This window comes from Leiobunum rupestre, chromosome 8 (genome assembly GCF_980474605.1).
Source record: "Leiobunum rupestre chromosome 8, qqLeiRupe1.1.hap1, whole genome shotgun sequence".
NCBI classification, from domain to species: domain Eukaryota; kingdom Metazoa; phylum Arthropoda; class Arachnida; order Opiliones; family Sclerosomatidae; genus Leiobunum; species Leiobunum rupestre.
Window position 1 is genome coordinate 11,955,042 of NC_143391.1, and position 144,179 is coordinate 12,099,220.

The 144,179-nt window shown below is 39.0% G+C and overlaps 7 protein-coding genes across 13 annotated transcripts; 2 read left to right on the forward strand and 5 right to left on the reverse strand.

The window, feature by feature from the left end:
* Positions 1-11,413: 11,413 nt before the first annotated feature.
* Positions 11,414-17,647, reverse strand: swm (Zinc finger protein swm). Of its 5 annotated transcripts, none has more exons than XR_016472952.1 (18): positions 17,364-17,647; positions 17,027-17,092; positions 16,849-16,967; positions 16,486-16,793; positions 16,313-16,425; positions 15,917-16,257; positions 15,606-15,851; positions 15,431-15,550; positions 15,284-15,364; positions 14,671-15,221; positions 14,240-14,605; positions 14,055-14,177; positions 13,911-13,985; positions 13,669-13,848; positions 13,234-13,575; positions 13,057-13,170; positions 12,124-12,290; positions 11,414-12,060 (listed from the first exon to the last, which is right to left on the reverse strand). XR_016472952.1 is itself a non-coding variant. In XM_090156412.1 (18 exons), the coding sequence occupies exons 2-18, from the start codon at positions 17,083-17,085 to the stop codon at positions 11,968-11,970; spliced, it is 3,273 nt and encodes a 1,090-aa protein (XP_090012538.1). In that variant the 5' UTR covers positions 17,086-17,092; positions 17,364-17,645; the 3' UTR covers positions 11,414-11,967. The 5 variants fall into 5 exon arrangements, 4 of the variants coding, with proteins under 4 accessions (XP_090012538.1, XP_090012537.1, XP_090012536.1 ...); XM_090156412.1 differs by having other exon boundaries at positions 12,124-12,261; positions 13,087-13,170; positions 13,234-13,509; positions 17,364-17,645; XM_090156411.1 differs by having other exon boundaries at positions 12,124-12,261; positions 13,087-13,170; positions 13,234-13,557; positions 17,364-17,644.
* Positions 17,648-17,718: 71 nt separating this feature from the next.
* LOC149932401 (RNA-binding protein RO60) lies at positions 17,719-21,536 on the forward strand. Its single transcript, XM_090156414.1, has 6 exons — positions 17,719-18,394; positions 18,576-18,793; positions 18,856-19,143; positions 19,214-19,456; positions 19,512-19,681; positions 19,751-21,536. Exons 1-6 carry the CDS (start codon positions 17,875-17,877, stop codon positions 19,881-19,883), a joined length of 1,572 nt encoding a protein of 523 aa, XP_090012540.1. The 5' UTR covers positions 17,719-17,874; the 3' UTR covers positions 19,884-21,536.
* On the reverse strand, positions 21,456-23,969 carry LOC149932402 (ATP-binding cassette sub-family F member 1). The gene has a single exon (XM_090156413.1). The coding sequence runs from the start codon at positions 23,818-23,820 to the stop codon at positions 21,808-21,810; it is 2,013 nt and encodes a 670-aa protein (XP_090012539.1). The 5' UTR covers positions 23,821-23,969; the 3' UTR covers positions 21,456-21,807.
* A 470-nt stretch (positions 23,970-24,439) lies between these two features.
* Positions 24,440-29,431, forward strand: LOC149932403 (uncharacterized). Of its 2 annotated transcripts, none has more exons than XM_090155469.1 (7): positions 24,440-25,136; positions 25,361-25,480; positions 25,545-25,692; positions 25,816-26,084; positions 26,150-26,314; positions 26,384-26,495; positions 26,827-29,431. In XM_090155469.1, the coding sequence occupies exons 1-7, from the start codon at positions 24,827-24,829 to the stop codon at positions 27,233-27,235; spliced, it is 1,533 nt and encodes a 510-aa protein (XP_090011595.1). In that variant the 5' UTR covers positions 24,440-24,826; the 3' UTR covers positions 27,236-29,431. The 2 variants fall into 2 exon arrangements, with proteins under 2 accessions (XP_090011595.1, XP_090011594.1); XM_090155468.1 differs by having other exon boundaries at positions 24,441-25,136; positions 25,813-26,084.
* Positions 29,432-30,639: 1,208 nt separating this feature from the next.
* On the reverse strand, positions 30,640-69,839 carry LOC149932404 (uncharacterized). Of its 2 annotated transcripts, none has more exons than XM_090155757.1 (3): positions 69,441-69,839; positions 63,118-63,262; positions 30,640-33,088 (listed from the first exon to the last, which is right to left on the reverse strand). In XM_090155757.1, exons 1-3 carry the CDS (start codon positions 69,583-69,585, stop codon positions 32,716-32,718), a joined length of 663 nt encoding a protein of 220 aa, XP_090011883.1. In that variant the 5' UTR covers positions 69,586-69,839; the 3' UTR covers positions 30,640-32,715. The 2 variants fall into 2 exon arrangements, with proteins under 2 accessions (XP_090011883.1, XP_090011884.1); XM_090155758.1 differs by lacking the exon at positions 30,640-33,088 and adding an exon at positions 51,193-52,282.
* Positions 69,840-81,889: 12,050 nt separating this feature from the next.
* LOC149932405 (uncharacterized) lies at positions 81,890-84,880 on the reverse strand. Its single transcript, XM_090157111.1, has 3 exons — positions 83,014-84,880; positions 82,070-82,311; positions 81,890-81,922 (listed from the first exon to the last, which is right to left on the reverse strand). Exons 1-3 carry the CDS (start codon positions 84,878-84,880, stop codon positions 81,890-81,892), a joined length of 2,142 nt encoding a protein of 713 aa, XP_090013237.1.
* A 1,620-nt stretch (positions 84,881-86,500) lies between these two features.
* LOC149932406 (uncharacterized) lies at positions 86,501-88,129 on the reverse strand. Its single transcript, XM_090157112.1, has one exon. The coding sequence runs from the start codon at positions 88,127-88,129 to the stop codon at positions 86,501-86,503; it is 1,629 nt and encodes a 542-aa protein (XP_090013238.1).
* Between the last annotated feature and the right edge of the window lie 56,050 nt (positions 88,130-144,179).

The following is a 144,179-nucleotide window of genomic DNA, read 5'->3' on the forward strand; positions in this document are numbered from 1 at the left end:
ATCGTAATTACTGTATTTGAAGCCATAAATCTATAATATCAATCTTTATTTATATTGGAGAAATTCCTAGGTAGAAGATTTTGTTTTAAAATTACCAAAATTTCTGCCTGGCAGTTTACGGACGCAGCCTTAAATCGCAATGTTGCATAATTATCGCATATTTAGTCGACGATTGTTAAGAGCTTTTACTTAGTAATATAACCGTAGAGCTCAGACTTCTACGCTGAACCAGGGAAGTTCAGGCACAGCCTAGTTCCAGGGATAAGAGTAAATGCAGCGCGTGAAAAGGGGCCCCAGACCCCTTATCTGCCTATGGGCCCAGGATCTCTAAGTCCGGTCCTGGTTACTACAGAGCCTGAAATTCTGGAAATGAAAATGCCTTACAAAAGCGTGGGGGGTAAGTTTCTTTCTCATTGAAAATCTAATTCATCCATATCAATGAGGCCCCTGGATTTTCCAGATTACTGCTTCTTATCCATTTTTCCTTTATTTGAAGAATTTTAAAGGGGCTCCAAGCAAAATGTGTGTAAAGTCAGTAAAGTGCGAAATTTACGGTTGACTCTGCCCGCCTCTGCCAAGGCCGAGTGAGGGGGGCTGGGGGGAATGAAAAGCATGCTCAATTTTCTTTTTTTTTTGCCACCGAACTTTGGAGTCCCTTTAACAACACTCTCAGATTGATAATTTAATCCTTTTGATCCTGTATTATTTTTAAGCCTTTCGATGTTAAGCAATAATCATGTTGGCAATATTTATCCCTTATATTTTAAAGGGACTCCAAAGTTCGGTGGCAAAAAAAAAAAGAAAATTGAGCATGCTTTTCATTCCCCCCAACCCCTCACTCGGCCTTGGCAGAGGCGGGCAGAGTCAACCGTAAATTTCGCACTTTACTGACTTTACACACATTTTGCCACCGAACTTTGGAGCCCCTTTAATGGTATTTGTGGATTCCTTTGCCCTGTGCTTGACTTTTGTTTTAAAATCTATTTTGCATTTTTTGTTGCAATTTTCATGTATCAACATTATTTTTCTTTCAGTTTAATCTTTTTTATGTCTGTACCCAAGCCGGGAACGTCTTAAATTAATTTATTCATTGAAAATGAGCCGCGCCAATTGCGTCTTCCTGTTGTAGTGTCAAATCAAGTTGTCCTATAGCCTCAAGCTATTTCTTTACTAAAGTCAGTCTTTTAACTGGGAATCTAAATATTAAATCATTGCTTCAGATAAATTCCTTTTATTTCTTATTACACACTTACTTATGCATTGAACATTTTCGATTCTACTGGTATTAACACAACCTTCAACTAAAACTTTTCGATCCATTATGGTGTTTATTAAACAATTACAATACCTTATTAAACAAGTTGGCAAGCCAAAATATACCTCTCCTCGGAAGTATGGTCCCTAGTGGTATTAATTTCTCGATACGACCCCCAAAGATATCTCCGCAATTCAGAGTTATTTACGAAAAACGTATTCTCGGTTCAAACCCTGCCCGGTATAAAATTTTAATTTTAATTTAAATAATTGAGACGAAACAATCGAGTTTAATTTATTCAGAATATTATAAATTAAGTAGTTACAACAGCGAGTTCGATTCACTAAAACAATGCACAATTGAATTTAACCCTTTTTACAGTACATGTTTATCAGTTGAATATAATACTAAGCAAATTTTAATGAAAGAAACATCTACAGATGGTATTTGTATTTTTCTCGCTTACGAAATACTTGCCGCATCTTTAACGCTCATTTTATTTCAACTTCCAGTTGACGTTGTGACACATACCGCATGAAAAAGACCAATGCCGTCCAATTTCCAATATCATATAATGACTCGCACACCCAAGAAATCATTGACTGCGTTAGAAATCGTAGATATCCAAATATCCACACCAAATATATTTACAAGCAAAAACCTTACCATCAACAATTAAAGCACAGAGAGCCACTTGACTAACCACCAGCTCTTAAAGCAATTAACGTTAAATTACCTCCTTTGAATTAACACAACTATATATAGGTCGTTAAATAACAAAAAAAACTAACAAAGTGGACCACCCACAGGGTCTACCCTTTAACCCTCTAATCTCGGCTGACTGCGCTAAAACAAGATTTAACCTTTAAAAAAACCCAGATTAGGCCTTCATAAATTCATTAATAAAAAAGACTTTATTACCTATTATGCTTACGATGCCTGTCTTAATTTCAGTGAATCTAAGCAGCTATCGGTGGTTCTGTGGTAGAGCGCTCGACTGCCAAGCCGAATGGTCTGGGTTCGAAACCTGGGTGGCGCATTTGTTTTTAATCAATAGAGAAACGCTAAATTAGAATTTCTTCGATGCAATAATTTCAATTTCAATTCTATTTCAATTAAACCAAAATTTCGTACTCTATTAAATACGCTTCCGATAAAGCTGAAGGTCTAATTTTCAATAAGGCGTAACAAGTGTCGGTGGTTCTGTGGTAGAACGTCCGCCTGTCAAGCAGGAGGTCCCGGGTTCAAATCCCGCCCGATGCGATCGCAAATTGATACTAAGACGAATAGCGTGTACAACTGGTGGAAACCCTGCCATTGGACGTTGAGAGGTAGCATTACACTCAGCACTCGGTCCGTCCCAAAGTCATTGAGAAGAAGTTGGAGAGAAAACGCCCATATAAACACAACAGACTCAACATGCAAAACCATCAGAACACAAACACAACAAATTCAACACTCACAACCTACGCATAAACATTACAAAAACGTAATACACCAGACCGTCACGACGGTGAGCGAAAAAACACCATCCAAACCAAACCGCAAATGCATCCGTTAACACTCACCGTCACACGGTGGTTTTGCCAACCCTTTGAGAAACTGCGTACGCAGTGATTACACTTTGCACCGAAAATGCGAACGCGTTCGCAGGCCTGACAGATCCACAGACCCACAGACCCACAGACAGACACGCTGGTTGTATAACCCCTCCTAGGGGACTTTGTCCCCTCGGAGAGATAAAAATATTTTTACATTAATTAATTCTCCGTTTAAAATTTTGCATCAATTTCGCGCGAAACAACGTCGTCTGAAAGTAAAATCCACGTAACTAAATACATAAATATGACAGATTTTACGAGATGTACGTGGATTTTGCTTTCAGGCTTTAAAGATTCCCATTGCTTGAGATAGATGGCAACAAAGGTGTGATCCGCTCCTCTCATTGTGAGCGCTTTTGTTATTATGAGCGAAATTGAGCGGCAAAGTGTTTTTTTTTAAAGATCGCGAAACGAAAATGAGAAAAGCGCCAATTTCAGCGCTCAGAAAAGATAGGAGGGCTTATTTTACCGCTCAAAAAAGAGCTAAAAGAGAGGAGACCCGATTTTACCGCTCAAAAAAGAGGGAAGAGAGAGGAGCGCCGATTTCGTTGCTCCTAGTTTCTAGACCCGTCGCGGTTAATCCCCTCAACCCTCATAGTCATGAGTCGCGATTAGTCAACAAGAATCAATCTCTTGATTCTCTCCACGATAAAATGGACTGTGCCGTTTAGTCGTTTTTAGTTTCACATCGAATATATATATTCGAAGTGATTAGTTTCACATTCGAAGTGAAACTATTGCTATGGATGGAATGTCGTTAAGTGTTGTTTGTTTGTCGTGTAAAGCGACTACACGGTAGATGGAGCTGCGAAAAATAATTTATTAATATAATATATTTTATTAGCGACACCGGGATTCGAACCCATATTTCTGGCCGCGTAGTTTCTTAAACCGACGCCTTTACCAATCAAGCCACGCCGTTCTCTGCGAAGTTCTCGCTTGAACTTTTAGCGTTGAACACTTTTATAGTTTGTATAGCTGGTCCAGAGATTTTTCCGCTCCCTCACGCGTGCCGTTAATTTCCACCCCTCCGACCAACCCCCTTAAAGGGAGAGTGATCGAAAAAAAACCATTGGTCTCATTCGATAGAACTCTTTGACGCGCACGCAGTGCCGTTAATTTCCGCCCCCTCCAACCAACCCCCTTAAAGGGAGAGTGATCGAAAAAAACAAGTTAATAAATTCATGGGTATTTTTTTTTATGAATTTGCGAATTTACATGACTTTTGGTGCCTAAGCTACCCAAATGTTTGATATAAATTTCCTAAAATAAACCCATTTGAATCCCAGTTTAAGAGGGTATTTGTATTTTTCTCGCTTACGAAATACTTGCCGCATCTTTAACGCTCATTTTATTTCAAATTAAACATCTTAATCAGTCGAGAAAACGTTTAAAATAAATAACGAAGTAATGACGACCCAGTTAAAAACCAGACCAACATAAGTGTAAGCGCACGATGTATACAACTCGATAAAAAATATACGACTGAAAAAACGAAATAAAATACAAATAAAACGAAAGATATTTAAAATTAAAAAAACTGATCCTAATAAAACGTAAAAATACCCTCCACATCACGCACATTCGAAATACGCAGAATTAACGTTATACTATATCCAGTTTAAAATATTAGAGTATCAAAAAATAAAAATAAGGAATAAAAAAATACACAATAACAACCCAATCAATCAGACTTCAGAAACAAAACTCATAGAAAAATATTATAACGCAGTCAAGCAATCAGACTTCAGAATCAAAATAATTCATAGAAATATATTATAACGCAGTCAAGCAATAAATTAGTTCAAATATTTAGAAATCAAGCAATAGAAAATATAATATCAAGAAGCGCAACACTTTACCATTCACAAGTACGATTTTTCACGTTATTATAATGAAACCGGATAAGCTTTTGGGCATGACTTATGCTCTGAAAGGTTCCTCTAAGACTGGACGATTTTGCGGGAAAAAGGAAATAAACTTAAAAAATAGTAGATACAAATATAAGACAGAAAAAACCAACAATACCAAAGATTAGACAAAAAAGAACGTAATCGGAATCAGTTAAAAAACACAACAAAAAAGCGTACCCGAAACAAGATTTCACCTTTAAAATTTCATACGTAAAAAATGTAGACTTTAACAAGTTGGCAAGCCAAAATATACCTCTCCTCAGAAGTATGGTCCCTAGTGGTATTAATTTCTCGATACGACCCCCAAAGATATCTCCGCAATTCAGAGTTATTTACGAAAAACGTATTCTCGGTTCAAACCCTGCCCGGTGTAAAATTTTAATTTTAATTTAAATAATTGAGACGAAACAATCGAGTTAATTTATTCAGAATATTATAAATTAAGTAGTTACAACAGCGAGTTAGATTCACTAAAACAATGCACAATTGAATTTAACCCTTTTTACAGTACATGTTTATCAGTTGAATATAATACTAAGCAAATTTTAATGAAAGAAACATCTACAGATGGTATTTGTATTTTTCTCGCTTACGAAATACTTGCCGCATCTTTAACGCTCATTTTATTTCAACTTCCAGTTGACGTTGCGACACATACCGCATGAAAAAGACCAATGCCGTCCAATTTCCAATATCATAAAATGACTCGCACACCCAAGAAATCATTGACTGCGTTAGAAATCGTAGATATCCAAATATCCACACCAAATATATTTACAAGCAAAAACCTTACCATCAACAATTAAAGCACAGAGAGCCACTTGACTAACCACCAGCTCTTAAAGCAATTAACGTTAAATTATCTCCTTTGAATTAACACAACTATATATAGGTCGTTAATAACACCCGTAAATAAATAACAAAAAAAAACTAACAAAGTGGACCACCCACAGGGTCTACCCTTTAACCCTCTAATCTCGGCTGACTGCGCTAAAACAAGATTTAACCTTTAAAAAAAACCAGATTAGGCCTTCATAAATTCATTAATAAAAAAAGACTTTATTACCTATTATGCTTACGATGCCTGTCTTAATTTCAGTGAATCTAAGCAGCTATCGGTGGTTTTGTGGTAGAGCGCTCGACTGCCAAGCCGAATGGTCTGGGTTCGAAACCTGGGTGGCGCATTTGTTTTTAATCAATAGAGAAACGCTAAATTAGAATTTCTTCGATGCAATAATTTCAATTTCAATTCTATTTCAATTAAACCAAAATTTCGTACTCTATTAAATACGCTTCCGATAAAGCTGAAGGTCTAATTTTCAATAAGGCGTAACAATGCAAGTGTCGGTGGTTCTGTGGTAGAACGTCGGTGAGCGAAAAAACACCATCCAAACCAAACCGCAAATGCATCCGTTAACGCTCACCGTCACACGGTGGTTTTGCCAACCCTTTGAGAAACTGCGTACGCAGTGATTACGCTTTGCACCGAAAATGCGAACGCGTTCGCAGGCCTGACAGACCCACAGACCGACAGACCCACCCACAGACCCACAGACAGACACGGTCGTTGTATAACCCCTCCTAGGGGACTTTGTCCCCTCGGAGAGGTAAAAAAGATAAATATACTCTTCCGAGGATCTGAGTTTATAATTTTCAAAGAAGAGCAACATGTATCGGTGGTTCTGTGGTAGAACAAGCGCCTGTCACGCAGGAGGGCTCGGGTTCGAAACCTGGGCGGCGCTTTCGTTTTTAATCAACAGAGAATACGCTACATTAGAATTACTTCGATGCAATAATTTAAATGGAACACGAAATTTCGTTCTATTTAGTAACAACCAAAATTTAATACTCTGTTAATTTGTAATAAACGCTTCCGATAAAGCTGAGGGTCTAATTTTCGAATTGGCGTAATAAGTGTCGGTGGTTCTGTGGTAGAACATCCGCCTATCAAACAGGAGGTCTCGGGTTCGAATCCCGCCTGATGCAATCACTATAACCGCGTTCACACTAGAGACTTTGGAAACGTTTTAAAACGGTTGAAAAAGTTCAAATTGTAAAATCTTGGTGTCGAATGTATTTATTGTATGTCTATTAATACAGTTGACCCCGAAAATGTTTAATTTGATCTTTCGAAACCGTTTCAAACGTTTCCAAAGTGTGTAGTGTGAACGCGGTTAAATTGATACTAAGACGAATACCGTAAACAATTGGTGGACACCCTGCCATTTGGACGTTGAGACGTTTATCGTAACCCTCAGCACTCGATCCGTCCCAAAAAGTCAATAAGTAGATATTGGAGAGTAATGACGCATATGCAAATTCAACACTCACAACCTCCATTACACAAACTCAAAACTCACAACCGCAATCGCAACTTTACCCGTTAACGCTCACCGTCAGACGGTCGTTTTGCCAACCTTTAACAACGATTTCACGACTTTTCACCGGTAACACGTATTGGACTTTGCCCCCGGTAACGCGCCTCGCACACACACACAGACACAGACACGATGATTGTAAAACCCCTCCTAGGGGACTTTATCCCCTCGGAGAGGTAAAAAAGTACTTATGAGACCTAGGAATAAAAATGTATTCACTAGCTATCAAATAGTTAAATCAACTTCAAGTGCACCTAAAATTCCAACTTATAAAATTTGCTTTTTACCTTTGTAAGAAAAGTCACTTGCCATGATTTTACTTTCATCGGTTCGCGGCGAAATGCTCTTATTTACGTCGCTTCGACGCAATCTGACTCTGTTCTTGATTCTTGATCCTCCCAAGAAATGTTTATCTATACTTTATTATCTGCCATGTTTACCACTAGGGTCTGAGGGAGTCCGTAAGTGTTAGCCACCTTCCCGTTTAATTCGAAAATTATTAGGAGAAAACTATTCGCCAGTGCGAACCGTTCGATAATCCCTCGCGCAAACTATTCACTGAAAAAATTTTCCAACCGTTCTAACCCAAACTTATGCTCGCGAGAATTGTTTCTTGGACATTTCGGAACTGTTCAGCAATGGGTCATTCCACGTGAATTCACCCAATGATGTTACCATGGGTCAAGCTATTTTTTTAAATTTTGTACACATTTTGGTCAGTAATAGAAACGACTAATTCTGAGGTTTTAGCTAAAATTTCCTAGTACTTTAGTTATTGAAATACGCCCTTACAACCACTAGCCCCCATTTTCGTGTGGCGCATTTACGTAATTTGCCCCCCTTGAATAAAAGATGAATATCTTTCTATCTAACCATTAGAAATTAATGAAAAATTAGTTTACAGGTAAATTGGGGTGCAGAACGCAGTATTCGTGTAAATTAGTTAAACGCGAAAAAGTAGAAAAATTTTGTGTTTTCAGGGGTAACGTACTAAACACTATAAGATGATGTGGAAATGTGATAAGTTGACATTTTAAGAAATACCTAGAGAACTTACGAGCGAAGCTTTCCAGTGATACCAAAACATACACTTATTTAATTTTGACGTAATTTTCCAAAACAAATACCGATTTTTAATATTTTGCAATTTATTTAAATACAGTAAGTTATTATTTTCTTACTAATTGAAAAGTATTGAATGAAATATAGTTATTTTAAATATATATTGCGAACAATATAGAAATTATGTTTAGTAAGTTGAAATTTTAGAAAATTAAAATTAGTATTAAAACTAAATATGCAAACCATTACAACACTAGATGTATAACCGTTACTTATTCAAGTTTTGAGAGTAATGTTTTAATTAATTCCCAATCAATTTCTTTAAGTTTGAATTTTCTAGCTCTAGAACCAGAGGCAATATAGGATCAGAAACTAAACATAAAATAGAGTTTAAAGGGAATATAACCTCTGATATTTCTGTCGCCCTCCGAGGGTTCCAATATTGTCCGCTGCCTCCCATGGCTTTCCACACCTGCGGCGCTGATAATCGCTGATTGTGAAGGGAAAAATGGAAATTGATGGGGTCTTCCATAAAGAACGCGTTGGAGGTTCTATTCCCTTTAAAGGAACGTGGCATATATCGTCAATGAGAGGCCATGAGAGATTGTTTGTATTTTCATTTCTTTTCATAAATTTTACTAAAAAGTAATTTTCTTCTCTAAATGTTTCAAGTATTAAAGCAATATACAATGTTTTATCATACATTGTAGCAACATATTGTCCAATAGATATATTTGGAAATGATATTAAATTGTCAACATTAGATTATTCGTGAGCTACATTAACTCGAGAACCAAATTCATCCTCAGATATCCGGTACATCACTATCTCGTACGTCGAAATAGGCACAAATCTGTGGTGGCTTCTTGTGCCAACAATTGTTGATGCTTTTGAAAGTCTAACGTCAATTGTTTCTATATGTTGTTTGACATCTTCTTTACTAACGTAAAAAAGTTTAATAGCAGAAATGTTTAATTCAGCCCACTCAAAGAACTGAATAGGCGTTAAAATTTGATTTTCTGTTGGATTCTGAAGCGATGCTCTTGAAACCAAACGCTTTGCTGTTCCCCGGATTCCGTCACACGAACTTTTTCCGTGACTAGTCACGAAGAAATTCCATTCGGCAACGCCGAAATCGAACTCGTGGTCGCAATATTTTGTCAGGGAATCAGTTTGGTTTTCGTAATAGCCTAAGTACTACCGATGCGTTATTAGAAGTAACTAAAAACCTTTATAATTCTTTAGATAAAAATATTAAAACCATAGGTATATTTATAAATTAAAAAAAAGCCTTCGATACAGTTGATCATTCTCTACTCTTAAAGGGAATAGAACCTCCAACGCGTTCTTTATGGAAGACCCCATCAATTTCCTTTATTCCCTTCACTATCAGCGATTATCAGCGCCGCAAGTGTGAAAAGCTATGGGAGGCAGCGGACAATATTGGAACCCTCGGAGGGCGACAGAAATACCAGAGGTTATATTCCCTTTAAAAAAACTACATAAAATTGGAATAAGAGGACTAGCCTTAAACTAGTTTAAAGGGGCTCCAAAGTTCGGTGGCAAAAAATAAAGAAAATTGAGCATGCTTTTCATTCCCCCCAACCCCTCACTTGTCCATGACAGAGGCGGGCAGAGTCAACCGTAAATTTCGCACTTTACTGACTTTACACACATTTTCCACCGAACTTTGGAGCCCCTTTAATTGTATTTGTGGATTCCTTTGCCCTGTGTTTGACTTTTTTTAAATCTATTTTGCATTTTTTGTTGCAATTTTCATGTATCAACATTATTTTTCTTTCAGTTTAATCTCATTTAGGAATGTATTATTATGGTGTATCTTTTTTAGTCTGTACCCAAGCCGGGAACGTCTTAAATTAATTTATTCATTAATAATGAGCCGCGCCAATCGCGTCTTCCTGTTGTAGTGTCAAATCAAGTTGTCCTATAGCCTCAAGCCATTTCTTTACTAAAGTCAGTCTTTTTTTTTTCAGAAGGGTAGACGCGTGATAACTGGAATGAATGATACAGCCAAGGGGTTCAAGCATCTCGTGGGAGCACCTAACAGTGGCGTATGCAGTATGCACAGGATTTTATCACCCTTGTCTAAGCGTTGACGCAACTAAGAGATTGCCACCGTGTGAGCGCGGCTCTGGGTTGGGGATCTGCCAATAGGCGCTTAAATAAAACATCCTTCAAGGGAATTGCCCAGAAGCAATATTTATCAGAGCCAGGAGCTGCAAGAATTTTTTAGAGTGCTTGTTTAAATAATGGAAACTTTTACCCTGTATAGAACGTCGGGGTTTTGATAAGCCTTATTATGTCAAAAAAGCTACCAGGTTAAAAGGGAACACTTGTTGCATAATGTATAGGTGAAAAGTTTCAATTTTTTTAAAAAGCACTATATAAACAGTGGGTACGTTCAGCAGAGCTCATCGGACTCACCGATTACTAATCGGTGACATAGGTTTCCTACTGTACGCTTTGTCGCGTTTCCGGTTTTGACGTCACGTAGTCATCGGCTGGAAGAGTCGGTTTTTCCGATTACTGACGTCATTTCTGACGTAAAACTATTATAAAAGCTACGGCATTTAAAAAAAACACCGATGACTGAATAAAAGCGTTCAGCAACTTACGACGTCATTATGACGAAAAAGCTTATCGGTGGAAAATATCAAATCCATCGGGTTTTTTTCCGTTGACTGCTGCTGAACGTAGCCTTGACTCTCGGTAACATTACTTCTTGGCAATTCCCTTGAAGATGTTTTATTGAAGCCTCTATAGAGGAAATCTATGGTAGCTTTTGGATCTTTACTCTTAAGTACTTGACACTTCAGAGGAAATTCTGCTTTTCTTCTAGCGTGAGAAAAGTCAACTTGAAACTTGATTGGAGAGCCGTATGTACTACTTTTCTGTTACAAGAAAACTGCCAAACAGGCCGAAACCTACATCGCGCACTCCAGCATAACGAACATGCTCCTATTTGAGAGATTTCAGTCTTTTACTCACTCTGAACTTTCGAGTCGATCGATTAGTTGTTGAAATAGTGGGTAATATAAATTGTATATAAAAATGAATGTTTTTTAAACAGTGCAAATAAATTATGAAAGAACTCCAAATTTACTATTTAATACACTGATTTGCCCATAAAATCGGGTCTTTTCAGTACTTTTATTTTTTCTGTTCCTCAAAGACTTTATCGTCTTTTTATTTTAATATGAAATGTGATTTTTGACGTTTTACATTATGTACAGACTGTAATATCGTTATTTTTTGGATTTAGTATGCAATGGCATTGTACAAATGCGGAGACAAATGTTTTAAAAAATCATATCAATCATGTTTACAATTTTTACAATGCGTTGGCAACAAAAAGTTTAAGAAAACAAACTAAATTTCTTCAAATTAAACCAAAGAAAAGCATTTACAACAATATATATAGATATATTTAATATTTATGAAAATTATGAATGGATACTACCAAACTAGTGCCGCTACTTAGAATATAAGGAAAAAAATTTAATCGTTTGAAACAGATTAGAAGATACGGTCTATCATTGTTACAAACAACCTTCTCATCAAAAACTTTGATTGATGTTTTGTATAAATAAGTGGGTTTTACCTTTTCTGAAAAAAGGTCTAATGTCCATGGTGATCACATTCCCAATATTTATAAAATTGTAAAGTTACTTTCTCTATATAACATTTCACATTTTTATTTTTAAGCAAAAGCCTATCTGAAAAATTACCATCTATTATCATCGTCTCCAAGATCTGGCTTCGCTATCTTCTTCCTCTTCATCATCACCCAAAAGTGTATCTTCTTCTTCATCTTCAGACTGCTCTAAATTCTAATAATTTCGAAATTATCAAGCAGTTTTTCTAGCAATGAAGGTTATTTAATTAGAAAATACCTCGTCATTTACTCTTAGATCACTAATATCTAATCTGCCTTCAAGGTTTGAATCTTCAGAGCCAACTGCTGTTGATAATTCATTATACCATGACACCTTTAATGGCTGTTCATTTAACTTGGCACCTAGTGAGAGAGCCTGCAAAGAAAAGAGTTAAAAAAAATGAACTCAAAAATAGGCCTGTGCGAGTCCTCTATTTTGGATTTCGAGTCTTATCCTGAGTCCTGGAAAATTGGACTTGAACAAGACGCGAGTCTTTGATAGTTGGACTTGCTCGAGTCCTCGAGTCCTTAAATATGGTGTCGAGTCTAATTCGAGTCCAGATTATAAAATTAATATTCAGAGTTGTGCTAAAAATTCAAACACTAACTACTAATTTTAAGATTTTTTGCTTATTGGTATTAAATTATAATTACAAATCAATTTTCTCTTTAAAAAAACCTTTTTATATCTGGATAATGATAGTTATTATTCACCAGCAACATCTGGTAAACTATTTTGGTTATTATTTTTTTTTGCTTTTTTACAACAAAAAGTAAAAACTTTATGTTATCTCAAAAAGTAGAACTTTTTTTCAAGTAAGGATCATAGTTACCACTTAATTAATGGTTTTACCACTTTATCCCATTTTGACATAAAATTAGAAATTAGAAGGTGAGCCAAGTGATATCCATCAAACTGTGTGCACAGTGCACTTAAATGGCGACTGTAGCGCCATTCCGGGAATTTAAATTTCTTGCGCGACGGGAGTAACGGACTCGTCGGCAAAATAACGGACTCGTCATGATTTTTTATTTCTGGCTCGAGTCCACTTCGAGTAATTTTTAGGACTCGGGTACTCGTTTGAGCCTTAGAAAAACGGGTTGCGGGTCCGAGTCCGAGTACTCGACTCAGACTCGCGCCCGAGTACTCGCAATTTTTGAGTACCCACACAGGCCTATTAAACCAATTTAAGAAGATTACTTTTTCCGCATCTCGTCTGGTTTTAAAAGTTACTAGAGCCATTCCATTGCTTAGCATTTCCAAACGTTCAACAAGAGAACATTGCTAGAAAACAGTTTAAAGTCACAATTGGAATAGAGGTAATTAAAAGAAAACTTCTATATTTACCGAGAAGTGCATTAAAAGTGTGTCTCTATCTAAGTCTGTAGCACCTTCCACCAATAGTTTTTTTGGTCGTCGGTCAACAGTTGTGAGCTTCCTTGGCATCATCACCATACCTCCTCGTCCCCTATAACGAACCGAAGTTGCGCGACCTCTGGCTGCGTATCCACTTGCGGCTCCAACCTTCAATTGGCCACTACTATCGAGCAAACCCAAAGCCTTTGCTTGCTGTTTCAAATCTTGTACTTTTTTCCTTAACTCTGTGGTATCGTCACCTCGGTGCTGCTTGTTGTACAGGTCCATTTCAGCATCAAGTAACTCTTTCTCGGCCTTAGTTAAATTAACAGACTAACTCGAATAAGCAACTGTTTGCCTATATATATTTATTGCCTACACTATACCTAGATTTAAATAACAAATGATAAAAATTAAGAAGCTTACATCTGTTTTAGACTTAGGTGTGGTTTTTGCCAGAGCTTTGGTGAGTGTCATAATCTCACTGGCCATTTTACGAACTTCCGCACCCAAAGTGTCTATTGTCTTGTTCAAAGCCATTAACTGCTCTTTAATAATAGCTTTCTCTTTCTCATTTTTGCATTTTTCAAATTTTGATACAAGGATCTTAATATAAAATTGTGTTACTTATGATCTCGTTTACATTTTTATTACGATCACTCTCTTACCTTTTGTTGCTGCACATGCATTTGGATAATTTGCTGCCGTTTATTTTGAACTTCTAATTTCTTTTTAAGGACTTCCTGATAATTTAATATAATGTTAAAGGCAATTTAGAAACTGCATACACCAAGTTTAGTTGAATTCCTGACCTTTCTTTGTTCTTCTTTGCTTTTACGAGGCAAAGAATTAGCCACTACCAAGTTGTTCTTCTTAAGAGCAAGAGGATTGTAAACAGTCCTCGATAAGTTACCGGATGGTGTGAATAGAACAGCCTAACATTTCAAAATACACCTCAGTAAAGCTTAATGGTCATAATATTTTGAATTTATCTCACTTTCTCCGTTGAATTTGCATCTTCAGCATTATTCACGACTTTTTTAACATTGTTGATTTTAGTCATACTAGCAGCAATCCCTAATCGATCTTTAATATTTGATTTTGCGGGTATTTCGCCTTTAGGCTCAATTGAAGCCGTTGAATCCGCACTCGGAAAATCAGTTTTTCCTTCTGTTGAGTCAGCGGTCTGTACAGCTTCAGCATTTGGAGGGTTCAATACCCCAGAAGCATTTTCCTTGTTATGCCAAAAAACTTTGATGAAACGATTATTGAGGACGGCGTCGGTACAACGATAAGCAGCGTTTGCCTCACTGTGACTAGAAAATTGAATCAGAGCTGCTTCAGGGTCACCACTAAAGCATACCTATATGAAATTTTTTTTATTTAGTCATTTATTTATTGATTTTTCATGGGAATGGAAAGTATTACCTGGAGATTAACTATGCTTCCAAATTTTGAAAAATGAGAATTGAGTTCGGCAATTGTATTTAAGTGACGGGGAACTTTCCTTAATTCCAAAGTACACCGATCAACGTTAGAATTCATTGGCATTTTTCGAGGGCCCAATCGATTATAATCAAATATTCTTCTTCTAAATCCTCCATTATCGTGAACTCCTCTGTGCATGTAGCCTTGTGGACGAGGAACAGCCACTGAATTAATGACTGGATTTGGCCGATCAGACGTAACCTCCACTTGAGGTTGTAAAGGTTCCAAAACAGTTCGGTGAATAACTGATTTAGGACCCGACAACTCTGGATTATCTATCGTGGGTACCCCAATAAGCTCTCTAGTTCGTTGAGGAGGTCCAGTATGAAACATATGGGGTGGTCCTCTACTTCCTAAAGGTGGTCTGAGAGGAGGACCAGTTCCCGGAGGACCGTGGGGTGGAGGAGGATGTCCCCAAAAAGGGCTTCTCATCCTAGCTGGTCGCTCCATTCCTGGTTCTAAAGGATTATATGGTTCTGGGAGAAAGGGTTCTATGAGGAAAAGATGTTCTTTACCTGATTCAACAAAAAAAAGTTTATTTAAATTATTTTACCTGTAGGCACCGTATTGGATTGATTGTGAACAGGATTGATCAAACCAGGAGGAGGGGGAAGCATTTGAGATGACTGGTTTCCTAGCGAAGATACATATTCAGATTTTTATTCTTTACTCTCATTACCCATATACGTGATAAGCCTACCTGTTGCAACATTATCGTTTGGAGGTGGAAATCCAGGTATAACAGAAACATCTTCCAAAACAACTGGATCCATTCCATGGTCATAAGGACACTGATCACCTCTCATGCAATATCCCTTTTCTAAAAACAAATGATTAATTTGGAACATTACAAGTATTACTAGAAATGATTATACCATCATAATCACGACATCGTCTAGGATGTTTAGATCTAAAGTTTGACACTTCAGAAGTCCCAGTTGAATTTGACGCATTGTTACTGCTAGCAGTTGCGCTATTGCCATTTCCAGGCTGCGTTCCAGAGCCAATGGCAGTAGCATTTGCACCAGTTGTCGGAGGATTACGGTAATCTTTATCACCATGGTCATTTGTACTGGAACTCTGCTGAGCTCTCGTTTCTCTATTTTCACATCTCGATGATTCTAAATATTTTATATAAGGATTTAAGATTAATCTCACTACTATCAAGTATAACTTGAAAAATTACCTCTGTTTCTGTCTCTTGATCTCGACCAAGATCTCGAACGAGAACGACTTGGTGATCTGGAACGGGAACTAGACCAAGACCGAGATCTGTTTCTGTTCCAAGGACTACCACTTCTTGATCTACTTTTACTACGTTCTGCCATATTTCTATCAGAGTTTCTTCCCCCTTTTCTGTCTTTGGATCTACCTCTTTGTCTATTATCTCTGTCTCTGTCATTACCTTCCAAATTGTTATTTCCTCTACGAAATTCTCTATATCTGTTATCATAACGTCTTGATGAAAACCCTTTCCTTCTCCTGTCATCATCGGGAAACCTCCTAGGCCTTCTGTCATCTCCATCCCTGAAAAATTTCAATATTTAACATAATCTACAAATAATAAAAAACCACACTATACCGGGTTTCCACTTTTGATCTGCTACTTCTAGCATGAGGCGATTTGCTTCTAGATTTACTTCTACCTATCCGACTTCTTTTTGTGTCCCTTTCCCGTTCATCACTTTCATTGCCCTATAAATAGATCAAATTAAAACACGTTTATATGTTAACAGCCATCATTGAGAAATTTACAGATTTTGGTCGTTTGGCATCTGATTTTGAGTTGGATGTCACTGAAGATGTAACAACTGATGAGGGAACTGTAACTGAACCTACTGGAGTTATTTTACTACTAACTAAAGGGGTCTCTGAAGGCTTTGTCGGATTACTGCTTAATGGAGCTGTAGCTGGTGCACCATTTAAAGTACCAGCCTCAATTGCTGGTTTTACCGATGTTGTTTCAACTGAAGAACCATTTAATGGTTCACTGACAGACTGAGTCTCCAAATAAGATTTGGAATTTAATGTCTCAAATAAGAGATCAACAAATTGCTTAGTACCTAAAAATGTAAGTGTAGTTAAATAATAGTCTGTAAAATCCAAAAATGTTGTTACCTCTCTGTAAAAAGACATCAAGCTGATCTATGCATATATCTTTAAGTTCTTTTTCAGATTTGTCTTTTTTAACCAATGCCATAACATATTTAGACAATGCTGCAGGATCAGCATCGCATCTAATACAGGGATTTTGAATTACTAAATAACACACAAAATTGTACGGGATTTTACTTACTTTGGTCCCAACCAAGCAGTTAGCCAAGCTCTTAATGCATCAGGATTTTCAATAATCATTTTGTTGCTAGTAAATGAAATAGCTGTTTTATATAATATGGTTCATTGAACCCTCAAAAAGCACAATAATTGTAAAGCTATGTTTACATGAAGGAAACTATTTGAAAGGTTGTGTATGGAAAGTGAACTGGTTAAATTTCCATGTAAAATAGGCCACGCTAAGTATTTCCTTTTTTTTAAAACTTTTTTCTCTCTATGGGTGAATGCCAACGCATTCCGTCCAGGGGTCTAGCCTAGGCCCACTAAAGATAAAAATTAGGCTTATTAAAATTTCTTACCTATATCTTTGCCTAAATTTTCTTTGGTTAAAATTGTAGTCTCTAAAAGTTTATTGGACTAGTAATTATCAATTTTGATATTAAATCTTCATGGTGAAAGAAATATTTTATTTCTGTGATACCAAAAACTGTTTGTAGATTTTTGCGTCCCGAAAATTAGTATCCAAAGAAACCCGAAATCTTTCCGAAGAAGCACGAGGAACGCCGAATGGCCAAAACAGTGACCGAACGCCGCCAATAGAAGCCGTGATTCCGTATTATTGTACTCTTTTGTTGCCGAGATGGAGTGAATACCAAATAAAAAATTATCAGAGTATGGTCATGGTTACGTGAGGAAGTTACTTTCAACTCTCCCTCCTCTTCCCTTCTCGAGAAAGATATAGGAGTGAACCAAATTCTTTGAGTGAACTACGTGTCAGGAGAAGTTACAGCATACTCATTTAACGCTTCAAGTTTTTACTGTCTAAGGTGGAACGTTTAGGAGCTTAATGCTTTGACTCAGATACATAACATGGATGGAGAGCTATCTACCCATGGGCTCGAAGTTGCCCGTCTTTACCATTTTCTATATTCTGGTCTAGAGGGAAATTGTTATCACATAGGGAAACACACGTTCGTGTTAACAAACATTAACTGTTTGAGCAGTCTGATTACATCCCGCCTTGGAGGAAGATTAGTTGTAGATACTGCCTTTCAATTTGCCAAAGGACCTCATCTTTTTACCGAAAGTTTACTTTTCGCATTGGCAGCTTGTACCCGATCAGCCGAATCAGCAAATAAAAGATATGCTTATGAGTGTTTGCGTGATTTAAATCTCACAGCAGAGCAGCTTTTCACCTTTATTCGTTACTCTGAAGAAATAAACCGTCCATCCTCAGGGTGGGGTAGAGCCAGGAGAAACCTTGTCAGTGACTGGTATAACTTGAAAAACTGCATGAAACTTGCTGAAGAAACAACTAAGGTTGTTACTCGCCATCGCTGGAAGCACCGAGATCTCCTAAAATTAGCTCATGTCAAAGCTGAAAATTCTGGTATAATATGAAATACTTAAATTTCTTATCTAGAGTTATGATATGAATTTATGTAGGTTTTGCATATGCCATTTGTATGAGTGCTATGAAATTCATAGTTTCTTACAACTAGCTAATGCTTGTATACTTAAAATAGGTTAAAGCTAGAAAGAAAGTTTATTAAAAGTGTTTTCCACTATAGGAACAGCGGTTGTATTGTCGTATTTAATGAAAGGCATTGAAGCAGCAACTGCTGAAGCTGAGAAACATTCAACATCAGAAACAAATGATGTTTTAAGTTATTTGAAAGTAGTCCATGAAGTGAAACATTCTTTGGATGAACATAGTGTTTCTCGGCTTGTAGAAATGCACAATTTGTCATTTGAACATATTCCCTCCTCATTATTGAAGTCAAAAGAGGTTTGTAGCCAAGCATAATTCAAATTAAAGCTGATCTTCATAATATTTCCTTTTCTTTATAGATTTGGACATGTTTGGTTCCAACAATTCCTATAAGGACCCTTTTATCGCAGTTGCCTAGATTGCACCGTATACATCTCTTAAAACCAAACAGTGCGGTTTTCAAATTAATAGTAGAGAGAATAACATTGGAAATATCTCAAAGCAATCATAACTTGAAGCCTTTGGAAGTGTTCATGGCCATAAAACATTGCGAAGAAACTTCCCGACTGGTTTCACCAAATGTCCCAAGACACCGAAAATCTCAACTCGATGATGCCTTACAATCTCTGTATTTGGATACATTCAAGGTTGTAAACTTCCATATCCAAGTCATTGGTTGGAAGACCAAATTATGATAACTAATCAAATTTATTTTAGACTTTGTCCTCAACTTCAAAGAGATTCCTAATTGCTGTTGATGTCAGGAATACGATGGTCCATGGAAAAATTACTGGTTGCACAAACCTTTCTCCAGCTGATGCTACAGCAGCTCTGCTTATGGCATTAACCAGGGCAGAAGTTGGAGGTGTAACAGCCCTAGCATTCTCAGTCCGCAGCGTTGTCCCTGTTGACATAAATAACAAGATGAATTTGAATGACATATCAAGAAGGATGAGAGAGGTACCTTTTTACAGCACCTTCTTAAAATAGAGTTACATAATTTTTAAATTTCCAGACGCCAATGGGACCAGTAAATTTGGCCGCACCACTTCAGTGGGCTTTAGAGCAGAAAAAACCTTTTGATGTTTTCTTAGTGTGCACTGATAATCAAACTCAAATTGGTGATGTTCATCCGGCAGAGGCTTTAAAAGAATACCGTAATTCCATGAATTTACCAAAGTCCAAGTAATAAATAATAAAAAGAATTACAAATTTAAGTGTTCATCTGTGTTAAAAATGTATATCTTTCTAAAGGATGATTGTGTGTGGAATGACCAGTCCAGGTTTTGCAATTGCCCCACCGGAAGAATTTGGAATGTACGACATAGCTGGCTTTGATAAAAATGTTCTGCAGATAGTTCAAGATTTTGCGAGAGGCGTATTTTGATAATGTCTTATGGTCTTCACTATAAAGTTGAAAGTCTTGAGTCTTCCATAAAGACTGGAATGATAATAATATACCAATGTAGACCAAAATCCAAAGCTTTTCCAGCTTAGGCCTCATCCTCTAAAAAAATAGGCCTAAATTTGCTATTTCTTTTTTAATGGTAAAATGGTTTTAAACTGCAGATATTAATCAAGATACCATTTCTAGTTTGCCTAGTAATTTATTATTAGCTTTTTTAAGTATACTTCTTGGTACTGTATTAGTTATACAAGCTGTTAACTAAAAAATGATACAGGGCCACTAACTCAAAAGTAGGGCTGTGCGGGTAGTGCTTTTTCGGGTTCGGGTCGGGTACGGGTAAATCAGAAATATTTCTTTAGGGTATCGGGTCGGGTAGCCAATTTTTATCGGGTATTCGGGTATTTAAGCCTAAGCAAAATAACTATTCGGATACTAAAAATAACGGGTAATTATCGGGTAGTTACATTATTTAAGGGAATTAAATAATTAAACTTTTATTTATCCAAAATTCAAAAACAATCCTTTTATTTTAGTATTTTAGTACAGTTTCATTAGAGACATATGTTGAAATATGGACAGAAAGGTGCGGGATTCGCGTTATGCGCATACTTTGGTTTCAGTTTCAGTTTCAGTTTGCTTATACCTCACAGTAATTGGCGCAAAAATTTTAATACCCGAATATTTGGCGGCAAATTTTAATACCCGAATATTTGGCGGGAAATTTTAATACCCGAATATTTGGCGGTAAAAAATTTAATACCGGATCACTTTCGGGTATTTAAAAATTTAAATTTCGGGTATCAGGGTGGATACCCGACCCGATACCCGCACAGCCCTACTCAAAAGTCAAAATGTGTTTTAGCTAGGAATGAAAAATTTTCAGGACTCATAGAATGTTCAAGGGGTCACTTGACTTACGGAATTGAGTATGTTATGAAATGAGTTATTAGCCCTTAAACCTGGTCTGGTCCATTATTTTCCTCACGACCTTCTGGTTTTTGTCTAAAATCCCTCTACTTGTTATTGGTCAAATTAGGTGGCCCAAAGCTATTTAGTCCTACAATCTAATTGAAACCAACTTTGTATCTCTAATGGTTCTCGAGGTAAATTTTGAATGACGTTGAAGACAAGGTCATGGAATTTCCGTTGTCCAGTGACCCCTGCTCGTTCTAAGTGTCCTGAAAATTTCAAATTCCTTACTAAAACACATTTGAGTTATTGGCTCTGTGTATCGTTTTTTAGTTAACACCATGTATATCATTGGATAAAATCATAATTTTCAACAATGATGGACCTAGGTAATAATGGCAAAAAGAGCTGTTACAATATCAAGTGTAAATAATGTGGATACTTTAGTATGAACAAATTGAGAACTGAATGTAAGAAATAACTGTATGCCAATTTTCTTCATGAAACAGCCGTATTTATGACTTACTGAGTGTATAAATATTTGTACGTAATTATTACATTGCTAGCTATTACCCAGGTGAATTTTGTTTTTTAAAGTTAAGAATATTTAGGCAACTATAATTCAACATGATGTTTTGTCTGATGAAAACTTTAATAATAAGAAAACTGGTATTAGTACAATTTGTTTCCCAATGAAAATTTTTTTCTGTAAGCTATAAATAAATTCTGCAAAACCACTTTTTTAACAATTATTTTCTTTTCAGTTACTATCGGGGAAGTTATAATGAAATATTTTCATTCCTCTTTCAAATTTCCTTTTACCATTAGTTGAGGAGAGGTATCTATAGGTTTTCTAATTTATTAAATTTATCTAAAAATTTGGAATTAAATTTATCTAGTTCTACTTTCAATTTGTAAGATACTTTAGAGAAAAACTTAAACAATTTTTATCCCTAATATATCCAAAAATAAAGAGTAAAATTAATACAGTTATTTAATTGGCTTCTTTTAAAGCTAACTGGGCCGCTATACTAGGATTATTAACTACTTCGCCTAGGGATTCGAGAAGCTCTTTTCTGTAATCATCAAAGTCTCCTTCAATTTCATCAATATTTTGTCCTTCAATTACCCACAACTGACAATTTGTATCCCTAATTAAACGTTCATCGTGACTAACAATAATAACACCTCCTTCAAAAGAATTAATGGCATCACTTAAGCCATCAATAGATTCAATGTCCAGATTATTTGTCGGTTCATCCAATATTAATACATCGGGGGCTCTCAAAGATAGTTCAGCAAGCGCAACTCTAGCTTTTTGTCCTCCAGATAAATCACCATTTTTAATGGTATGAGCGTAGCCAACCAAACCAAAGGTACCAAGTTGTTTCCTAGCTTCTTGATAGTTGAGATTGAATAATCTTTGCAAATACTCTACTGGAGATTCTTCCAAATTGAGTTGTTCACCAGAATGCTGATCAAATCTTCCAATTCTCAATCTGTGGTTTTTCCTTTGTTCACCTTCCAGAGGAGTAATATCCGCCATCAGCAGCTTCAAGAAAGTACTTTTCCCTACTCCATTTGGCCCTACTATGGCCACTCGGGAAGACATATCAATACCAAAATCAACTTTTTTAAAGAGCATAGGTTGACGAGCATATCCAAAAGTAACATTATGCAAACCCAAAACAGGTGGACTTAAGGGTGGTGGATTAGGAAAAGAAAATTTAACTATGTAATCCTTGGGTCTTTTAATAAGTTCAGTCGGTTTATCATCATCTGCGTCATTTTGCATTTTAGTTTTATTCTTGCTGGCTTTTCTTGTCAAATGATCTTTTGTGGCTCTTTCGGCAGCTTTCGTAGACTTCCCCGAAGCTTTCATTTCCTTCAATCTTTTTTCTTGCTTTTCATATTCTTTTGTCATCTCCTTTCTCTTCTGCACAAACATCTTCTTATATTGGCTATAGTTTCCTCGGTAATAGTAAAGTTTTTGGTTATCAAGATGAATGATGTCGGTACACACATTATCTAAGAAACTTTGGTCATGGGAAACAACTAATAAGGTTTTCTTCCAGGCTTGCAGATAATTGTCGAGCCAAATTACTGCATTCAAATCTAAATGATTGGTAGGTTCATCCAACAACAGAAGAGTGGGTTCCATAAACAAGGCTCTTGCCAAAGAAACTCTCATACGCCAACCCCCAGAAAACTGATTGGTAGACCGATCTTGCATCTCTTTTGTAAATCCTAAGCCAGCTAAAATCCTTCGTGCTCTAGACTCAGCTGAATCTGCTCCAATAGCTGTTAGTTCTTCATATACTTCATTTAACCTAGATTGGTTTTTCAAGCTTCCTTTTCCCATCTCTTCTTCAATTTCTTTCTGTTCCTTCAGTAGCTCGAGTCTTTTGGTATCTGATCTTAAAACAACTTCAACTGCTGGTGTATCTTCTGCAGAAACTTCTTGCTCGCAAAGCAAAACATCAATTGTAGGAGGAATATTCAATGCTCGTTTGGCTAAATGTTTCAGAAGAGTAGTTTTTCCATGGCCATTTGGACCAACTAAGCCATAACGTCTTCCTGCTGTAATATGCAAGCTAGCATTTACAAAGAGATCCTTCCCTCTTGCAGAAATGGAAAAGTTCTCCACTTTAATATCAATAGCATTTTCAAGCTGAGTTAGCTGTGATGCAGTTTTTTCAGCCTGAGATACGGTGAATTGGCTATCGGTTTCACCATTCGCTGTCTCAGATATTATTTTGTTATATTCCATTTGCTTTTTTAACATCTTTTTTTGTTTGTGTGAAAGTTTAACTTTTTCCGTCGGTTGTACTTCCACTTTTTCCATCTGTTTCTTCGCGCCTTGGTCGTCTTCATCATCAGTAATTTCCAGATTGTCCACTTCTTCCACCAAGTCCTCACCACTTTCTCCCTCTTTTAACTCTTCGTCGTCTTTCTTAATATCTTTCTTGACTGGCTTTGTATCTTTCGATCTATTCTTCTTCGGCATATTAATTAAGTTTATTAATGTTTACCAAATTTGTTCGTGGCGACACAGCAATTTGGGACACAAAATGGTTATTGGCAAAAATGTTAGATACTGAAATACCACACGTCACACGTGTTAAAGAGAGCGAATACCTTTGGCCTGCCCACGAACAGCACTTTGGAGTAAATTTTGTTCTACACTTTTATTGAGTAGCAATAGCGATTGGTGTAGCTCCGAGCAGCTCTTTGCAAGAGCACGGCCAACTTCGATCGCGCATACCACTCTTTAGAAGTTGGCCGTGGCAAGAGAATAGCTTTCAGTAGTCTCCACTTAAGTGGAAGACAGGTGGGAAGGACAAGGACTCAAATTGCTAGGTGGAGTGCGGCCGTCTTTCTCTGGTTAGCACCAGCAAAATTTAGAAGAATTGCTACCCAAATTGTAAAGGCCTACAGCAATAACAGACTATTGATTAAAAAAGAACACACACATTTAAACTATAAAGACATTTGATTTTTTTTTTAATATTCATATCGTCTTGTCCTCACTACCCATGATCGAAGCAAAGTGCCTTCTTTGGTCTTTGTTTTCGTAGTTATGCACATCGTCGATACAAAATTGGACGCATAAGTATCTATATAACCTATAGGTTTCCGAAATGTGTAATTCGGCAGAACGTCGATAGGCAACATTGTCTTTGTCGTTAATTTTGTTTGTGAAGAAGCATTTTATTGTCTTGTTTGTTATTGTGATTCTGAGTAAAATAGTTTTTCAATAACTTGTAAAGTCGCGATAGAGACGTTCGTAAGCAGATAAACTAGAACTCCGATTAATGTACCTAAAGTTTTAATCGACTGATCCAATTTGACGTTCGATGCAGTAAAGACAAGAGAAAGTGCTTTTAGGGCCTAATCTTTTTTGTTTCCAATGCGGGCACGCGGTTCCTAACGTTCAAAAACGAGGCCTTGGCCGCTAGGTGTTGACTCATAATTAATTTTCATTCTTCGAAATATTCGACTTCAAAAGAAAAATGGCCGTGCCGGGACCTTCTCCAATGAATAGCAGCATCGATCTCGGAAAAGATAAATCACATTTCTTTCAACAAAGGAGTGGAAGGAATCGAAATTTTACTCATAGAGAAAATGTTGAACTTATCAGGATATGGGGTGACAGTCAAATTCAACGAAAATTTGAAACATCCTATCGGAATTCAGGGTTATGGGAGTCAATTGCTGAACAAATGCAGGATGCTGGTTTCAATAGGTCGCCTCTTGAATGTAAAACTAGAGTTGCTAATCTAAAAGCCCAATTCTTCAAACTCAAAAGAGGAATCAGACCAGGTAAGCTAAGCATCAAATATTTTGATAATTAGACGAAGAATTTACATTCTCTTTGGTAGTTAGTTAAAATTATAAATTAAACTCATCTCTTCATAATTCTTAACTTAATTTATAATAATGTTAAAATTTTTGTTTACTAGTAAAAAAAACTCCATTTAACTTTTCGCAGTGATAATTTTCCCTATAACCAATCCTTTTCGGAAATTGTCTACTTTTTATGTTAGGTTCAAGTCCCCCTGATTGGCCTTATTTTGAAATGCTCCAAAATATTATTGACGGTGGTAAAGGACCTTCACATTATCAATATGAGCAATCTTCTGGAGTTGATGGTTTAGAACCAATGGGTATAATATATATTTAACAATTTGGAGATTTATGTTTGTGACCGATGCTTTTATTTATAACTAGAATATGGAGAATACGAGTTTAAAAGGGTGGGGAACCCTGTTCAAAATGGGGCTTATGCAGCTTTAAACTTCCCCACAAGTTCCAACTTAGACTCATCATCTCACGATAGTTACTTGGAAAGTGAAAGCAATACATTCCACAATAATAGGTAAATTTATTTTATTTTTTGTCCAACATTTTCATTTAAGGTTCCTATTAAGTCATTTTCTATTACGTAAAATATTTTGTCATAAAAAAAGTTTGTGGCTTTTTTTTAACCGTTTTTCAGTAGTAGAGGAGAAAATGAGTTGCAAATAGATTTGAGTCGGGGTTCACGGAACCGTAACTTTAGTCACGAGGAGACACTGTTTCTCCTTGATATTTGGGGTAACGCAATTACGCAAAGGTCATTCGAATCGCCATATCTTAATTCTAAATTATGGGAGATAATTGCCAGAAAAATGTTAAAAGCCGGATATAAACGTTCGGTTATTGAATGCAAGACCAAAGTTACTAATTTAAAATGTCAGTATTACAAATTGAAAAGACAAATTCAACCAGGTAAGCTTGTAGATATTGGCTGTCCTCATTCTATCTAAGTCACTAATCTTTTTGGTTTTTTATAGGTGAAAATCCTCCAGATTGGCCTTATTGGGGGAAATTAAACAGTATTATGACTAAGCTTGGTAGAGGTAAAATAGTGCGAGGTTATTCAGAATCCCCGAGTAACGCTTCATTTTCATCCCAATATTCCAATGGGGAAGGCCACCACTACCCTCAACTAACTACTGGTAAATTGCTGTTTTTTTTAAAGTATTTTAACTTAATTAACCAAAACTTTAAACCTTTTTTTTTGTCAGATCTCGATGTATACCAGGACCAAAGCAATCAGCTCAATCAAAACCATGAAGCATCCATCGAAGAAGAAGAAGAAGGATGTAATTCTTCCAACGTTTCCGCTTCCAGCGATCTGTAAGCAAAAAAATTGTTGTCAGTGGGTTCGTTGCGTGTGTGAAATGAATGAACATTTGTGGGTGGAACTGAGTCTAACATTTTTGATTTTAAAGCTATTTTAGGAAAGAAAATTGCTTTAAATTTATCTCCTTATTTTCAGCTATATGAACTTATTGACAGTTCACATCAGTTTTTGTAATATTCGCTTAAATAAATTTGGTTTTTTTATTGTTGTTTGGGCTTTATTTTTTTCTAAAGTATAGTTCCACTCACAATTCTTAGGTGTTAACCTTATCAAAGAAATTTAACATATGTAATTGAAATTTTTTCTGGGTTTGTGTATTTTTAGTGAGGACCCTCAAGAAAGTCCCAGAAAAAAGAAAAAGCATAAAGTTGATGATTTGATCATGTACAAGCTTTTGGATATCGAAAGAAGAAGTTTAAAGTTACAAGAAGAGAGGAATGAAGACGAGAGGAGAATGTTTAAAGCAGTGGCTGATTTCTTTAACGCTATGACGGGATTAATCACGGGCCAAACTGAAGAAAACGAGGGAGCTTCTAGTTCGAGCGAGCCACGCAGCGCACCTACATTATCCGAGACTATGATGTCTCTCGTTGATTCACTTCACAGTGCGCAAAAGAAAGCTGCGGCTGCAGCTGCCAGTCAGAGCATTAAAGTGGCTGATAACCCACTGTCTCCTAGGACTAATACCAATGCCAGTTCGACTCCCGTTAAAGACGAGGCGGTTCTCAACTAGTTTTCCCCTTGCACTATGTATTTAAAAGAACAATTTTTACGACAAGGAACGTTTAATTTTCACAGTCTTCGTTTCATCGTAATTTTCCAACCAAACGTGCATTACAGAAGTTAGGCCTAAAAATTGTCATAAGTTTTTTTTAATTCATTATAGAGGCAGCCAAAGTTTTTTTCTTTCAATACTTAGTAGACTACCAAAGGTTTGTGCAAGCAGCGTTACTATTTCCTTACGTGGAACTAATTGAGTGTTAATTTTTTTTAATTTTAACAACCATGATAGTGAATTTTTTAAATGTGATTAAGTTTATCAATTTTTGAAACAATAATGGGGAAAGATTGACCACTTTCTTAAGAGAAAATTATTTTAAATATTTGATTTGATGAATGAAACCGTATTCTACAATGATTACATTGTAAAGAAGTGTTTTAGTGCATCGAGTGATAGCGGCAGCAAATACATTAATCCCCTTACTTTTATTAAATACAATGGTGTTTTTATCAGTTGCTTGATTATGCTGTCTTCTCAGCCATTTTTATTTAAAAATCTTTGTCATTTGTTAGCCCCAGTGGCTTTTTTTTGTTTTATCACCTCTCACTTTGATAGTGAGAATAATCAAAATCTTTTAAGTTATTACCGCGGGCTTTTTTGTTAGTCATTTCTGAGTATCCATAAAATTCACCAAAGATAGACTTCCAAAAAAATTCAGAAAACCTGTATGTTTAGAGTAAAGAACCATTAAGGGAAACAAAACTTTTTTACGCCATAATTAGCATGCCTATAAGTAAAGACAAAAGTATTATGTCTGCAATTAATAAATAAGGGCCCAAAATATTGGAAAAAATAAATGCTAGAAATGTTGCCATTAAAATAATTAAACTAGTCTCATTCCCTGATATTTTTTATTGTTGTTGAAGGTAATGCTTGACTTATTTTTTGAAAGAGTTGCCGTGTTCACTTTATGTTAATAGCGTAATTTTTCTCCGAAATAAAACAGCCGCCTCATTTCTACGCACTCACAAAAAAAATATTTTGTAAAGAGATTGAAATTTTTTAGTCTAGTAGTGATGTCTTAGACGCTCTGTGTGTAATTTATTCGCATAATTTTGTCTTCCATTTGAACCTCAAGATTAAATCCAGTCATTTAGATGCCCCCCTAACCCCATTATCTAATTGTTAACCTTTTATTTAATGAACCCTAACCAGTACTTAACTATTGAAATCCTCATTTGTATATTTTATTTTGCTATCCTACTGTTTGAAACGAAATGAGTATAAAAGCCAATGAAACTTGATTAGGATTGAAATTATAAATTAAAACGGAAATTAATGAAAAAAAATTTAACAGCCTCAAAGTATATAAGAACATTTTAAGATGTACTACCTCACAATATTAAAACTAAAAGGTTATCATTGGCATAAACTTAAACTGAAATCTGTTCAAATTGTTTCTAAATACCAAGGTCATCCAAAAATCATATTCGTTTTGCGTTAATTTTCCCTCTCTTGGAGAATAGAAAGAAATAATGTTTAAGGTAACCCCGTATAAATAAAGAGGAAAAATAATATTTTTAGCCAACAACTGATTTGTCGTTTTTATATTCTGGAGAGCTATGCAGTTTTTATGGTGTTTTGTGAAGTCTCCAAAAGGCTAAAAAATACAGCATTTTATGCAATTACATTTTAGCAGACTTTTAATTGACCAAAAAGAGCGTAATATTCTATAGATGTCGACAGTATTTTGCTATTCGCTATAAAAAAAGCAATGGAGATATAAAAAAAAGCGATTAACGTTAGTTTCAGATTCACCTTTAATATTAAAAAAATGCCCGAGATATTAATATAAAAAGTCTTCGCGGGTGTTTCAAATAACATCGCTCCTACTTATGTAAAACGGGAGTAAATTGAGCGTATGAGTTTTTACAAATGATTTCATTGTGTATGAATAACAATAGACCTCTGCGAAATAGTAGGCCTTAAAAGTGTTTAGTCGACGCCCCGTATTTTTAGCATGTCTTGTTCGGTGGTCACTTTGGTGTTACTTAAAATATGGTCATTTTTGAAGTAATTATAAGAATAGCCAAAAGTATGTCTGAAGAATTTTGAAAGGGTAGATAAAAACGAGTGAAGGCATTTCGCAGAGGTCTACAAGTGACGCAGTATCTTTATTGAGCCGAAATAAAAATGTTCTATGCTAAATTGTTTATTTTTTTATTAGAGGCTTACAATTTTATGACGTGATCTTTCCTTTATTGCTTTTGGGTAAAGTACCATTTTTGAACTTTAGCTGATCCAGAGTATGCTCGAGATTGAATGGAAATTTTAAAAACCGGTGAATATAAAAAACTCAAGAGCTGCTTTAATTCATATTGACGTGTTCAAGAACAATATTTGCCTCTGATATTTACGTTACTTAAAATACTCTTCACTAAATAAATACAATTTTATTTCACCTGGAAATTAGAAAAGGGTCCAAGTAATGTTTTAAGAAAGCGATTTACGTAAAGAATTTTTTAAGTCAATTCTTCTAAAAAAACGAAAAATGGAACGGAAAAACGTTACCACTGAATTTTATGAAATCCTAATTCTAATACGCAAATTATTATGAATCCAAAAAGGAGTGTCAGTAATGAATGGGAGCGTCGGGCGAATTGTTACGAAATTTTCTCAAAATATTGCAAATCTGAAATAACGTTTCTGGAAATAAAAACTCATTAAACGTGACGCACCTTATTTAAGGGAATTACCTCTAGTATTTCTTTCGCCCTAAAACGGGTTCCAATATTGACCTCTCTTCTACGGCTTTTGACATTTTCGGTGCTGCTATAGTGGTTCATGGACTAACAGTAACAAAACGTTTTGTTAGTCCATGAGTGGTTCTTGCTATTAGGTAATCCCTAAAATTGTTGGGATCTTCCATAATAGAGGTTATATTCTCTTAAAGTGTATAAAAATGACACGAAAATTAAAAGGGTATTCTTTAATATTAATTCCATCAAACGTAAATTTTTACAACTGTATAAAACATGGAAATGTCTTAAAGGGTAGGTTTAGTTAAGATATTTTTAACTTTAGTTATACATGAAACTTAAGGGAGTGCTTTCATCACTGCAGAAGAGGTGCTATATTTCGGTAATAATAACAATTCCACGCTCATTTTCTTGTGTGTAAAAATACATTTTTCTGTTTACATATTGATAAATCGTTCTAGGAAAAATTTACGTGTGCTTTTAACAAAATAGATTTTAAAAATTACGCACACACTTTGTAGCAACTAAAAATAAATGAAAGTGCTGTTGCTAGAGAATTGTTTTCTCCACGAATATCGTACATAGTTTTAATGTTAATATTTAACGAAGCGAATATAATAACACCTGAGAGTCTACACATTAACCATATTTGGGTATGCAAAAAATCCAGCACTAATCACAGTTGGAATAACGTCACTAGTGAAAAGCAAAAGATGCAAAATTTAAAAGAAAATGAATAAAAAAACCGGGAAAGCTGGGTTGGCTTACGCGAATGTTTTGTCGTAATTTTTCTAATTATTTTTTTTTTAATATAACAATGTATTTATGTACAGGTCCCCGAACCGTTACGTTTTTAAAATATATATATTTTTTAATGTTAGCCCCAATTTGGTCCGTACCTCTTCGATTAATATTCTTTCATTAAAAAGTAGCGTAGAATTTGATGGATTTTCTGTTTGAATTTCGAAGTGAGGATGGGAAGGAAATCTCCGCTGTAACTATGAAACTCCATAGACTATATCCAATTAAATTCGAAGGCCTCGGCTCCATGAAAATAGACACTCTAAGAGTTCCCTCTTCTTAAAATCTAGGGTATCCAAAACTTTAGAATAGCTCTAGGTACTCTTAAAATCCTTCGTCAGTGTATTACAAAACGGGTCTCGTTAAATCAACGGGATCAGCCTTAAAGAGAAGACCTGAGCTCCTTTCCAGGTGACCTGACCTTTGCTAGGCGCGTTCATTGGCCAATACACGCGGTCACCGAACAGTTTATTGAAAAGCCATAAAGCTTGTCGCGGCCGTGTTAAGGCGATAACAATTTTGGCGGGGATTAATACGCGGGTTTGTATAATAAAGTGAGTAACTACAGCGAAGACCAAGATTCAAAATAAACCTCGATCGGCTCCTCGCCAAACAAATCCCTACTATCGACGATGTAAAGTAATTTTAAATACCAATTATAATTGAGAACTTAAGACGCCCGGCGCCTTGGAAGAGGGGGTCTGAAAATTGCGATGGAAGATATTTGATACAGGCTACGTCTATCGTTTGAAAATGAAGGACCGCTACCGAAAATTACGCGGAAAACCTTTGATCTTTGGAAGACACGGTCGACCGAAATAAAGTTTCGAAATATTCAAAGAATTGGAAATTTGTCGAATGATGATGGGGTTACGAAGAAGGGTCATCTAAATCTAGAAAAAAAAAAGGATTTGCCCTTCATTCCCGAATTGATCTTTTCGCGTTGGCTCGGTCATCGCTTCGGAGAAACGATATATTAAGCTATTTGTAGAAAACAAACAGAAGCGGCTGTACGGAAACTGCACTTTCGTTTTCCTCGCAGACACCATATGCGGTTTAATCTAACTCTTTGGAAATATCTCTCTAAGGCGGAGGCGAGGGGATAATCGAATTGAAGCGGCCGTTTAAAGATGAGAGATGGAGAATGGTGAAGCTATAAAAGTCACCGTTTCTCCCGCGTTTTAACAACGAAACCCCTAATTCTTAAAACTGTTATATGGAGAAGGCAATTTACACCGCGTATATAGGATTTATTATTATTTCTCTTCGTTTCGCTATTGGAAAAGTAGAAAAGTCGGAAAAGGGTTTTATACATATATATATATATATTTTGCACTTTTATATATCACTTTTTTATTTGGAGGTTAGAGCTATAGAGTTATTGTATGTCCTTGTTTCATTTCTTCTTCGAGAATGGGAAGCTAACGCACCCGTTGCTTTTCCAACAGCCGGCCATTCGGAACCAATATCGGGGTTGGTTCTGACCGAGCGAAGAGACGCGGTCGGAGAGAGGGGAGAGGCTTCGCTCTTCGATGGGAATTCTCTCAACGTTTGACACGTTTCCATTTAAGCCGAAAAGTAGAACGTCATCAATTATTTACGAGCCAACGAGTTCGGAGGGAGGATTTCTTATTCCTTTTTTCTTCAGGCCCTTCTTCTTCTTGACGCTAAACAATAGCTTTAGCAATGACAACGAGAAAAGAAAGCGTAATGAAATTACCACGGAGTGTTTTGACAGTCGGTTTACGACGCGACTGACACCAACTCGCGCGTCGACGTCCCGTTATTATTTTCACTTTGAAATATTTCTTCTTTCCGTTGGAAATGGGAATTCGCGATGACCCTATTAGTACCAAGAAGTCACCAGGGATTTATAGCGGGAATGGACAGATCTTATTTAATAAAATAATTAACGCGTACGCTAAACGCGCGTTATCTAGAGTATTCGTCTCTATCGTCCGAGTATTCTTCGTCGGGGTCATCCTCGGGACCACCGTCCGAAGATTCCTGCCAGTTCGTGCTGACCTCGTACAAGGTAGGGTCCAGTTTGACCGTCCCACAGGCGGTGGCCGTCGACGAACGACGCAGAACGTGAAGCACAGCCGTCGTCGTCACGAATTTCACGTGATTGTTGTTGTTTCGACTCAAAGAACACGGGTTTTTGGACGAAGTCCCCATTGAATTGTAATCTTCTACAATGTCCCCGGGCTGCTTCAAGGTGACGTCCGAAGAAGAATCGTCGTCCCGGGAAAAAAAGGAAGGGCGTTCGGCGCCAGGAGGCAGCTCCAACGTCACTGACCTGGTGCTTGGGTGGGAAATTGGGATTTTCGTATAGAAAATTGAGATTACACGTTAGATAAATCGTATGAAAAAGAAATGAGAAAAATGTGAAATATAAAAGTAACGCAACAAAACAAATAAGCAAAGCTGAACATGCGTCGATATTGTACATAACCAAGAACGTATTTAGATTACTGAAAACGTACGAGTTGGACCGTAGCGAGTAGTATATTGTGTGGGACAAAGTGAAATTCGCAATTTACACTGAAACCGTAACACCAGCTTTTTTAATTTCTTTCCAGACCCAATTTCGGAATTTTTTTTATGATGAATGAAAATAAATAAATCGTTAAATTATACTATAAATAAAGTTGCGCGACCTAATTTAATAGTTAAATTTAACGTTTCCGTAACTAGTTAAAGTCGTTTTATCGACGAATAAAAGAAAACGTTTTTATACTTGATGATCTATTAGAATTGGTGAAATTAGAGTTTCTGAAGATCGCGTTAGATTGGTACGTACTCAGCTTGATAGCAACAAACCTACGAAAGATTATCACTGCAATCGTTCAGAAAACAACAACTCAAATCAGAACTGGCAAAAAAAGCGGTATTGTACGATAACAAGATCCCACGTTACATTCCCTTTTCATCTAAGAAGGTGGAGAGTTTACCAATTTGAGATAACACTCCTCGGCGATAACTTGAGAGAAGTTAGTGGCCGAATTAGCAATAAAGAAACATTATCCGGGAGAAAACGACTTTCGGCGGCGTCCACTTCGCAAATAACGATAAATTTAATTCCATAGTCCGGCGCGAAACTAAACGACGGAAAAGCGCTTTTTAACAGTAGGAGCACGTCTACGGGAGACAATAAAAAGGGCCACCGACGATAGAGAGTAAAAACGAATTAAAACTCCATCGCCATAAAGATTTTTATCGTTACTTTCTCCACCTTCATTTTTCCTCTCTCTCTCTCTCTCTCTCTCTCTCTCTCTCTCTCTCTCTCTCTCTCTCTCTCTCTCTCTCTCTCTCTCTCTCTCTGGCCAAATAGAAACGCGTCGAAAAGGACATCACGAACGAGAGGGGAAAAAGTCAGAAACACGACTCTGGATGAAATTGGTTTCGGGAGGATGGCGCACGTCCCAAATATTTATACGCTTTTAAAGAATTCCTTTAACTTTCCGCGGTGTACATTCGACCATTTTCGCAATATAATACGAAATGAGAAAACCAACCCGCAATCCAGTTATATCGTTGGAATGGCTGGCTAATATCCCCTTTATCATAAGTTACATACCACGCCCGTACCAAGAACCTATATAGGTTACTGAGAACGTACGATTCTACCTTCCCGATTCGCTCTCGAAAGGAAAATGTATATAGTTTAATTTAACTATTAATTTGGTTTAATATAAAAGCTGCATTTAGCAAAGTCAAAATTTTAACCAGAAATTCCACGCAACAGTATATCGGTTTCGCCCTTATTGGCTCATTAGAATTTAAAGAAGTAAATTTTTGATTCGTATGTTCTCAGTAACATAGGTTTTCCACCAGTGCAATATACAATTATCCAAATATACTTTTAAAACGACCTCCCAAGAGAACTGAGATTGCGACTGTTAAGAGAAAACAAAGGTTCCATTTCAATTTAAAATAAATTAGGTACGCCCCCCCTTCTCTTTCCATTCTGGAATTAAACGGAATAGCGGAATAGAGCTATCGCGACTATAACGTCGCCTGGGAAGCCATAGTAAACTCTAGACAAAAGAGCTTTCAAAGAAACTAAGTATATCGGGAGGGGATGACTATACTAAAACGCTTTCGTTCGTCGCCGTCGCTGAGATCCGAGGCCCGAAGCTTTTAGAAGAGTCCAGCATCTCCGCGTAAACGCGAAAATTCGTGACTAAAATGGGAATCGTCGAAAACGCTCGTAAAATTCTTCAAAGGGGAAAGACTGAAGGAGAAGATGGTGAGGAAGCTACAAAAAGGGCTACCGCTAGCATAACCTAGCAACACGGCGGACTTTCAGGGGGGTGGGAGATGGAATGGATTCCAGAGAGCGACACCGGAATCCCAAGGAGAGAGAGAGAGAGAGAGAGAGAGAGAGAGAGAGAGAGAGAGAGAGAGAGAGAGAGAGAGAGAGAGAGAGAGAGAGAGAGAGAGAGAGAGAGAGAGAGAGAGAGAGAGAGAGAGAGAGAGAGAGAGAGAGAGAGAGAGAGAGAGAGCGGGACGTTACGGTTGATACGCTGTCGGAATAAGTTTGAGTACGGCTCCCCCGATAGGGCCGCTTTAAAAGATTCCAACAACGAAATGGCAGGCTGCTGTTGGGTCAAGAGTCATTTTGCAACTTCACCGTTGGACGAACCCTATAAGCAGACGCTCGTATTTCACTACCAGCTGACCTAACGTCCACCGAGGCTATGATAGATATAAAATGGAAGATAAACGAAAAATTCCCTAGTTACAAAACATGAAGCGCGTTTATTCTCTATCTTTTGGGATACAAAAGGATTCTACGTGGAATGGAAGCGAAGAGCCGAGGCTTAGATATTTGGCTAAAGGATTTCTTTTGATAAACCCAACAAAATACCGACAGGCAGTCTCGCGTTCTCGTCGAAAACGCAAAAAGAGAAATGAAAATTTTTAACGTTTACAGGAATCACTTTTACGCGGTTTTCTTTTCCAAAATCGTCATCCCCACATATACTAAAAGAAAAGGGTTTTGAAAGTGTATTGGTGAAATAAGGGCGTAAAATAAAGAAGAAAAGTTGTCCTTTATCGGAAATAGAAAAAACCAAATCGATATATAGTTTTAGGGGAGACTTGTCAGATTTCCTAGCAACGGTATTTGGCATCTCTGGTGACTCGTCCGAGGTTTTTATTTTTCTTTCTTTTGGGGAGATAGAAGTAAAGAAACAGTTTTGGATCCCTTTTTTTACCAGCGGTATAACGCTATTTCCACGACAGAATCAACGAAGGGAAAAGTAAACCAGGAAACTTTGATAATATTTTTTTCCTTTTTCATTCCTCAGTTTTTTAATAGATAGCTTTTCCGTTTCGCAGGGAGGCGGTGAGGAGAGTGAGAGATAGAGAATGAACGGAGGGGGGGGGGTATCTTTTCTTTTTCGAGTTCATTCTATTTATAGCGCTAAAACAATCTATTGACCTTTGCCACCTTCTCTCTCCTCATACAGAAAGAGAGAGAGACGGGGAAACAGTCTAAACGTTAAGACGTCTGCCCACTTTGACAAGTCTCGCGGCCACCAGTCATTTTCCTATAGCCAAAGAGAGCTTAGCCAAAAAGTCACTCTAGACGTCATCACTGAGCGCCTTCCCCGAACAGTATTTGCGACTCAAGCGGAATTACCCCAGTTCAAATTTGACGTCACCAAACCTGGGCCGATGGCTTAGGCTTTACCCTTCCCCTGACCTTTCCTTTCCTATCAAGTGATCTCGAAATTTAGCTGGAAGGTTAGAAGCGAAGGGAAACAATAAAAATAGACTGTGGCCCAAGTTTGTGCGAATGGAGGGGAGGGGGGGGGGCAAGTCGCGAGATTTTCCGATGAAATTCAGGATTTTTATATCTTTGGTTATTTTCTATATTTTTACTATTATCCTAGATCAATTTGTAAAAAAGAGTCAATTGGGCAAATCTAAATTCGATATTGATCGACAATAGCAATCCGAAATGTGTTATATAAAAATTTAATCCAAGTACAATATACGAACTTCAATTTTATTCCGATTAAATTACAAATATTTGATTCAAAAAAGTTTGTATTCAAACTGGATTTCACTGGACAACGGTTGGATTAAAATTTTGATATTGGATCCCGTCATTTGAGTAAGGAAATGTAGTGACTTTACTAAACAATAGTTCTTTCACAAAAGAAGAAACAATTTCTTTTCAACTGATTATTGAAAGAATACAACTTTTATAAAATTAAATTTAAAATATTTTATCAGGGTAACAATTCGACCGGGTTTTAATATATCGGTAACGAAAAAACTGAGTGGGGCCAATTGCTTTGCATTTGTTTTTTGTAGGTGGTACCAAAGCATTTCTAGGTCGTACCCGTACCCATCGCGCTTAGTAAAAGACTGTTCCCCAGATTTATAATTCACCACATATTCGGCATTGAACGTATTTGAGTCGAGCACGTAGAGCGTAATTGTCCCTCGTCCCCAATTATCCATCCAATATATCCGCAATGCGTAGCTTAGCTACGGAATTGTAAGCGACAAGACGAGTCCCAATATAAAGCCTGGAATATACACAGTCAATACATATTATACTATATACAAGCGTGACTATAAATCATGGCACGCGCTGCTCTTCGATACACACAGCGTCCTTCGACGTCATCGCTGATTAGTAGTACCAATAACGTCTTGTTCCAGAGACCGAATGGCCGAACCGAAGAGAGCGCGATCGGATAGTCGGCGTATAAGGGGGTTCGACTTAAAAAAAACAGGAACCCCGAAAAGAGGAGAATCCGGATCCAGAGCGAGAAACTAATTCCGGAGCTAATTATCCCTTCAATACCGCTCATTCGGCCCATTTAATAAGATTAATCACGTGAGAGGGTCAAACATCGACCCTAGCCGCGTGCGCCTCGACGTTCCTATTCCGAAGAAACGGACGAAAAAAAGCGAATCTGGAAAAAAACTAGCCTTCCATAAATTTTATTCCTGTTTTCCTATGGAATTAATCAAATTAAATAAAAAAGGACTAGTACATACAACTACCAAATAAAATCATGATTGTTCGCGAAAGGGGAGGCGGGGAGGGCGAAACTTTGGTGTGGGGGTGGGAGGGGGGTGAGATTGAGAGCGAGTAGGGTCTCTGTAATTGGAACTTTCTCCCCCAGAGGGTCACAGTGAAATTTATTAGCTCATTTTCCGGCGGGCTTGGGCGATTTCCAATTTATTCTAGCGGGGTGAATGGAACGAGGATATGGACGAATACAAAATGCGTTCGTCTGTTAAGATCGCTGGGCGCATCCATCTTAGGACTAAATCCTTACGAGAGCCGTGATTAAAATTGCACAGCCGCCCTTATTACCGCGAGCCCAGAAATCGGCGAATGTTAATCCGATCGAGATGGGGAATGAAACGCGGCGACGGACTGACATAAATTTGCATTTATAAACAGGCGCATTGAGGCCTTCATTTCTCCGTTGAGAGAAATACGGTCACCCTATTGTAAGCGAGATAGAGATAGGTTGGGAGCCATTGAGACGACCGTTAATTAGGGAAACTTCAAAAGCCCTTATATTAATCGTTATAACGCGAGAAGGGAGAACAAATGACTCGAGACGTAAGCTTACTTTGATTGTTACAGAGCCGTTATACGAACGTTAACGCCTTGTAAAGCGGAAGCGCCTAAATGGTCGCTTCTCCCTGAACACTGATGAGTGGCGCCGTAGTTAGTAGGTCAAAATGAACTAAGTCGAGGGAAAATTAATCCCCATTGTTAAATATAATTTAAGCCAAAAATTTTAAAATATTATAAGATAATTTCCCCCAAACAAAACGTCAATTAGCGTGATTTACGAAAATTCGAACCTGTAGATAAATAAGCGTATAGGTGCAATCTTCTCCGGAATTAAAGGATGTACGTAACGGCGAATCCAGAAGGCATCGAACGGACGTTAAGGCGTTTAAGCTCCGAGTATTAATTAATCAGTAGCATTATACCAAAACCCGAACGTACGAATAGATTTGGTACGGAAAAAAGAGTCATTAGGAGGAAGTAAATTAGGAAAGAATATAAAGAATATATACATTTTGCACTCGATAACGATTTAGTTTTGGAGGGCCCGAAAACAAGGGCGACAGGCAGCTCGGCGCAATTATTCAGACATTATCTCTTAACAGGGCGCGACCAACTAGCTCACGGGGGGGGGGGGGAGAAGAAAGCAAAGTTAAGCAACTTCCATTTAATTACGGCTTGGGCGACCCCCGGACCAAAGTTATTTCTGGCGGGCGGAGGGTATCGCGATAAGCGGTCACGCCCCGTATCGACCCGCGAATGATGAAAAGCCGGGAATAACATCTTCATTCCGAATTTACCCCCTCGACCGAGACGGTGAGAAGACCATTCCAGGAGGTTCGCCACGCGGAAGAGAGGACAAATGTACGCGAGAACGACGGCGACGAACGAGGTGGAGCCCCGGGAAGGGGTTATACCTCATCTGGAGGAAACATCCGAAACGAATATTCCAGAGGATCCCCGATAGACCAAATAGCGAGCTTTAATCCATTAGGATAATTGGAATATTCGGGCTTCCACCGCCAGTCTGACAGAGTCACAGAGAGAAGAGAGAGAGGGAGAGAGGGAAAAAGGGAAGTTACTCCCTCTCTTTCTTCTTCCTCGCATCGAGAACCACTCGGAAGAGTTGGAGATGGAGAGGCTATTCGGAAGGTCACCTTTCCCCGTTTCAGAGCTAGGTGTACTAGCAATGGGGCTTACGCGGCGCATCCGGAGTTTGGAAAAGTCGAGTTGGAAAAAAAAAAGACCAGATGAAGATGTTAGGAAGAAGATTGCGCGCGGGGAGGATATCGCTTTCCAAATTAGCGATAGATAGGAGTTGGTAAAACTACCGGGTCAATTGGGACGATGGTGGTAGGCTCCCGAGAAACACTTTTTCCATCGGAAAAGCTTAACTGATTTCGATTAGCCGATTTCTAATTATTTCGATCTACGATATACGGAGCATTGCTTTCGTCTTTAAATTGCCAAGAAGCGCTTTTTAAAGAAATTAAAAGGGTTGTTTTGATGCATATTATACTACGCAATCTTCATTTTAAAATTATCTAACCATCTCAACTAAACCTTTATTTTTAGCCTGGACACGTTAGCGCACTTCAAGAGTTGATTAATTACACTCACCTTTATATAACATTTCTGTAGAAAAAATGTAATTATACCTCGTTTCACACTTAACATACAATTATAGTAAATTCCTTACGCTATTGAAAAGGTTGGCAATTTTTTTGATTTAAAAAAAATCAAATTAATCGATTTTTTTTATTTAAATCGGATTTTTATTGATTTTTTTGATTTATTTGATTTTAATTAAAATTTCAAAGTTTTATATAATTTAGTATCATAATTTTACCTAAAACAAATATGTTTTAATTTTTAAAGACTAATATGTATAATGCATTTACGAGCTAAACTATAGATTATCCATAGAAGAATTCAAAATACTCTTCACTATAACTTAATAATAATCAATAATAATAATCAGCTAGGCTAATACCCAAGGCACCACCTTAGGCCTAAGTCATCCATCGACTTTTGAAGCCTTTAATTCAGGTGGCCGGGTTACAATGCGTAGGAGGGTGTTGGCAAGCCCTGCATGCCACGCGTACGAGCCAACAGCTCCCTACACTAACTATTACCGTTAACCTCAACAAGTTTTTATGGAAGGGGAAACCGAAGATCTCGGGGGAAAACCCCTTAAACCAGTGGGGAGAGAACTTGCAAACTCTACGCAGAAGGAGTTGTTCCGAGTTTTCACCCAGTGCCACAAGCTGGGATCGAACTCGGCTCCTCTTGCTGCGAGGTGAAAGTGCTAACCACTCCGCCACCCCACCGCTTCCGTTTCTCCCTATATAAAGTTGATAACGCGTTATTCATCACGGAGTTGGAAGTGACGTAATAAACGTCATATCCCGTGAAATAGATTTATTTGCAGAATATACCTTTATGGCATACTTAAAGTGATTATGTTACTTCTGATTACACCATAAGTAAGATAATACCCCTCTATGTTACTTATGATTACACGGATAGAAATTATTATTCATAACAAACAGGAGCTCAATTTCTTAAATTTAATTAACAAAGTTGGGCACGAAACACCAGTAAAACGAATAATATTCTAAAAAAAATGTCGATACGCCGACTCAGGGTTTGTTAAAGGTCAGCGGCTATTCTGTTTTCCACAAACAGCGTTAAGTTCCAAAAAAAAAGCGGAAAAAATTCAAAAGAAGGCGGATGCTTCAGAAAAGAGGGGATTATGAGAGAAGCTCCGGAGTGGGGAATATAAAGTATGATTAAAAAAGCTATGTTTACGAAAGGTTTCTTTCGGAGGGCAGCGAAAGAATCGAGTAGCTTAGAAAGTCCATCAGAGCAAAAGATAGTTTGCGAAAAGTTTTACCCGGAAGGGAACAGGAGGCGAAGACTCATCGTCTCGCCGACAAAAGAAGCCCGTGTTTTAAGGAAAAAGCTTTTTAATTTTACCAAACGGAGGAGCCAGAAACGAAGGAAGAAAAATGACCAGACCAGGGAAGGAACCAGCGAGACCGACAGACCCAGGGCCAGTGAGAGAAAGGTAAATTCGGGATTTGGGAAACATTTTTCCTTTTTCGGTCTTTCTTTCGAGCTAAATCCAGACAGGGTCGTTTGAGGGTTCAAAATCTGCGGCATAAATTGACCGCGTTCTTTATAATAGTTCATCTTTTCTCATCTTTCGTCCATCCACCCTCCCCGTTCTGACTTTTGAAAGGGTTTAAAAGCTTACAGTAATGACGAATAATTAGGAGTTATTACGGCAAGGTTTGGGATTTAAAATAATGACCAGCATTAACCCCAACCGTCCTTTTTAGAGAGGGGCTCTTAGTGGTATATCTCTTTAAGAAAGGTTCTCGTGCCGCAGTATACAGCGTTTGTCTTTCTATAAAGTAACGCGGCGTTCTTGTTTAATGCAGCGCTGCTGTTACGTCAAGCGCGTGTGCTAAGGCTATACTACTATGTGGGGGTGGCGAAGTGGTTTGCATTCTGGCCTCGCAGCAAGAAAACTCGCTAGTCGACTTAGGTGGTGCCTTGGGTATTAGCTTTGCAAAAAAATAGAAAAGCAGAGGAACAGCAACTATATAGCTTTCACAAGGGATAAAAATGTATCTCGAAGTCCAAAAACTTCCGGATAATATATGTTTGAACATATGAGACTTACGTAATAGCTTTACCGGAAGCAGGTTTAGTAGAAAATAATGATTGCCCAGCTGCGTAAAATTTGCTCATATAAAATATTCGATTATTTTCTTTATAAAAGGTTCCAGCTACTGTTGTAGTTCGTTCCAGTGTTTTTCCTTCAAATATTGTAAAGGCTACAGAACTGATGCCAACGCCATATATAAGTACTCCGACACGATAAGTCGACCAAATTTTTATTCCTTTTGTATATTGTATATGATACTACAAATGTATTTATACTTAGCGGCCATCTTGGTCAAATTCTCCCGGCGGCACCAGTGAGAAGGGAAGGGAAATCGTCACCTGTGTGTGCTTCAATCGCGTCGGAAGACGTCAGTTTTAGGGAACCAATGAGATACCGAGCTGACTTGATTTTTTTTTAAAGGGAAGACGCTTACGAGGAGATTTAGCGCCACGCAAAATTCGTCGAAATAGTAATTCTCCCGAAGTATGAATAAATGAGACTATGGTGACCCTGATTATGCTCATAGAAAAGGGCTCGCGACTTGCTAAGTTAAACTCAGCACTTACAATGTTAGTCGACATTAAGCCTTGTCGGGAACAGAAGTTCACTTACCTTCTGCGCTCTTTTTAGTACGTGATTTTTCGTGATTTCGAGAAGAACATGACAATTTATTCTCCTCAATGAGATAACTAATCAGAGTTTCTTAAATTAATTTGCTGGTCAGTCTATTTTCCAGTGAGTGTCCTTCATTTTCTTCCCATGGAAAATGAATTTTAAGAAAACGCGTTAGTCTTACATTTTGTTTTCGGAGCACGGTGCACAGTTAGAAAAAAGAGTTTGATTATAAACCCCCAAGGTTCTTAAAACAAATTCCACAAATTCAAACCCTCCAAAACCCTTTAACGGAAATTTTCAAACCCACAAGGCTTAAAAATGAGCACTTTCTGTATTTATAGATTAAATTAAAAGTAATTAATCTAATTTACGACTTTATTACAAATTTAGGCGATTGCAACGGGCGCGTTTTGAACCCAAGCCCTTTAGCACGACAGGCGGGCGTTTTACCACAGAACCACCGAAAGACGTATGATTGCAACGATGTTTAGAGAAACCATTTTGGGGAAGTCCGTCTTCCTTTACGTTTTATGAAATTATTATACGGCTTGATATCAAAATTTGGCGTAGATGGCGTGAGATAGTTTAAAACGTGCCGGGTTTGAAAAGGGTTTTAAAAAGTGACAAATTATTATTTTTTTCTATAGGTTCTTAAATTGGAATCCTAAGGGTTTTCCATTGACCTATAGGGGTTTCCTTTAAACACTTAAGCAATTTTCAAACCATGCAAGTTGCCAAAACAAACCTTAAGGGTTTATAACTTTTTCCTAAACCTTTTTTAAACCCAAAGCAAACCCTAATAAAACCCATGGAAACCCTTTTTTCTAACTGTGTGGCAATGCTTAGACATTCCAAGACTAGTGTATAAATAATTTCCTGATACTACTAATAAAGCAACATCTTATTTTTATTCATTTTTCTTTAAAAGGAATGCCTATTACAGGAGAGTGATGCTTATGACAAAAACAACAATAGATTTTAAAATTAAAAGGGTCTATAAACTGTGGTAAAGCAGGCTCCAGGGTTCATAATTAACTACATTTGTCCCAATGTATGAGTACCGCGTTGAGATTTATCTATGATAAAAGGTTCAGGGAGAAGCCGGGAATAATTTCTCAAAGACCTATGGGGAGTGCGCGTTAAAAGTGGGAGCCAAAGGGCCAAGGCCCCGGGTCAAGGTCCCTTAAAAGCATCCACTTCCGAGAAAATGGTTTTTCCTTTCTAGGTAATAACCGGGGAACATTTTTCTCAGAGACAATCTCCAAGCGGCGCTCCGCTTCAATCGTAAAAAATAGGTAACATTGGAGGATAGTAAAGAAAGAGATAGAAATGGTAGGGCTTCTACTATTTATAAAGCCAAAAAAGGGAGATGACTGCGACAGAGAGGGGAGGAGAAAGAAAAGTATATAGGAAACTGGCCGAATAATCCGAAAAGTCACGCGCCGTTGGACACTCAAAACCCTCGCAATTCCTCCGCACCCCACCCTTTGAAAATATCCAGTTAAATCCACCTCCCAGAGTTTGCGCGTTATTAAAAGCAGAATCAGCGAAAATAAATCGTTAAGTACCCGAAGCCCAGTTCGAACTAAGCTCCTTCCTAAATCGAAAAAGGTAAGAAACAAGTTGACAAAAGACTAAATATAGTTCACCGCTTAAATTTAGGCTTACGTTTATTGTAAGTAATACCATAAGTGTGTCATAAAGATTTTTTTAATGAAACCTTGTCCCCGTGATATGATGTTAAATACGTCATTAAAAATCACGCGTTAATACTGGGAATAGGAAAATCACGGTTAATTTTAGTTCAATGTGGACAACCTTGGCGTCGCTGAAGTCGATTTCCGGCGTAGTTTCGTAGAGAAGCTGGAGCGTTCACGTTCAATTTTGACAAAATGGCGCCGTTGTTGTCAGTTAAATGATTAGGCTTAGTAAGTTTTTGACCTTTTATTTTTGAAATTGGGCCTTTAAAAGTTAAAGTAATGGTAATTAACCATTGTGTTAAGTAAAAATAACCAGTAAGCCGCGTATCGCTGAGGGTTTTTAATCAAATTTATTGGAATCCATTTAATTTCTAAATTTAACTTTATCTGACTTAAGCCCCGACTAAGCCTCTCGTAGTGATAGTTGAACTTAATTCTTGAGGCGCTTCAAAGCGGCTGGTGTACCTCAGTAAGCCTTCCGATATAGGCCACGCGTAACGTGTCAAAATGTCGGGAAAAGTGGGTCCCCTTAAATTCTTGGTCCATGATTAACTTCATAAATAGGAAACGGAAGTAAGTGAAAACGATTTTGAAAACGCGCAGAATTCCTAGCACGTTTCAGGTTTCTAGAATCTATAGTTTAGTTCGTGCGTCTAGATCACGTTATTTTGTTTTCATGGTGACCTTTTCAAAAGCATAAGTAATGTATAAATTTTCCATTGTATGTGATCCGTGTCTCATAAAATTATTTTCTATGGAAAGTTATACAGAGGCATATTTTAGAGTTATTTTTTACATATGGTAATAACTCTAAGGGAATTTAATGAGCATTTACAAAAAACGTTTAAAACACAAATAAATTATAGAGAAAGATTTATCTTTCTATCTCCAGTTGATTGTTTGTTGGTTAATTATAAATTAAGTATACTAAAACAAAACCAAACATTAAAAAGGTATCGAATAAATATAAATTATTGTAAAGATTCAAATAACGCGGCTTACGAGCATATTATTATAAGAAGTTTAGAATCGAGGGCGCCCTAAAGAATGATGTTAAAGGCTGTATTCAAAAACGGTACAGAAAATCCCTAAAAAGAACGACCGCGCTCTCGTCGTATATCCCCGACAGTGAATTGCAGACTGGTTCTGAAGACACGAATTGAGGATAAAGAACGCCTTTACCAAAAAACAACCGTTTTGACGAACGAATTCCGATGCCACGCGATATTTCTCTCCATTTACCTTCCTATAGATGCTGTGTTTTTCCTTATTTTCCTTCCTGTAGATGCGGTGTTTTTCCCCATTTCCCTGTTATAGATGCTATGTTTTTCCGACTTTTCCAGTTTTCCTTCCAAAAGATGCAATGTATTTCCACAATTGTTCCTTCCTGTAAATACAGTGTTCATCTCCTCTAGATGCCATTTATTTCCCTATTTGGAGATCCTGTGTAGTTAAATAGTTTTCCTCACCTATATGTAATGTATTTCTCCACTTGTTCTCGCCTCTAGATGCGATGCAATGCTTTTACCCGTTTCCCACTCTTCTAGATGCGCTACATTACAATGCTTTTCCGCATTTCCCCTTCCTCTAGATGCGCTGCAATGCTTTTCCCCATTTCCCCTTCCTCTATAGATGCGCTGCAATGCTTTTTCTCAGTTTTCCACTCTTTCTCCAGTTCTTCTATCACCAGTCACCAAATTTATAAATATAATTAGAATAGACTGAATTACTCTAATATCTATGATGTCACGTATGTATTGAAATAAACCTTTTCTATTTCAGTGTATTAGCCTAGCGCTCCGGATAGACGGCGTTGGGCACCGTACAAAAACACGGAGTAAGTAAATAGTATAGCCGCAAATGCGAACGGGGATGCTTGGAAAACAAGAACTCCATCCATCATCGCAGCGACGGAGACTGCCTTCCCGCGCAGAGTATATGGAAAAGAAGAGGATTACAGCCAGCGCTACTCTGAGGCTATTAATTTTTCAAGAAAAATAAGAGTTAGTCGAATCGATCTCCATGCGTTACTAAAAATAGACCGAATTTATTCTTCGCAATTAAACTTTCATATAAACATACACCCTAAGAAGGAGAAAGGGGATCTATTTCCGGGAAATTGCTCGTGGACTATCTCCTGTCAAACGATTGATAAAACGTCCAAGACTGTACGGGTATATGAAAATATTTGGTTCAAATTGGAACGCCGTTATCTCTGGGAGGCAATGCCCGGCGACGCGTGATTTACTACGCCGAATGATGGGTGAAACCTTCCAGAGATTGGTTTGTTAGATGGTTTTTTGAAGTGGAATTTAGGTGGCGTGTTATACAGAATCATCTAGACGAGAAATCGTGCGCGTAAGCGGTAACAATTCGGCGAGAACTTCGCGTTTCCAACATTTAGGTAAAACGAATTCTAATGAAAGAAGAATTTTCTTTCGCCCCTTCAAGCTACACCCTCCACGGGAAAACAAAGTGGCGTTTGTATCGGCAAACATTTCAGTCGAACCCATATATTAGGAAGTTACCGCTCCATTTTCGTTCACAATGTTCCGATATAAACCTATTTAAATAGATCTTTCTATAAAAAAAGCTACGCTTGCTGAATTTGTTTTTATGTAGTTCATTCGTCACGAAATGCGTAGAAGTTCAGTTCAGTTTATGCTTAAAAACAGGATGCTTTTCTTAGTAAAACGTCATCGATACGTCACCCGTGACGCGGCAGCAACGTCAAAACAAGAAGGTCAATGTTACTTTATAGAAAGGCCTATTTTACCATCGGAAATAATTTTTAAGTTCGATGAAAGCCGTGGATATTTTTTAAAATACCATGCATTTTATATTTTGTGATTTGAGAAACGTCGTAAGTATGTGTGCTCGAAAAAACGATACCGACAGAAAGCAAAAAGTATGGAACATTGGAAAAAGGGCGAGGTAGCTATAGCCAAAAATGTCGCCTGGATAAATTGAAGTCTGGGTGGCTCAGTGTATATATACGCCACTGGTGCGGGCTGGCTCTTCAAACAAAAATAGCTTTTTCGATCTTCAATTCTTAATACGTTTTCGTCCGAAAGAAGAGAATATTGAAGAAGAGAAAGGGGAGAGCCGTTCCAGAAGAGTATATGGATATCGAGCAGAGAAGCTCGGCCGCTTTGATGTCATTGGGTCGTAGCGGCGGCGGCAGCAGCCGATCGATGGATGCGCCTCTTGTAATAACACGGACGATGAAAAATCCCATCTCCGGTTACTCTTGGGCGAGTTTCTCCTCTCCTCCTTTACAAACCCCAAATACCGACAGGATGGAGCGGCTAGTTTTACTCCCGACAGAAACCCAAAAAGGAGCATCGACGCCGGCACTGAAACGGGATAAGCTATAGCTCGATAGCTTTTTCTACTTTTTTTCTTTCTTGGTACGTATATTTTTTCTACGGAGACTACCGTACTTCTTAGCTAAAACTTTTTTTCTGGGTGAAAACTGAGTGTCCATCTCGCGGTGAAATATGAGGGCCGAATAAGAAACCCAGCGCGCACCCTGCAGCGTCACCCTTTTCCCATTCCTTATTCGCCATTCCGCTGCCTACCGTCTCGAACCCGTGTATATTTTAGACCTCTTTTCCGCAATATAGTAAATGGTACCAGGGTGGAATATCGAACTGCTCTAAGATGGAAAATAGATCCAGAAATAACGGGTATGTAGCGGTAACTATAAAGTCAGGGTGTGGAAAACCGCCAATAATCTGCTTAAATTATTTATTCCCCAATAAAAATATAATTAAATTTCGAACGATAGTGTTATATAAATCTGAGACAAAATACGTTCAGGTGTATTTATATTTTGACTATGTTTAAAATACTATATTATTTAACATTATCATGGTGCTTATGTCATATAGCATAACACCCTGCTTTAAACTCTTCACAGCAAACCAAAGCATTTGAAACCTTATATTTTGGTAAACTTTTTAATTTAGTACGTTTGTACCCAATTAAAACGAAGGAACGTTTTGGCCTATATTTGACCTACACGATCCTGTAGAAGTGTTCCACACGTCGCGAATGAATGAATTAATTTTTATTTCCCAACCCACCTCGGGGTCCCTTTTACATCAGGGAGTATAGCTAGGCTCAGAGGATTATTTACATTTTTAAAAGAAATATATATCAAATTAGAATTAAATAAAATGAATAGTAAAAGAGATATTTTAAAAATATTTTCAAAACATTAGTGCAAAACCTTAGTTTAAGTTTCAATCCCATTTGCACGCGGTTCAAATTATTTTGTGTTGCGCAGGTAGAGTGTTGTCGTTTCTTTGTCTAGATCTAACCGGCTAGATAGAGACACCGTTAGAGATATTTCATCGCGTATGTTGGAGAAAGGAGGGAACACCATCATGATATGTTCGATTGTCTCTTCTTTGTCCGTGCAAACCGGGATCCTCTGCGATAACATCCGAAATCCTTTTGGCCAACTGCAGTGAGCCGGCCCTCGCCTGAAAAAGTAGTTAGCTATCGAGACCATTCGAGTAAATGCGTTCGAAGAAGGGACGCTCTTTAAAACTGTGCAGCGCTAAGCTCGGATGCCATTGCGACTCCGACTCAGCAGGCGATCTGCGGGTATTCTTTCCGTAACGGCTATCGAGGAAGAAAACGCGTTTATACCACGAGGAGTCCAACCCCGTCAGTCGTACGTAATCAAATACCCGTTTGGCTATTCGGTCGGGAGTCACGAGCATCAACCTTCCCAAGTAATTTAATTTACTCTTGGTTTCCCGCTCTTGGAAGGAAGACCAAGCTAGTTCCCCTTTGATGGCTGCCTTCGACTTTAAAACATTCCCGCCAACAACCGCCTTTCCAACCAGGTATTGCGTTTGTTCCAATTTCCGAGTGAGGGCTCCTTGAAACTTGGCACATCATTTCCATAAATTAGTCCGGGCACGGCGATCCCCTTCCATAATGTTCGAGTTGTCGATGCTATATTAAAGGAATGAAAGCTTTTTTGGCGGACAAGGTCAGACATATGTCCCACTTGCACCAGTAGTGACTGTTCGTGTGACGCCAAGTACTGTTCAGAAGCACCAATCGTAATGCCTAGATATACCGGTCCCTCTTTGTACGGGATGACTGAATGTGGATATTGGAGTATGTTTAAGTCATTCGAGGATGGCGCATTTGCTGGGGCTGAACTATCTTAACAAAAAAATACCAATTACAGTTATAATATAGTCTCGTATATCCACATATCTGTTTAAGTTTAATTTAATTTATTTTTAGTTTTTTTCATCTGGGGTAATATCTCAAATACGAACCTAATCCGTTTATTTTAATTTCAAAAGCGAAGTGTCCGAATTATTCAAAATAAAAATTGCCGCGAACACTCGTTGCCACTATTCAAATCACTAAATATACTAAAAGTTTACAAACATTTTTTACTACTGTTACCTAATTTTTATTTTTAAATCTTTATCGATAAATATATACAACCATTTTAAGTACAGTGCCATATCACGATACTTAACGCGTAAAAATTATATCCTAGAAGTCTCTTTTGCTAATACTGAACTAAAACTAATTTAAATTTTCTGTAAATCGACCGATTTGTTTAATGAACTGAATATCTACATCAAACGGCTTGCCATACTTTAAAAAACAAGCCAGATTGTACTAGATCAACTCGTAGCCCTTTGCACCTTTTCTTTTCTTTTTTAAGTGTATAAATTTTACTTCTTCGTTATTTTTTTTAATAAATTTAACCTGTTAATTGTTATTTTTTTATTTAAGATTCTGTTCAACATTTTTTTCTATTAAAAAAACAAATCTTGCGATTTGTAATAAATTTTCTAAACACCACCGGCGTGGCCTAAAAGCTGCTTCGCAACTTGGCCATCTAGCAATGTAGTCGTTAGCAATCAAGCAATAAAAAAACCTCTTGTTAAAAAAAAATCCTGGCCATACTCCGTAGCGTAGTTGACGCACGTATTCAAAATAATTTGAAGGTTTTCAGCGTACTTCGTGACTGTAGCGATATCGTCAGCGAAAAACAACGCTTCTATAATAATCCAAACTGAAGAGTAGGACGGATGCGTTAGCGCGTATAGCCTTTTTCGGGGTCCCCGAGACGACGCTCCAAAGGAACGAGGCAGAGGGCGAACTGGAGTGGCAACATGGGACAGCCTGGTTTTAAGCCGATCTTGCTCTCGATGAAGTTAGTCTTGCCATTTTCCAAATTGTATACCGATACGACGTTTTTCTATAGAGCGCCTGGAGGTGACGAACGTACGCGACTGGTATACCGAGTTCTATGAGGGTTTCAAAAAGTTTCGGTCTACTAACGGTGTCGTAAGCTTTCCGGAGATCCAGAAAGGCAATGAGGAGCTATTGTTGCGTCATAAAGAATAAGTGATCCGATCCTCTTCGGTCTCTCCTAAAGCCAATTCTGGCATTTTCCGATGATACGGTGGTCTTCCGCGTACTTTTGGAGTCTGCTTTTCTGGATTGCCATATAAAAAGGCGCACTGGTGTTCGGGAAGAAGACAACATTTAGGATGGCTGTACTTTTCGAAACTACACGTAGCTCACCAGTGTAAATTACAAAACCATGATTAAATACCAATAAAATTTTATTAAAATCTATTCACAGAAACGTCCTACATAAAGAAAGACGCGTAGTTATAAGTTAATTATTTTTTTTCTAGTCTCTCTCTTTTGATATTTTCCCTCTGCCAGCATATTTAGCAATATTATTGTTATTATTACTATAATTATTATTACAGTTAATTTATTATTTTTATTATTCGGCGAAACGATCAAGTCTACAATAAGTTAAATAGAATCGGAAAAATTCCGGGAAATGGTATATTAATAAGAAGACATAAAAGACAAAAAGTTTAGATTCTTATACTGTGGACGTTTAAAAACGTCTTTCGAAAAATGTCGTTTTAGCAATAATGAAAATCTTTTTTTTTAAACTGTTTTAAAGTTTTTCGTTCGTATTTAGAAAAGGCCGAAAATAGTTCCGAGTTTGAAAAATACGACTTTAGAAGCTCTGGAAAAAGGCATCATTTCAGGCGAAAAAGGAGACAAAGAAAGACGTTATTTTTGACGTTACGAATTAAGAATTTAAAAACTGACGCGCGGTTACACCAGGCGGCGCCGATATTTTCACCGATTAGAGGATGCTCGATAGTAGAACGCGCAAAGATGGTGATAAATTTTCCTTTTGTTTCCGGGGCGGTATAATAAAACGAGTTCGTTAATAGCGTATCGTCGTAACTATTCGTATCGGTCGAGGATCCACCCTAAAAAAGCGCGTTCAGTCCAGGTCACGTTCCACCGAGATTAAAAAGGAGCACGCTCAAATTTAACACTCCCGACGTAAGTTAAAAAGGAAACTGTTCGGAGATTCGGGGCGTCCACTCGCGAGAGAGACACGGAACCATTATAGCAGCGGGTCGTCATCGACGGGATAACGAGAAGGCGATTATCCGTACGGCGCGTATAATCCGCGATCAGAGACGAAGAACGTACCCTTTTTATTTTGGGCAGTAAAGGGGAAAGTCGCAGTAGAGTCTCTGTAGGCGGTCCTAGGGCGAGGGTGTCGGAGATTGATCCGGGGGCAACACGGTCTCCGCCAAGTGCGAGATTACATTCTGGTTGGCCAGGGTGATAGCCGCCGAGATAGCGCCGGCCGGAGGGTCGTGTCCGGGAGAGTTGGCCAAGGACTCTCCCGAACCTCGCCGCCATTCCAGGCTGAAGGACTCTCCACCGGCGGGCCACTGACTACCGCGATCGCTCCAACTGGTCTCCAAGAAGTCGTCGAGCACGGCGCCGCCACCGCCGCCCTGGTGGCCGCCGGACCGCGTCTTTTTCTCGTCCCGGCCGGACCGACCCTTGGCCAAATCTCCCCGACTGTTCCGCCTCTTATTCCAGACGTACTCGGACCGCCACCAGTATCTAGAGGTCAAGAGAGAGACGCGGACCTCCGTCAGAACCACCAACTTAATTATAGATACTTTCCACAACAAGCATAGCATATCATAATGGGAATAATGAAAAATAAATAAAGTATAAAGACGACCATAGATAAGTAACTTCTATAATTCGTGCACTTCAAAAACTACGGGCAACTCTCGACCCCTCCCTTTCAATCCGCCCCGATTCGCTTTATTACTCGAACGAGCCTCTATTATTCCATTTAGTTTCCTACAACTTTATATTAGCATTTCATACATATTCGAGATTAATAAACTATTTGGTGGTTAAGACGGCTCTGTTTTGACACGGAAGCCGCTTGGCCGCCACCTCATTTCGAACGCGCGGATTAGCTACTCTACTTAAATACACTCCCCGTTTTGGAAACAAATTATGGTTGAGGAAAAATCGATAATTTGAAGCCCAATTCCTGGGATAATATTTAGCGAATTTATCGATTAATTTCTGACTTACGCGAGCGAATATCGAGCGTTGCAATTTACGAAACAAGAATTCCTATTAAATCTTACTTTAAAATTATAATTAAATTATTCTTTAAGGTCAGAGGATACTTTAAATTAATATCGGCCCAAAGGAGGCTTAGTCGATGCGTTTCCTCGCGAAATTAATGATTAATGTAGCAGCTCGAACACTAGAAATATATTACTAATTTTACAGCTCCTTTTAATAAGAATTTCTAAGTGCTAGAAGAACGACGAATCCGTGAAAGTTATATAGTACCGAAATTAAACTACGCCTGACAATACACGATAAATTACAGACTTAAATTGTCCTACGGGGGCCGAGATAATTAGAAAACCTCGCGAAGGTGTGAATAATGAACAGGGAGATAAATTAGTGCTATTTAAATGGTTTTAAAACTAAAATTTCGATCCCGAGAGAATCCCGCCTCGTCTATATGTTGACGAAACAAACCGAATTAATCTATATATTGGCGTCTTCGGAAAAGTCGCGAGGAGACCAAAAAAACTATTAGAGATACTGGCGGAATAGTTCTTATCGACCAAGACTATCCGTCACAAGCCAGCACCAACAAGAGCCATATTAAAACGTCTCTATCGACTTCACAGAGTCACGAAGTTTCTCGGCGAAATTGAATGCCCGGGAAGAAGCGGGTTGAGCCAAAAGGTGTACCACGGACGCGGAAGTAAGAAAAGAGTACGGCTTTTCGCGCGTGAGATTATTCCAAGCCGCGACTAATTTTTTATCCGTTCTATTTTTGGAGGGGGTGTGAAAGGGGGAAGGATAAGTTCGATAGAGCGCGCGCTAATCGATTGAGTCCGGCGACCAGCTTATAAAAGGAGGACCTTATGTTTTGACAGCAGTTTAATATTCTAAAGCCGAATACAGGTATCGAGAAACAGGGTAAGGTATCGATAAGGAAGAGAGTAAAAATCGAAAGGGGAGAATATCATTCAAGACTCGGGGACCGAATGATTAGAAACCGCACTAAGCGACCCTGATCACCCTCCTCCTTCCCCCTTCAGCTAATTTCAGCTTACACTCTTTCTCTTTTATTATCATTAGGGATGCACCGATATGGGTACAGGACCGTACAGCCCTTATATCGGCTATTCGTGGCCGATAATATCGGCCGATATTAACAAAGTCATCTATCATAACAGTAGTGTAAATGATAAAATCATTGTAAAAGACGGTTCAGTACACTGTCATACCATTTTATTCTAATTTTTCATGAAAAAAGTTTGCAAGAGCATATCCGAATATGTTTCTTTTCATTTTATAGGTGATACATATTTTCTATCACAAATCAAATATCGTAGTTTTTTATTTGTTTACACTCGTAACCCCCTGTCTAAAAAAAGGCATGATCTAGCTTCTGAAGTCTGGCGTACGTGGCGCGGCCAATCAAATGAAATATTATCATTAGTTAATCTATAATTTTCTTATTTTAAAATGTTTTTCTGAAAATATTTTGGTATTACGGGTATCGGTATTAGAAAAATAGGCCGATATATCGGTGCATCCCTAATTATAATCCTTACAATGGAGATATTTTTAACACGTATACTTCCTCGATGTGATGCTGAATTACTTTAAATTAGTAAATTTCTCGTGGATCGAACATTTTATAATGAAACAACGCGTGGTATAATTTAATTCAGAAACAATGGGCGTTATTCTTATTTCCCTCAAGTGGCGGTTTTCGTAAGGGTTGCCATGCATTATTTCGTTCTAAATTATTTATTTCACATCGTAAATGTATGGCAACCCTGTTAGTAAGTCGCTCTAAAACAGGGTTGCCATACATTTTCGATGTGAAATAAATAATTTAGAACGAATAAATGCATGGCAACCCTTATAAAATAGCGTCTTCTTCACCATGTTCTACACGCAAGCTTCCGAAAACCGCCGCTTGAGGGAAATAGGAATAACGCCCATTAACGATAATTCAGTTAACCCTGAAATTTCTAAAATCGCGTTACATTCAATCTTAACCAGATGGCTTAATGACACCCTGTTAATACGTAATAGAAAAAACTCCGAGTACAAGTTTGGCACTAAACAGGAGCCTTTCTAAAGATATTATTAAAAACCACGTCCTACAAAAGGGCCATCCATCTAAAAACAATTCGCGAAAGATTTTAGCCCTAGCGTAATCCTTAAAGGCAAATCCACTGTAAAAAAACATACGTAAAGTATTTTGGGAACCTAAAGAGGAAGCCCTACACGTAACCCGAAGCGGTACAAAAATCTGAAAGCGAGTAGATTAGCATGAGGCGATGGGAAGAAAAGAGGCTCGTCTCCGTTATATTTTTGACGCGATGACAGCAGCGCTCCGAGAAAGTTTTGTTACGAGAGACTCGAGCGGAAGAAAAAGGTGGACACCCGGCAGCCCTCCTTTTTCTCCCCACACGACTTTCGACTGTCTCCATCTTCATCTTTTAACGCGGCACTACGGATAGAAGTCGCTACAGGCCAAACGGTACTTTAGACTGTTGAGGTACGGTATAAAGAATGAGGTCTTCCCGCCTCGAAACTCCCTCTCTCCCCCTTTTCCCAACACCAGACACGTCCTGATCAAGTGGGACTGTCAAATTTCGGCTTTGAAAACCAGGAGAATATCAAATTAAGGTTGAAAGAAAAGATTACGTAAGGATAAACAAGAAGTGGTTGAGTAAAAAAGTACAGGAAGAAGCTTTACCACCCGAAGAAAGAAAGGAATAATAATTTGATTCCCAAATTTCAAAACTCATTGTATTTTCTCCAAAATCTACCGGGAAATGATCGATTTACGCTTCGAATTTTAAACATTTCCCCCTAGACACTCTTTGCAGAGCGTGTAGCGTATAAAACTCCAGATCTTAAGCTTAGTTCCCACTATATATTTTTCTTTACGCGACTAAAAACGTTTGTGTACGTGCCAGAGTTGAGTGACGTGCCGTAATGCGCGCTAGTGAAAACTGAGCGTTACAAGTCGAATACGGAGCTAAAGGACGACTTTTAATTAAGATATTGAAAGGCGGAGCCAAGTATAAAAACGCCGAAAGAATGGACTGCAATAGCGGAGGACCAAAATCGTGACAGGTGAAAAGGGCGTCTATGGAAACGGGTTCGCTTCTTCATTTTATAGCGAACTCCTCGCCTTCCTCCCTTCCTCGGAAATGAATTAGGTCTATTCAGCAATTCCGCCGAGCGCCCTCAACTTCGGAAAGCGAACAGCGAGTCGCGATTGAATTTTAATTCGGCCAGGCGCAAAAGGCCATCGATTGATGTCGCGCTCGGGGCGTTCATCAAGCAGCGGCGAAGTTGACCATAAGTAAATTGGGCCCAAGTGTCTATACGTCGCTCCTCCTCTTTTCCACCTCGACTTCCAGACTAACAATAGACCCTTACTATAGCCCCCGCGAGGGTTCTTCATCGCGTATCGCGCTGTATACCGCGTCCTTTAAACCCTCAAAAAGCCCCCGAGGGACTGCGTGGACTCTCGCCATCAAGGACCGTACAATGGAAGCCTCTTCAACGTCACCCCAAAAATTGCTATAAAGAAATAAAATCGCTCTAAACTCGGCGCCTCTAAAACAAGGCAAACAAAAGAGCGACTGTTTAATCTCTTTCGAGTCCTTCCACTCCCCTTCAAAACTCTAGCGAATCTTCCCTTGAAAACTAATGAAGAATTATCTAATTTTCCCTCGTAAAAATCAAAATAAAGCTAGTTATAGGAGTGCGTAAATACTACCTCCATTTCTCCATTATCCCTAAACGTTGAAAACAAAGTAGGCTAAAAAGAGTCCTAACAGAGCGCTGTTGTTCTAGTCGTTTCTCTTCAAAACCTCAGGCGCCAGTTTAATTTACATACAGGGATGTTTATATATCTTTTTTTATCCCTGCTAAATGGACGCGATTTGATAATAAATTAAAGCAGTCTTGTCTCAAACTTGCCGTTCTTCGCGACTTCCGAATGTAACTCCGGTTTCAATTACCTTCGTAAGCGGATCCTACGAGTGAAGGAACAGCGGTTTTGAGTTATAGAACACAGATTTGGGGTGGAGTAAGTTGGATGACTAATTTGAATTGGAAAATAGCTTAATGGCCGGGAGAGTGCCGGAGACATAAGTCGTGAGTTTTGCTTAAAATTCACTAATGGATATTCGCGGATACTGGAAAACGCGAAAGCTTCGGAAACTCGGGATGACTGGGCGATGTCCGTATAACGCTCCATCTTATTTCTCGGTACCTTCGCAACGCAATATACTTAAAATAGCTCGATATGGATGATAGAAGCACCTATTCCAGCGAACAGAGATCGATCATCAGACTGGCAGCTTACAAGAAGGGCCCGGACTCGAGCGCTAATACAATTGGTTGAACACGTTTAGAAGGCATTACCCAAGTTTCAAAAACGTTTTTTTTTTAGTTTCAGTTTAGACGCAACAGTCCTAAAGTGAACGACGGTTTAAAGTTTTAAAAAGGATCTTCAGACTAAATCTTTTAAAACGTCAGTGAACGTAGCCGAGTGAAGGATATTGCAAAGTTTTAATAGAAAAAGCTTTCCAATTTAAAACGTTCAATAAAAAGGAAACCAGCGCGTTAAGGAGTTTTTCAACTGAAAATCCTGGGCTTTCGGGTTTACGCTATACCTTGAACGTTTACGGAAAATCACTCTGAGTAGAAGACAGTAAGGATTTCATCTGAAATCTCTAACCGCAATTTTGGAATCGGCCAAATAAAAAGGAAGAAAAAAGGGGCATATGGGAGACCAGATTACTTTTAAACAAACAATGGTTTTCTCGCGAACTCACCCTCTGACGATCCCAACACAAATCGAATTTGGTTCAACGAAATCGGGGCTGCGAGTGGAATAGTCTTTATATTTTTTTTATTGTCAGCCCCTTTTCTTCGTCCTGAGGGGAGCACTCGGAGCGGCAACAAAAACAAAGAACGTGGACAGGATTTCCGTCCAGATAATTGGCCGTCTCTCTACTCGAAACCCAGCAAATGATATTAGACCTCTCTCTCTCGCGGCTCACCTCTCTCCGGCGGATAATACTGGATCCGGCGTCACCCCTTCGGCATCGGCCGTCGCTTTTCACGCTAAGATTTCAATGAGCTGATTACGACCTTCGCGCCTCGAGTGGGGCTTCTCCATCAAGCACGTATAGCCCACCCTGCCAATCTCGTACGCGAGTTTCCGCGAAACGGATAGTGGGAGGAAAGGTCTCTTTCAGCTTCCTTGCTCGACGAAGAATTTGACTCGTTAGATCTCAATAACGAAGAACAAAAGCGCCTGTTCTTTATATAGATTCGGAATCCACTTACGAAACGTCGAGGGATTCGAAATGCTAGTTTCACAATAGTTAAAAGCTCTACAGTGTATTGTCAAATCTCGTCATAGACCATGTTCTCCGAAATCTTCAAAATGGGATCATTTCGCGTAGTAATAATAATAAATAATAATAATCAGCTAGGCTAATACCCAAGGCACCACCTTAGGCCCAAGTCATCTAGCCTTTCAACGCTTTTGGTACAAACTTTCTTAGGTATGTAGATCAAATCAAGAAAAATTTATGCCACAACTTCCCCCAGTTTCATTTATTGATTTCAATGCTCAAAAGACAGGGATTTACTAGACTTTAAATAGGTTAATTTTGTAAAATATTAGTGATATAGTTGTTATTTTTAGGGTTGTAGCGGAACATTCTTTTAACAAAACTGGACGTGAAAACCACTCATTAACCAAATAATTTAATAAAAAAGGTTGCGTAGAAGTTACGTTAACATAAATTTAAAATATAAAGAAATATCCTTGCCTTTAAGCAGTTAACTAAAAAAATATAATTTTGATCATACGCAATAGTGATCTATATGCTCCCGAGATATGGTATAAGTTAATGCACTAAGGTTATCGGAGAACAATAGCGCTAGCCAAGTAGCCATTTGAGTTAAGCTTATCTTCCAAGCCCGCTAGAATGATCTACTGCTAAGCTTTTCTCTCAAGCAGAAACCGAAAGAGTGGGGGATGAACACGACCATTATAAAACATTTCTATAGACATTTCTATAAAAAGGTTTTATAGAATTTTAGTAGATAAATTATGAAAGAAGTCTTTAGAATATTTAGTAAAGTTTTCATAGATTGTCTTTAGCAAATGATCATTTTTCGAAAATATGTATCTTTAAAAACGTTTAAGATGTTTCTAAAGATCCTGATTCCATAGCATAGTTTGAAAGTTTTCTTCAGGTCGTAACGAACAGTTTCTATAAACATTTAGAATATTCTTTTTAATCGATGGATAGGTTTTTTCCTTATTTTCTAAAGTAATATTTTCTTAAGGTCTCTAAGAATTTCATCAGAATTTGTTAATTATTTTATTTCCAATTAAAGCTAATACTTGGTAGACATTTTGTACCGACATTTCTATAAGATTTTCCATAAAACCCCATTCACCCTCTTTAGAGCTCTAAATGATTTCATAAAGATTGGATATAAAGTTGTTTTTCGGTACCAACTGAACCCGCCTCGTTAGCGAGAGGGAAATTAATCTGGAAAATATATGTACGTCTCATTAACTTCTGGTATTACGTCTATCGACGAGTTCTAGAACTTTCTCTTTTGTGAAGTTACTGGGACTACAATGGCATGGTGATGAGGCAACATTATTATGTAAAAGAAGACATGCCCTCTGTTTGATATCGAATGGGAGTAATGGAGCAGATCCGGGAGCATTAACCCGACTATAGATACCAAAATCCGGCAACACGGACACCGAAGAAAGGAAAACAAAGGGGGTTAACAACGGAAGCTAGCGATCCTGGATATATAAAGCCGCCGGAATTTAAGCTTTAGTTCGGCGGCAAACAAAACCCGTACAACGACGATAAGTTTGGCAGGTCACCTATAATGGTCCGCGTGGAATCGAGTATTATAGATCCCGCGCGTATAGGCCATTTCCACTCTCGGGTATTTTGGAGGGGGCAACTGGAGGCCCGTCTTCCTCGACAGGCCTATTTTCCAGGCCTAATCTACAAAAAGGCATCATTCAAACGGCGGTAGGATGATCTGCGAGAAAAAGGAAATATAAGACTAGCGGCTCTACGAGACATACGCGCGTTGTAAAAAGGAAATGGGCGACAACGCAGCGTGCGATGGCAATAATTCTCTCGCTTTCAAGCACTCGGTGCGCGCATTACCGCCGCGGAAAGCGCGAGGATAAAAAATAGCTTCGCCGTGAAAAGAAGGAAAAGAGACTTATAAAACTGAAGTTACTCCGAGACTTTCTATGGCTCAGCGAGAAGGATTGCGATCCGAACGCGGATTTTCGGAGGGATAACGGATCTTTTGTTACAGGTTTACGGGTTTAATCGCCTCTTACGCGAGATACAAACTGCGATTAGGTTACACAATGCTTCCTCGCAGTGACATTTTTTTCAACCGCTCTCGGGGTTTTTTTTTATTATAGTATAGTGGCGGCGCCAGGAAATGTTTAGAACGAGTCTACTAACTTTTTCTTAATTGTGGGCCTGCGTTTAACTTTTACCGCTTTCACTATAAAGAAAACTTTCTTTTATAAGCTTCAAAAATTAGTTGAGAACTCGCTATTTGGTGCTTTCACAAAAATCGTCTTGTGAGCCCCCAACTGAAATGACAAGTAGTCTACCACTGGAGCCGCCACCAGATAAAGACATCTGGAACAGGACCGCCCCTATTATTTTAATAAATTAACCGCGAGATATCGCTAACGTCCTGCTTATTAATTTAGAACTATGAAGCTTTTCCGAGATAAGCATCCGATACAGCACGAGCAAAAGTCAAAAAGGACAAATGAATAGGTGAAGACGATTATATAGGCTAACGATGGTTATTGCTTGTAAAATATTTCTACAAATGATATCTTTTCCATTTATGATTATCGATTATGAGTATCGAATTGAGTACTTTTCAATAAATGGGCTGGCAGACCAATGTACATTATCAAAATATATCAATATAGGTCGATTTCGAAAATCAGTGGATGAAAATTTCGTTATCCTATATTGTGAAGATCACCTCCTCTATACGTCCAAGCTTCGTCTGCTCCGTCGTCTTTTCTCCCCCTCGCCCACGCTTATGGCTTTCACTATGGCAGCGGTTCCCAATTTTGTTTTGCTATATCTCTTAACGGGTCAGAGTGTGCAATAACTGGTGGCTTTACCGGGGAGTCGGGGTCCGGCTCTTTTAACCCATAAGGGCGGTGGCGCACTGGGAGATGTTAGCTCTCGTCAAATGGTCCTATCTCCACCTCCGACTTCGGTCATGCAGTTAGGGTCTGGAAACTGAGTTTCGGCTCAAGATAACGGAGAGGATCCGTGCAAACTGGCTGTCTCGGTTGATTTGGTAGCCTGCTGTGGGGCGGCGGGTTCCGTATGAGGGCACGGCGGTTCTGTTTCCCGGCCTTTTGGAGTCCCACCGGGATCTCCGGTGCCAGCTGTGCCGGGTTACTTGGACTGCTGTGTGCCCGTCGTTCCCCTTTAGGAGCTCTCTCCAAAGGGTTTGACTCTTTACCTACGTATGTAGGGTGTTGACTGGAGTTGCTACAGCATCCACTTATTAATCCCACTGCTGTGTGCGAAGTGGAAATGGTCCACCCATTGCTGCACCTTCTGCTGGGTTGAGTGGCTTGCGTCAAAGGTGCGACCATCAGTAGTGGGGTACTACTACCCATGCTGGATTTGTCACCTGGGTGGACGCTGGCGTAGGGCACTATGGTGATAGACCTCCGCCGGTATGGTCTCTGTTACTAGGTACACCGGGCTATAAATTCTGACACACTGCTATGGAACCCTAAATTATCCACCTTATTCTGGCGGAACCCCAACTAATTTTTATTACTTATCTTAAAGATACTCTTGACACAAACAAAGATGGCCGCGCTGCGAATTTTTGGAACTCCCGTGACCTTTTGGGAACCGCTGCACTAGGGCAAGAACGCGAGCGTTGATGAAAATATATTGTATTATTCCTAACGGGGATTTTTTTTTGCGTTTTTGCCTAGTAAAAACCATTTTTTAAGCTTAAGAGTTGGTTTTTAATTAGGGCAAAGCGTCGACGCAAAAATCCCCGTTGAAAAATATGCTTTAGTGAAAACCAGCCTTAACGGGGATTTTTGTCGCTGACCCTGACACTAGCGATTATGCCCTAGTGAAAACCAGCCTTAACGGGGATTTTTGTCGCTGACCCTGACACTAGCGATTATGCCCTAGTGAAAACCAGCCTTGAAATGATACGACGGAACAGACGACGTTATGACGTAATGATAATGAGTCTTCACACGATAGGGGAAGATAATTTTAACTCACTAACTTTCGAAATCGATCTATTAGTGATTACATGAAAACGCTTCAGTTTTTTAAAAACCTCGAAATATTCTTTATGGCCACATTTCTTACGGGGTACCACTATATTCTATGTACCTACATATATATAACGGAAAAAGAAAGAAGGAAATCTCTTTCTCAGTATTCGGCGCCGTTTTAGGTGGCACGTATTTTGAGGCACTGTTTATTTTAACGCCCTACGCTGACAAGTCTATTTGCGGAGAGTTATTTTGTTTCAGCTTCGCGAAACCATTTTGAGTTCTCAGAAGAAATACATAACACACCGAACATGTATTTACCCAGAAAAATATATTAAAAAAGTTCGGCGAAACCGTGGTTAAATCGGTTTTCGATGGAAGGGCTCTCCCCCCCCCCCCCCCCCGCAACAGTTAAACGAAGCGAATTTCCCCAGTGAACGCAAAAAAACGAGACTTACTTTGCCTACAGGGATAATTGAAAAAAATACAAACTTTGAGTTTTGGAAATGGCCGGAATTAGCATACCTTTTGGGCCCCATTAAAACTCAAACATTTCACTTTTTGCGGCTAAGGAAGGACCCGTTTTTATAAGTAGTTCCGTATTTTCTTTGGACATATTATTAGTATTCGAGACGGCGCTTGGCCGACAGAAAAAGGCGAATTGGATGGGATTATTCTTTGCCGCTTTATTTCCTCCAAAGGCAGCAATCTTCGCGCTTCTCCGATTACTGGCAATGGCCGTGCCATTGGGAGGGATATGGCTCGGATGAAGGTACATTGAGGAGGAACTCTCCGCTAAGGCGCATTCATTCGCACGCGTGATAAAAGAAACCCAGAGAGTCCATTACCCGTCGAAAAATAAAATATTTAGTATATAGGTCACCTATAAGGAATCAGCCTTTTAACCGCGGTGGGTTTGGTTAGCGGCGGACGTATAGGGAACGGAATAAAAACCCAAAACAAAATAAAAGCCAGAAAAACGAAACGTGTAACTGGTACTCACCCACCTTGAAGTCTTCGAATTTGGTCCCTGCGACGTAACCTTCGGGCGCGATAACGCAGAGCGCAGATGACCGCGAAGGCCAAGACTGGGAAACTGAAGACGCACGAGAGGATGGGAATCACGATGGGCCGGGCGTCCAAAGACACTGACAAACAAACAAATCAGAATTTTATTTCCAGAATTCAATTACCCATTTCAAATCTTGTTCTTGCTAAAATTAAGGGCAAACAGGTTTTTTCAGTATACAACAAAATTGCGTGATAAAACTGTATCTTCAAAGACCTCGACGAGACTAAAGTAATTTAATTATTTGAAAAGAAGGTTTCTACTTATTTATTTATCAAACTAATTAATAATTTTCTAATTAAGAAGGGCAAATTGAACGAAAAAACGTCCCTAACTAATAAAGGTTTTTATACTGAAGTATAATAAAGAAAGTGAATAAAATTATTTTACAAAGTAATCAATAAACGTAATTTATACTGCAAGGCGTAAAAAAACCCGAATATTAAAATACAGAAAATCATTACGAAATTCCAATATTTACTTTCCTTTAAGCCATAAAAATGCGCCGTTCTAATATATTATAACATATACCATATACAAAGCCGCGTAAATTGGATTAATTGGACGAAAAGCTTATCTAATATTTTACACCAAACTGTTCGTGTTAACAGATAACGTGGCCGCCACTATACAGAATCTGATTTCAAGATTCCAGGAAGAAATTATCCGCTTGATATCGTTGCGAGGTAAGTCACACGGGCAAAGGCGGAAGGGCGTGGTTATTCTTCCAGGAATCACGAGGCGAACGGGTGCCATTTCAAAAAGGTTCGATCACAGATTGTAGCATTGACTGAAAACTCGGAACAACCCCTTCTGCCCAGGACTGCCGAGAGCAGACCCGGGCCCTTCGAAAATATTAATTTTGGGCCCTCATAGAGCCCTAACTATTAGAGATAACTATACATTTTAGGGGGGAATATACCTCGTTGGTTCCAAATCGGGCTCCCAAGGATGCACTGGCCCCGGTAGTTTGTACCGGCTTCCCCCTCTCTTGTCGAGTCTGCTTCTGCGTTGAGTTCGCGAGTTCTCTCCCTGCCTGTAAAAGGGGTTTCCCTCGAGTTTTTTGGTTTCTCATTTCCTCAAGCGATTAACGGTAATAGTGAGTGTAGGGAGCTGTTGGCTCGCGTGGCATGAAGGGCTTGCCACCACCTTCCTACCCGGTCACCGGATTTAAAAGTAATAAAAGTCGCTAGATAATTTTGGTCAAACTGATTATTATTGGTGGGGTGACGAAGTGGTTAGCGCTTTCGCCTCGCAGCAAGAGGAGTCGGGTTCGATCCCAGCTAGTGGCACTGGGTGAAAATCCGGAACCACTCCTTCTGCGAAGAGTTTGTAAGTTCTCTCCCCATGCACTGGTTAAAGGGGGATCTTCGGTTTCCCCTTCCCATAGAAACTTGCTGAGGTTAACGGTAATAGTAAGTGTAGGGAGCTGACGGTTGGCTCGCGTGGCATGAAGGGCTTGCCACCACCCTCCTACGCATGCTTATGTGGTCGAAGGTGGTGCCTTGGGTATTAGCTCTATTAAAAAAAAATAAACTTTATTTTACACTTTAAAAGAAAAATCATTTGCATATAATAATTTAAGCCCGAAAGAAGCTTCAACGGGTACTTCAACATGGTTTATCTAGCTAACTTGCCGGAACGTCTGCAAAACACTATGGCTTAGTCTTTGTATTAATTAAAAATCATTTCCAGGCAAAGTCGTTGGGATTATTTGCCGCGTGGCAAAAGGCACACCATACAAAGGCAATTAAATAGCGTCTAAAAAAAGAACTATCAGCTCCGGCGTAAGCCTGGTAAAAACCAGAACCTAGAGCATGATGACGGAAACTTTAAATGAGTGACGGCGATGTAAAAACGAGAAATGGGCGAAATAGAATTTTTATAATGTACGCGCTCCAAAAATGAGAGAGAGAGAGAGAGAGAGAGAGAGAAAGAGAGAGGTGAAATCAAAGGAGTAGATAGTGTAATAAGAAAGACAAAAGAGGGGCTGAGAATCTCATTTGAAGCCGTCGAGCGTAAAACCACGATGGTGCCGAGAGGGAAAGATTTCGCTCTCGGAAAAAAATGAGGCTGGCTGGCAACGAAAGGACAAGAGAACAGAAAGATAAAAAAAAGAAAGATTCTAGAGAGATTCATCCTCCCTCCGACAATTACTGAAAAAACGAGAAGAAACTTCTGATAAGGTTGTTGCCGTAATTGGGAAGCGGGCACGCGCTCTTCATCCCGTCTTCTTCGTAGCATTGGATACAATTAAGAATTTTATCTTTTTTTGGACACAGAAATTAGAATATTAAAAAAATCGCCAGAAAAAATGTGGTAAAAATGGATCGAATTTTTGCGTAGAAAGTAATTAACGAGAGTGTTCGGGCTTGAAGCCGGGAATAGCGTGATGGGAGCGCGCGGGAAAGAGCGACCAATCGCGAAACACGCAACAGTGGAGAATGATTTCGTTCTTCTCTCTCTTTTTTCCTCAATTACCACGCTAATTGGCTGGTAAATTCGAGGCGGGATGGGCCCTATTCTTCGTACCTGGACGCCGGGAATGGCCATCGCGGTCGCTTCCCTTAACGCTCCTTTCGCTATTCATTATTTTAGTGGCTTCTCTAATTTTCCACGTAATTATCTTAAAGGACTATGAAGATACTTCGAGAAAAAAGCGAGACCCTCAGCGGGTTTATTACACGGGAATTTTAAATCACCTCATCTTAAGATACAGCCCCGCGGATCTAGAATTAAGCCGTGGTGCCCTAAAGCGTCCGGTACTGCTGACGGACCAGTGGTGCTTAATTGCGTAGAAGAAACCGTAAATTAGGTGCGCGCGACACTTCAGTATCTCCCTACTAGTACGCTGAAACGTAATAACGTCTACCCTACCTACGTCCGCGCAAAAGCGTTGAAGTACGCTACGGAAAGGAGGTGTAGAAGTTACGGAATTTCGGGGGGCGACGGGACTAATAAGGAGCGGGAGTGGAAGGGGGGTAGCCCGTAGTGGATTAATCCGCGCGCTCTGACGTCATATCCGAAAATGTCTACGCCCGGCCCGCCGCGAATGACGTTGGGGAGCAAAATCGATACGGAAAGGGGTCCCACTCGGAAAAGGGCAGACTGCTGACTGCCGAAACTCAGTCGATTTCGAAAAGCCCTCTCCTTGACGTCATACCGAACTGACTCGAACATTTCGAAAGGCCTAGGTCTATCTCTAAGGACGGATGTTTCGGCGGAATCATCATCCGTTTGCTGATTTCAAAAGGTGCTTACAACGCGGACAATCAGCGACCTTCTCCTCCCCGACACCAAAAACGCCGCGAAACGCGCGACTTCTGGATTGGGAGATAGGGGAAGACGAACTCGATGGATCACTGGCAGAAACGCCTCCCTATTTATCCGATGTTCCGCGAACCGAGTGTCTTACGTAAGCGAACCTCTTCGCGCCAGCCATCGTTGATAAGTTACAATACCCTGGAGATATAGTTATTGCCGAGCCACTTTACGTAGCATCTACCACGTCCACCATTTTTTTCTCTCTCTGGAGGCAACCCCGAAGATTAAGGAGTCCCGGAACGCGTTCGAGCGGGTCCGAAACGCGCGTCGAGGTCGCCCGCCACTTGCCCCCCAACCCCCCAAAATAAAGTTCCCGGGGTAGCAAAGCTCGCTTTACGGGTTTTCCGAGACAAAGTAATCAATATAAAATCCAGCCGATTTCATTCCTTCCTTTTCCGGCGTGTTTCCTAGAAACGCGAGCGACGACACGGTACAGGATTCCGGCGACAAAATAAACTATTATTTACCGGTGCCACGTTTTTTTCAAGTAACGTTTTCAGTTAGTCACGACAGTTTCTCGCGAGTTCAAAATAAAAAAACCCGGCATTGCGCCGTCTTACTAGACACTACGCTCGAAGCTAAGTTCAAATTGTTTCATCTATCTTTAAACGATAAGGTAGCGTTCGTTTCTCCACTATACAACGGTGCAAAGTGTTACAAAAGCGTGAATCGGGGAACGCATACATCAACATCACTCAAAGAGACGCGGTTAGAGCGCACCAAAAGTGTCTATGACCCGCATCATGATTGATTGAAGAATTCGGGCCAGAGAGGGTCTACAAAGTTAAAGCGTACGTCAAAATAAGGCGGGCTAATAGGTCAACACTTCGCCGTTCTCACTTGGCTCGACGCTGTATAAAAAACTCGGAGGTACTCGAAGTTAAAGCGTTATTAAATAATAACAAGCAATTACGTTCAAACCTCAACTACGTACAAATCCCAATCGGTATTTGACCCGGAACGGATTACGTTCGAGAAGCGAAACTCTCGTGTTTGAGTCGATGTCGAAAATACGGGGTCTCGCTTGAGTGACGCGCCCAGAATCGAGAGTTAACTCTTTTAATGCATATTTAATAAGGCATAGGTTCCTGGGATCTAAATAACGACGCGCTTTCTCACTCGGCGTGTCTCGCCTTACAACGAACCCGACCGCGTTAATTCGCTTTCCGCCACTTCAAAATCGTCTCCCAGAAACCCTTTCACGCGCTTTTATTTTCCCGGGGATCGGAAGATTTCTTTCATTTTACGAAGGGAAATATACTGTGGAAATATCTATCAGTTTGATGAATAAAACATAATATAATCTGGTCAGGTTCTTTCTGTCTTTCTTCGGGGAGCTCGTGACTTATGGCTTTTTACAGTCGTAGACGAAACCTATTAAAATTGCCGATCCAATTTGGCCAACCGCAATTAGCGAATAATGGCACTCGCGCTGGCTAATTTGAAAAGGACGCCATTAAGAGTTCTCCGAGTGTTTGCAGCGGCCGGTTTCTCCCATTCGCCAGTATAGGAAGAGTTTGTCGAAAGTCACGATAAATAGCTACAGCCGCCGCGTCGCCGACCAAATAAATATCGGAATTAAAGTCCTTACTAAGAAATCATTGACGCGCGCAGTATAAGACGCTCAAATAGCGCCTCGATTATATTTGCAATCAAATTCAATATTTCATTTTTTAATGTCATTTTCCGGCTTTCGACTCTAATACATCCAGTGAATTTACGAAATACCATTAAATATTACCTTATAGTTTCCGGTAATAAGCGGTTAATCCCCGCTATTATATAATTCAATAGTGGCGTTATCAAATTATCGAATATATTTATCTACGAATCGTTTTAAATCAGAACGTGGTTAAATCGACACTTCAAACCCTATAGGCGCTTCGATCAAGCAACTCCCCCACTGTTTCCCCCCTTCCTTTTCGGCGCGCTTCCCGGCATCCTCAAGGCGTTGCCAATATAGAGAAAATTCACTCGCGTGTACACGTTGAGGTTTGCGCAAACTCCCAAAATAGTTTAGATTGGAATTTTCTTAAAAGTCGGTTTATCGAGGTTTTTCGCTAAAAATAAAGCGTTTAAACTTTATCGACCCATTAAAAATTCCCGAGGAAAAAAATTTCGGTAGGCGATTCAGCGAAGATTTCATTAGTACGCGAGCGGTGCTAAACGTCGCGAGTAGTCCTTGGAGAACAATTAAAGATGTACAACATGCCAGCATGGTGGGGGAATGAGCCACATTACTTTTACGATTCGCTGTCCTCGCGCCGAATGTTTGAAACGTCCCATATAAAAAGGGGTCCCGCTGAAGTCCAACCGTAAAAGCGTCGTTAAAGAAGATTACCTAGGTTAGTGTCCCCCTAAAGGTCCGCGGTTCCCGATGTAATAGAAGCGCATCGCCTAATCGTAAATATGCAGTAAAAGGAAGGCAACCTCGGGTTCTCGGCCGGTGCCTCCTTCGAAATTCGCGTTATAGAGAACGATATAGATTCGGAAAATAGATTTATTCTATCCCAGCGAAACTCTGAATAAAATACAGGTAGAAAAAGATGAAAACTAAAAAAGCTTTTAGAGTTCGCTATATGACGCGCGGCTACGATTGATAGAGTGCTTCCGAAGAACGCATCTCTCGTAATTCTGTTTATTTGCAAACGCGTATTGTTTTCGAAGGTACAAAATGCGCCCCAAATGTAAATGGCTTTGTAAGACCCAAACGGAGATAAACTAATCGGGCATTCTATAAAATGGTTGCGGCGAGACTCGGAACGGGTAAAAGGCCAATTCCGTCAAAGGGAACGCTTATAGTATCGTAGCCGGAGCATTTGACCGTTTACCATTTTTTAAACTTTCCATCGATATCCGGTGAAAACAAGCAAAAAAGAAGGAAAAAGAGAAAACTAGGGTAGTAGCGAAATAAACGAGAGACGGCACATCACCTGTTGGTCTGGGAATGGGGAAGCTGGGCCTGAAGCCGGGCTGTGGAAATTTGGTGGGTGCTGTTGCTGCTGCGGTGGTAGCTGCGGCGCTCGACAAGGTGGCAGCCAGCGTGCTCGTGTCATTATCCGCTCCGTTCGGAGGCATCTTTCAAAAGGAACCATCGGCGGGTCACGGAGCCCACGCGGGGTCCGAGGCCGGAAGCGGCGGAGTCCCGAAACAACATCCTCCGTCCATCGGCCGAAGATCAAGTAGACAACGAACCGCCACGGACGCGGCGCGAATAGTGAACCACCGACCAAAAACGGGGGTAACGCGCGCGAGTTTCGACTCCTCTCTCCTCTTCCAAAATTCGGCTGAGAGAGAGAACTGGGCCGCGGCTGCGTCGCGAGCCTTTTCCTCTCTTTGGCGGGCTTTCCCGGAAAACTTCGATCTTGGCGCTGCAGCCTCTCTCCTCTTCCCAGGCTCGCTTTAATGGGAGCGAAGGCCGCTGCTTTGAGTTTCTCCGGGAGATTTCTTCGCCCGAACGACTATAGTACCGCGAAGATAGCGCTCTTAGCGGCGAACGGACGAAGCTGGAAAGAATACGAGAAGAGGAAGCGGAGAGAAAAAAGAAAATCGTCTCGCGAGATAACAGAAATATCTCACTCTTTCTCTCGCTGCCACACCCGCGATAGAAAAAGAAGGACAAAAGAAAATTGTCTCGTAATAATATACGACTTTAATAAGAAACTTATCTACAGTTTCCCGGGCCTTTACTTTCTTCCTAAATTAACATTTTAACCCCGCGCTTCAATAATACACTTTCGGCAGACGTACTATTTTATTTTGAAATTTCCGAGTAGAGTAGATAAATATATTAAACGCGCGTGAATCCGCTTTCTCCGCTCGAGTTCGAACGAAAGATAGAGCGCCTTCCCAGATCCGCTTCGCGGTTGAAACGGCGCTGCGGGAGCGGATTAGTAAGTAGAGCCTCGCGAGGGAGCGGTAAATGTTGAGCCCGCGCGTGGTACGTTATTGTCGTAGTAGCGATTATTTATACGCCCAACGAGCTCCTTTAACTTCCTCGTCAAACAGAGCGGAAAGATGTTATATTACCTAGAATAGCCGTTTTAAGTTTCCGGCTCCTTTTATAACTTTTTTTCCAATCTTCGCTAAATTAAAATCGGTATAAGGAGACGGCGCGTAGAAATCCCGCGAGGATATTTAAAGGGCGAAACGCTTCCTCGTCTTTGAGCCGCGGCGTCGTTCTCGCGCATAGACGCTAGTCGCCGTAAACAAAAGTTAATACTTTTTTAGAGAAACAACCCCTATAATTACGGAAGGTCCGAAAGCGAGCGAATTAAAGTCTAATAAAGAATGGCAATAGCGGAGGGAATAAAAGAATGTTCCCGAAAGCGGTGTCTTTTTGGCGGCCTTCTTTTATTTCAATTCCCAAACAAGCGTAAAACAATTGCGCCGGAGAATGAAACTTTCGGGGATATCGCGAAACTGGAGAGGAGAAAAACAAAAGGCTTAACACGGCCGGTACAAAGCGAAAAACACGGAAGAGAGAGAAGGGGAGGCGGACTAATATTCGCTTCGATAAATTTCCCAGTGCCGACCCTACAATTTATTTCAGCTTTAGTAAATAACAGCCTTTTTACCTCCCCTAAAAAGGGGACAAACCGCTTTTTGTCGTCCGCCAAACTAATACCTATATTCCGGACGAACACCAACGACGCTAGAGTCGAAAGCAAAATTCTTAGTCACTTTTGACAGAAACGAATTTGAAAGCTTTCCATATGGGGCAAAAATCACAAATCCGTACCAACAAATATGTCATTTCTCGAAAAAAATTGGAGGTTTAAATGTTTTATAAAAATGGAAAAAGAATAGAACAAAAGCACGCAAGCTTACATTCAATATTAAAATTTCGATTAACGGACTACAATTTCTTTTAATAAAGTCGTGTAAATAATAGGCACGTATCAAAAAAGGGTTGATGGAATGGCAAGTTGAGAGGTAAGACGTAATAGAATTGTCCGCAAATAAGAAGAACCTGTACGTATCAAAAGTGATGCTTAGTATACTGTCTTATCAAAATGCGCGTATTTTTCGGTTTCTCCGAATAAAAGTAAAGGTGGCTGCTACCTAGGAGCAACAAACACAAGGAGAACGCAGCTAGCCTTTAAACACGCTAACGAAGGGTTGTGTACGAATTTCATTGGACGAGCGTCACGAGCCTTTACGCTGAACGTTTTAGGGGCGGGGGAAGACAATTTCCGAATTTTCCCCTTCCGACGGCAGCAGGCGCTAAAGCGTCTAGCCAATGAAAAACGTACGCAAGAAAATCCACGACTTTTGACGGGTTGCGTTCTCCTTGTGTGGGGTGTTGTGTTTGTTGCTCCTAGCTGCTACCCAGCCAGCAGTGTTATTATTTCTTTGCCAAGCGGAGAAAGCGTCTTCGGCGCGCGGGTAGACGATATTTTCTCTCCAAAGGTGAAAAGAATAGCTCTAGGCAAAGTTTTAGAGCGGCAACTTCCTTTATATTTCGGCGCGGTTGGAGTAATAGAGAGTGGCGTGCTGTTGAGCGTTAGAACAGGTAGAGCGCCACTAGCGGGTGTCGCGTATGTCTTTGCCAGGAAAAGCTGAAATTCTTACGACGTCAGAAAGCGTTACGCGTCGGTCGAGCGGGGCGCCCCCTGGGATGTTGGCTCTGTAAAATTTTAGCTCCTCACGTTCAGGGCTAAGAGGTAGGTACAGTCGCGCGGAGGGGAAACGAAACGAACCGCCCAGTCCGCAACTTTTAATGAGATTCTGGAGATCGGAAGATTCGCCGGCTCGAAAACGGAGCGCCAACGTGAAGAGGCTGCTTTAATCCACTTTTGCCACTCAAGACACGCGTTTTTTCCCGTCATTTTCCCCCTTTTCTCATAAACCCTCTTTTCACCTTCGAAAAATGCAACCGTATAACATTAACTTTTTAACGAAATACCTAAATTCATCTCGGGAAGGAATACCGTACTACTGTGCCAATCTTGTTTAGAATGGGTTCACTGAAAGATTAAGTATCTAGCTCTTTAATTCTATTTGAAACGGATCCGCCTCCCATATATATCGAATTATTCACGCATTCACCGCGCGTAAATTTGTAATAAAATTTTAAATCCAATTAATTAATTAATTAATTCAAGGAAAGGATTAAAATAGAAAAAACCTTTGTACAAATATCTCTTTGACAATCAGATATTTCACGAACCTAAGCAAGAGTGTGTAACGCTTCGACCAAGAATCATATATTAATATATCCTCCTTGCTTCTACAGACGTTTTAGGTGAGCCTAAGCGGTAATAACATTATGCGCTATATAAATTTACACAAGCTTCTTCTGTAGCGAAAAATATTCTGCGTTTAAAGAATAAAAATTCGATTACGTTTTCAATTTAGTTTCCCCCTTTTTTTTTAGAAACGTGGCTACGCGGATGGAAAATGACATTTTTTAAGAACATTTTCGCTCGTAGCATTTTTTGGGGCTAAAACTAAGGGAGAGAATATGAAAAATTTCAATAAACGTTGTGTCAGTTTTATAACGCGAACAATTTCGTGCCAAGGGAAAAAGTATATTATCTTCTCGGTGTAAGAGCGGGTACGGAAAAATAAAGTCTGGAACTTTTACGTCCAAATAGAAACATATATAGTGATTGAAGCTATTCTTAACCACTTTTATAGGGCGCTTAACAGGATTAGTCGCTTCGTATAAAGGAGGGAAATTGTTTACGTATTGGATGGGAAAGGGAAGCGGGGGTGGGTAATCAAGGATTACGGACAAATCCCAGCGACTGCGGGCCCGAGCAATCACCGGTCGGGCTCCTTTCAAGCGACTTGGTAACGACCGTCTTATTGAAAGAAATAGCTTCCGCTCTCTAAATTGGTAAATAATGACGCGCTAATAAGGACTATGGCCCTTCGTACACCGTGATAGGATCCGCTTAGAGCTATGTAGCCCAGAAGTATTGAAAAGGCATGGGAAATATTACTTATAGGAGCTTGATAGAATGCGTCACGGGTCCAGCGAGCCTCGACTCAGACTCAACACAACATCTATATCTGCCAAGTTCAGTTGACTCCGCCACTTTTTCTCAAACCGGAAGACGTTAGTTAGTTGACTCTTATTAAAACTTTTTATGTAGCCTGAGCTGGTTTTGTTCAAACGAAGGTAATTGGAATTGTCTCTTCAAATTTGGTGTCAATAGATTCCGAAACTGCAATTCACGTAAGTCTCGATCTAGTGCCTTTTGTAAGCCGAAAACTTCTTATTAAATCTTTCTGTAGGGGTTGGTTTGGTTCAAACTACTGAATGGCTTTCGAGACAAAATTTAATATTTCGAATAGGTCTTTCTATAAAGTATCCTGGCCTTCTTGTTTTAATGTTTCTTTTACGTCACTGTCTCTTACTTTTACAAGTCTGGGAGCGCGTGAGAGAGTCACGATAAATTTCTGATTTTCTAGTGCGCGTGCTACGATTATACTAATAAGACGTAAGAGAAACCTTTTATATTTGTATTTTTTGTTCAATTTATTTTATTGACTGTTCAAATTTGGTTTCCCTAGTCTCCTAAGCCGTAATTCGCGCGTGTCGCCAATCCGCAAATAGTACCAGGCAATAATTCGCTATTGACGATATCCGCTTAGGAGAGGTGACCTTGTAGTATATGGAGCAACGGTAGACTCAATCAAGCCATAGCGGCGTGTCGAATCACACCAACTTCCCCCCTGCCGACCACCGAATGTCGAATAGCCGTTAAATCAACAGGTTTGAAGTGACCGATGTTTTAAGGGGTCCGCCGTATAAAGTCTAAATGAGTAAAGAGACGGCCAATTGGGACGGGCAAACGGGACAGACGAGCTATTCGGACGTACAAATGGAATATCGCCAGAGAGATCCGCTTTCGGGAACAAATGGCGCGACATCAACTGCGTCCGAAATCTATTTACCCTTCTTCATTCAAAGGCGACGCGCCGGAATGTGGGCCATTCGAACAGACAGTTCTGATAAAACAAGGACACTTACGCGGGAACCGACTGCCCATAAACAGATACGCACGCCGCCTCTTTCGAGTTTGGCCAAACTCGAGTAAATAGGAGGATAAGCGAAGCTCGAGTAAATAGGGGGATAAAGAGCTATAGTAAATTAAATACCCTAAGGATACGCGACCCCTCTTTCCGCGCTTATAGACGGAAACAGATGTCTATCTGGAGAACGTAAATAGAAGCCATACTGTTAGAGAGAAATAGAACTTATCCACGGGGAAGATATAAGGGAATACGACGCGAATAAGTCTGTTAAAATGAAGAATTTATTACCAACGCGAGCCGTTTCGGGAGGGAGATAGAGGAAACTGCCATTGACGGATCGGAAGTTACGGCGCGTCCCTGACGAACCCGGGACGCTCGAAGACAACAGGGAGATAAAGGAAAAAAAAAGATCAGTAATGGCGCGACTCGCGGGGACGTAAGACAACGGACAGATTATTTGTCCTTTAACGAGATAGTTTATTCCTAGTCCAGATAGAGCTTTTTCTTTCCTGACGAGCGTTTCATATAGTCGGTAAAAGCGGCTCAACCCGCCATCTCCGCGATAAATCTCGCCGGGTTTAAAAACCATTTGTCTCTGGTTTAAATATGCTCGCGTTCAGACGCTTAGTATAAATTGTCGCGCGTTATAGTAACTCAATTTTTCGTCGGAAGAACCGCATTCCGTCTAAGAAAGAAGGATGAGCGTGGAGAAAAGCTTTTTACGAAATTGAACCTGGAAAGGGTTGTTTAGTATAAAATAATATTCCGCGCGTTGGACTTAAAACGGAGCCTTTTTCCAAGTCTAAGGGAAAACGATAAAGGTCTGTTCCCCGGAGTTCAATATACGCGGTCGTAACTCCCATTTCCCCTTAATTCCATCAGTGCGTTTCCGTTTTCAGCGCGACTTTATATAACTCGAGGAAGGAGAAACGGACCGGGGAAATGTCTCGTCTAAAAGTCGCTGAAAATGGTCGAAATGAAGGTTGAGAAACAAATTCGCCTCTTCCCCTAACCTCCTCCCTCCCCGCTCGATTCCGAAGCGGCGATTACCGCTATTTTTAAATCCGAATAGGGGCCTTATCGCAGTCATGTAAACTTTATTAAAATCGTTCCTCTTCGAAAACGAGCGAGTTTACGTACTGCGTAATAAATAGAGGGTCGTTTTCGGAAGTCGGAACGAATTAAAGAGGGACTTTAGAGTGTGAGAGAGAGAGAGAGAGAGAGAGAGAGATAGATAGAGAGAGAGAGAGAGAGAGAGAGAGAGAGAGAGAGAGAGAGAGAGAGAGAGTGAGAGAGAAGGGCGCTTAAAGAGTTGCGCCATCAAAGTCATCCGTCTCGGGCAATCTGGCGCGAGCGACCTTAACGGTTAAACGCGAAAATTTCTTCGTTTATATGGGAAGGAAGCTCGCTCGCGCTGCTCCGCAATATATATCCTAGTGGCCATATAGTCGCACTTACTCTCTTTGTTGTAAGTAGGAAGTAGAGGGAGGGAAAGGAGAGGGGACGCGTCTTCGCTTCCGAACTGGTAGGCGTGATTGGAAATAGAGGCTAACGGCGCGCCAGCCGCGCGGATACCATAAATCGTGATATAAACGCAGTCGACGGTGACGTCTGGTGGCTATTTGAGAAACTTACATATCGAATATATCTTAGGAAGCACCCCGCACGCCACCTTGGCCATTTGGACCCGAAAACTTTTCTTCGAAAACGAGCGAGCGGGGTCCAGGGAAAGATTGGGACGCGACGGAGATGGGCGTCTGGGAAAAAGAGCGTTCTATAAATTTAGAATTTTGTAATAGAGTGGGGTCCATTTCCTTCCATCCTTAGCGTCCGTCAAGTGCGCCGATAGAGCCCGATAGAGGACGCGCCCTTTATAGAACGTACCCGTTCACCGGTACTAAACGGAAATGTCTGGTCGTCCGCATTATAGCCCAAACTGGACTGGACCTTCCTCACTCGGATCGAAATCCTGAGAGGACATTTTCTCATCCGACGCCGTCACACCGAGGACCGTAGAAGCACTCACCTCCTATTTTGATTCCTCGCGACGGTTCTTTTTGCTCAAAAGAAGCCCGGCTAGTAGCCTTTCATCTCCTCCGGCAGCGCAGAGAGGGCGAGCTGGCGATTATATCCCGAAGCCGTTTGTCCAGCGCAGATTCCGGGCTATTTCGGGCGAGGAGAGAGCGATCAATGAAAATGTTCCGCCGTTGCAAATAAAAGAAAGACAAAAGGCACGAGACTGAGGAGGGGGGGGGGGCGGAAGGGACGCCGAAGACGGAAGCTGGCGAGCGGAGAAGAGTCGCTTTTAGATAGAATAATAACATCGCTGCAGTGGCCCCATCCGCGGACGAAACGATACGCCACGGAGAAGGCCCCCAAACGCCGAAGAAAAGTGTTATATCTATATAATAACGTCCCTTTCGCAGCCGCTAAGAACACCCACGGATCCGAGCAATGTCCTAAGTGTCAACCCTTTTCTTTGCGTCCGGTTTTCAAGAAAGCTCAGTACGAAGGGAACACCTCCGAGATATTTCAATGGACGACCAGCTTAAGTTAAGACCGAGAGACGACAAACGACTTTCTTCGGTAGAAACGAGTAAGGTAAAGAAAAGTAAGTACGTCGGAGAAGGCCGTATGGAGCTAAAGTATTCCGAGCAACGTCGAATGGCTGAGAAAATGTCGTTATAGGGAGAATTCCGGTGGAACAAAAACCAACATCGCTTTGCGTAGCTCCCTCCCGCTCTTCCTTCCCGTACACGATATAAACACACACTTTTAGCCTTTCTCCGCTCGTGCAAAGTAGAAATAATGTCTTCGGACATTAAATCTCTAACGGAGTTATAAAAGAAATCTCGGAAGGGAAGTTATATACACGCAAAGACAAAGCGCTTGCGTACGAAACAAATTTCCAAGAAGGGTACTGGAAAAGATAAAAAATACGACGTAATATCCTTGGCCCTATTCGCGGTGGTCGGACGCGTTTAAATAAACGGGGGGCAATTAAAATTATTGTAATTGCGCGCCGTCTACTCTTAAAATGTTGGATTAAACCCGACAGCGGAAGCGGTACTATCTTACCGTAAGGGATAAATAGGGTAAATACCAAGAGGGGCTATTTTATAGGAAGACGAACTCTCGATCGCGAAGAGCTAGACACTTAATCAATGGTTCAAAATGTTCGCCTCGAAGAGACAAGTGGCTTTCAGCTACCAAGTCCTTCCAGGCCACTTTCTCTTAAGTTTCTAAAACGCTAGCGTTAGATACAAATCTATTTGGGCTTTCGGACAAGGCCCAACAAGTTAACTTAGAGGGTGGTGAGCGCCGTGTTGAGAGAGGGAGGGCTCGTCAATGAGATTGCTGTCAACGTCGTCTTTCTCGGGGAATGACGAGCGGCGGCAAATAAGCCGTGTCTCCGAGTCCAAGAATGTTTATTCCCAGCCAGAGCTCCGCACTCCGATCGATGCAGCCAACCCCTTTTCCTATATATAGTTCCCTCAGTTTCGCTGTAATATAGGTAAGTTAAAGGTCAAAAAGGAAAGAAATCCGGGCCAACTTTCTTTCTTTACGGAGCTCGATATTTACCATTATTCGAGACACACGCGACTTGGCTTCTTCGGTTATCAAACGCCACCCCACCTCCATTAAAATGGACCAATCGTCATCAAAATCGCGCCTATTTAGGGACCTACAGAAAAAGAAAACTACCCGTTGAAACGGTGGAATCGGGATGTGACGGGAGATGGAAAAGGGAAATATCGTCGGCCGGTGAAACTCCGATACTTATTGAGACAACCCTCCAATCGACCTTTAAAGTAGACCGTATCCAACGAAGGAAAGGGGAATAGGTTATAGAATTGCGAGACGGGACTGGAAAAACTCAGGAATCGATAGAAGACGATGCCGGGGACTCGGTATAAAGCGAGAAAAAAAAATCCAAATTCACGGCTCTTCGTGGTGGAATTTAAAAGTCGATGTGCTAAAAATCTAAAAGCGATCGAGAATGATAAAGGGGAAGAAAGGTTTTTGGGTGAGCGCCCCCCCCCCCCCAATCAAGACCGGGTCCCTTTCGTATCCGCGTACTCGCTGCTTCTAATGGCGAAAACTTCCAAAGACGAATAACTCGGCAGCGGCCAGTATAAAATCCAATCTTTCCAGGCCTACATCGCCGAAGAAAAGGAAGGTCTAGTTTTGTAAAGAGGAAAATTTCTCTAATACCGATACCGCGAAGGGAAATATATTTGGGCGGCCCTTTTTTATATCCGGGGGTTCGTAGGCGGGCTGGCATCGTAGATCCATTAGGAAAGTCCAAAGGGGTTATTTCTTTCCTCTATCTTAACGTATAAATTGATTTACGACTAAGACTCGAAAAAGAAAATAGACCAACCCGAGGTTCACCGCGATGAAAAAATAAGGCCAAAAACGTGTTATACCGGGAAATATTTTATACGGAAGTCATCGAAGGAAGGCGAGGCTGCCGTGTTTACCTTTAATGTAGAAATAGCGCGAAAAGATACGCTTTTCGGAGAAACACACCTGAGCGCCATTTCGAAAATGAACTATTTTTGGAGAACTAGTTTCGGATAGTTTGTAAACTCGTACAAAAATAAATTACAAGCTCCAAAATTCATACTCCGCGCTCAACAGTCTCACCCGTCTATTCAGCGCCGCGAACCCGCGAGATTACGGGTTTGATACGTCTTACGGGTTTATAGGAAGAAAGGGAAAAAGGCCGAAAGGTAAGTAAGTCGGATAAAAATAAAGAGAAAAGGGAATCTCGTTAGGCTGACTATACGCGAGAGAAAAAAGAGGAAAGTAAGCTATAAAGGAGGAAAGAAATGGCCGGCCATTCCAATTTCGGAGAGAGCCAGAAGGAGCTCAGGTAGGCCCGAGGCTGAACGCGATACCGTCCGATGGAATAACGAATAACCTAGTACGGGAGGGAGCTAAGCGACGGGCTTACGTTTGACCTTTAAGCGCGTGAGGTATCGCCAACGAGCGACTCGCGACTGAAACAATAAAAGGTAACAAGTAAAGCGGATGCGATAAAAAGAGAAGAAGAGCTCTAGGGCACGTAGACGCCTTTCGGGCAATTTGTAGCCCCGCGCCGGAACAAAGCTACATTTGTTCGGGGGACCAGGTGACGAAGAACGCCCTCTCCATAAATAAATGACCCTATAGCCAGTAGCCCCGTATACTCTTTTTTGACTATCCACGTAAACCAGGATTTATAAAAATGGCCGGTTGAAAGGAATCTCTTTTAAGAGGGGGGAAGCGGGGGGGGGGGGGGACTTGACCGGGGCTGGGTTCAGCGGGTCTCTTCGCTGCAAAGCGTGACGGACATTGCTTGACGTGGTCAGTGGGCGACTGCGGCGTCCTAAAAAAAAAGATGGAATGGACCGTACGAAGCCGGGGTGCCTCGGATATCCACGGAGACCGAGTGGGTGAGAGGCCGATGGGTGGGTAACCGGGCGCGCTCTCATTTTGTCGATGGACTCACGTAGTGCTAATAAGTGGCTTACGATGTCGGCCGAGATTCCGTCGCCCGGGAAATGTTTCCGTAAAACGTGGTACCCAATTCCGATGGAGATGAGACTGATTCGGTATATCGTATCGCTTATTTATTTTCCATGTACAGCGCCGGCGTCAATCGACTCCTGGGAAAGAGAGCCTTCGTGGCGCGGAAGCCAAATAAGAAAGCGAAAGGCATTTATCCATTGAAATATTTCCAAGTTAACTGACTAAATAAGGCGGTCGCGATAATCGTTAAAGAAGACCGCAGCCTTTCATACCTTAAAAGGGAGGAGAGGCAATAAATGGAGAAAATTGAATAGAAATCGAGTGCGAATGTAAGATGACGTCGCCGTCAGAGAAGGAAAACAGATGCGGCCAATGGTCCCATTTTCAGCCCAGATTCATTAACTATATACACTCCAAGATTATTCAAATGTGGCCGTATTAATCACTTTAACGTTATGTACGAAATGGTTTATTACGATATTACGACTGTATGAAGTCTAAAAATGACCTAATTGCGCCTGTAGAAGTGTTCCGTACGCCGCATTTCGCCGCTAAGGGAAGAGGCGACTAACAGGGGTAGGGTCTCGCTTAAGATACGTAAACAAACCGTTTAAAGGCCGTAAAAGTTGATTTGTTTTATACCTCTGTATATTTCCGTTTACACCGGAGGTTTTACCTCGAGTTTTTAAGATAACCGTAGTATTAATGCGACTTAGTTTAGATTAGAAAAGCTATTATTTTTTTGAGTAACTGATAAGAAAGTTGACGTTGGAAGGTTTCACCGCCTTCCACCCCTTCCTCTAACGAGTCTCGCAAATGCCAGCGTAGTTTCGTTCTAAAGAGAGAGAAAAAATAACTATGAAGATAGGGCCTAGCTGGGGGCGAATGAGGTATATATTACCGCGTTGAAAACAGAGCGTTAAGGTAAACAAGAAAAAATAACTTTGTCCTCGTGCGAGAAGAGATAATGTAGATCTATTGGATGACATTGTGCCTATTCTTTTATCTTCTTTCTTTTGTATCTCGCATCGTACCCCGTACATACAAAAAACACATTTTTTTCGAGACAGTGAAAGAACTCCAAAGTATTATTATTACGAATATAGAATGCAGACGGATAAAAAGCTACTTTAATAAGGGTCGGTCTACTTAGATTCTTCACATTTTTATAAAGAGAAAGGAAACAGCGGAAAAGTCAAAGTACACTAAGACCGCTGGTTTTTTAAGCGCTTATAAAGAAGTATTTTACAGCCTTAGACCAAGAGAGGCGAATAAAAACATCGGAAAACTTATTCCCATCAAATTGAGAAAAAGTTAGAAATTTTAAGCTTCTGATGACCCGTTTTGCTTATTTTACTTATTTTATTTACTTTTTAGGTTCGCGCTCTAAATGGGAGAGACTTATATTTTAGGTACTAACATCGACTGAAAAAATGTTAACCCTAACTTATTTTATTTTAAATTATTTGTAATTAATTTCACGAGCGCGTATCTTGCACTCCTTTCTTTTTCAGAGTCCAAGTCGTAACTGCACGAGAATCGTTTTTTAGTTTTTCTCGTGATGACAAAAATATACAATTTCAAAAGTGATATATAATTTTAACAAATCGCCATCTTCTGTAACAAATTCGCTCCTTATATAGGCATAGAGAGAGAGAAAGTTTGTTATTTGAATTTTTACCGTTACTTATACACTGTTACAAAAGATATTTACGCGAACATTTAATTTATACAATTTTATTAGATTATATATATTTTTATCAAATAGTTTCGTTTTAGGTATTAATTTATATTTATTAAGGAAATTATTTAACTTTAGTAATTTTAATATTAGCTATTTTTAGAGTTAGGAAAATAACAAACTAAAATAAAGTTTTCACACTCCCGGCGAAAATACGTGAGTATTTTCCTAAAACATACAATTATACATTTAAAAATCATTCGTGTATCTGTTAATTTCTAACGCGTAGAGGTGTTGGACTGGTCGCCTTATTACATTATTCTTTCCTAATTTGACTAAACAAGATCGAACCTTTCCATCTCGCCCTACGTTTACTTCCTCTATAACCCCAAGCTTCCACACTTGTTTTGGAACTTTCTCTTCGTAGACGATCATGACATCACCTACTCTAATATTTGTTTTCCGCTTTTCTAATTGAATGTGGTGTGCCGTTCTTAACTCCAAGAGATATTCGACTCTCCATCTTTCCCACAGTCTTTTCATTAATGTTTCTCTGTATCGAACCCTCTTCGCTAATTCTTCTTGTGTATTTGGTAGTGCAGGGGCGTAGGAACGTTCTAGAAATTGGAGGGGGCAAAGATAAACGAATGGTTTTTAATTTTTAATGGAGTGTAGCTTCTCCAAATGCATGTGTACTTTTTACCACTATGTAAATTGGCGGGAAAAGATTGAATTTTAAACACAGTTGAGGTTCTATAAACGGTATATGCTTTTAAAATGATAATTTGAGTCTTTTGAAGATTTCAACTGACCAAAGGTTGGAGGGGGCAATAACATTAGTTGCCCCTCCCAGCAAAATTCCAGGGAGGGGCATTGCCCCCCCTGCCCCTCCCGGTTCCTACGCCCCTGTGGTAGTGTCGGGATCTTTAAATTTTGCGGTGGGAGAGTAGTCAATCTCTTTCCTGTAAAGAAGTGAGCGGGCGACAATGGCTCCGGCTCATTGGCGTCGTTATACAGGTACGTTATCGGCCTGGAATTTATAACCGCTTCGGTTTCTTGGAGTACCGTCTCCATTTCCGAGTATGTTAGGTAAGCTTTTCCTAAAGTTTTTCGAAGAATATTTTTGGTCGTTTTAACCATCCGTTCATAGTATCCACCTTGCCACGGGGCTCTTTCGACTATGAATTTCCACCTGATGTTTTTATTCGCGAAAAATTGCTTTACTTGTTTTTCGTCTATATTGTCCCACATTAAGTTTAAATCCTGTTTTGCTCGTTTAAATGTTTTTGCATTATCCGAATACACCACCGAAGGTATACCTCGCCTCGCAATCATACGCCTCATAGCCATAAGAAATTCGTGGGTTGTCAAGGTTGGAACTAGTTCCAAATGACAAGCGCGTGTAACGTTGCACGTGAAGAGACAAACGTACGCCTTTTCTTGTTTTTTCCCGTTCCTTACGAAAAGAGGGCCCGCGTAGTCGACCCCTACAGCAGTGAAGGCGTCGGCTTCGGTTATCCTGTCGCTCGGTAGTAAACCGGTCGGGGCATCACATGGCTTAGCACTGTACCTCTTGCAGTGCTGACAATGCCGTACTACGTTTCGAGCTAACTGCCTCCCGGCGATAATCCAGTATCTTTCGCGGGACTGGCTAGCTGTTGCTTGAATACCGCAATGTTTAACTTCTTCGTGACTTCTCGTCATTAAATGTTTGGCTAATTCTTGAGTTTTATTTATAATAATCGGGTGTTTACGTTCGTAGCTGAAACTACCTTCGTCTAGCCTACCACCTAAACATAGAACTCCTTCGTCGTTCAATATGGGTTTCAAAGTGGCTATACTGGACTCCATCGGTAAATCAGTGTTTTCTTTTATAGCGTTAATTTCTTGACCGTAGTCTTCATTTTGAATATCTTTAATCAGCTTAGTTTCGGCGTGAATAATTTCATCGGCGGTAATTTCTCCGCGTTCTGTTTCTTTCTTTCTAGTTTTGTTAGCGAAGCGATAAACATACGCTATCACTCGCAACGCCTTATTGAAGTTTGAATATCTTTTCAAATCGACGATCTTTTGAATGCCGACTGAATCTTTGATTTGAACCGTCAATGCCAATTTTCTTTTTTCACTTTGAACTTCTTCCAGTTCGGCGATTTCTCTCACGTTTATTTTTTCGCTCGGCCAGTTTTCTTTCACTTTCTTCAACCAGGTGGGTCCTTCGAGCCACAGAAGATTTTCACGTAATTCTTTGGCTTTGATTCCCCGTGATGGCAAATCGGCGGGATTCTCCGCGCCAGGGCAGTGCATCCAGTTGGCCGGTTCGACCAACTGTCTTATCTCCGCTGCACGATTTTGAACGAAAGGATTGTTTTCTTTCGGAGGATTATTTATCCAATAAATCGCAATCTGCGAATCGGACCACATTTTGATATCCATATTTTCTTTTCGGTATGCCTCTCGCACTTTAGTCACCAGTCGAGCGCCTAGAAGGCACCCCATTAGCTCCAGTCTCGGGAGAGATAGTCCTTTTGTGGGGCACACTCTCGTTTTGGAAGTAACAAAGGCGCCTTTGATTTGTTTATCGTCAGTCTCGTATCGTAAATAGACGACCGCTGAGAAGGCCTTTAAACTAGCATCGGTGAAGCAGTGAAGCTCTCTTCCAACGATGTAAGCTCCTTGAACGTCATCTTTTCCCGCTAGCAAGTCATCTACGTAGAGCTGTTCGTTGAGAACGTCGTAGGTTTCTGGATCTTCATTTTTGTACTTCTCGAAATGCGTCTTTAGAGTCGCGGCTAATAGGTAAGGTGAAGCTGTCGCTCCGAATGGAACTCGCGTCATCTGCAAAACTTGGTGTTCGTTTTCTTTTATTTTTCCGTTCTCGTCCTCGACGGTCCATAGGATACGTACTGAATTTCGGTCTTCCGGCTCTAGGGCTACTTGTAGGAAGGCCTTTTCGATATCAGCTGTAACAGCAATACTGTGTCCACGGAATTTTAAATGGAGACTTAACACGGATGGGTTTAGATTTGGACCACTGGCCATACAGTAGTTTAGAGACGGTGAACCCTTTCCGCTGGCAGAACCGTCCAGAACCACCCTTAACTTAGTAGTGGAGCTTGATCGTTTTACTACCGCTTGATGAGGAATATAGTGTGTTCCCTCTGGAGAAATTTCTGGACTTTCGACCATCTCGACTATCCCTTCCGCCAACTGGCCCTCTATTACAGCTTTGTACTCTTTGTAGAGTTCTGGTTCTCTTTAGAATCTTTTAATCAGACCGTCCATCCTTCTCCTCGCTACATTCAGGTTGTCTGGAAGATTACGTTTCGCTGTATTCCAAGGAAATCAAACACTGTATCTTCCATTTTTATCGATTTTTAAATCTTTTTTAAACTTTTCGAGGATTTCATCCGCAGTGGGATCCTTTTCCGAGGCGTCGCAAATTCCCATTCCTTCTAGAGTCCAGAAGGATTCTAAAGCCTTCGATATCATTTGCGCTTCGACACTGATTTTCGTGACACTTACGGAGTAGGTACCATTTACGCTCTTCCCAGTCTGTGCCGGTCCTTGAACCGCCCATCCTAAGTGTGTTTGTACGGCGACTAAAGTTTCGGATAATCGTCTTGTAATTCGCGTCGCGACGTCAAAATATCGGTCGGCACCGATGAGAAATCCTACGCTCGGGTCATCTGGATTCCCTGACCTAGGTTTATCTGCTATTTGCATTCCATTTTTTATCATTAAATATTCTACATTCTTGCATTTAGACATTGTCACCGCCTCGCACAAATATGGTACTTCTATTGCTGTAATTTCTATGACCTCGCTCGGATACGAGACGTTTTCTCGAGTTAATTTTACTAGTCTTCTTACTTCGGTTTTTGGAATTTCATTTCCAAAACTATAGGGTAGGAAGACAGCGTTTCAGAAATATTTTTTAATTTAATTTGGGGGCCCTGGTGGCCCGCTACCCCCGTTCAATTGATTTATTTTAAGGGCCCCCTGATTTTTTTAAGGGCCATTTGCCACAGGACTACCACTGTTTCCAAGTCTGCTAGCAACTATAATAATCTGTAGTCATGCAGACATGAGAGCCACTATAGTACTAATAGTTTCCGAGTTATGACCAAAAGTACACTCAAAAACGTGGTTTTCTCGAAATTTCACTAAATATTGGACAAGACCAACCATACTTTCGGATGTTACGTATTGTTTAGTGCCGAATGTCACCGACCACAAATCCGTAGGATAACTCGTTTACGAATTATAACGAAATATGTGAGGAACATTAGAATAGGAAAGAAGCAAAATAAACGGTTACATCGACGCAGTCGGATCTAACGCTTTATTAACGGAAACTTTGGCTTTTATAACAGAAGCCGTTTCAAATCTATATCCCAGAGGAACCATTTTGAACACTTTAAAACACAGGTGTTTAGGTTTATGATGATTTTGTTTATCGTATAGGTTTCAAACATGTTTCTATAGATTTTGGATTCCTTCTCGTGTTTAGTTGTTTAGCCATTTTGTCCGTTTGCATCTATAGCGCGTTACATTGCAATTCAAGTGTTTAAAAGCTAAACGTCGTTTTTTCTGAGTGGATCCGTTTTGAACACTTTAAAACAGAGATGTTTAGGTTTATGTTGATTTTGTTAAACGCCTAGGTTTTTTATGCGTTTATATAGATTTTTGCTTGCTCCTCGTGTTTAGTTGTCTAGCCATTTTGGATTTAAACATTTTGGTGTTTAGTGAATCAACGGCAAAAGTAGCCATTTACATTTATAACGCGTTAAATTGCAATTCAAATGTTTAAAAGCTGAACGTTGTTTTTTTCTGTGTAGTAATCTCAATAGGACAGACTCCTATCAGAGGTAAGTTCAATCTTCTAGAGATATCTTCCAGTATAAAACTGGCTTGGCTACCTGGGTCAAGTAGACATCTAATTTCTTCCGCTTTTCCGCTATCTGGATGTCTCGCTAAAGCTCGGGCCGTTTGTAGTAAGACCGTCTGACCGCAGGCTACCGAGTTATTTCCAACCTTTATTTTATCGTCTTTAGGGACTTCTTGTTTTTCTTTCCAACTATTTTGAGAAGGCTTGGTCTTATTTGCTTCGTTTTCGGAACAAAGCGCCAAATTATGTTTCTTTTTACAAATTTTGCAGATTTTATACGGAGACGGACAGTCATTTTGTTCGTGACCGAATCTGGTGCAAATGTAACAACGGTTAGCTTCATTTATAATGCGTTTCTTTTCATCTAAGGTGAAGTTTTTACAGTTGTAGGTGGGATGCGCGGTTGTTTTACAAAAAATGCAAAAAATGTTTTTGGGTGTTACGGTGGTGTTCGCGTTGAACACGGACGCGCTAGATGCCCTCTGCTTCAGCCTAGGTCCAGAACCGCGTACGTTGGGCTTATGGGGTTGCCAGTCGTGCTTTCGCGATGTTTCGTATTGACGGCTTTGTTTTGGTTGCATATTTCCCATTAATTCGCACGTTTCCCTATACTCCAGCTGTTTACGCAAAAACTCTATAAACGCATCTATGTCTAGATCACCAGCTATACCCCTTTCTTTTGTGTAATCGAGACGAAGCTCTCTCGGGAGACACGCTACTAGCTTCGGACACAAAAACGCCCCATTTTTTGCTGTATCATAGCCTAGCGATTTTAAGCTTCTAATATTTGTCTGACATTCATTATGAAAATTTCTTAAGGCGACCAAATCCCTCGAACTCAGTATTGGTTCCAACTTATGTAGACGTTTTAAATGCTCTTGAGCAATAACTTCATCTCTGTCATAATTTAATTTTAAAATTTTTACCGCTTCATCGTAGTTTGCATCGGAAGGATGTAAACCAGAGATTATATCTAACGCTTCGCCTTCTAAATACGATTGCAAGTAGAAAAATAATTGTACCTTTTTTAGGCTCTTTTTACTTTCTACCATTTGTTCAAATTGACTCCAAAATCCCTTAAATTGCGTTACGTCACCGCTGAACTTTTTTATTATCAGGGTTGGTAATTTAGAGTCCGAGTTCGCTGCGTTTATTAAGTTTGTAATGTCAGCACTTGATACGGTTGAACAAACTGATCTACTGTTGTCATCTGGGACCACTCCGGCTTCCCGTAGCTTTCTTTTTGCCTTCATCTTCACACTCAGGATATCTTGTCTGTATTTTTCCACGGCCTCGCATTCCTTACTCAAATCGTCATCGTCGGCGTCCGTCAAGTCGTAGATCTGAGCGTCCAGCGGAATTAAGTTTTCTTCTTTTAGCGCTAGAATGGCTAGTTGATCCTCCACTTCTCCTGTCCTTAGGTCGTTCGAATCATCCATCAGCAGTGTATTCAGCGTATTCACCGCTGCGGTTATACTTCCTCTAACCGGTGCTCTCACCGCTTTTAATTTCTTTAACTGGTTGTTATTAGAGCTTGCTTCGGCCATGTTTTCAGCTTGATTTATTTCACGAATTTATTTTTACGATCGCGCTTGTAACGCGTCCTTTCTCTTCTTTTCTTTTATTTGGGTACTGTTAGTTGAAGTTCCCGGGTTTCGGCACCATGTGATGACCCGTTTTGCTTATTTTACTTATTTTATTTACTTTTTAGGTTCGCGCTCTAAATGGGAGAGACTTATATTTTAGGTACTAACATCGACTGAAAAAATGTTAACCCTAACTTATTTTATTTTAAATTATTTTTAATTAATTTCACGAGCGCGGATCTTGCACTCCTTTCTTTTTCAGAGTCCAAGTCGTAACTGCACGAGAATCGTTTTTTAGTTTTTCTCGTGATGACAAAAATATACAAGTTCAAAAGTGATATATAATTTTAACAAATCGCCATCTTCTGTAACAAATTCGCTCCTTATATAGGCATAGAGAGAGAGAAAGTTTGTTATTTGAATTTTTACCGTTACTTATACACTGTTACAAAAGATATTTACGCGAACATTTAATTTATACAATTTTATTAGATTATATATATTTTTATCAAATAGTTTCGTTTTAGGTATTAATTTATATTTATTAAGGAAATTATTTAACTTTAGTAATTTTAATATTAGCTATTTTTAGAATTAGGAAAATAACAAACTAAAATAAAGTTTTCACAAAGCTTATTTCAACTAGTACGAAGGCCCGCCCGGGATACTTCCGCCTACTGTCGGGATTTTTGCGATCCCTTCAGCGCTTTTAACGTTGGTGCCGCTATTGTCTGTGACGTTTATTTGTTGTGTTGGTGTCTAAGGCTCTAGCCGACACCATATCGTGGGACTCTAAAAAAAAAACTAGTACGAAGGATATTCTAAAACTGTGCTTGGGTTTGTGTTATCAAAGCCGCAAAGACACGAATATACAACTGTTTAAAAAATGTTTATATTAGTTAATTAATCCGTTTATAAATACATCGGGAACCTGTAACTGTAAGACTATAATTGAGGGTTTAAGCGCAAGAAAATGTCAAAAATACCTTTAAAATTTCAGCAGCACTTCATTTTAGGTATGTATAGTTTGTATACACCCGATTTTGGGGTACATAAACGTTAAATAACTAGCAATTATTTTAAAAGGGCAGTATCTAAACAGAATCCCTTGGGTCCTTATAACAAACAAAAATCTATAATTTTTAAGCTAACGTAGAAAAAGCGCGTAATTTTTGGAACGGATATTTAATAATGCGACGAAAAATGACTCGAGCACGCTATCACGATATTAAGGCAAAATCTACAGGATAAAGGAAAATATGTTGTACGAGAAATATAAACACGCGAAAGGGAAGACTAAAGCACCAATTAAAATAATAATTAGGCCGAGGCACGATAATAGGATACCTAACGCGCATAGGAGAGACTCCACCCAGCACACGCGACAGAATAGTCCCCAATGAAGAAAATAACAATTAATAATAAAAAAGCAGCAACTCGTTAACGGCAATATTAAAAACATAATCCCTTAAGTGCTTTTGAGAGAGCATATATGTTCATTCCTTTTCTCATGTCGGAACAAGATGAAATAATAGTCCGTTGGAAACAAGCCTTTAGTTGCGAGTATACAGCGGAATGGGAATAACTCTCTATCTCGAAGGAAATTTAGAAACCGAGATGGAAATAACAATATGGAGTTGTTGTGTTTATTCTTTTGGAAAGAATGTTAAATATTTGCAAGTGGTTTCATATTTATTACGATTCTCAAAAAACGACAAATTTCCCCATGGGGATAATTTGTGTGTACTATTTTCACGAGGTTCGTAGCCGCCGCCGCCGTCGTATTTGACATAATGTTTCAACCGTTAGAGTTAAATTATACGTCAATCGATAGTGCATTGCAGACCCTCGATTGGCCGATATGAAATTCGGCGATCGTGGTCCCATTTTCTTGTTATTTTTTGGGAATTTTCCTAATGCCACCGCAGTACCGGGCGTAACTCTGCAACCGATATTGTTAAAAGGGTAAATGATATGTCAATCGATAGAGCATTACAGATACTCGATAGTCCCATATTGATTTCGGTTACGAGGGTGGCTGAAATTTCGGCAGTGTTAATATTTGTGATTTCGACGTAGTCTACTAAAGTTCTCAATCGACAGTGTTAGCAGGGTCGATGATACATTGTAACGTTTTTCTGGTAAGAAGGCCAATGCTACCCTCTGACCAGCGTAGTCGATAACGTTAATAGTTAGTTCTAGTGAAATGGATAGTTATTAAGGGAAATTAGAACGCAAGAGATTCAGAATTAAGATAAGATATTTAATATTTAACACACGTTATTTATTTACACACAATTAAGATTAAATCCTACTAAGCTAGATGGCCAATTTCCCTATCATTATTTTGCAGCTAACTTAAATACTAATTAAACACTTTAGACTACAATATTAATTAAAACTAGTAAACACTAATACAATTTCGTAAACAAAAGTAACTTAATAAATGGCTCGGTGGTGACGATTAACTAAACGCACGATTTCTGGTGGTTAAATTACAACACGGGGGTACCCCACTATTTAGCACTATGCGCGGTTGGTGCGGAGACGAACTCCTCAATTAAGTAGACGAACGACGAAGTTCGGTGCCAACGAATGGCTTAATGACCGCTTGCAATTTGGGATGATCCCCGAAATGATTGTACTTATCTACGTTGGCTCATTGAGCATCGGCTCCGGCGTCCAATGACGGCGAGGTCCGGTTGGTCCAGCGGAGTGTACGGACGACTTGATCGGCAGACTTCCACGGAGAGCGTAGCTACATTTTACGGTCGACTGGTTTTAGCTATGCTAAACTAAAGTTTCACGACTGTGACGAGCAGAGTTTCTGGCTGCTTAACGTGGCTGACCTCTGACGACGGACGTAGTTTCCGGTAGCTTGTCCAAAGTATGAGTATATTGTTTCGCGCCCTTTTGGTCCCTTTTATAGGAGAGCCTCAAGGTTTCACCACTCTTGACCGACACTTTCATTTTAGTACGTCACCACCTACGTCACTACCTTCGCGTTATTTCCCTGACCTACCAAGCCATTTCTAAAAATAAATACCAACGAACTATCTGCTGCGTTCTATTGTTGAAGCGGGGAGGGGGAATTCTCGAGTTAAAACCCAGCTGGCCAGGAGCGGATATTGGCGACCTTTCCCACATTCCTACTTTTCTTCACGACTAAATGCATATGCCTAGTTAATCCTAAAAATATCATCACAACATCAATCGATAGGAAATGTCCCCGCCCTCGTTGCCCTTTATCAATTTCCGCGATTGGGGCCTCAAAACGTGAACAGTACCTATTTTCGTTTTTGCACTATGGCTTTTTTATATCGATGTAATAACAATCCAACCGATAGGGTTAAGAAGGAGAATGATACATTAATCGATAGGAAATTATAGGGCTTCGATGTCCCATTGTTAATTTTGTCGACCAAAGGCTTATAACTTGGTCACTGTCAAGTTCCATTATTTATCTGTATTGTACGTAACTCTCAAACCGATAGAGTTAGAAGGGTGAATGAATAGGTAGGTAATGTCAAACTCAAGTCGCCCCAGAATTCGGGGCTCAAAACCTGGGTAGCTAGGGCAGCTCCAGTTTAGTCAGTTATAAATCTTATATCGTAAAAGCCATTTCACTATTATTGGCGTTTACTGAACAATATTTTCCGTAGGATGCCAAAGTTTCGATCCGTGTAGCTTTAATGGGGTTTTACTTTTGGTTCAACATCAATGCACATGTTTTTTGAAAAAGCGTTGTAATTGATTTTTCACAGCATGAGAGGATGATTGAGATTATTCTTAATGCACTTGGTGGTTGAGAAAGTAATGCTTTGGTAAAAATTTATCTTAGGTTGTGAACAGTGTGATTGAAAAATGGTTTCTAATGGAAAGGATAATTGAGAAACCGTCGCTATAAATTTTTCTTTGTGATAAAGCTACTCAACGGTTTTTAAGACTTAGTGGGCTAATTATGTTTAAAAAAGGGTGATTGAGTTATTGAGATAGCTCTCATTTTGAGAAATGTACACTTAGTTTGTTATAATGTGGTTATTAAGTTAATGTACGTGTAGCGAAAACTTGTAGGAGTGTAGAAGTAGCTTTGTTGTGTACAATCTATACTCCAGTTCTACACTAACATAAGTATATGTATTTGTACCCCGCTGCTCCGCCTTAAGCACTACAGCGGCCACCTAAAACAACCAGCCCCGGACAAAAGTGCGCTTTGCGAAACAACGTTCGGCCAGTGAGACAGCCATTTTGACCGCCTCACATATAGCAAACAAACGCCCTCATCACGGCCCAACAAAAGGCGACACCATGGGCTGCCCGAGACCCACCCTCGCACAGCTGAGGACTAGAGTGGCTTCCTCTTCCACTGCAAACTACCCTCCTTAGTAGGTCACAGAATGACGAGTGTGGAACACCCATGAGGTTCCAGTGACCCAGCGCCCCGATCACATGACCTTGAGAGCCGGGTATGGAGCCCCCCCCCCAGGCTCCAGTGACCCCATCACACCACTAGATAGGGACAGTCGAAACTACACGTTTCAATGGGTGGCTTAACCGAGTCGCCTGAATAACGTGGAACCGGAATAACGTGGAAAATGTTAAAACCGCACTGTTAAAAATAAAGGTTTATAAAACGACCAAAATTGGACTTTTATTTTATTTCAAACCATTTGGTTACTGAAAATGGTCTAATCAATTATTTTAGACCCATTTTACTCTTTCATGTTTAACACAATACCTTTTGGGGTATTGAAAGGGAACGAGCCCTAAGAATAAACCTTTTCCAGTCCTGGTGGTAAATGTATAAAAATGTTATGTTCTAACATTAAGTCCTTTTGAATACCCATTTAATTCCATTAAACGAAGAAAAAAATGATATGGACCAATTTCGAGACTAGTATTTGAATATTACGTTATTTCGTTTTTAATATTTTCTTTAAAATAACATAATGCGAAGAAATTCCAATCACCAGGAATATTTAACTAAGGTTAAGTTTTTAAAAATTTGATAACAGATTTAAATATAGGGGATATTGATTATGGCGTCAAACTATTATAACCCAAATATCGGCATCACAGAATTATTGTTACGTGTATATCAAAAACTGAAAGTAATAAATGATACTTTACGTGATCAACTCCCTTTGCTCAACGACTATTTCCCCCTAGCGTAAACCAGCTTAATCTGGCCATGTTAATGGTTTATCTATTGCGTCGTATTGAATAATACTAATAAAAAGTGTTAAATAAGGGCCTATAAAGGACTGAAAATAAAGTTAAACAGGATTAACTTCCTACTGTTTATGAAGTAAAATGGAGAAAAGAGTGTAAAATAAGTACTTAAACACTCCACAAAAGGACTGAATTTGGAGAGCAGAAGGTTTAAATATGTTCTATGATAGAACCCTGAATGGTCTTAAATATTGGAAAATGGTATAAGCACTTCAAAGGTCTAAAATAAGACCTTTATTTTTAACAGTGCGGAATAACGTGGAAAATGTTAAAACCGGAATAACGTGGAACCGGAATAAAGTGGAATCGGAATAACGTGGAAAATGTTAAAACCGGAATAACGTGGAACCGGAATAACGTGGAAAATGTTAAAACCGGAATAACGTGGAACCGGAATAGCGTGGAATAAGAATAACGTGGAAAATCTTAAAACCGGAATAACGTGGAATAAGAATAACGTGGAAACGGAATAACGTGGAATCGGAATAACGTGGAAAATGTTAAAACCGGAATAACGTGGAACCGGAATAAAGTGGAATCGGAATAACGTGGGAAATGTTAAAACCGGAATAACGTGGAACCGGAATAAAGTGGAATTGGAATAACGTGGAATCGGAATAACGTGGAATCGGAATAACGTGGGAAATGTTAAAACCGGAATAACGTGGAACCGGAATAGCGTGGAATAAGAATAACGTGGAAAATGTTAAAACCGGAATAACGTGGAATAAGAATAACGTGGAAACGGAATAACGTGGAATCGGAATAACGTGGAAAATGTTAAAACCGGAATAACGTGGAACCGGAATAAAGTGGAATCGGTATAACGTGGAATCGGAATAACGTGGGAAATGTTAAAACCGGAATAACGTGGAACCGGAATAAAGTGGAATTGGAATAACGTGGAATCGGAATAACGTGGAAAATGTTAAAACCGGAATAACGTGGAACCGGAATAAAGTGGAATCGGAATAACGTGGAATCGGAATAACGTGGAAAATGTTAAAACCGGAATAACGTGGAACCGGAATAACGTGGAAAATGTTAAAACCGGAATAACGTGGAACCAGAATAACGTGGAATCGGAATAACGTGGAATCGGAATAACGTGGAAAATGTTAAGACCGGAATAACGTGGAACCGGAATAACGTGGAAAATGTTAAAACCGGAATAACGTGGAACCGGAATAAAGTGGAATAAGAATAACGTGGAAAATGTTAAAACCGGAATAACGTGGAACCGGAATAAAGTGGAATTGGAATAACGTGGAATCGGAATAACGTGGAAAATGTTAAAACCGGAATAACGTGGAACCGGAATAAAGTGGAATCGGAATAACGTGGAATCGGAATAACGTGGAAAATGTTAAAACCGGAATAACGTGGAAAATGTTAAAACCGGAATAACGTGGAACCAGAATAACGTGGAATCGGAATAACGTGGAATCGGAATAACGTGGAAAATGTTAAAACCGGAATAACGTGGAACCGGAATAACGTGGAAAATGTTAAAACCGGAATAACGTGGAACCGGAATAAAGTGGAATAAGAATAACGTGGAAAATGTTAAAACCGGAATAACGTGGAACCGGAATAAAGTGGAATCGGAATAACGTGGAATCGGAATAACGTGGAAAATGTTAAAACCGGAATAACGTGGAACCGGAATAGCGTGGAATAAGAATAACGTGGAAAATGTTAAAACCGGAATAACGTGGAATAAGAATAACGTGGAAACGGAATAACGTGGAATAAGAATAACGTGGAAACGGAATAACGTGGAATCGGAATAACGTGGAAAATGTTAAAACCGGAATAACGTGGAACCGGAATAAAGTGGAATCGGAATAACGTGGAATCGGAATAACGTGGGAAATGTTAAAACCGGAATAACGTGGAACCGGAATAAAGTGGAATCGGAATAACGTGGAAAATGTTAAAACCGGAATAACGTGGAACCGGAATAACGTGGAAAATTTTAAAACCGGAATAACGTGGAACCAGAATAACGTGGAATCGGAATAACGTGGAAAATGTTAAAACCGGAATAACGTGAAATTGGAATAACGAGGAAACTGTTAAAACCGGAATAGCGTGGAACCGGAATAACGGGGAAAATGTTAAATCTGGAATAACGTGGAACCGGAATAACGGGGAAAATGTTAAATCTGGAATAACGTGGAACCGGAATAGCGTGGAAACTGAATAACGTGGAAAATGTTAAAACCGGAATAACGTGGAACCGGAATAAAGTGGAAACTGAATAACGTGGAAAATGTTAAAACTGGAATAACGTGGAATAGGAATAAAAAGATAATAATAATAAAATAATTAATTTAATTTAATTTAGCTGGTCAACTCCTAATTTTAAACATATTGTTTGATAAAATTACCAATTATATGAGATATTTAAATTTTTCTTACTGGAGTGTATCTATCTAATTTAGGATTCAATGTACAAATGAAGTCACCAACGACAGTAAAGTTATGAGGATTAATATCCTCTATATAATTCCTTCCTAACTCAGTCATCTTAACAGCCTCAGAGTCTACTTGAGAGAAATAACAATTATAAAGTATTACATTTAAATCGAAATCCAAATTGATTCTTTGTAGAAAACCTGGGACAATGTCAGATACCAAAATTACATTATTATTAAAAAGAAATTAAGTCATAACTGACACCTATACAGCTCTGTTGTTTGTAAAACAACGTAAAATATTAATATAAGGATTGGGAACTTGAATAGTAATCGGAGCACGATTAATAAAGGTTTCTTGCCAGCACTCGAACGTGATCTTATAATTTTTCACGTTGTTCATTTTCTTTAAGAAATCAATTAAATCGTTAAGTCCTCGCGTATTATTTGACATGTAGGTTAAAAATCATAAATAAAAAAAGGATTAGTTAAAAGTCTGTATAATCAATAGAAATGGGGCTCTTAAAAATTAAAAGGGTAAGTTAAGTATTTAAGCATACTTTTAGGCATATACATTTTAATCTACTTTCCACGTTATTCCAGTTTTAACTTTTTCCACGTTATTCCGATTCCACGTTTTTCCGGTTTTAACATTTTCCACGTTATTCAGTTTCCACGTTATTCCGGTTCCACTTTATTCCGGTTTTAAAATTTTCCACGTTATTCATTTTCCACGTTATTCAGTTTCCACGTTATTCCAATTCCACGTTATTCAGTTTCCACGTTATTCAGTTTCCACGTTATTTCGATTCCACGTTATTCCGATTCCACGTTATTCAGTTTCCACGTTATTCATATTCCACGTTATTCCAGTGGCCCGATCTTTTCCACGTTATCCCATTCCACGTTATTCAACAACTCCGCTCGAGCGTCTCCGCTTAACCTGTCTCATGTTCATAATTAATAGACAGGGTGTTTGTTAAAGCGTTGTAATGCATTTTTCTTTGTGGTACAATTATTCATAATATATAAGGTGGGACAGAGCTAACTTTTGACAAAATTACTCTTACGTTTTTATAGTACGCTTATTAAGTTAATATACAAGGTGATTGAAAATTTGCTCAAATTTAGTTTTAATATACAAGCTTTACTTAATACTTACAATTGTTAGTGGAGAGGAAATTTTGTGTATGTCCGTGACATTAGTTTTACGATATACAGTAGAGTTTTTTTGTTGGATAGATTTCCACTTGCCGGAATGAGAGTACGTGGTTTGACGCAATGGTAATCATACAAATTTTGTGATAAAAATATTAGGGGATGGAAATAGCTTGAAGAAGTGAAAAAGACAACAATTTGGGGGAGATTAGGGTTTATTAGTAAAATATTAATAAAGGCGAGCGACGCGAGACGTTAAAACGCGACAACAATGAGCTAAATATGTAAGGAACCGTTAAAAGGAGGAAACTAACAATACGTTTTAAGGAATTAAAGGGAGGGAAAATCGAAGGGGAAAGAAATACTAAATGCTTGAAAACAAGACGTCTTCCCTATGCACACGGGAAAACCACATATACAACCGAAGGAGTTCATCCTTCAAAGCATTTTACAACTACCAAAATTCCGGGGGAAATTCAGTGCCCAAATTATTAATCTATATTCTTCTATCTTTGTAAAATAGGTAGTTTTCGTGATGGAGACGTCATTGAAGTGGTGGATACGATTGAAATTATCTGTGATTTGATTCTTAGGTGAAGTCTTACTAAAACTATCGGACCAGCCTCGTTTCAGTTACACCGATGTACAGCATAGGACAAACTTCACAATTAAGAGCGTCGAAGAGATTCGATGTACAGCAGGTCTCTTAGTTAACTTGCATATCGGCCCAAATAAAGTTTATTTACCCAAGGGCGTATCCAGGATTTTATTTCAGGGGGGGGGGGGTATTGAGGGAAAAATTTCAAAGGGGGGGTGCTGACGGAGGTTTCACTGACGTTTAATAGACAACCCCCCCCCCAGTCATCAGCATTTCGGGGGAGGGGTGGTTTGAACCCCCAAAACCACCCCATAAATACGCCCTTGTATTTACCCCAAAATCGTTGCTCTTTTTAACTTCTAAACGTTTTATATAATTGTCTTTCCAGTCCAACGGTGTTTCTAGTCAATTCTGGAGATAACTTGACCCAATTTAATATCGTATTTAAATTTTGTTTACTTATTTGAAGCATTGTATAAATAGTAAAAATGTTCTATTTTTATTCGTACTATTTTTGGAAGAAACGCTGAACAAAGGACTACAACCACTACAATGACTTATGGGCAGCTAGAGGTAGAACAAGCCCCAAAAAATGTTTTATATTTAGCTCGGGATGACGCTGGTTATAGATAGAAATCCGCCATCACCTTGTAAAAAACCGGTCAAAAAATGCCATAAACCATCTCTTTATCAGCGGTTCCAGCTGACCAACTAACGGGGATTAGGCAGGAAATGGGGAAATGTAAATTTTAAGAACATTTATCAAAAAGTGGGTCAGAATGGGGGAAAATATTTAGAATCTGCCCTTCCCTCTCTCCCCCACCGAATGGAGAAGTATTATTGTAGTTTTCCAGCAAAAACTGCTTTATATTCAAGCGCTCGGTTCTAACTAGCTACAAAAGACTGGAAAGAATGTCATAGACAGAGCAGCCCAGGAGTGTACGCCTTTTCTAATATATGAGGGCCCAGTATATATACAAGACAGGGCCCTCTGGGTGCTGTTATCGAAATATTTAGGTCATAAAAGGGAGGAGAAATTTTTACCCGCGCGACGAACAAAAAATAAAGGTCGTTGACGGGGGGGGGGGGGAGGAGAGGAGGAGAGGGGGTTTGGGAATCAGCCCTCCCTAATTCCGAAAGATCAAATATCGGCTATTTGATGTATGGCGCCAGTTTGATATTATAAAGCGACAGGAAAAATAGAACCCCGCCCTTTGTTCCAGGCGCGCGAGTTTAAATTAGTGAGTTTTCATTGTGGCGAGACTAATTTGCAGTTACAACCATACGCGTATCGTAACGGCCTAAAGTCAGCAGACTACACCTTCGATTGAACCAGCGAGAAGAGCTGACTATACCGTCAGTTCCTTTATGCGGGGTAAAAAGGAGAAAATATTGGAAAAGAAGAGAGAATAGGGTAGGCCGAGAATGATGAAAGGCAACTGGGTGTTAATCGGGAACAAAAAGGGCGAGATGATCGCGCACCCTGGCGGCTGAACAAGCGGAATCGAATTAGTGTTAGAGTCGACCGAATGATCCCGAATGGTTCCATCACTTCCGCGCGAGATGGGCGTCTTTCCTAATTTCCAGATAGCTAAAAGCAATTGTCGCCGGCTAAATAAGAACTCGTAGCGAAGGATAACCCCCCGCTGAGGATGAGCCCAGTCACTACCGCTAAAGCAATTTTGCGTCCGCCGCGGGGTTCATTTAAGAAGCGAGGGTCCCGATATAATAATTCGACAGCGGCAACTCAATTACGCGTCCCACGTGCCATATTTCGAGAACACCACTGACGGCTATTCTTAAACGCCGACTTCTTCCTGAACATCGGCGCGCAGCGTGTGGAACACTTTTACAGGCGCTGGTAGACCAAATATAGGTCAAAAATAATATTACGTGAGAAAGCGCTTCTACAATAAACCGAATGAAAACGCGGCAAGGCTAGGAAAATAACGTAATAAAGGCGCACTATTTATAGCAAAAAATTATTTCCCGCATCCGCGGCTTAAGTATTAATTCGAAAAAGAGTAAAGCTGGTTTCACACTCGACGGAAAATTAGCTGCGTAAAGTTGAACGTTAGCGGTATATCGAATGGGAATCAATTTTCAGCTCAACGTTTATTATCGTCTTTTCGGGATATTTTCCGTCGAGTGTGAAACCAGCTTTAAGCTTGTATTATAGCTTGAGCTAAAAAGGAGTAGAGCGGTCTTTAATCGTATTTTTCATAAGGGTTGGCAAAGCGGATGAGAGAGGAAACCAAGCCCAGTATTTTGACTCAACCCACGCAAAGAGAGATCTAAGGTTTAATACATTATAAGGGTAGGGCAATTTAGCATTCAAAACATTAAAAAAAAACAGAGGAGTTCGTATCTCTAAACGTAGAAAAAGCAAATACTGAAAAAGGAAAATGCCGAATATACGGATATGAGAAAGCATATACAAGTATATGCAATTACGACCATGTGCAAGCGAAACTGCTTTCAGCACCCCTTAAAAAATATAGAAAGAGTACAATATCGTTATAAAAGTCCGGGCGCCTGACGAAACTCGCGCTGGCAGAATTTGGCATCGATTGCTGCGGGTGGCCGAAACCTGGCTGCAGCGGGCCGAGGGGAGAGTAGCTTTAGCGCCGCTGCTCCGGGATTCGAAGGCCCGCTGACGTCACATTGACGTCACCGCGAACATTTTTTCCCCTTAAGTACGCCAGGGAGGAGCGAAGGGAGGGAGTCATAATCCTCCAGAGCGGTATTCCACTCGCCCTCGCCCGCCCCCCTCCTCTATCTCTCTCCATCCGCCCGCTTCAGAATCGCGCGCGCATTACCTTTCCCGGGATGGCAGATCGAAAGGGAGAGCCACGGTGAAAAGGGCAATATAATGGAGAAAGGTCAGCGCCAGGAACCGCATCCTCCAGAAATACAATAAATAGCGATACTTTAATATTATTAGGAGAAACCGCAATGACGCAAGTTCGGGAGTGGCCACCGTAGCCCTCCCTTTCATCAAACGGCTTTTTCGCCGCATGGCCTACCAATTTATGCGCCAACCAGTTCTCGGCCCCCGCTAGTTCCAGGGCTTTTTCTCCTTCGCTCGGCCCGGACCCTGTTGTTATTATTTATTAAAAGCGATCTAATAAAATATCTTCCAGATACACGTTCCGGTTGCCCAGATTTTCTATCGGACATCTGTGTACTTCGAGAGTAAATATTTTAGCGGAGAACCGATTAAATACACGGTCCATTTATATATGATTTTCATAGGGTGCTCGTTTTAAAATATTTAAGTATCTCGAAGTCTGCTCTAGGGTTCTCAATCGAAGACACACGGGGATATAAAATGAAAATGAAGAAATATTAAATAATAAATCCGTTTATTTTACATACTACGCTGGCTCGAGTTTATTCACTTTCTAAGAGACAAACCCCGAGGCTAAACGCTAGCTCAGTCTCGGGTGCAGGGAACACTCGATTGAGGTAAATAGTAAAAGAGGATAAAACCGTATAGCCGTTTAATTAAGTACGGTATAAATCAATATGAATCTAAAAATAACTTCAGAAGCTCAACATTTGGGTTTAGAGGAATACGCCGTACGGGCTTTCTCCCCGCAGCTGGAAGAAATGTTTATTTTCATTTTGAAAAGCGAGCGCTTTTAAAACATGACCCGTCGCGGAAATGGATGTAGTTTACGACCCAATAAAGTTGGTCCGAATAAAACCGCTACTCCATCTATTTCTGGTTCGGGATTCACGTTGAATGGAACTGGTCCGTATGCTAAAATAAGCGGATAACGTAACTAAGAAATATTCGCATTCAGCGTGATTTTCCGTTCAATTCTTTCATTTCCCAACAGACCAGCTTGTCAATAGCTCTCTCGCGTACATCTCTATCAGGTCCGTCAGCACCTATTTGGTTCGCCCTTACCATACGAGACGCGAGTGTAAGCCGCAACTATTAAGATAGGCATCGAGGGTATTTCAACCCTTTGTCAATGGATGTATGTGAGATTGAATAAGAATACCCGCGCGTACGGTGAAATATTTCCCACAGCTATACATTCAGGGTTCGAATTTGGACCCACCTTAAAAAACCCACAATAAAGCCCACTTAAAAAACCCACCTTAAACAGTTTCAAAAATGACGAAAAAAGTTTAAATTTATAGTTTAATAATTCAACTATATTAAACTATATTAAAGAATTTAAAGAATTAAACTTTAATTCTTTAAATTCTATAATATTACAAAAATATTGTTTTTTTATAAAACGTAGTTACACAAAATACATTACCATTGTTTTGGTAAACACTAATCTAACAGCAGCAAGTTAACAGTGTTAACTAAACAGTAAGTATTAAACTTCTGCAACTTTCAATCAATATTTAGCGGAACATGGAGCAGACGATACTTTACGTCTACGAAAGATAAGAATAAGGGCGAGAATTAAGTAGTGTTAAATTGAAAATAAAAATAAAAATGAAGTAAATCATCGATTTAGGGTATCATTTTAGGTAAAAAACCCAAAAACCCAATAAAACCCAAAAAAGCCCAATGGGCTGGGTTTTTTTAAATCCTGTTATAATACATTTCAAGTATAGGAAGGTTAATTCGCGGCTAACGCGATACTTCTCGAAATGGGCCGGGTCTACCGAGACTATCTTTTGGTCGGATTAATGGGCCAGAATGATGAAGCTTTACCCAATTTATTTGTTTACTTTTGAAGCTATATACTATCCAATTTCGAGAACTAACATATATTTTAGAAACTGACATTGCAAAATCGCGCTTGCCGAGTGCGCTTTTAAAATGTTTCGCTAGAATCGGAAATATTTGGCTTCGTTCGACAAGTTGGGCGCGTTAAAATAAAACACCCGCCGACCGTACCTATTTTTAGACGCGTAAGCGCACTAAAGCGCTGCAACGGAGCGGAATTTATTCGGTTTCGGCGGACACCGTTCCGTTCCCTGGAGCTGGAACATACGCGAAAATCGGGATAGCCGTAGGTGTTAGCTTGCATTCCAGGTTTCGACGAGGCGGACCAGCTGCGGGTGTAGAAGGGAAAAGACACTTTAAAATTGAATACTTGGCAATTTCAATAAGTCATGGAAATTAAAGCAGTTTTTCAAATTTTTTGTAAATATTATACATAATCTAAGGCTTCCAGGTTTTCCTAGGACATAATGAAATCGATGGAAATAACATCTAATTCGTAAGACCATATGTAACATAATCACTCATAAGTATTCCACATTCCACAAAATCATTTTTTTAACTGAAACCTTGTAAATTACATAACTTCCAAATCTGTGACGAAAAACGCGTCATCAACTTTATAACGGTTTCTGGCTTTGATAATCTGGAGGTTATCTCGTGCCTCGCCATCGCGAGATTTTGTTTCCATGGTAACCTTTTTAATAGCACAAGGACTATAAGAATTTTCCATTTTTGGATCCACTTATTGTATGTTTCGTGTGAAACAAGGTTTCGCTGAATTTTTTATATATAAGTGTTATAAAGAGGCTGAGTAATTATGTTACATATGATAAACTAAACATGAAAAAAAAACGGAGCGGAAAAGGAGTAAAGCCTAGTTCCCACTTAGCGAAAAAAACAATTTTCGGGCTGAAAATTGACGCTCGCGAATAAAATTTGCGATTTTTTTCAAATTCGCACTAAAGTCGCGTCTCCGCGGTATCTAGCGAATGTTCTATTTTTTGACGTCCACACCTTGGCGATAAAAAGCTTCAGCCAATCAGAAAACGCGTTCCCTCGATCTATTCCGCTCACGTCCGTCACTTATTAAGCCTAGGTTTTTAGAAAAGCGGCTCAGCCAACTTGACCAAGATACTGAAGTAAAGGTAATTATCTCACGAATAGAATCGTTTATTTATTGAAATTATCAACAGGAACATCCAGTTGGTTCATTTTGAACTGATGTTTTATGTTAGGCCTAAAACATTACTCAAAATCCGCACGAGTTGTTTTCGGCGTTTTTAAATTTTTGCGCTAAAGTGAGAACCGATTCCCCAGCGACCGAAAAACAGCATCTTTTTTCGTTGTGCGAAAATTTTATTCGTCTCGAAAATTCGCCAAGTGGGAACTAGCCTTAACGGACGAAAAAAGTAAAGCTGGTTTCACACTCGACGGAAAATTAGCAGCGTAAAGTTGAACATTAGCGGTATATCCTCGGGTATATCGAATGGGAATCAATTTTCAGCTCGGCGTTTATTATCGTCTTTCCGGCATATTTTCCGTCGAGTGTGAAACCAGCTTTTACAAGGAAAATGAAACGGAACAGAAATGGACGGAGCAGGTTGGTGAAAAATAAAACGGAACGGAAACGGACGGGATTAATAGACGAGAAATAAAAGGGATTGAAAACTGACGGAAATCTTACATAACGAAATGGGACAGAATCGGACGGTAAGGTTAGTTACGAAATGGAACGGAATGGAAATGGAATGCTATTTTTGCCACCCTGCAGCTTTCTACGCGGACGACGTTATTTAACAACGCGTGTTACAATGCCTATATCTACCGAATAATTATAACAACACTGCAATTTCTGCATGAAATCTGAGAAGCTGTAAGTTAACAAAAACTGCAATGTTAGTGGTTGGACATAGATGGGGGTCCAACCATCCAAAATGTTGGGAGGACAAAATTCTGTTAGATATTATCTTTCCCATTTATTCCTCTTTGGTCAAGTTCAAGCTTTTGCAACCTGCGACTACATAAAGAAGGCGACATGTTTCCCATAAATGATCCCAAGCATAATAAATATAATATTTTTGTGTCTTTCCACTTGCCCCCAATGGGAGTTAGATGTATTTGGAAATTTCCAGAAAGACTGCCTACCAACCCATCGTCTGACTTACCATTTCCGTTCTCCTTTAACTAGAGATTCAACTTCTGTAAAAGACATCCGATATCAACTTCCAGTTGTCCACATGGCACTGGTAATATGTTTTCGTAGTGCCCTAGGCAATAAAGGAATTGGCGGCTAAAAGGATCAGAGCGTAACTCCGGAGAAGAAACTGAAGTTTAACGTCCGGAGCGAAAAATCAATATAACAGCGAACCGCGTCATGCCCGGGCGGAGGGGGGTTTGCGGAAAATCAATTTCGCATCGTGCAAAAGACTTGGTTTACTGATCCGCGAATACATTAATACCATATTTTTTTACACGTTTAAACGGAGAAGGGTTGTTAACGTGAACTCGAGTGTATACACTGCGAGGATCGACAAAAAAGTTTGTCCCAAAACACACACGCGCTTAAGGACGGGAACGTGATAATCCTCAGATTTTAAGGATGGAACGTTCTAGCCACATCGAGGAATACACTTATCAGGAAACTTTTAATTAGTTAAATAAATTTCTGGTGAAATTACAACAAGAGGGATTCGTAAACTAGTCCGCCCCGCTAATTAACACGTTAATTATTTAAGAGACGAGAGATAATGAAAAATTGGGGACCGCCGGGAAGAACGAGGCAAATCAAAGAGGGGGCGAGCGAAGTACAGCGGCGCTTCAAAACAGGTGAGCCTCTCTCCCAAAAGAGAAACGAGGGTTTCCTTCGCCGAAGCAACATCTAAATACTTAGAAAGGAACGCGATAGCGAAAGAAACTTCCGCATCTGGGGAAACAAATTTTCAGTTTCCAGATTTCACGCTTCGCTAGGATTACCGTTTATTTTTAGATACTGAATTCTGAGAGAAACACGCGATAACTCGTTACTTTAAGCGGCGGTTTTTATATAAAAAATACGTTTATTCGTCAGATTATATATATATATATATATATATATATATATATATATATATATATATATATATATATATATATATATATATATATATATATATATATATAGGGAGCTGTTGGATCAGGTGGCATGAAGGGCTTGCGACCACCCTCCTATACATAAATAATAATTTTAAACTAATTTTTATGATAGGAATCCCTTGGTTTGCCTTTATCGGTGGCGTCACTGGGGCGGGTGTCACCCGGTGGGGAAACTCGTGGTGCCATCCCCTGGACCGTAAAGTAACATTAATAAATTGAAAGAGAAAATATAATTTTATTAGGTGTTATTAAAACGAAAATAATTTTACCAAAGCAGATTAAAAGCATGGGTGTAAGAGAAGGGGCTAAGATGAGACCTATAAAGGATCAGATATTAAGGATATTTTAGATTTAAATATATTTTTTGGGAATAATTTAAAAAATAAATTATATTTTAGTTTAATTCATGTTTGATGATAATTGTAGTCAATTTTCGTCACCGTTTCGTAAATTGATATACATATTGAACAGATGGTAATGTATATATTTTCAAAACATTTGCTTAAATTTTAGCCTTGAACCCGTAAGAGTAAATTGATAAAATATTAAATTGTAAACTCAGTTTGTACAGCTAGCACTCTTGTATACCAAAATTTATTCGAACGCCCTCTTTTTGTGGTCGAAAACTATAGATAGGTAGCGTATAAGCAGACTCTAGAATTCTGTTATTTCAAATTTATATTTGGCCCTGTTGTTGTTGTTGTTGACATTCGGGAAGTCGTCGTCTGCTACACGGTCGTAACCCAATAGAAGACTTTCCATCAGTTTTGTGTAATAAGTATTTAAGTCTGGGAAGCATAGAATGTGGATGGACGTATGGGGACGACCACCAATCTCCGAACGGGTGGTTGTTATACTTCCCCAAGTATCACTCCGTTGGCGTGGCCGTAACACATATCTCACCCCGGTTTAATCAGTTGTTTGAGCCGACTAAATGATGTCCCACACATCCTACTCACTAATAAAAATAAGAATTTAACCTTTAATGCGTTTTAATAACATAATTATCATGGGTTTACTATATATTAAATTAAAATTATGTTTAATTAAACAGTTAAGGAGTTTGAAACGTTATATGCGAGTGGTATTTCATCCATTAGTTTACTTTACACAATATGTAACAGAAGTACTTTTAAATTTAGGCATGTGTTGAAGTTATGTGAAGTTACAAAGCTAATTTTAAACGTCTATGACTTTGTATATATAGTTTCTGTTTTTTTTTATAATATTTAATTAATTGGTGTTATTTAAGAATAGCTTTTTTAAAATATAAGTTTTTATCTATTTTATTAGCAATCTGTAGCTTCGACCTATTATTTTAAACGCTTTTTATTCCTTTACGTGAAAGCTTATGGCTGATCATCAATCAATTTTCAATGAATGGTTAACATTTATTGAGACTTTTAGATTTTTGATAGTGCATAAACAATTAAATTTCGTAACACTCGTTGCCTTCCGAAATGTATTTTACGACTTAACTCTTCGATCTGAAATCTGAATATACTGAAAGATATTAGATTTTTTATTATAGATTAGTTTTAGTTAATAGTCACAAGAAAAATAACAGCCAACATATCGAATTTAACACATAATAAATTACAATTTAATATTTTTTCAATTAACTATTACGGTTTCAGGTTCAAATTTAAGCAAAAGGTTTTAAAATACATACATTTCCTATATATCAATTTACGAAAAGTTGACGAAAATTGACTACAATTATTGTCAAACATTTATGAAATAAACTAAAAATACTCTATTTTTTAAATTATTTAAAAAAAATATCTCTAAATCAAAAATATCATTAATATCTGATCCTTTACAGGCCCCAGCTTAGCCCCATTCCTTAAATCTGCCTTTAAACTGATTTAGTAAAAGAATTTTTGTTCAAATATCTATCTCTTTATTCTGACCAGCAGGCCAGGAAAATTCCAGGGAAATTTTAAATAAAATAGAAAAATTTGTGAGAGTTTAGAATTAAAGTTTCTATTCATGTGATTGATGGGAGTGAACTTCCTATTAAGCCACATGCTAAAATATTATCAGTTCACTTGGAAACAGTGAAAAAACCTGAGAATCGACAAAAATTGTTTTCTCTACACTGTATTAACCTTGTTTGCCTCGATTTACTTTTAAGTAATCAAAATATGAAATTAAATATAATCTATTTTAAGTTTATCTTGGAAATAAGATTGTTATCTCAAGTAATAATCAAGCGTACTTAATTAATTGGCGTAGCGAGCTAAGCAATAGCCTACTAGTAAACTTGAAATCTGGCGTATGAGAGATTTTAAGATAACAAGGTTTGTAGGTTTTGTAATTTCTCCATCATTTGGCTAAGATTAAAGAGTAGTATTTTACCCTCATTTGGCTCAAAAGTTGTATGGTAAATTCAACTAATTCCTTGTACATAATTAAGGACCATTTACCCTTAGAGCGTTAAAACTTTTACAGGGTTACGTTTGAATGTCGAAAACTTTATTAACATGGAAATTTACTCTACATTTACTATTTTTCATCCCAGTAATTAATTTTTTTAAATGATTTACATAGAATTACCTAAAACACAAGTTTATACATGAAAAGTAAAAAGTTTAAAATTTAACCACTTCATTTGGATTTGAAGCAAAACTCTCATATACAATGAATAGTAAGAAATGGAATATATTTTTCATGTGAATTTTAGAAAAAATCTTACTTGAAACCAACCCCAAAGTTTTAGAATTTCGGTAATACCTTACAAAGTGATTCAAAAATATCACTTTTAACTAATTTATTATAGAAAATTAATCCTAGATACATCTAAATAGTTGTCATAACGCAGATCTCACTGAAAAGCTGAGATTTTCTCTCTATGCCGAAATCAGTTGGTTATTTATACTGTCGAAAGATTAGAGATGCATTACATTCTGCTCCATGAAGCGGCAATCTCAAACATAAAAAGTTAACCCTATAATCAGTACTCTTAGATTAAATTTAACCAATCAACCTCCAGTATTCTGTTACAAGAAATAAATAGTTTTCTAGTAAGTTTGAACCTAGAACTAATAGAATTTTATGAGCTAATTGTTTCTACGAAAGCAGAGGCTTAAAGGTTTAGGATGGATAATGGATTACAATTAAATTAATAACGGTTATGATAATTTTGATCTAAAAATATTTAATTAGGTATAAATAAAGACATTTCAACAAAAATATCCATACAAAAGGTAAAGTGCGAAAGACAAGGTTAAAGTGAAATTGGACAAAATTTTATTTTTGCATTTTGCGGCGGAGCTGGTAACGAACTGCGCTGGCCTTCCATGTCAACTAACTGTCGTTAAAGAATGCAATTCTATTACATTTTGCGTTGAAGTCGACAGTAGTAATCAAGGTTGTTACAATCCGTACTCCGTAGTACTGAATCTTGAACGCTTAACAGAATTAAGGTTATTTTAAATCTAAATCGGCTTATTTTATTATCTTCTGAAAAGGGTTTCAACAACCGAGGTTTAAAAATAAAATTTCGTTTTACCTCTCGTTTTACTTAATGTGGTGCATTAGACAGGTTAAGCCATTGGTCAAAAACGTGTAGGGGAAACCCGTAGGACAGTAGCTTTAATCTGTACCATCTTGTAACGACAAATATTAGCCCTTCCATAATAAGTGTACTATTAACTTCTGGTGGCATTGATTCTGGGAATTCCAAGTCCCTTCTTGGCGTGCGCGCTGGTCGCGTAGTTTTACAAGGGTCAGGACCCCCTGGCCAGAGCCCGGCCCTCATGTTTCGTTTCTTTTTAAGGATGCTCGCTTCTCTTTCCTTGGGATTAGTGGGTTTTTCCTAATCGTTTTAAAAACTTACAATATAGTGGTTTCCTCTTCACCTTTTTCTAAGAATAAAAAAAAGGAGGGTTGCCATGATTGTACTTACAAAATATTTATCACGTGCGCGTATGGTGCTCGGTAAATTTCCGATGTTTTTGGTGCGCGCATTCTGAAGGGTCTATGACGTAGGTCAGGACCGTTGGCAGAAATAATACGGTCGAGTTTAAAAAAAAAGGAAGGTAGAACAAAGAATATACACCCCAGGAATGGAAAGTCGGATCCTATTGGCCGCAGCTCTCGGGTGTCGTGAGAACTTCCGTTGTTAAAAATCGTCTGCTCAATAATTTTTTTTTCGTACTTTTACGGGCCTAGGTTTCCTTAGTTAGGCATGGTTTTGTAAAATACATTCTTTGATTTCGGCCAAGAATCTATTGTATTTTTATGAAATTGTTTTCAGAAATTATGTCGAATGCCAAAAGAGAAGGTAAAAAACAATTTATGATGTTTAATAATGACAAATAATTTTAATTAATTTTATTTCTTACATAGATGCTTGTATTGCTGCACTGAAATCCACTCTGAAATATATGAAGCAACAATCGAAGGACTTTTCCCATTTGAAAGCAGATTCTTTCTTCAATGTTCTATTTAATTATGAAGAAGTATCATTTGAGACCACTTTCTACTCATTGAACAATTTTTTTAATTCAATTGTCACATCTAACGTGATGAGCAGTAAAACTCATGAGGATTATTTTATGGAAGTCCACAAAATATGTATGAATGAAAATATTAGTAATCAATTAAAAACCATATTTAGAACACTTGAATCATACGATTCATGACTAACAATTTGAAAAAGTTCTGTATTAGCTTATTTCTACAAGACTATTTCCACAAACTAATGCTAGAGCTGAAAATTGGTGTTGAAAATGCAGTTTTAATCAGTATTAAAAAGAAGCAAAAAGAATCAAAATTAAGAGAAGAATTAAATATTCCTCTATATGTAAATTGCAACGAGGATACTCAAGAACGGAAGTCAAATCTAGATACATTGCACTATGTAGCAGGATTTGTTATTCAGCGATTAAACGAACATAAATGTCCACCATGTATAATAAAAGCATTAGTTAAAGATAAAACGAGTAGTTCAACGTCAAATTCAAATGAAGAGTGGACTCAAGCATTGAGTAGAGGAAAACTAAGGATCGCAACTGAAGAATGTTTAGGATTATTTGAAAAAATTAAAAACATTTCGGATAGCTATTATGATTACAAGAGGCATGAACATTAAAGAACTGGCTATGAAGTCCATATTATTGGAGCTAACAAATGATTGGATACAATTACATAATGGAGACCAAAAATGGTTTCAGAAATTAGTGATGTGTTTCTCAATACAAGGGGCAAGGTTTTAGTAAAAGATTGCAAGGAGGAATACCAATTTGTGCACAAAGAAGCCATCAGGAGGAAATTATCATTAAGAAAAGCGTTAAAAGAAAAAAATAAACAAGAAAGTGTAAAAACAAACCACCCCAAATCTGGAAAAGAAAATTCCCCAAAGAAAAAATTTCAAAAAAGATAATTCCTTACATCTAAACAAAACCAACCGTCAAGTAATTCAGACTACAGTTTTTAAATGATGATCCTGATGCAGATTTATATTTGCAATATATGTAACATAGTCAAACAAAAATGAGTATTGTGATAAAAAGGTTCCTAAATGCGTTAAAAATAGTACAAATTTATTAATTGATTTTAGTATTTCCACCTATGGCTTCAAGGACCAATCCTTTCAATGATTTAAGTTTATCGATATTGCATTGATATTGCCATACGGATGGATTACTATTCCGCCCACCAGCAGCACGGTGTCGCCCAAACTCCTGTTCCAAAACATCTTGATTTAAATGTTGCGTTAAAACATACGACGCTCCCTTGTTTAGTAGAAATTTTACCATCGCTAATGTTGATAAAGCTAGATAAAATAAATTAAATATAGGATTTATGTAATGTAAAGTTTTATTAAGAGTAAGGCTCATTAAGTACCTGTCATTTTCAACCCTCTATAGTTTCTCGAGAAAGCAACATGTTTAGTCTTTCTGATTTAGAAAAATCATCTGGTCTGCTTAGAACTTCTTTTTCCCAATCATTTAAGTAATTAATTAGGTCAACTTCTAACCACTATGAGAAAATTCTAGTCTTCTTATAGCGTTCCAGATGATTGTGTACAATGCGCTAGATGTAGCAGTGGTTGTTGGAAAGTGCGCAGAAAGTATTTTGATATTAGTAGTAATTCCTCTTAGCATGAATTGTAAGATGTCGGTAGCCAGTGGGGGACTTGAAGATTGTTTTGCTTCTTGCTCAATATCATCCAATTTGTTATGTTCAGGTGAAATGTCTTTAAATCCCGTCAATAGTCCGGAAATTTTGTGGCTTACCAAATCTGGTTTTATATCAATTTCATCTAGTAGCAACACAAAATATTTTTGGTGTTCTTGAAGTTCATGCAGCTTTGTTTCAGTAACCATTTGAACAAATTTCTCATGATTAAATCCACTTGAGTTATTGATGGTGTGGCTGTGGTTGTATAAAGTTCTGGACGTGGGCATAGGTATAATATTCGATTTCCTCATAACTTCATAAGCGGCTTTTGATTCGTTTTTGACATAACAACACCAGTTTAAAAAAGAGCGGTCCCACCTCATACCATATTTGGATGTAGTCATTGCCTTTATTTGTTCCTTTAATACTATAGACACAAATTAATCCGGCTTTTCTTTTTGAAGTTTTGCTTTGCATAAAGTTTCAATCAACTGTCTGTTTCGTTTTGTTCTTGATATTTCAATTACTTTCTTCGTTGAACGTTTAACTGCAGTCTTGGCTTTTAAATGTTTGATCATAGCCCGAAACCTCATTTTCCGCAAGGCTGCTCTGTAAACTGAACACTCCGGACAACGTTTTTGAGTTTTGTTGAATTTCAGAAAACGAAAGCAGTTGACGCTATGGACAGATTTAAGTTTATCATTGTAGGTAACTTTCTTCCTACGATCTTGACTATCATCCTTATTATTTTTTCTAAACAATGCTACCAAATCTTTATCCACATTTCCAGGACATAATTTAAATTCATTGGCTTTTTTCAAAAGATTAAAAATATCGCTGTTACACTTGATATCAATATTTTGGAATATCTTATTTCAGGGAAATGTATCACTCAAAATATTAATTGAAAACTCTGGTTTTGCTTTTAAATCAATTGAACACTCAATAACTTTAAAGTCATTCTGGTGTTTAGAAAATGTCACACTTTTATCCGAAACTTGCATAGCCCAGCCTGATGGAGGAAATAAATTTTCTATTTCCAAGTTAATACTTGTATTAACAGTTGGTCTCTGAAAGTAATAAAACATCAGTTAATTATCTATGAAATGGCACGGGTTTAGTTTTTGGTGTTACATAACCGTTTTGGGTTGATGCCGATGATATTTCACTGGAGTTTTATTTACTGAAGTAGGTGTTTTTAACATGGATGGAGTCAATACGTCCAACAGAGGGATAGGGTCTGGATAATCAGGAGTTGGTCCTTGGAATCCATGAAAATGCCTTGAACAAATATGACTCCATTTGTTTATCTTTGCAATAGTAATCTCTGTCCTACCGCAGGCAAAAACCCATTTTTGACAACGTTCAGGTTCTGTCTTTGGAGAAGGAAACTTAACAAAAAATATGCCAGATGCTCCATTGACTCTTTTCGTTTTGGGGTTTTCCTTTGATGTACATGGCCCATAATAATAGGTTTTCACCATTTTACATTAATCTCCTAGCAATAAATAGGAAATACATTGAAATGCTTCATAGAATCATAGGTGTAGGTTTTATATTAATAATGCATACCTTGAGCAAAGAAGATATTATTTGTCTTGAGTATGTTGTGAAATGTTTTCAATAATAGTATAAAAATATTATTATTTATTAATAATGATAACTATTAATTTCGTTTATATTTAAATTCAAAAGAATTACCAAGGACCCTTTTTACTTTCAAAAAATAATATTTTTCGTTATAAGCAGACCAAACTACCCAAATCATTTTAAAATTTTTGGCCAATCACAGAAACCGGAAATAGCGACGACAACCTTCCCTCAGTTAAAGACTAGGGACAAATAATTTCCACTAGAGGAAGCTACAGTTTCCATTCCTGGGGTGTATATTCTTTGGGCAGGAGAGATCGGGATACGCGAGTCTCGCTCTATGAAACGACGGGGCAATCCATCAGCCGAGGGAACCGAGCCATCGAGCCGAGGGAGCCCAGCCATCAAGCCGAGGCAACCAGGAAGCATGGCATTCGGGATGACCACCGATGCTACATTGGATATCAGACAATTTAAGTATTGAACTTTCATTTAATCATCCGGTCGGTAGATTCTACCCTCACGCGTAACGGCCATAAGGTCAGGTAATTATTATTACCGAATATTAATTATGATTACCGAACATTGAATGGCGTAAGGTATTTTGGAATGTTAAGAATCGAGATATGCCTCGTTCTATAATTTTTAATACAAAGTTAAAGTTATTTTGTTAATCATTTAGTGGTGGCCACCTATTTCTCTTTTATTTATGTCAAGTGTTATTATAATTCTCATGATTTCATTAAACGTACTCTACTTTGGCAACCCTCTAAACTCTGGTTTTTCTTATCATTTTTAATTAATTAATTAAAATTCCCCTAGACAACGATTTCCTTTAATTTTAATACCGCTAACCCCGAAAATTAAGCGAGCAAGCCCGGAACCATTATTTTCAATGTTGAGGTTAAGATATGCGAATAAGCTTATTGAGCCTAACGTGCTCTCTTTTACGTACCCGTCTTATTGGGCCTAATGCCCACCTTTTACGAACCGAATAGGCTTATTCATGGTTAAAGTATAATAATTAAAAATTCCTCTACAATCTACACTCCTACCCGTGCCCCCGTTCACGTTTTCGCGGGGGTTGATTAATTTATCTATTAATACGACCCTTTAATTCGAAAGGAAAATCTTCGGTAGGTAATATCATAAGTGTATAATATTCTACATTCCTATTCTTCCCATGCAAGACAGACGGCATTACGGGCTACGTCACCGTTTTGCGTCCGCTTGCTAACGCGTCACACGTAGCCTTTGACAGCGCCTGGCTAGGGGGAGATTTTCTTCTTGTGATGACGTCACTCCGTGACTAGCTCTCAATAAAATATTCCTCAAAGTGACAAACTTATGAAACAATATTATAGACTTATGGTAATATTAAATAATATTAAAGACTACCGCTCGAAAACCCCAGTAGTTATATCACAAAGTAAATATGTATAAAAACGTTTTGACATCGATTTACTCTTTTCGTAAATACGCTAAGGCTTGAAAACTAAGTGCATTTTAAATTCTAAATTCTTAAAAAACTCCAAAACCAATTTTTAAAAAAACGTCTACACCGCAAACTATTTAACGTTCAGGTACTTTACGGCAAAAACAATAAGAGCGAAATCTAGCGAGCCACGACGTAAAAATTGAATGGGAGATGAAGCTATTTAAAGAAACCATTTTTCTCCCGAGTAACGCCCCACTTTGACAGCAAATTGAAAAGGTCGGCGCCGGCTAATCTTTGAAGTGATCGAGGTGGTGGCGCGTCTGCGAAAATGTTACACCGTGTCACCCCTTCTCCAAGAAAATACGCGGCCATGGAAATTTAAAGTGGTGCGCGTAACTTTATTTTAGCTCTCGGCTGCATCTGTCTTTCTCTCCAGTAAATCCGACGAAAGGTGAGAAAGCGCTTTAGGTAATCTGAGCCACTCTATATATACAGGGTGTTAACTAAAAAATCAAGAAGGTCGTTAAGTTGATAACGTGTTAAAGACGATGTTCAACTGATAACTTTAAAAGTACTCTTGTTAGAATACTGGAATTTGTTAGACAACCTCATCGTGGTTGAGGGTCTTTAGTTTGAAAATTTCAGCTCCCAAAACTCGTCTTCCGCACGTTATCAACTTAACGACCTTCTTGTTTTTGGCCTAACATTTCTCGACTTCCTATTTCGCAAATCAGATCGAGTCAAAGCTATAGTTAGCCATAAAATGAGATGGGGAACACCTTTCTAATTGGAAAAAACTTCGTAACTCTTACGGTTCTCAAGTTAATTTTCGAACGACCTTGAAGACATGGTTCAAGGTCCTTGAAATTTTCATAGTGGACTGACCCCCTGAGCGCTCTATAACAACCCAAAATTTCAAAATCGTAGCTAAAACACATTTTGAGATATTCACCCTGGTCCATTTTTTAGTTAACACCCTGTATATATACATATTATAACGTAGTAAATCGTCAAATTTATGTTAGCACCCACGATATTAGTACCATCAATTCGTAGGCGAATTCTAGCCAGAACAAATTGAAATAGTTAGATTCGAAAAAGTTCTATCACGTACTGGCCCGATCTCCAGCGCTATTTGACGTAAGGAAAATCCACCATTTTGAAAAATGGCTGCCAAAATCAATAAATATTCCAGTTATCATATCGACACGTACTCTGACTTCCAATGAAGTAATAATAATATTAATCAGCTACGCTAATACGGAAGGCACCACCTTAGGTCTAAGTCATCGAGTGACTTTTAGATAAAACCTGATAAATCATTTTCGATGGTTTTATATCGTATTTGAAACCGGACATTTACAACCAGGCCCGGAAATAAATAGATAAATAGTGTTGAATCTATGAGTTGATCGGGAAAACATTATAACAAACATGAAAATTTGAGTATTAGTAGATTCGAAGGCGCTGCTTTACGTGGTGCGGTTACTCTTGGTCTAGCTCTGGAGTGGGAGGACATAATAATCCAAATTGTTAATAACTATTTGATCTTTCTATCACAGTACGAAGAGTAATAGCTTACTTGCAACGGCATTAAATTAATTAATTAATTAAAAATTAGCTTAGACCGAATTATGAAATTCTACTTTTCGTATTAAAAAATAATATAAAAGCTATTTCTTTTAAAACATATGATTTGTGAACCAAAAAGAACTAGTCATAAATGAATCAGGGTTTTGAAAAGACGTGTCCCGTAGTTTAATTTATGTTCCGGTAAAATTAATAAGTAAAAAATGGAAGACGTCATTCTGGGATAAGATAAAAAAAAAACTAAAATCCCATTGCCCTGTCTTATCCCAGAATGACGTCTTAGGGAGTTTTGATATAACCGATATGTATGGTAGTATCCCTATAAATGAAGCCCTTAAATTATTGGAATCTAAATTGAGAAATGACCCTAATTTATTACAAAGATCTCCTCTTAAAATCAATACAATTCTTAAGCTTTCGGAATTATGTTTAAATAGTACTTATTTTGACTTTAATTCCCAAATTTATAAACAAAAAGACGGCCTAGCAATGGGGAATCCATTATCACCGGTTATAGCAAATCTCTTCGTGGAAAATCTAGAGGATACCATTTTTGGGTCGGACATGGACAAAAATCATTTGGCTTGCTGGCTTCGTTTTATGGATGATATATTTTTTGTATGGAAGGGAGACTTGGATTCATTAACGACTTTTCACAATGATTTAAATAATTTACATAACTCTATTCACTTCACTCTTGAACTAGAAGTTAACCACGAAATTCCTTTTTTAGACCTATTTATTAAAAATGTTAATGGTAAACTAACCTTTTCATTATTCCAAAAGCCTACTCATTCAAAAACCTTTTTAAACTTTAATTCAAACCACCCCAACCATGTAAAAACATCAGTCGTAAAAGGTTTAAAACACCATATTGAATCCATATCTGATAACCCAATTGCGGATAAATTAAAAATTAAAAATCAGTTAATTGAATCAGATTATCCAAAAACACTTATAGAAACCATATTTGACAGAAACTTAATCAGCATGCCTTCTGATATGAAAAGTAAACCTAAAGAGGAGGTTTTAGTTTTACCCTATATACCTAAAACCACAGAGAAACTTAAACGTATTTTGAAAAATTATAAAATAAACTTAGTATCAAAAACCACTAATATACTAAAAAATCAAATTTCTCATTTAAAACCTAAAATAGAAGATTCCGCCATTCGAGGCGTTATTTATGAAATCCCTTGCTCATGTGGAAAAACGTATATTGGTGAAACAAAACGTTCCATTTTAGACAGGATACGTGAACATAAATCCTGCGTGGCTAAGGGCGATATGAATAACGGAATTTCAAAACATATTTGGTCTACGTTAAACCACTCTATTAAATGGGATGATTACAAAATTTTAAAACGGGAAACCAATTGGTACAAAAGAAAATTCTATGAAGGATTGTATATTCGTAAACTAGGTAATTTAAATTTAGATAAAGGATGTCAAGAAGTAACTAATTGGGGTAATATTGTGATTTAAAATTTTATTTTATTTTATATTTATATTTTAATAATTCACACTGACTTACATATACTTTGGATTTATCGGTTACATTGATTCTATTACACACGTAAATTGTTAAAATCAGTAAAACTTTTGTTTATTTTTTAACACGCTGACCTTCTGCTCGCGTGATATTAGAACTTGAATATGGCGCGTGGTAAAATTTTAAATCAAATTAAAACTAACGAACGACTGAAGAAGAGCCTCGGCTCGAAACGTCTTGTATAAAATAAGTTTTATCTTCTAATACCATGCCGTTTTCTCTGAATTAAACATAATTTCTACTAATATTCACCATGGTAAATAATAAGTTTAATATATATTATTATCTTTCATATAGAAGTCTATGGGTGCGTGGCCATTTTGGATAAACTAACATGCTTCGCTAAAGCGTGAACCTCAACGGTTCGCTTTGTGTTAAAACCGGCACCTTTCAAGCCCTAAAAAATCATAAAAGAAAATAGTTTGTTCTTTGGAATCGGGATTATCACCGTGGTTTCTCTTAAACTCCACTTCCGCAAGCTTCGACGTAGCCATGGAGGTGGAAGGGAGATAAAGTCAAACAACTATACAGAAATAATTGATTGCGCACAGGACAACCATCCACCCCAAAAACACGAGCCCTGAATGTGGCGCCTAACACTACCGCCATTGAGAGCCAAACGTTGCAAACGGCGAAATATGTCATTTTACATACACAAGGTGAAGCCGGTAAACGTTAAACCGGAACACTTAACCAATATATTAATAATGAGACGGTAAAACACAATATATATTTATATTGTAAATTAAAAATTTTTTTTTTACTGTCCCATTATTAATTTTGTTTCATTGCTTCACTCGATATACATGTAACCAATAGATGTTTCAATAAAATCGCTGTCTACGTCAAATATAGAGTTTGTGTTACCACGAATGGAATTTTAATTATAATTCCAAAGCTGTTGTAAAAGTTCTGGCAGCAATGTTTGGCATGGGAGGTTTTATGGAAATGAGAATTCCGCCAATTTTTGTCGTTGGGACTCGAGGGGATATGAGTCGAAGAATCGACCAGCGTAGCTACGCAGAGAAAGGTACGAGATAGCTGTTACGGACGCATTGGCGTAGCCAGGGGGGTACGTGCCCTCCCCCCCCGAAACGTATGGTCGTACGTACAAATATTTTTATTTTTTAACTTTTTTTTCCAATGGTGTGCCTCCCCCCGAAACAAACTCCTGGCTACGCTACTGTACGGACGCAACCTGTTAGTTGTCTTTGAACTAACCAATTATAGAATGATAGTTAAGTGTACAAATCTGCGGTTGAGGTACTATAGTTCATCGACGAACTCACATGGGCTTTCAGAACTGTTATTATTGCCCTCAAGCGTGTATCATATTCGGCAACTGCTGTGTAAATGAGTTACAGTTAACTGATTTAGGATCCGTTCACGAAATCCATCTATGCCTATGTTTCCATAGAGACAACTAAATTAAATTAATGGTCCATTTATGATTAACATACCTTAGATAGTAGATAAATGGTATTTTCCATATATATAATATATACCTACATTTTAGGCTATTTTGACTTACGTTATGATAAATAGATTGGATGTTGTTAAAAATGTTCATAATTTTGCCGGCCATTTTCCAAAATGGCATTTTTTTACTCCAGTGAGCAAGCGAAACCACACCACGTAACCGAGCGTCTCCTAACCTACAAATAATTCATAAATGTTATAACGTTTTTCCTGGCCAAACCAGGAAAAACGTTATAACATTTATGAATAGACTAATACAAGAGACACTTCTTGGGCAGCTTTTCGCGTCACGCTTACGTTCCGCAGCAGCCAGAGATGGGACTAGTTCGCGATCGTCTCACTAGGGCGCGTTGGCTTCAACTTCAGGGGCAAATAAATCGTCACGTGACTTCGGAATTCCCACATGGCTGGCATGCTGGCATCAGCCGGTTTTATTTGAATTTCTGCATCATCGGTTTTATTTTCAAATAAATTTATGTAAAAAGTTAATAAAATTTAGCGTCAGTTATTTATTTTCTGGGATAACGGATGTGCCACTTGATCTTTCAATTAACTGCAGACAATTAGACGATTTATTAAGTGGTAAGTATTTAAATATATTTTAAACAATATATAATTCATTTAATAGCACCAAGGATTAAATGGTAGTAGGGAAAATGCCTGCAGGAATTGAAAATAGTTGTCGAATTAATTAATTGAGATTCCAGTTATAAGAAAATAAAAACCTCAATTACCTACGTTAATTAAATTAAACCTAATAGATCTTGATAAACATCAAGCCACTTTTATTCGTACAATCGAGTCTATCGAGAAAGAAATGGCGCAAATAATTGCTTGACATAATAGTTTCGAAACTGGAAAAAAGAGGGCTGCACCGGTTCAAAAATAATCACGTGTCTTGCCCCTGAAAAGTTCGATTTCATCCCCCGGCGAATGTCTTCCCTGCCTCCGCTTTCGTGCACCGTGAAACTGCCTCGTTACAATAAACAAACTTTGGGGATAGCGTTGTAGAAGGCTGCCCGAGACCTGTCTCTGTATATTAGTCTATGGCCAAACCATATACAGGGTGTCCACAAAAATATGGACCAGGGTGAATATCTCCAAAACAGTTCTAGGTACGAATTTGAAATTTTTAGGTCGCATAGAGTGTGTAGGGGGAAACCTTCTTTGAAATTTTCTTGCAATTTTCCCTTTTACGACCTTTGTGATTTTGGTAAATTTTTCTCGACTTCCTATTGGTCGAATCCGATTGGGTCTACGCTATTTAGACCTAAAACGTGACGGGGAACATTTTTCTAATTGGAACCAACTTTCTAACACTTACGGTTCTCGAGATAGTTTTTGGCTGACCTTGAAGACATGGTTGAAGGCCATCGAAAATTTCAAAGAAGGTTTCCCACTACAGACTCTATGCGACCTAAAAATTTCAAATTCGTACCTAAAATTGTTTTGGAGACATTCGCCGTGGTCCATATTTTAGTGGGCACCCTTTATTTCCCTCGATTATTCTTAATTGGGCTTAATTTCCGGGTCTAATTGTGAACGTCCAGCGGGATATTGATAATATATCGTAAAGATGATAGTACGTGGCAATATGATAACTATAGAACCAGATTTACAAGTACTTTATTGATTTTCACCGACATTTTTCAAGATGGCGGATTTTCCCCACAACACAACGCCAAAGAGCGCCTTTGAATTATAAATAAGGAAATTTTCATAAACCTTTTAATTTATTCCAGGTCAAACAGTGCCTAGTGACGTTTCCCGAATAGTCCACTATCTCGTTACGTCATAACCGAGGGGCTAACCACTCTTAGAAAGTCTGTACACCGGATTACGATTAGATTAGCACTACCAAAGGCAGGGACTTGAAAGATTACGCGTAATCCCATTAGTACAGTCAAAGGTACGGCTCTGTACACCGATTACGCGGAGTGATCAGCCCCTCGGTCATAACCCACCTTTGACTCGATTACAACAACGATTAAATTAGTATTGGAAACACTGAATATTGCAGAACGTCATCTATTATAAATTAAATTCGAAGCATTGGAGGCTGAGTATGAGGCGTTTTTATAACGTCTATTGGCGGGCTATTTAAGGTGGTAGGAACAAATATCGCGTCTTACAAGCCCCCGGGCAAAACAGTCGAATGACGTGAAGTGCTTCGCAAAAAGCGTACTTTACGAGTAAAGGACGAAGAGATTGAATGAAATAAAAGAACGCGGGGGTCTCCCGGGTATTTCTTCAAGATCTCCGCGTCTTAGATCCTGAAAAGGATCGGAGAAAAGTGTTTAAGGTCTAACGATTATTTTAACGATACCACTGTCGCTAGTATCAAAAACTCCAGATCTAAGTTTTGGCCAGACTTAGGGGACTGGAAGCTAAGTAACAGTAGGGATAAAGAGCCTTACCTCTTCCCTGTACCATTTTTTTAATCGAAGGAACGCTCGATTCAATCCTCCGCAGCAGCCACTTTCCTCGGTTGGGGGTCTTCTTCTCTTCCCAATTGGGGGGTCGTCCCCGGGGTTTTGCTGACCCGGCAGGGAGGCAGAAAGAACTCTGACTGGGAAAAGATTATGGTGGGAAGAGGGAGACAAGATTACCGCGGGATGGGATGGCTCTCTGGAGCGGATTTGAAAGAAGAGTGGCGCGCCCGAGGATTGGATAGCCGAAAGGCTTTATTGGAAAATCTGACCGCGAGGTGCAACGACAGCCATTAATAACGACTATCTCGACGATATGCCAAATTTTAAGCGCTCACTTTATACCCTTCAACGACCTTATTTACAAAGATATATCGTGGTAGGCTTCATAAATCTACTCTTAAAATATTCGTCTTTTTTAGACTAAATTCAAACCTATACAGGAAAATAGTATAGGCATGGACCAATAAACATATTTATATGGTATATTGTAAGAAAAGTAGACAAAAATAGAACAAAACACCTGTAGAAGTATTGCAATGTTTTATTTACCTTCCAATAAAAATGTATATTTTAAAACAAATATAAAAATATAAAAATTTGCCCTCAAGTAAAACTGATGAGTTAACCTCAAACAGACAACATAAAGCCGCATTCACACTATCCAACTTTAGTCACCTGACTATGTCTGTCTGACTAGTCAGCCCGACTAGTCAGGTCAGCTTTCGCGTTCGTACTATCCAACTCGTCAGCTTGGTGTTGGATGCGTTTTGTCCGGTAGTTTAGTTCGAACGTTAGACGCATGAGGTCGTTTATATATCATTAACCAATCAGATAAAGGAAATTTAGGTAGAAGCTGTCTGCTTGTTTTTCTGATTTGGGAATGTTGGCTTTGGCTCAATATTGTGGCTGTTTAAATTTATTGTTTTGAGTGAGAGTAAATATGGAGTCTGATGAAAAAAAGAAAATTGCTTTATTAGGTATTGTTTTGATAAAAATAAACAAGGGGTGAAAAAAGAACGAACAATTAGATTAATTCTGATATAATTAAAAAGGGAAAGAAATAGTTATAAAACGGTTTCTTTTACTATCAAACTTTCTCCATACAAGGATCAATACGTCGAAAAGTTTATAAAAAAACCTAAATTTAACGTCGTCCGTTCACTGCGATTTCACACGTGATCGCATTGACGTCACTTTTTCTCGGTTTCTATTGGCTGCTGCCACCTGACTAGCTAGTCTGCCTGATTTTAATCGCCTCTATTCCCGATTCAAAGTCGGAAGCTTCCCCGACAAAAATCTTATCAGGATAAGCATTCATATTACCGGACTTGTCGGTCAGCTTGTCAGCTGACTAAAGTTGGATAGTGTGAATGAGCCCTAATTTACACAATATTTACAATATTTACCTAGGAGGGGTTATACAATCACCGTATCTGTCTGTCTGTGGGTCTGTCTGTCAGGCCTGCGAACGCGTTCGCATTTTCGGGGCAAAGGTTAAACATTGCGTACACAGTTTCTCGAAATTTCTGCGTTCGCAGTTTCTCGAAGGGTTGGCAAAACCACCGTGTGACGGTGAGCTTTAACGGATTGATTTGCGGTTGGGTTTGGTTTGGTTGGGCTTTTTTTTTCGTCAACGCTCACCGTCGCGACAGCTTTAATCAGTTTGATTGGATATTTCGTTATTGTAATGTTTATGTGTAGGTTGTGAATGTTGAGTTCGTGTTGTGATGGTTGTGGGTGTTGAGTTTGTTGTGAATGTGGTGGGTGGGGAGTTGGTTGTGTTATGAAGGTTGTGGATGTTAGGTCTGTTGTGTTTGTATGGGCGTTTTCTCTAGAACCTCTTCTTAATGACTTTGGGACGGACCTTTCAACGTCCAATGGCAGGGTTTCCACCAGTTGTACACGGTATTCGTCTTAGTATCAATTGGCGATTTTTTGGCGCCGGCCGGGAATCGAAACCGGGTCTGCCTCGCGCAAGAGATGTACTCTAACCACTCAGCCACCAACGCTTGTTAATTTACGGTGTTTTTCTGAAAAACAGCTTTGGCGAATGTCCTTTACAAAGTTATAACGTTAGGTACTATAATTTATTCTACATCATTTTAAATATTTATAAATTATATTAATCTTATATTTAATTAAATATTTATAAATTATATTAATCTTATATTTAATAAAATATATATAAATTATATTAATCTTATATTTAATTAAATATTTATAAATTATATTAATCTTATATTTAATTAAATATTTATAAATTATATTAATCTTATATTTAATTAAATATTTATAAATTATATTAATCTTATATTTAATAAAATATATATAAATTATATTAATCTTATATTTAATTAAATATTTATAAATTATATTAATCTTATATTTAATTAATTTTTTATAAATTATATTAATCTTATATTTAATTAATTATTTATAAATTATATTAATCTTATATTTAATTAAATATTTTAGTATTTTAATGTAAAATTTAATCGTGATCAGGATTTGAACTCGGGTTGCATTGTTACAATGCAGATAGTTCACCGCCGAGCCATTGACTTCCTTAGGGAAAATTAAAAAGTAAAGGAACCATTATGATAAGGCGGGGTTTTTTACTAAATGGATTAATACAATATCTGTATATATTGTTTATTGAACTTTGTTTGTTTATTCTTTGGTACGGTTTTTTGTTTTGTTTTAAATTTTTGTTAAATTCTTAACAAAATTTCGTTAAAACACAAAAAGTAGTTCATTGTTACCTTTTAATAACGCTTAGAAAAAGGATAATTATTCAAAACTGCCACGGAAACTATATCAAAGTAATAATATAGCGCCACCGTGTGGAGAACTATCAATCAAACCGGGTAAAAAATATAATCTCTTCAATTTTTCGAACTTTAGTCAAATCGCAACGGGTCACAAAAACACAAAATAAAAGTATATAAGGCCGTTGCCGTCAATATAGAAGATATAGTCTTTCTTAGTTCTTGGCTGTCAGACGAACTACTACAGGACGGGGTCCTGGTGTCGGTCAAAAGTTATGAGGTAACTTTGCGGTTTTAATTAGTATGTTCGGTCTTCGGTCAAGAAAAGAGTTAAATTGTTAAATTCAATCACGATGAACTAAGACAAATCTAGTCTTAGACACTTGAGTACCAGTTCTGTACAAATACGTAGAAGGGATATATATTGTTAGGTTATTGATGAAAGTTAAATCTAGAACGTTCCATAAACTGTTCTGAATAGAAATAAACATTTATAATTTTGCATAATTCTGGTTGCCATTTTATTTTCTAATCACTCGCCCACAACATTACAGTTCTGCAGAGGGAACCTGGGGCCCGGGGAAAACTTACTCGCGGGCCCCTTCGATTTGCACCCCCCCCCTTGAGCCCTAAAACCTTCTCCCAAGTTATCTTGATTTGCACCCCCCCCCCTTGAGCTTCTTCGATGGGCCCTACAACTACGGGGCCCCCCTCGTGGGCCCTTTTCACCCAGGCCCCGGGGATTTTGCCCCCCCCCTGCCCCCCCCCCTCTGCACGGCCCTGATAACGGCGACGGGAAATTATCCTCGTAAATTTATCGCGCGGCCTTATACTCTTTACAGACGAGGCTTATAAACCCGGGTTTAGATCCCGTTTTTGAAACCAGAGCTTATTTAGCTATACTGAAATGTGCTATAAAAATTTAACTTTGGTTTACTGAACCCAGTTTTATTAGCCTCGTCTGAATAGGGTATTAGGGAATATTCTTTTAACAAAATTTCGATAAACTATCGTTTAATTAAAATCGGCCCGATTCCGTTAAAATTATAAACCAAAAAGCGAACGGTCGTTATAATACCCTCTGTAGATATTTCTTTCATTAAAATTTGCTTCGTATTATATTCAACTGATAAACTTGTGCATTGTTATAGTACGTCTAACTCACTGTTGTAACTACTTAACTTATGATATTCTGAATAAATTAAAATTGGTCGTTTCGTCTCAATTATTTTAATTATAATTAAAATTTTATACCGGGCGGGACAGAATTGGGATAACATTTTTAGCAAATAACTCTAAATTGCGGATATATATCTTTAAGGGTTATCTCGAGAAATTAATACCACTAGGGACAATTCTTCCGAGGAGAGGTATATTTTGGCTTGCCAACTTGTTAATATACGTTACGAAAAACGAAGTGAAAAATGTTAAAAGCTATTAAGAATATTAAAAATGAAAATTTACATATTTACACAATTTAAGATTAATGGCTTAAACCGAAAAAATAGAAAGTAGGGCGTGTATTTACAGTTCTTATCTTTTGGGACGTAAATTTCAACAGTTTAAAATCAAAATTTTTTGTGACGTCAATCAAGTTATAATTAAACACTTTCATTGGTGCCTAAAAACATTACCATCCGCTGCTCGAAGTCAAGCCGGCCACCACGCGACCAACTCCGCATGGTTGGAAAAACCTGTAAATTATATCTATTGTTTTAATCAACAACGTAGTTTATTAAAATAAATTTAAAGATTCCATTCTTCGATAAAAGAAACGGTTGCGGAAGCTTAAAAAACTTTAATTATAGTCTCAGTAATTTTAGCGCTACGCTTTAAAATTGTTGAAATTCCTTCGCTTTTGCCTAAACTACGAAGAAGAGACTTGAAAAAAGAGCCTCTTTTGGGAATGAAAAATTCTTCCTCTAAACTAGAGAAAATATTTAGACCTACAAATCGCCGTCAGCTTACTTTGACAGCAGTGGCATATAGAGAAGGAAGTATTTTGCCGCATTGGAGCTATAAAGGGGAATTAAAGTAGATCACGCTAAATGAATTAGACATCCAGCGCGGGACGCTTTAAAATAATTGCCGCGAAACGAAATCTGCAGTAACGCTACATTTACTTTTTATTTAGAGCGAAAAATCAATGGTAAGCTTCGTCTACGTTCTGCGAAAATTTGAAAAATTTGTCCCGGGAAGGGGAGGATCCACTAGCCCACTGAAATAGGAGTCTTTTTGGACGGAGCAAAGCGTCCTTCATTGGCTCTCGGATTTAAAACATAACGGGGACACTCGCGAAAATAAAGAGGTAGGACGTAAAAGGAGGGTTTGAAAATGACGTCCAACCCGGTCTCCAAATCAGGACTCCAATTTTTTTTACTACGTACCAGATAAAGCGTTCCCGGCCGTCAGATACCTAAGCCTCGAGATTAAATAAAGAAGTTTTCCACTGGGAGGTCCCCTTTCGAAATTAGACCCCAACTTTGGTGAGATGCAATTAAGAGTGTAAAAAAACCAATCTGACATTACGCAAGCTGTCGCCGAACGCCTGGAGTCCTAATTTCGTAACGAAACCCGGTCGAATATCGCCAATAAGGGAAACTCTAAACTTCAGGTGAGGAGTGGGATTAACGTCTCTGACAATTCGACATTTTATTGAGAGCCAGACAATTTGCTTCTCGCCTCTAAAATAAGGACAACCAATACTATGAACGTATTTAGGTTACCGAGAAAGTACGAGGCAACTTGGTTACAGAAGTATTACTATGGATTTATTGGTCTAAGGAGAATTACTGTATTGAGAAGATCCACGGGTAAGGTCTAGTTTTCACCCGGTACGAGCGGGGGAAGTGAAATTGTTGGAAGATGTAAGTTTTAGGGAACCAATGAGATGCCGGGTCAAATTTGATTTTCATTTAAGGGGAGGAGCATACGGGCAGACCGTGAAGTGGGTTATAAGTAAGGCTAATAATCGTCTCAGCCTTGTCTTTCTCCCTAAATATCAATAATTTCTTTCTTCGAATTACTTAAGCCTTACTGAAATGTGCAATTCAAAATGAAACAGTGACGACATCTATTGGAGAGTTGCTTTAAAATATATTTCTTAAACACAATTCTTTATAATGTATCAAATATCTTGCCAGTTATAATTAATTTGATTAATTCAATTATCAAATTCGGCCCTTTTGAAATCCAATAGGTTACTCGGATGATAAAAGAATGAAAATAATAACGACATACAACTGGGATGTGGTGGGCTTTTGTTTACCAGAGGAAGAAATCAGGGACCGCGAAATAGGGGGGGGGGGGGGCAGGAGTACATTGTAACCCCCAAAGAAATTAGGGGGGGGGGGGGTGCTGAGTATATATGTGTACCCCCAAAAATTTTATATATATATTTAAAATAACTTTATTCTTGAAAATATCTCCTCTATTAAATTAACTTAGAAATCGACGTGCGCATTTTGCATTCTTAATTAAGGACTTAGTCTTTTCGTTAGTATCGTCCAAGCTAGTTTTGTCACCGTCGTATGCCCTGTTTCTAATAAGTACGATGACACAATACCGCTTAAATAGTCTCTGCAAACCACACGCGTATCAAGATGAACTAGATAAAATTAATATGAATGAGGTAGTTAAAGATTTCATTAAAGTGTTGGTTGCACGAAATATTAGCTTTGGATAATTAATGATTCATTAGAAAGATCAAAAATTTTATAGCAAGTATAGAAAAGTTCATCAAAATCGGTTTAGCGGTCTTTGAATTATTATTAAAAGAATTCAAAATGGTGGAAATCGAGTTTTTCGGCGAATTAACAGACTTCTAAAATTATTTTCGGCACCCGTGACGTCAGAAAATGCGAAGCGTATCATTGTCTAATTGTCTGTAACACATTTCTTTACATCTGGGATATAAAGCAGGTTAATAATCAAAATAATCAACTAGGCTAATACCCAAGGCACCACCGTAGGCCTAAGGTTGATTTAACACCCAGGAAAAATTCTACGCAGTACTAATCGAAATAGGCATACAGAAGGCTATATAACTAGCGAATAAGTGGATTAGTCCATTATGAAAAGGGATAATAAAGCTAAACCCTAAACAAATTTGAAGAAATTTAAAAACTTACTAATAGCTCGTACCGATAGGTCTTCGAGCGAACAAAAAGACGCGAAACTCGGACCAAATAGATCTTCGAGTGAAAAACTAAATTAAAGAAGGCTACGAAGTAGAAAAATGATATGACACGGAAGTAAGCCTTTTAAAACAGTTATTATTTTATTCTTCATAAACACGTCATGTTGCACGCGTCGCGAGGTACGCGCGTAAATAAAATATTTTTTATTTCGATAATAAGCCTAATATTTTGATTAAAAATCTCGGGTTTGAAAACTTCTACAAGTAAACAGAATCCCTCCAATTCAGTTCCTTCTACTTTGGAAATAAAACTACAGCTTCGATTTGCTCGTGCTACGAAGGAGAAAAATTTGAGCAAAATTTCTGAAGCGAAAAAGGTCAGTTTCGGACACTAAATTGGTACACTTAGGCTTGGAAATTTGTTTCGACAATGATATTTTTGGAAAGAGAACTTCCAGGGCTACACAACAAGCCCTCATTCGTTCGATTTTATTACTATCGACTTTTCGTGCAACCAACACTTTAATAAAAAAAAAAACCTTCCGCCGCCGATGGAAGAAATTAGGTACGCGATGATGCTAGCGTTCCAGTCAATACTAATTGAAGTGTTTCGAATTTCTAGGCGCGGTATATCTGGCGAAACTCCGAAGATATCGCATGAAGCGCTCCAATTATAAATTATTCCTAGCAGGTTTCCGTGCCCCCCCCCTCCTCCCATTGGTATTCTCCACGTTTAATTGTTTTATCGATTAGGTATAGGCTGTATATGAATTTCATATACCAAAATTACAATACGAGCGTGAATTGGCGCGTGAGGAATACCGATTGATTCAAGTACGGTTCCATCAATTGCATCCCGGCAACTCTACGTAAAGCGCAATGTAACGAGGAATTATTTCGCCTTGTTAGTTTTTATAAGTGATTTAAGGTAATATAATCGTAGCAAATCTGTAAAGCGGAACTAACAATGTAAGTCAAAACACTAGTTAAGCCTTGTTTTTTTTAATAATATTTTAATTACAGTGAATACATAGCGTTAGGGCCGGATTAAGACCTTTAGAGGTCCTGAGCACTCATCTAAAAAAATTCCCCGACAATTTGTATACATATGCTCACGAACGTAACCCTGCCCTTGATGCCCTGAAACACGTACATGGAACTCCAAATAGCTTTCTTTTAGAATAGACATTTCCATTTTCATCTAAATAAAATGGAAAATAATCTTCAGACCCTTCCAGAGATTATGCGACAATACAAATTACCCGGGCCACTACAGCCCAACCTAGGGCCCGGGTTTCAACAAGCTAAGGCCCTCTCCAAAATCTTATAGCTATCTCCAGTAGTAACAGCTATTATTATTATTATTATTGTTTTTCTGGAGCTCGAAATGTTATAGTAATATCAAGGAATAACGGCTTTCACGGGCCTGGAATAATTATCTTACCGGGGCCGCTGATGATATCGCTATTTCATCGATGATTTCCAGCCTCTGCTCGAATGCCAATATATAATTAGACTGATAATATTTTAGTTCAGACATGACATATAAGGTAGAAAAACAGATGAAATTGAAAACGAATGACAACATCAATACACAGACACGTCGAAGTCTGTGGCTGACTAGAAGAGCAAAGGAAAGATTCTCTCGTTTCCCCGTAACAGTGAAAAGCGGACCAAGTCCTTGGGCTCTAATAAGAATAGAGTTTTCGAGACAGAGTGGGAACATCTGGCTTAGGCGGGCGGCTCAAGAGAGGCCGGAATCAAAGGGCACAAGCTCTTCCGCTCTTTCCTTACTACAGTGACGCCTTTCATTTTCCATTAAGGCCCGCTTTCACGTCAGAAATTTCAACAGAGAGCTATTAAAAACGAGGTAAAACTCAATCGGCCACTATCCTCGAGAGAAAAAGAGATCGTATAACCAAAAAAAAAAATACTAATAGCTTTAGGAGAGGAACACGCGGCGGGATGTTAAAGTGAACAAAAAAGGATTCAATATTAGGAGGAGATGGTGGAGATTTTCAAATGGAATCCCGCGAAATTTAAAATTACGCGGGGCTGTTGCTCTCTCGCTGAAATCTTGGGGAAGCGATAGCGGCGACACGAGTGAGGGGAAAATCAACGGGCCAGAAAGTTTAACGTCCAAAATACGGGCAACGACATAAATCATCAATTGAAAACGGGCCGAAAGGGTTACGATTTTTAATATCGGGAATACGTGATGCCGCTGTCAAGAAATTTGAAATCCAAACGGATGAAATTGACTTTCTCCAAATATTAAAGGGGCATTTATGAAATATATTAGACGACGTAAGGAATCGGACAGTTTGAGCCGAAACCGAGATGAACATTAGCGGAACTCGGATTTCAGCTCATCCTCGAGAGCAATTTGTAGACAATGATCCGAATTCGCGAAATAACCCGGGAAAAGCGCAAAAGTAAACTAAAATCTTCGAAGCGAAACTTTTAAAGGGGAACGGCAAATAACCGCAAAGGCACTCGAAGGTTTCCAAGGCACGCGCTAATGGTGGAAAATCTTTTCCGTTAATCGATCCCGGGTAAATATTAAACAGAAGGCTTCCAGCGAGAGGGGGACGGGCAGGCAGAGGGGTGGGGAGAGGCGAGATGGTTGCGTCTTTTTTATACCCAGAGTTAAGAAACAGCGAGAAAAGGGAGAGAAAGTGAAGATACAGTCGGCGGTGAATAGATATTGGATACACGTCGTACGGTGGTCGCCAAGGAAGGAAGACAAACATCGTTTTTCTTCGCCAACTCCCCCTCGAGGGTCTTCCGGGAGGTTCCACTGACCCCCCCCCCCCCCCCCCAAAAAAAAGAGTACAAAAATATATATCAAGCCGAGGCACTGCTTCCAAAGAGAATAAAAAAAAAGATTTCAAGCTCAATTTAATACTTCAGGCAGACCAAATTCGAATATATCAAACTCCCTTATTACACACAATCCCCGGGGGAATTGGAAATTCTGTACGGTGAATTGCCGCCGTATTGTATATAACTTTCCAACCGTTATTGTTATAATGGTAAATAATGCATCGATCGATCGCAAATAATAAATCGATATTCCAGTATTATATTTGGTCGTTTGCCTATTTTATTCTTTTTGACATATTTCAACATACGTTAAAGTATGTTCGATTTGATTGTAAATTATTATTGCGTATTGAAAATAACAAGTAAGAAATCTACAATAACGGCCGTGTTATGTTGCATTTAATACACAATAAGTTGATTAAAGATATTGATACTTAGCGATCGCTATATCAATAAGCACCGCCATCTATCGGCTTTAAAATTAAATAATAGGAAGGTACTTGTCACAAAAAACATAAGCGTAAGCAGCTAACGTCATAGGCCAACGAGGTCACGCTGAGATATGAAGTCTCAGTACCATCCTCGTGTAGCTGCGCTTGCGTCAGATATTATTGAAACCGGCTTATTTGGCGCACTCGAGGTCTCCAGTAATTAGGAATTGGCGATCCCTCGCACCATTATGCTTGTTTTCCACTGGCGCGCGCAACGACGCGTTTCTCAGCTTTGAAACGTTCAAACGTTTTTACGCGCGTAACGAAAATAACATTATGACGCGCGCTAGTGGAAAACAAGCTTAAGGGATAGAAAAGAAAATGATGCGTCAATTGGTGGAGGATACAGAGCCCTCACTGTCGCACTCGATGACCCATAAATTGCGAGTTTGCCCTGATATTCTATTAACACATTGCGTGGAGATTGCGTGTACTGAAATATCCGTGGAATCTTGTTATTTCTTATCTAAAAAAATTGCAAACCAAGAAACTAAAGGGATAATATACTATTACAAAATATCGATCTGGGCAAGCGCCCTTGCAAATGCGTTCCAACCGTCTCTCAGGAAGAGGGAATGCGCGCGATAAGGAATACCAAGTTGGCCGAATATATGGGTACTCAAAACGGGTATAAAGGGGAGCTGAATTGGAAGCTATAGAGCCCGTTAGCGATATTTGGCCGCCGGAAAAGAGTTCGGAAGATTACCAAAACCTTTTCTCTTTACGACAGGTAGTTGGAAATGAACCTAGTCATCCCCTACCGAGTTCCGTCCTACCTAATAATACTCTGGGATAATCCACTGGGAGGAGAGAAGAGTTTGCGTCATCACCCTGAAACGTTAGGGGGGGAGGGGGGCTATTAGCCGGGCACTTCCGGCGTCGGTGCAGCGAGAGAGCGCCTCGTTATCCGAGAGACTATCTTCCCTCCTCCGGGGAAATTAGGGCCATGACCGGCGAATAAGATCAACTTAGCCAGAGAACGTCCGTCGTACCACGGATGAAGCTAGAGCGTGGCACTGGTTATCTCCTAAATAACGGCCAACGACCAGTTCTCCCTCACTAAAAAAAAGGGTCTCCTATATAATAACAAGCGTACCGCATCGGCTAACAAAAATCAAGCTCCGCGAAAGATACGATCACCCGCTTAATGTATCGACGCGTTAAAATAAATCGGCTGACGACGAAAGCCGATACTCATCAAGCTGCTATCCGTCGGAATACATATTTCTCTTTCCTTTCCAGCCCCGACCAAAGCGCGTTAAGTAAACGAGCGATTTTTCGCGCGTGTTTTTACGCAATTTACCACGATATAAATTTTTTTCTATCTATTTTCTCTGATAATTTGGTTCAGGAAGGGAGAGATATTAAACCGCCTCTTTAATCGTTAAGTAGGAATAGTGTTCCATTGGATAAATTATTGGTGTACTTTTATTGAAGAAAGGTCATATTTACCAAAATGGTTAATACTCAAAAAAGTACTCTAACACTATATTAATAGAATCAAAGACGGATAGTACAATAAATCTTACGCTGTTTGTATATCAAAGTCAATATTTCAGCCAGAGATTCCAAGAGTGCTCTGGGTTCCCCCTTTCGGGGATCATTGGTACTGTGTAGGAATTCTTTATATCCATGGAAAAAAGCCGGTATCTGTAGAAGTACACTCTTAGAACGAATTTTTAAAAACTCTATGAATAACTATCCAAAGTGCTGTCACCGAAACCGCACAAACTTTTGATCAATATTGTGCAATACATTTATGTGCAACATTGGATCCTTTTCTAGTAAATAATTGCGCGATATTTGGTTTAAAAATGGCCGGGATTTGATTCTGTTTTATTGCGCAATATTGACGAAATGTTTTTAAATCGTTCAATACTAGCTGTTTAAATGTTTTATATTAAAATTTACCCAAATCATATACACCTTACGGATTTTATGGCATAGGCCATGACTGTTTTTATGCTTGCTTATTGCGATAATACCTCTACACGAGAAAAAAAATCCCCTTTGCGCGCGCTCCCCTCTCACGTAGTTGTTTGTTAAGTTAACATAGTGACGCCAAAAAAAACGTCAGCTAAGTAGAGGTATGGATTTCTGTATACATGTATAACTCACTTCACACTTAAGAAATAATAAATACTTTATATTGTAGGGTAAGAGTTAAATGCTGGATTTGTCACCTGTCCGGGCTAGGGGGACGCTGGCGTAGAGCACTATGATGATAGGCCTCCGGTGGTATGGTCTCTGTTACTAGGTACACCGGGCTATAAATTCTGACACACTACCTGTCACCCTAGCGAGGCAGCGCCCGCGAGCATGGCGCTATATATCGTCCAAGCTATTATTTATTACTTCTGGATCAATTATTGTAGAAACTGATTCATCAATATTTTCATTCCCAGCGCAGGTATCTTCGCAAATATAATTGGAAGATGTTATATGAACATTAACAGCATATTAATTTGAAAATCAAATCTTTACGCAATAAATTTAATACTCACTCTCGTCATGACACTACAGCCTTTAAAAATAGAAGCATTTGGAAAAAAATGCCACTTAACTAGAGTTGAAAGGTTCTTCATCAAACTCTTGTCTCCTTTTTGTTATTGTGACATTTTCGAAATGGCCTCTTAACTTCCATATTTCCTTTAATTCGTCCACTAATAATTTTCATAATTTGAATTATAACTTATTTATTACCTCCAACGACCAACATATTTTTAGGCTTATTTAATTACCTGTTTCTTTCATTTTCGATGATACATTATCCCCCGGATGCGCATTGTTCCAAGTCTCTGTTTCTATATTCTTCAGTCCGTGTATCCCAAATTGAAGGATGATTTTTAATTAGCTCGATCAACGTTTCTTTCCACTTCAATCTGTTTCGCTTCCGCTCTCTTTTCTTTTAATATATATTTTTTTAATAAGGCTTTTGTGGGGTTTTTTTTATTACACTTCCCATTTTGCTAAAGGCCCAAGTCCCAAACAAATAATGACCATATGATGCCAAAGCAAAAACACGAGAACCAACAATGGTCTAGAGAGTGAGGAGTAAAAACGCGAACAAGTAAAGAGACCAATAAGTAGGGGTGAAAACTAAGCTTTAATGGGGGAAAAAATGCGGTACTTCGGCCGATAGGCCTTCAAGGCGAAAAACTTTAATACGACTAACCGACAATTTTCTCCCCTACTTATTGGTCTCTTTACTTGTTCGCGTTTTTACTTCCCATATGATGCCAAACGCTCTGGAGGCTCGCCTGTCAACCCAGTTGTGTTGCGCAATATTTTGAAATGCAAGTACAGTCTCATTGGCTGAAACCAACCACGTTACTAGTGACGTGCCGAAGGTCCCTTAAAAATCGCCTAGCGAGACGCGAAAAAGTCTACTCTGGTTAGAAGAGAGCGATTTTCCGCAAATCGCCCTCGCTCGGAGGTTTCTCTCTACTCGCTTCAAAATATCGCGATCATGAAAACACCGATACATTTTCTCGCGCGACTTTTAAACATATCTCTCGCAAATCGCTGGATTTTTTCTCGCAAATCGCTCTCATGAAAACGGGCCTTAAGTGTATTAACTTTGAGTCCGAAACTGACCTTTTTCGCTCCCCAAAATCCTGAAATTTTCGGCGAATTTCTCTCCTCCGTAGCACGAGCAATTTGGGGCAAATCAAAGCTGTAGTTTTATTCCTAAAATAGAAAGAACTGAAGTGGAGGGATTCGGTTTACTTGTAGAAGTTTTCAAACCAGAGGTTTTTAATCATAATATTAGGCTTATTATCGAAATAATTGTTTTTACGCGCGCGCTACGCGGCGCGCACGACCCGACGTTTTAAGGAGAATTTACAAGGAGCCTTCGGTTTCATATCGTTTTCTACTACGAAGGCTTGTGTATGCCTATTTCAATTACTACTGCGTAGGACTTTTTCCTGGGTGTTAAATCAACCTGCTTTTAATCCCAGATGTAAAGAAATGTATTACAGACAATTAGCCAATGATACGCTTCGCATTTTCTGACGTCATGGGTGCCGAGAAGAATTTTAGAAGTCTGGAAATTCGCCGAAAAACTCGATTTCCACCATTTCGACTTCTTTTTATAATAATTCAAAGACCCCTTCACCGATTTTGATGAAATTTTCTGTACTTGCTATAAAATGTTTGCTCTTTCTAATGAATCATTAATTAGCCATAGCTAAAATTTCGTACAACCAACACTTTAAATAGGTGGCCGGGTTACAATGTGTAGGAGGGTGGTGGCAAGCCCCTCGTGCCACACGAGCCAACAGCTCCCTACACTAAAGGCTTTTTCACACGAGCCGACCTTTTGATCCAACTAGATGAGTCAACTTGAGTTGAGTCAACTAGTTGGTTCGTGTGATCCAACAAAAATGTACGCGAGAAAAAAATGGAAATGAAAAATAAAATTATGGAGAGGGGAAACCGAAGAACTCGGGGGAAAACCCCTCTAACCATTAAGCAAACTCTACGCGGAAGGAGTGGTTCCGAGTTTTAATGTCCTCCGCTCTTCGTCTAGCAGAGGTTAGTATCGATTTTAAAAATTGAGAGCATGTGTTGCTTTTCACCCAGAAATTCTTTGGCGTATAATCTCAAATAAAGTTTAGTTTTCCCTCCAAAGTTGTTAGTGTTTTTCCTTATCGCGTAGCTTCAGGTATTGCTTAAAGGGAGTTTTATTATCTAAGACAGGGATGGCCAACACGTAGCCCACCGTGATTTAAATTGCGGCCCGCGAATGTAATCGCTAATTGCAGCCCACGTTTAACTTTTAGATATTTAGAATTCCGATTTTCAGATGTAGCGCGTATTTTGAAATGTTCGCATTCCCTTCGAGAAAACAGCAGCATCGTAGCCTTGAATTTTCCCTCTTGATAATAAAAAAATTCTTATTTCTCAGCCTGTTTGGGAAACTTATTTTATCGCGTATTCTGTGCTACTATTTTATCTCCTCTTGCATTGGAGAAGGCAGTGTCCGCGATATATTCCGGAACAAACCTAATTTGCCAGGATCATACAAAAACATACTTTACTATCTCCCATTTATCTCTGGCGCATGTAGCCTTTTCGGCATTCCGTAAACCAATCAACTAGATTTCGAATACACCCTGGTTGAACAACTAATATTATTTTATAGTTTTGTCTTATATTACCGTTACAACAAAGGATTATTATTCGTTGGAGGAACGCGGAATTTTCAGAAAAAGGAAGATTATATATGAAAATTGTACATTTCATGAAAAATGGACTTCACGGGTTTATTTTGTTTTGGTAAGAGACAAATTTAATATTAAACTTGCGGCCCGAGACATATTTAGAATTTTGAAATTCGAAAAGACCCAATCTGGTGTCGCTCAATTATCCAATAAACTAATAGCATGTGTCGCAAATTTATCTCGTCAAGCGTGCCTAAGTGTCAAAATACAACTGAACGCGTGTGGCTCAATTAAGTTACGCGTCCATTTTCCGATTGGCCAGATTCGCGGACTTTTCAAGGTCACTCGGAAGGTTTTAAAGGCGGTGGATTAATTGCTTGATTTAAGTTGCACTTCATCAATCATCAAATTTAAAACAATGTAAACTTCTTATTGAATTATTTCGGTGCTTCAAATGTTGATTGAGATTTTACAGGTATTTCATCTTAAAAATTAGATTATTTATTATTTAGTCAAAATCTGTTGAATTGTGACACTTTCGGCTCGGCCTAGAATTAAATACGGGAAATGAAACATCTTCCTCGCATTCGACATTTTTTTAACTAGTCAGAAGTTTATTTGTCATGTTGAATTGGTCAAATGAACCGATTCAGTGTTCCATGCAGAGACTCAAAATTTTTGAATAAATTCCACGAAAGATAATGTTGAAATATTTTTACATATTATGGCTCAGTACGTCATATGGTCTATCTATCTATACAGGAATCCATAACGTTACTTGGAATGAATAACGGCTTCGATTCCCCGCCGTTGTGGCGGAACATAGTAGGCGGAGCTTATAAGCCTTTGTTTGGCAATGAATTTCACGTCATTTAAGGCGGTATAAGCGTTTTAGCCCCTCCCACAATGTTCCGCCACAAAATACCACAGGGGATATGGGGAGATACTCATTCCAAGTAGCGTTATGGATTCCTGATCTATATTATAAGGAGCAGCTTGGTACGTCGGTCGTCGACTATCTATTTTCTCAAAATCTGTCGCCCCTGAGAGTTGGGCCGTGTTTGTCCCAACCCGCAATACACCCGACATTTTATCTCTTTCTGCCACGAATTTCGTATGGGGTAGTTTCAAAAGGCCTGTGAGTTTCGGAAACGGGGAGGGGGGGCTTAGGGGGCGTCAGATTTGAAAGTCCCGTGGCTCTCTCGGCGTGCGTTAGTCCCGTGGCCTTTATGCATCATTGGTAAAGGGGGTTTAAAGGGGTACAGGGGGGTTTGGTACGACTGCGAGTTTGAGTTGTTTTTGCGGGGAAAAGGGTAGCACGGAAATTCTCGCATTGTAAAGGGGGAGGGGAGTACTACGGAAATTATCACATGGGCAAAAGGGGGAGGGGTACCCCGGTAATTATCGCATGGGAAAAAGGGGGAGGAAGGGCCTTACTGGGGTGGTTCTACTATGGGGAAAAGGGTACCATGGTAATTATCACATGGGAAAAAAGGGGAGGTGGGTACCACGGTAATTATCACATGGGAAAAAGGGGGAAGTGGGAACCACGGTAATTATTACATGGGAAAAAGTGGAAGGTTGGTACCCCGGTAATTATCACATGGGAAAAAAGGGGAGGAAGGGCCTTACTGGGGTGGTTCTACTTTGGGTAAAAGGGTGCCACGGAAATTGTCGCATGGGTAAAAGGGGTTGGGGGGTGGCGTACTGGGGTGGAGTGCCTCGAAACACAAAACTAGCTGAGGGCCCGCCTGTAAATCGAAGTTGGATGTACATTTATAGCGGCCGGTACAGCCAACTTAGACTACGCGTGAAATCGAAGTTGGATGTACATTTATAGCGACCGGTACAGCCAACTTCGACTACGCGTGAAATCGAAGTTGGATGTACATTTATAGCGGCCGGTACAGCCAACTTCGATTACGCGCGAAATCGAAGTTGGCCGTACCCAGGTAGCGCCTCGGTTCTTGTTTTGTTAGGTAACACCACTGCTAGTGCTACTAAACCAAAGAAAAACCCATTACTACTTCTTATTTCATACATCTAGCAGACGAAATTATATGTACTCGCATTTATGCTAATCTAGTAACACTGCCTGCCGTATTGGGGGAATACAGTTTTCCATTCCAGGATACTGGTCATTCATATTCCTAGGGTATATTCACACTCTCTGCACAGACGAAATAAGAGGGACCAAACTTGTTTTAGGTCAGGTATTTCTCAAAAAACGCACACAAGTGTCATCTGGAACTTCTATCAACAATTTCAAGAACACTGCCCCTAATTTTAATTCCATTTACTAAAACTTGTTGATCTACGCGCAAATTCTCAAAGAGTTTATTTTAAAACTTTAAATGAATTAGCAAAAAATAGCCCAAAGCCGCACTATTTTGGCTAAAAAAAAAGTAAAAGAAAACTAAAATAAAAGAAAATTAAATTTGAGTTATACTAAATGGCAGAACTTAAATATTTTAAACATCGTTCTTATAAAATCAAATTTTAATTTCACATATTGTTAGAAAAGTATATTTTGCGATAACATTAGGTTATTTAATATGGATAAATATTTGTCGAGTACTATGGTGTTTTCTATTCGAGTCAAAAAGAGATACATTTTATTTTAATTTTTAAATGTTATTAAACTTTAAATTCATTGGTGCTTCGTATTTGCATAACAGCACGGAACCGAAGACCAACTGATAAAAATATTGGCTCTGTTAACTTGGCCCGACCTAGGTCTCGAATCGAAATTTACATATACCATCATTTTGCTCTGCTAGGCTCCGTGTCGTAACCATTTTGCTCCGCCTCCGTTAATTACTTATTCTCATTTAGATTGGGGGGCCAAGTTTACATCCCCCCCCCACTTATGATAAAACTCCCTTTAAGTAGACATTTGAATTGGCACTGAATTTTGCCCCGTTATGCTCCAAAAAATCAGATTTTGCTCCGCATCCCTAGCCGAGGTAATTAAATTTTAATTGTGGAGGCCAAGTTAACTCTTGCCCCCCAGTTGACTGATCTCTTTTAAACTTTAAATATAATCTATCTCTATAATGCTCTAACGATTGCAGTTAGTTAGAGCTTTTGCTCCAAATGCAATAGGGGTTTAATTGCATTTTAATTCCGGGGGCGAGTTAACATTTAACCTGTTCCGATTAATCTCAAAATCTAAATTCTTTAAGCTCTCATATTGCTCCGTCGCCAGCCTCCTTCAAAAAAATAGCTCCATTTTATAACCGAAGATATTTAATTTTAAATTGGCGGGGCCAAAATCACGTTCAGCCCCCCCCCCCCAAACCTCTTCGCAATGAAAACTCAAATAGCCAATACTTCGGCATTATTTTGCTCCGCAATACTCGCCGGGAGTAGTGGCTCACTCCTGTAATCCCAGGCGTCCGGGAGGCAGAGTTTGTGGAAGGCCGTGTGAGGACGACTACCAATCCCCCAACGGGTGGTCGGGTTACTTCCGCCACGGGTGTCCCCACCCCTGTTCCCACGTATCCCCCCGTTGGCGTAGCCTCTACACATATCTCACCCTGATTAATCAGTTATTGTGTGTGTGCTGGTGTCTAAGGCCTCGGGTCGACACCGATGTTTATGTATCTCAAAAAAAAAAAGCTCCGCAATACTAAATTACAATTTTAATTTGCTCCATACTCAATCCGGAGATATTAACCATTTAATTGATGGGGTTAGAGAGTCACGTTCGTCCCCCTTGAAATTACTTCGCGATATAAAACTCGTATAACCATTATTTCGACCTTATTTGGCTCCGCAATATTTCGCTAAAATTTATATTTGCTCCATACTTAATCCGGAGATAATGACCGTTTAATGGAAAAATTCACTTTTGACCCAAATTTTTTAATATTTCGCCGAAATTTTCGTACTTATAAATTAAAAAGCTTTTGTTTATTTATTGGAAATAGCTGCTCAAAAAGCCTCTGAGGCGGGCTTCTGATTGTTACAGAGGAGGTCATAGAGTAAGGAGGTAATACAAGTATGAATTAAATAACTATTAGTCCAGGCAACGAAAAGGTATAGAGGAAAATGTTGGGAACACAATTTTTGACTTCGTAACTTTGTTTGAACTAGTTAGGAAGTTAACATATCAAAAGTCCCCGCCCGTAGCCCTTGAGCCGGGGAGGGGGGAGGAGGGGGTTTGAAGGTCCCAATTTTCGGGTTTTCGCTTATATCCCGGAAACTATGCGTCCTAGAGACATGGTAACTCTATGCACAATGAAAGCTGATTAAATTTGCTACAGGTGTTATTCAGTCACGTTTTGTGATATCTTGCATAGTTTTCGAGATATCCGCTCTTGAAAGTCTGTAATTTTGGAAAAAAACATTTTTGCTCTTTTTGACTGGTTAACCCTTCAAAGATGCACCCAAAAAATAAATGCTGGCCATAGCGTTGTAGAGCATTAAATTCACTTCAATAATATTTATTACTTTACTATTTTATCTATTTTCCTTCCAGTGTTAAAGCAATTTCAGTGTTGAGCGTGAAATCTGAAGTTTTGCGACAACTGTCGACTAATGAATCTTTCAATTTCTCACCATTCCCAGTCAACGTATTGGCCGAAATATGCACCATTATGTACACATAGTGAGTACTGGACGTCTAAATAGCACAGATACTCTTTTTAGAATATATACCCGCTGACCAGGTACCTCACACTTAATTAAAGAAGACCTAGACCATTTTAATGGGAAAATATGTTGTTATGACCATATTTGTGCATATATGAGTGTCTATAAGACATTGGGATAGTGACGAGAAGTGAAGTCACATTGGCTAGTTGGCTGATTTTTCCGTCACCCCTCTCTTTACTGGCTTTTTATAGGGAAACTATCCCTTTTTTACCCACTTTAGAAACATCAGCACTCGATGTAGTCACTTCCTCATCACATACAAAACACTTGCTGGTCATTTTGACGACACAACACTCACGACATCGTTAAATGTGACACGAAAACATCCCACTGAAACAAACAAAACAAACTATGAGAAAAAAACAAACAAATGAGTGCCCAATTAGGTTATAACTAGCAGTAAAGCACAAAAACAATTTATTTTTGTGTAAAAATAACCTAATCATGTCACAAAATGCTAGCCGAAACGCTAAAACTATGAGACGCATTATCGTAGCGATCGCCGTCTATTATTTATGTTAGACTAGCTGAGAAGCCTAGATCTGATTTGTACGTAAGAAAGGTAAACGCTGTAGCAAAAACGCAACACGTCCAGTACTTAAAAATCCCAACTAAACCTCCCTTTCTTTCACACTAACTCCCCTTATGCGAATTTCACACTAACCCGTTAAAAAAGTTTAAAGGTCGGGACGGGCGCAAGGAACTAAAGAGAGGATATAAGGGAAGCAAAGGGGTGGAAGTCCAAAGTTGAGTAAAATAAAATTGAATTATGAGTAAAATTGAATTAGATTAATAACCATGTCAGGTATTTGAAATTAGGCGCGTTTAGTTGGAAATCAGGCCCGGAACATTGAGTTAAAATTTCAAAGCTCTAGAGCTAACCGTTCTCGAGTTTTTAGGAACATGACATACAAATCTATATAAATAAAATCTGATGTTTGTGTATATATATATATATATATATATATATATATATATATATATATATATATATATACTATATTCCTAAGTGTCTTCTGTCGGTCTGTCTTGCGTCTGTTTCTCTATAGGCGTCCGAGCCGTTCAACCTAGGACCTCCAAATTTCAAACAGCTATTCTTATGGCTCAATGGCAGCGAGTCGCGCTATTTTCATCGATTTCCAATTTGTCTTAAGTTAATTAATTAAATAACGTTGAAAAGCGAGTCGAAATCTATGTGTTTTTGCCCCTGGAAAGGTGCCGTGAATCCTGCAACCTACATACAGCTATACAACTAATATTTTTCTGCCTCAGTCAATTTCGCGGCTGCGTCATCGTCACTTTGAGAATGGAGATAGGAGGGGGGTGGGGGGATTTTGTAACGTAACATTTCAGAGACCCATCCCCATTGAAACCTTTAGTGTACCAAAGACCAAAGAGTAAGCTTTGCCTCAGTCTTCACGGGATTTTAGTTCTAGCTGGGGCCCGGCCGAAACAGTCTCCACGGGATTTTAGTTCTAGCTGGGGCCCGGCCGAAACAGTCTTCACGGGATTTTAGTTCTAGCTGGGGCCCGGCCGAAACAGTCTTCACGGGATTTTAGTTCTAGCTGGGGCCCGGCCGAAACAGTCTTCACGGAATTTTAGTTCTAGCTGGGGCCCGGCCGAAGGACGGGCTACCCAGCTAGTATATATATGTATATATATATATATGTAAATATATTGGTTTGTTACCTTCTATGCACGCCCAAGATAATTGTCCGAGTCGCACGAAATTTGGCCTGTGGCATTGTGGCCCCTGCCGTCAGGTTTTAGGGGCGTCTTGAAATTGCTAACCTTCGTAGTTTTTGACCACGGGACCAATAACCGGTGACCGCAAGACAGAAGCCCCTGACCTCGCGCTGTCAAGAGACGCGGGTATTAAGAGACAAGGGAGTTTATCTCTCTGGCTCTAATTGACTCACTTAGCTAGTGCATGGCACGACCTTCGACCATGGACAGTGTCCATGCTTCGACCCTTTTCGCTGGCGTTCGTTCTCTTTTCACAGCCCCTTCCCCCTCCCTCTCTATCTGTGTCACGCAGGCACCTTTGGCCGGGCCGTATTCATTCCACGCATACCCATAATACCAAACGATATGCCATTTGATTTTAAACGCCTGCAATTTCCAATCAATCTTAGCTTCGCAATAACAATTAATAAAGCTCAAGGTGCGGGAATTAATTTCAAAACCCATGCTTTTCCCATGGTCAGCTTTATGTGGCGTGCTCAAGAGTTAGAGCTGAAACTAACCTGTACGTACTTACTCCTTACGGAGAAACTACAAATATTGTGTACAAAAACGCTTTATCATAATTACATCTTATATAAATCAAAGAAAACAAATATATGTTAATATTACAAGATATGATATTTTGCACTATTAAACGTTTGCAATTTTAAATTACTATTTACTATTTAAAAAGAATTTAATTTGCATATTTAAAGTAAAGTGCATGTTGTTTCCGTTTTCTAAACCCCAATTTACTGAACTAGGTGAAAGCCCGGTCGGAGGC

Coding starts and splice junctions, on each gene's coding strand:
- swm (XM_090156409.1), bottom strand. CDS start 17,085: ATGATTATTGAAAATCCTGATGCATTAAGAGCTTGGCTAACTGCTTGG. Junction 15,852..15,916: donor ATCAAGAGACAGAAACAGAG/GTAATTTTTCAA, acceptor TAAAATATTTAG/AATCATCGAGATGTGAAAAT. Junction 13,986..14,054: donor GCAAAGAAGAACAAAGAAAG/GTCAGGAATTCA, acceptor TTAAATTATCAG/GAAGTCCTTAAAAAGAAATT.
- LOC149932401 (XM_090156414.1), top strand. CDS start 17,875: ATGGATGGAGAGCTATCTACCCATGGGCTCGAAGTTGCCCGTCTTTAC. Junction 18,395..18,575: donor TGTCAAAGCTGAAAATTCTG/GTATAATATGAA, acceptor TTTCCACTATAG/GAACAGCGGTTGTATTGTCG. Junction 19,457..19,511: donor TATCAAGAAGGATGAGAGAG/GTACCTTTTTAC, acceptor TTAAATTTCCAG/ACGCCAATGGGACCAGTAAA.
- LOC149932402 (XM_090156413.1), bottom strand. CDS start 23,820: ATGCCGAAGAAGAATAGATCGAAAGATACAAAGCCAGTCAAGAAAGAT.
- LOC149932403 (XM_090155468.1), top strand. CDS start 24,827: ATGGCCGTGCCGGGACCTTCTCCAATGAATAGCAGCATCGATCTCGGA. Junction 25,137..25,360: donor CAAAAGAGGAATCAGACCAG/GTAAGCTAAGCA, acceptor TTTTTATGTTAG/GTTCAAGTCCCCCTGATTGG. Junction 25,481..25,544: donor TGATGGTTTAGAACCAATGG/GTATAATATATA, acceptor ATTTATAACTAG/AATATGGAGAATACGAGTTT.
- LOC149932404 (XM_090155757.1), bottom strand. CDS start 69,585: ATGCCTCCGAACGGAGCGGATAATGACACGAGCACGCTGGCTGCCACC. Junction 63,263..69,440: donor CCCCATTCCCAGACCAACAG/GTGATGTGCCGT, acceptor TTTGTTTGTCAG/TGTCTTTGGACGCCCGGCCC. Junction 33,089..63,117: donor ATTCGAAGACTTCAAGGTGG/GTGAGTACCAGT, acceptor TTCCCACCCAAG/CACCAGGTCAGTGACGTTGG.
- LOC149932405 (XM_090157111.1), bottom strand. CDS start 84,880: ATGGTCGAAAGTCCAGAAATTTCTCCAGAGGGAACACACTATATTCCT. Junction 82,312..83,013: donor GCGTATGATTGCGAGGCGAG/GTATACCTTCGG, acceptor TCCAATTTCTAG/AACGTTCCTACGCCCCTGCA. Junction 81,923..82,069: donor AGCTTGGGGTTATAGAGGAA/GTAAACGTAGGG, acceptor TGTATGTTTTAG/GAAAATACTCACGTATTTTC.
- LOC149932406 (XM_090157112.1), bottom strand. CDS start 88,129: ATGGCCGAAGCAAGCTCTAATAACAACCAGTTAAAGAAATTAAAAGCG.